Source organism: Macaca fascicularis, chromosome 4 (genome assembly GCF_037993035.2).
Source record: "Macaca fascicularis isolate 582-1 chromosome 4, T2T-MFA8v1.1".
In the NCBI taxonomy this organism is placed as follows: domain Eukaryota; kingdom Metazoa; phylum Chordata; class Mammalia; order Primates; family Cercopithecidae; genus Macaca; species Macaca fascicularis.
Genome location: NC_088378.1, coordinates 36,678,772 through 36,811,151, shown reverse-complemented (window position 1 = coordinate 36,811,151; position 132,380 = coordinate 36,678,772). Strand labels below are relative to the sequence as shown.

The 132,380-nt window shown below is 39.9% G+C and overlaps 4 protein-coding genes, 1 long non-coding RNA gene and 3 other non-coding genes across 28 annotated transcripts; 4 read left to right on the top strand and 4 right to left on the bottom strand.

The window, feature by feature from the left end:
* Window positions 1-27,267: 27,267 nt before the first annotated feature.
* Window positions 27,268-30,231, bottom strand: RPS12 (ribosomal protein S12). Of its 4 annotated transcripts, none has more exons than XR_012433448.1 (6): window positions 30,160-30,231; window positions 29,899-30,043; window positions 29,551-29,803; window positions 28,257-28,359; window positions 27,763-27,864; window positions 27,268-27,352 (listed from the first exon to the last, which is right to left on the bottom strand). XR_012433448.1 is itself a non-coding variant. In XM_045391510.2 (6 exons), exons 1-6 carry the CDS (start codon window positions 30,209-30,211, stop codon window positions 27,290-27,292), a joined length of 582 nt encoding a protein of 193 aa, XP_045247445.2. In that variant the 5' UTR covers window positions 30,212-30,231; the 3' UTR covers window positions 27,268-27,289. The 4 variants fall into 4 exon arrangements, 2 of the variants coding, with proteins under 2 accessions (XP_045247445.2, XP_005551928.1); XR_012433449.1 differs by having other exon boundaries at window positions 29,993-30,043; XM_045391510.2 differs by having other exon boundaries at window positions 29,687-29,803.
* Window positions 27,480-27,609, bottom strand: LOC123573235 (small nucleolar RNA SNORA33). The gene has a single exon (XR_006697964.1). It is a non-coding gene; the product is annotated as a small nucleolar RNA SNORA33 (small nucleolar RNA).
* LOC123573243 (small nucleolar RNA SNORD100) lies at window positions 27,945-28,020 on the bottom strand. Its single transcript, XR_006697970.1, has one exon. It is a non-coding gene; the product is annotated as a small nucleolar RNA SNORD100 (small nucleolar RNA).
* LOC123573217 (small nucleolar RNA SNORD101) lies at window positions 29,397-29,469 on the bottom strand. Its single transcript, XR_006697947.1, has one exon. It is a non-coding gene; the product is annotated as a small nucleolar RNA SNORD101 (small nucleolar RNA).
* Window positions 30,232-38,991: 8,760 nt separating the features above from the next.
* LOC141410055 (uncharacterized) lies at window positions 38,992-41,100 on the top strand. Its single transcript, XR_012433450.1, has 3 exons — window positions 38,992-39,175; window positions 39,273-39,329; window positions 40,706-41,100. It is a non-coding gene; the product is annotated as an uncharacterized lncRNA (long non-coding RNA).
* A 3,791-nt stretch (window positions 41,101-44,891) lies between these two features.
* On the top strand, window positions 44,892-74,983 carry SLC18B1 (solute carrier family 18 member B1). 17 transcript variants are annotated; one of them, XR_012433446.1, is made up of 15 exons: window positions 44,892-45,115; window positions 46,637-46,776; window positions 53,498-53,578; window positions 54,094-54,189; window positions 54,526-54,599; window positions 56,461-56,608; window positions 59,883-60,039; window positions 64,962-65,098; window positions 67,597-67,698; window positions 70,030-70,121; window positions 71,265-71,360; window positions 72,097-72,214; window positions 73,216-73,309; window positions 73,406-73,455; window positions 74,014-74,983. XR_012433446.1 is itself a non-coding variant. In XM_074037061.1 (15 exons), exons 4-15 carry the CDS (start codon window positions 54,130-54,132, stop codon window positions 74,078-74,080), a joined length of 1,152 nt encoding a protein of 383 aa, XP_073893162.1. In that variant the 5' UTR covers window positions 44,892-45,115; window positions 46,637-46,776; window positions 53,498-53,578; window positions 54,094-54,129; the 3' UTR covers window positions 74,081-74,983. The 17 variants fall into 17 exon arrangements, 12 of the variants coding, with proteins under 12 accessions (XP_073893162.1, XP_073893163.1, XP_005551922.1 ...); XM_074037061.1 differs by having other exon boundaries at window positions 72,140-72,214; XM_074037062.1 differs by having other exon boundaries at window positions 44,892-45,312; window positions 72,140-72,214.
* Window positions 74,984-80,865: 5,882 nt separating this feature from the next.
* Window positions 80,866-101,270, top strand: LOC101865481 (pantetheine hydrolase VNN2). 2 transcript variants are annotated; one of them, XM_045391512.3, is made up of 9 exons: window positions 80,866-80,938; window positions 82,023-82,205; window positions 83,517-83,688; window positions 86,695-86,825; window positions 88,526-88,718; window positions 92,455-92,743; window positions 93,686-94,059; window positions 95,275-95,445; window positions 100,648-101,270. In XM_045391512.3, the coding sequence occupies exons 3-9, from the start codon at window positions 83,683-83,685 to the stop codon at window positions 100,837-100,839; spliced, it is 1,356 nt and encodes a 451-aa protein (XP_045247447.2). In that variant the 5' UTR covers window positions 80,866-80,938; window positions 82,023-82,205; window positions 83,517-83,682; the 3' UTR covers window positions 100,840-101,270. The 2 variants fall into 2 exon arrangements, with proteins under 2 accessions (XP_045247447.2, XP_005551919.2); XM_005551862.5 differs by lacking the exons at window positions 80,866-80,938; window positions 82,023-82,205; window positions 83,517-83,688 and adding an exon at window positions 86,337-86,570.
* Window positions 101,271-118,824: 17,554 nt separating this feature from the next.
* On the top strand, window positions 118,825-130,977 carry LOC102139985 (vascular non-inflammatory molecule 3-like). Its single transcript, XM_005551861.5, is given in 8 exon segments — window positions 118,825-119,037; window positions 119,134-119,264; window positions 124,842-125,034; window positions 126,757-127,051; window positions 128,826-129,072; window positions 129,074-129,215; window positions 129,875-130,048; window positions 130,727-130,977. Coding segments are annotated over 8 exon segments (1,524 nt in total). The 3' UTR covers window positions 130,856-130,977.
* Window positions 130,978-132,380: the final 1,403 nt, after the last annotated feature.

Sequence of the window (132,380 nt, the reverse complement as noted above, 5' to 3'; positions counted from 1 at the left end):
CAATAGGAGATCTCTTCTCACTCTTCTCTCATTGTAACTATGAAGCTAACTTTTTTGAAATTAAGTGAAACTCATGTTTAGTATTGTCCCAGAGACATCAAGGAACAGGTCTCCACAGAAAAGAAATTTCAGTATTCCTGTTTCCTCTGGATTTACTTGTGGCAGCTGCTTATTTTCTGGTAGCCAAAAGTCTTGAATTTCAAGTAACACAGAATAAACAATATAAGTTCATCTAAGCTTAAGGATCTAACAAAGTTGCTCCCTGTCCTGGCAGGAAATCTTTATGCACCAAAAACTTCATAAAATAATTTTGATTGCTCTTAGCAGTGCAAAAGAGGAGCTACACAGCTTTATTTTTTAAACTCTCTGATCAAAATTATCATTATAAAAAATATTTCAAATGTGGAAGATTTAAAAGTAAAGTCTTAGAAATCCATATCCTCCAAATTACTAGAATTACTTCTTTGGGCATAATTATACTTCAAAGAAAGTAAATGCCATTATTCACCTGCAAAGACAAGAAAATAAGTGTAAATCACTGTGAGTGCTTGTAACTCACTGGAAAACATCTAGAAAAAATATTTTATTACCAAATGACACCTAGGCAAAGCTACCTGCACAGCTTTCCCGTGGGAGGAAAATCATGGTGGAAGGAGAGGTAGCCTAGGCCATTATTTTAGGTGATTGATCCATGGGTGATTAATTACCATATACAAATATGGGTGTGACAAAGCATATAAAAGGCACTCAAAGTGCACATCTGGGTCACCTGATGCTCTTGTAGAAATGAGCGATGGATCCCTGAAGACCGAAGTATGCATAGTACCACAGTCAGGAAAAAGAAGATGGAAAAGGAAGGGTCAAAAAGTTGATGGCAGGATTTTTTTTTTTTCCTGAAGTCAATTTATTTTTCTTTGAGCTAAAAGGACCCTGCCTGGAGGCTGGTGTAAAACAGTCCTGCCAGGAAGCCACATTCATCACACCAAGGAAAAGCACCACAAAGGAGACAGCGTGATAAATACCTGGTTTGGGGATCCCAGGATACAGTGTCCAGAAATTAGGATAAAAATGTATTTATGTCTTTGAAGCCTGGGCTCGAGCACAAATAATATTCTCAGCAAAGTTTGTTTCAAAACACTCAATCAATTCATTAGTTTAAGACATTAAATATATTAATTACACGTTGCTTCATCATATTCGAAAAAGGCTGATAGAGTTGCTCACTGACCAAGGACACACATGCAAGTTATTTGTTATGGTGATTGCTTGCTTTGCAGAGTCTGTGCCCTTGACCCAGCCCCATAGATCAATGTCAGGCCAAGTAAGATCTCCAGCAAAGGACAACATGAACCCTCTCCTCAAGGTTAGGCTTTCGAAGTTAAAAGCTTATCGTGAATTCTAGGATCAGACTGGCCTGGCTTTGAATTTTATCTCTAAATTTAAAGTTGTGTGACCTTAAGTGACTTAATTGCTGGAAGCATTAATTTCCTTATATATAAAATTAAGCTAATTATAAACCATGCCTCAAAGAATGTTTGTAAGTCAAATGTGAGTTATTATATACAAAGTGTCTATGTCTGCAACATAGTAAGTGTTCAATAAATAGTAATTAGTATTGTTACATTATTATTTTTTATTGTAGAGCTTCTCTTAATGACCTTCCATGAATTGATTCATCAGATTAATTCATCATGCCGTCCATTCCTTCTGTTAAACATGTTAGACTGATGTCCATGACATTCTAGGTGCTCTCAATAGCAGACTATTATACATCTTAGAAGGGCTGTACAATATTGCTCCTGACAGTTTTATGTTCTACAAAAGTCAACTTTATTCCCAAACCTGGTTATGACAATTGTACTTACTGAACTTTTGCAATTTAATAAATAAGATGCAAACTTATGAAACAGAAAAGCAAAACCAAAAAGTATCTCTGTGAAAACTAAGTTAAATCCTTTGGAAAAATAAGAAAAAAAGTGAATTTCTGTCAAATTAAATGATGAAATTATACAAAGTTAGAAAAACAGTCACAATAATCTAGAAAACACTATACTCAGATTGCCCCATAAGTACTTTAAGATCTTTCTGGGCTGGGTATGGTGGCTCACACCAGTAATCCTAGCACTTTGTGAAGCTGAGGCCAGGGGTTCAAGACCAACCTAGCCAACGTAGCAAGACCCCATCTCTCCAGTAAATAAATAAGTTATTTAATTAATTAAAAATATCTTTCTACATTTTAAAGAAACTAGAAGTGGAATTTGTAAAGGGCGCATTTTAGATGTTGCTTATGGAAGAAAGGTAATGCAGGGCTGCAGTCAGCAGACCAACATGTCAAGAAACCATTAGCCCTACATCGTAAGATTGATAATAAAATGTCTGTATATATCTTTTAAATTAAAATAAAAGGTTTGCTATACAAATATATCATCCCCACTCCTTTAAATGGAGTTTTAAAAGGTAAGTGACCATTGCTTCTCCAAACTGAATCAGAAGAGTTTCCACAGCACTATGCAAATACCTTTATTTATTAAGCTCCTTCTTAAAGAGTTCTACATTTAAATAGGGAAGATGTTGGTCAAAGGACACAAAATTTCTGAGAGATGGGAGGGAAAAGTTCAAAAGACCTATTGTACATTACGGTGATGACAGTGGATTTATTGTACATTTGATGCTGACAGAGTAGATTTTAAGTATTCTTTCCATTTAAAAAAGTATGCAAGGTAATACATAGCTGAATTAGCTTGATCTAGCCATTCTACAATGTACACATATATCGAAACACCAGATTGAATAGAATAAATATATACAATGTTTACCTGTCAATTAAAAAATTAAATGTATAAAAATAAATTTAAATAGGTTAAGGGAAGAAAACTACTTTAGGAAGCAGGTAATCCCTTGTGTTTTGTGATTTACCCACAACCATATTCAGTCACATAAAAGAGTACTTCCTGCAGCATATGGGATCCCAAACCAAAAAGTGTTGTCGTGAGGTGGGAAAAGAGGGCAGATAGGGTAGAAGTTCTCAAATGTTGTTCTCCTAACTCAGTGCCTCAAAACCACCTGGAGAGCCTTCCAAACATACAGATTTCCTAGGACTCATTCCAGCATCCTGATTCACTAGGTCTGTGGTAGGGACCAGGAAACTGTGGGGTTTTTGCTTTGTTTTGTTTTCTTTTTTTTTTTTTTTTTTTTTGAGATGGAGTCTCATTCTGTCACCCAGGCTGAAGTGCAGTGGCATGATTCCAGCTCACTGCAACCTCCATCTCCAGGATTCAAGCGATTCTCCTGCCTAGCCTCCTGAGTAGTTAGGAATACAGGTGTGCACCACACACACTAATTCTTGTATTTTTGGTAAAGTCAGGGTTTCACCATGTTGGCCAGGCTGGTCTCGAACTCCTGACCTCAGGTTATCTGCCCACCGCCTCAGCCTCCCGAAGTGCTGGGACTACAGGTGTGAGCAACCGCACTCAGCCATGTATTGTTTTCTTTATTAGATGCTTCTGATGGATAACTAGATTTGAGAAAGATTGATATTGAGCCATGCTCTCTAATTGAAACATAATGTGAGCCACATTTTCTAGTAGCCTAATTTTTAAAAGATAAAGGAAAGAAAACTTTTTAGTAATACATTTTAATTTCTTTTTGTCACCACAGCTGGAATGCAATGGCATGATCTCCACTTACTGCAACCTCGGCTTCCTGGGTTGAAGTGATTCTCCTGGCTCAGCCTCCCAAGTAGCTAGGATTACAGGCATGAGCTACCATGCCTGGCTAATTTTGTCTTTTTAGTAGAGACAGGGTTTCACCATGTTGGCCAGGCTGGTCTTGAACTCCTGATCTCAGGTAATCTGCCTGCCTCAGCCTCCCAAAGCACTGGGATTACAGGTGTGGGCCACCATGACTGGCCACATTTTAATTTCTTAATAATATATGTTATTTAAACCAATAAGTCCCAAATATTATTATTTCAACACAATAGCTAATATAAAATGATGAATCAGCCATTTTATATCCTTTTCACTTATACTAAGTCTTGGAAATCCAGCGTGTATTCTACACTTAGAGCACACCTCAGTTTGGACTAGCCCCACTGCAGGTATTCAACAATTGCATGTGGCTACTGACTACTTTATTGGGAAGGGCATATATACAGTGTAAAGGAGTAGACTGTCTTGGTGATGTAGGCTGTCTTGATAATGGAACTATAGCTTGAAGGTTCACACCACTAAGTGGTTAAGGAAAGGAGATTATTAGAAAGGTGAAAAAGGGAAATGAAAAAGCATGGAGAATCCAGGAGGAATATGCCACCTAACTGGAAGGCTTATGTGTTGTGAGTTTAGGAAATGTGCATAAATATAAAGGGCAACAAGTGAAACTGATGTCCATGCACTCAAAAAGGGAGAAAGTTTGAAAACTAACAAAGTAAAAGTAAAAAACTGTTTACCATGCAACTCCAGTTTTAAAATCCAAAAATAGAATTCCCACAAAGTTCATGCTCACCTTTCAGAAACCCATGGGACAGTAGAGTGTGGAATAGAAATACTTTTGCAGAGAAGGTAAACTGCCCAGTGTAAAAGCAGCACATAGTAGAAGCATTTCCAAATGTTTTAAGCTGTGCACACACTTCTTGCATTTATCACACTATTAGGTTAGTCAAAACACATTTTGGAAGCTGAAATAATAAGTCTGAACAAAGAGCTTAACACAGGGCTGATGCACATTCTCCTGTGGGAATTCAACTAATGTTTTTTACTTAAAGACTTCAACAGTAAAATATTCTAACCAGGAATATCACAGTCCCTAATGCTGTAAATCAAATAAAACATTTGTGAAGGAAAGTTCCTGAATTCCTCACCCAACACTTGTATCAATGAAAAACAATGAGAATAGAACAAATTCAATGTTAGATGTTAATGGAGATGTGTGAGGATCAGATTGCAGACTTTTATTATATAGTATGTAAAAATTCTATAGGAGCCCAGTTTTATTTTTAAATCTCAAGCCTAAAGTTGCACCCAAATTTACATATCTATCACATTTCTTGGATACATTTTTCCATTCTTTTCCTCTTACTCAATGCTCACAAATGTCACAAAATTGGCTTTTAAGGCAACTATAGAGACATTGATAAAATTCTAATAATTCCACTTAAAATGGAATCCTCTGATATGCAGATTTACAAATACATAACGATGATGGCAGTGATACCCCCTCTGGGGCTACTTCTGGTACTTGTCCACTCTATAGAGGCACTGGATTTTCACTGTTCTGTTGTCTACACTGTTGTTCAGGTTAGGGTGGCCAAGAAAACTCAGGATCCAAATTAGAAACAAGCAATAACTTGGCAACACATATGGTTTGTATATTTACATGTAAATATACATGTCCAATGGCTGCATACTAATGACTAAAAAATTAATAGATTTGTCTGTAATTTCTAGAGGGATAGATCCAAAAGGTGTTTGAATTCCCACCAATTAACTTCAGCAATGTAAATAGATGCTAAACATATATCTTTAATAGGCCCAATAAATACTACTATCAATTAATAGAACCCAATCAAAACAGCAGTAAGTTAAATAAGCAAAACATTACACTGAGAACAAAAGTGCTAAATTACTGATATGCTAATGGTCAGTGCTCATTTTCCAGTGGATTAATTTTTTTCATTTATTCATTCAACTAATGCTTGCATTTTCAATATGCAAAGCACTTTGCTAGGTACAGCACTAAGATAAAACATTACAATAATTTCTTTTTTCCATGAGCATTGTGCACACTTGCAAGATTAATGCACACTTATTTAAAAAACTATGCCATGGTTTAAAGACTGTATTGATTTCAGTTGTATTGGTTACAGAAGGTAACCAGCCTGCTCTCTTCATCATAGATGAATGCGAACTTTTCTCCCAAAAGTTCCTCTACCATTGCAGAGTTGGTATACAAGTTGGTTCTCATATGTTGCGATATCTCAGGTTTATTTTTTTTTTCCTTCTGTTTATTTTGGGTTGCTTTGGCCATCTAAGTGTCCTCTCGTTTATCTTCCACAGATGTCTTCCTCTTTAGAGCTATTTCTTGATATGGGTGAACCAGTGGTGGTCCATTTGTTAATCCTATTTTACAAATAAATATCATGCAATAATCACAGCACTTGCTAAATGAATGTAACAATGAAAGAGATTTTGGGTCTGGAGGGTGTACATGCCAAGGAAATAGAAAAAGTGAGTTATTATCATGACCTTTCTATGAACCTTTGATTGACTGGAACTGAATTTTCCAGAAAGGGCATCATCAGTGTATAAACTTCCCCAAAATGTATCCTAATTCATCTTTCCATCTTTACCATCAGCATAGATCAGCATGGATTTGGACCATTTGAAATCCAGCCTGCTTTATTCTCTACCTGCAGATGTCTAGTTTCATTCTCTCCTGGGAATTTTGCATTAGAACCTCAGTCTCCTCTGATTTGTCTCTGCAGTTTGTTTTATAGAATTTGTACAAAGGCACATTCTCTTTTATCTTCTTTAGCTTTCCCAAATTGTTCCTTTAGAATATCCCGTATTTTTATATCAATCTATGTCCAAACAGGAAATGAATGGCATATTTAAACCGGATAATTGAACAAATTTTAATAAAAGAATTGTTTACAAAAAGAGTAAGCAGGATTTGAAGAAACAGCAGGATGGCACAGGATTCCAGGACTAGCAACAGCAAAAAAGCTATTCCTACCCTTGGAGAGTATAGGGGCTGCCCTACAGCCCTACAAGACTAAGTTGAACCAGCAGGAAGCCTGGAGACTAAATACCCTGGCCTCACCCACTTCCCACCCCGATAGTGCCTCTAACTGGTAGAACACAAGAGATGCTCATGAGTGCAGTTCATTCTGGTCACACTCCACACAAAGTTGGATAATGGATTTAGAGAAGCAAGGAAAAAAAAGATACCTCTGAGATGATGTTGAGGTTTGTTTTTTGTTTTGGTTTTGTTCTCGTTTTGTTTTTTTGAGACAGAGTCTCACTCTGTCTCCCAGGTTACAATGCAGTGGTGCTATCACGGCTCACTGCAGCCTCGACCTTAATCAACTGCTTAAGTTGCTTCCACCTCAGCTTCCTGAGTAGCTGGGACTACAAGTCCACATCACCATGTCCACCTAAGTTTTGTATTTTTTGTAGAGACAGGGTTTCACCAGGTCTCCAACTCTTCAGCTCAAGAGATCTGCTGGCCTCACTCTCCCAAAGCGCTGGGATTACAGGAATGAACCGCTGCATCTGGGCTGATGTTGAGTTTTTGTTTGTTTGTTTGTTTTTGGTTTTTGGTTTTTGGTTTTTTTTTTTGAGACAGAGTCTTGCTCTGTCACCCAGGCTGGAGTGCAGTGGTGCGATCTCGGTTCACTGCAAGCTCTGCCTCCCGGGTTCACACCATTCTACTGCCTCAGCCTCCTAAGTAGCTAGGACTACAAGCGCCCACCACCACACCCTGCTAATTTTTTGTATTTTTAGTAGAGACAGGGTTTCACTGTGTTAGCCAGGATGGTCTCGATCTCTGACCTCATGATCCGCCCGCCTCGGCCTCCCTCTTGATTCTTAATCCCTGTTTTTGTGGGGGGAAATGTACCTTTCCACCATTTAACATGAAGCTTGAGGGGTAGCTGCTATCTTTTTATAGATGTGGCCACCTTCCTGGTCACAGAGATCTATCTAAGAGGTGAAGAAGTGACCCAAGCTCAACCAGACATACTGCTCCACTCCTCCAATTCATCTCTTAACACAAGAGGGCTCATCCAAGTCCTTCTCTAGAGTTTATGAACATAGGAGCAGAGAGACTAGCACTGAGTTACTTTCTGGTCATGAGTGTGACAAGCTGAGTCTGAGAGTTCCTGGTGGCCATAATTTCAGTCATCATGGAGGAGTCCAATGTGCGGGAGTGAGGCCTTATTTATTCTTTTGTCTTCACCCTGCTTCCCCCCACAAAAGGAAGCCTACGCATGTGTATTTCCCTTTGCCTGGAAGAATCCTCTCTGGGCCTATTTAATTTCTCCTCCTCTTTCATGTTTCAATTAAAGAGTTACTTCTTCAGGAAGCCCTTCCTTAACTCTCTATCTATAAAAATGAAAATTATGTTTTAACTGAGGAAAACATATAACACACAAGTAAGTAATTTAAATACAGAGTGTCAAATGGTGATGAATGGTACAGAGACAACTTAAGAAAGTAGAGGCCGGGCGCGGTGTCTCACGCCTGTAATCCCAACACTTTGGGAGGCCAAGACGGGTGGAACACCCGAAGCTAGGAGTTGGAGACCAGTCTGGCCAACATGGTGAAACCCTGTCTCTACTAAAAATACAAAAATTAGCCGGCCATTGTGGCACATGCCATCCATGCTCCTCAGAATGCTAAGGCAGGAGAATCACTTGAACCCGGGAGGTGGAGGTTGCAGTGAGCCGTGATCGCGAAACTGCGCTCCAGCCTGGACAACAGAGCAAGACTCTGTCTCAAAAAAAAAAAAAAAAAAGAAAAGAAAAAAAGTGGAGGAGAAAGAAAGGAGCCTTAAGACTAGTCTTTCAGGGATCATTTCTACGGTTCGTTATTAGAACAGAAAGGAGTCAGTACAAAGAGGGGCTGCTATTTTCAATAGGACAGGATGATCAAGAGAATGCCTTCATAAAGTGTCATCTGAGCAGAAATCGGAGGGGGATGGAGTGAGGCATGCAGAAACACCGGGGAAGATCATTCTGTGCAAAGGAGACAGCAAGTCCTGAGGTTCTGAGGCAGGAGTATGGTTGGTACTATCAAAGAATACCAAGGAGGCCAGTGTTGCTAAGTAAAGTGAGGGAGGGAGGAAGGTGGGGGAAAAGATTATAGAGGCAGCAGACAGTCGGATTATATAGGGCCTGGTAGGCCACTCTAAGGACTGCCTTTTACTCGGCGTGAGATGGAGAGCTACTAGAGGATTTGAACAGAGGAGTAAAATGATAAATTTAGGTTTTCAAAAGATTCCTGTGGCTGCTGTTTGGGAGAACAGACTGTCAGGGTCAAAGGTGAAAAGGGGTTAGAAAACTATTGCAGTTACCCAAGGGAGAGAGATGATAGTGATTTCGACCAGAATGGAAGCAGTAACGGTGGTAAGAAATCATCACATGTTGACTGAATGTTGAAGCAAAACCAACGAGATTTGCTGACAGAGATGACTATGGAGCATAAGAGAAAGAAAGGATGTAAGAATGACTCCAAATTTTTTGGCCTGAGCAATTAAGAAGGTAGAGTTGGTCGGGCGTGGTGGCTCACACCTGTAACCTCAGCACTTTGGGAGGCCGAGGCAGATGGATCACCTGAGGTCAGGAGTTAGAGACCAGCCTGGCCAACATGGCAAAACCCCGTCTCTACTAAAAATACAAAAAAAATTAACTGAGCATGGTGGTGTGTACCTGTAATCCCAGCTACTCAGGAGGCTAAGGCAAGAGAATCTCTTGAACCCGGGAGGCGGAGGTTGCTGTGAGCTGAGATGACGCCACTGCACTCCAGCCTGAGCGACAGAGCAGGACTCTGTCTCAAAAAAAAAAAAAAAAAAAAGAAAGAAAGAAAAAGAAAGAAAGAAAGAAAAGAAAAAGAAGATAGAGTTGTCCATAGTGTAATAAGGAAGAATTAAGAATAGAGTAAGTTTTTTGAGGAAAGGTCAGAAGTTTGATTAGAGAAGCCTGTTAGACATGCAAGTAGAAATGTCAAGTGGGCAGTTAAGTCCATGCACCTGGAGATCAGGGGAGAGGTCTGGAATGGAGATGTAAATTGGGAAGCCTTCCACATACATAAGGATAAAATCACCAAGAGAGTGAGTGTGGATAGAAAAAAGAGGAGATCCAGGAAGGAAACCTGAGTTTGCAATATTTAGGACAGAGACAAGGGGGAGGAATTGGTAATGTGACTGAGGAGAAGCAAATGAAGCAGGAATAAAACAGACGGGTAGAGGATTCTAGAAGGCAAGTAAAGAAAGTCTTTCACAGAGGAAGGAGTGATCAACTGCCAAATGCCGCCGAGATGTCAAGAAAGTTAAAAGGCTGAGAATGAACCATTAAATTTAGGAACCTGGAAATAACCAGTGACACTGAGAAGCCAAGTTTCAGAGAAATGTTGACAGCAAATACCTTATTGAAGTGAGTTCAAGATCAACTGGAAGAGGAGCTAACAACGGGGAGAACAGACAACTCTTTTGAGGGGTTTTGCTATAAATAGGAATCAAGAAATGGGGACCACAGCTTAAGCGAATATAGGATCACATGCTTTGTTTATTTACTCTGTCACCCTCCTTTCATCTCAAATCTCCACCACCTCCTCCTCCCTCATCCTCTTTCTGTAATGAACTTACTTCCTTATTCCACTGAGAGAAAATAAAAACCATCAGAAAATAACATTCCCAAGTTGCTACCTCCATATCTAACCTCCTACCTACATCCTTATACACTGAGAGGAAACAAGTTGGTTTGGTTGTATGCTTTTCTGCAGTAATGCTCAGCTGTGCGGTGCAGGAATGGATGAGGAGAAGTGTGGTATGAACCAGGATAGGGGTTTTATTAGGTAAGGATGATGAAGGGTGCTAGAGACAAAGACAAAATAATTTTAAAATTAAAACTGCAATTCTATTCTCTATTACTCCCGCAAGCATAACAAAAGCCCTACTATCAAATCCAGCATCCTACCAGTCCAGTAGGATGGCTCAATCTTGGCAGAGATCCCAAGATGGCAGTTACTGATATTAGCCTTAAAGTATAGAGATACACTCAAAATATGCAGCTTCCTTTGATTATTCATTCTACAACTTTCCTCTATACTTATTCAAATCTTTCCCTTTTCAGCACATATCATCTCTTAATGTGTTGTCTATTCCGTATGTAAAGGAGCTTTTTGTTTTATTTAATTACTCGATGGATTAACCTAAATGGTAATGGGAGACTGTTTTTTCATTCTGTACTATTCATCATCTCTGTCACGGTATTCAATTATCTTGTTTCCAGAATGAAGAGCCCCATTTTAGCTTAATCATATTTGGCAGTGCAAATAGTATTTGGCATCCCCAACACAGAAAATATGATCATAGATCATTTTAATGTCCTCATTTTAAGTACTTTTGAACAAAATATCTTATTAGCCATTGAGGAAAGCACATAAGAAGTGTGTTCCCTACCTTCAAGAAACTCTTAACCAAAGATGCAATCTATAGGCTAATTTGGGCTGGACAAACGAGGGGCTGGAAGAGGTAAGAAAGGGCAGGCAGAGAAGAACGAAGAGCAAGGAACAAGATTATCTGACCTCGCTGCTCAAAGACCTGAATTGTAACTGAAAGAAAATACAAAGGATTCAATATCAAAGAACTTCCAAGGCTGAAGGCCTAGACTTTGGAAATATTTAAATGAAATATTTAAACTCGTTTTGTTTCTTAGGCGACAAAAAAAAATTCTACATAAATAAAAAATAAAACATTGTGTTAAACACTCAGTAAATAGTGTGCAAAAATGAGTGTTCTGTTTGGGCAATTCTGTTCAGAGCAGCAACTGCTCTAAGTGGCTAAAACCAATGTGCTTAACAAGCATGCTATCTCCAGGGGCACAAAGCCACAGCTGAGAGCTGAAGCCAAGAGCAAGGGTCTGAACAGACATAAACACCCATTGGACTGAACAGTTGTTTTTTTTTGTTTTGTTTTGTTTTGTTTTTTTGAGATGGAGTCTCGCTGTGTCGCCCAGGCTGGGGTGCAGTGGCACGATCTTGGCTCACTGCAAGCTCTGCCTCCTGGGTTCACGCCATTCTCCTGCCTCAGCCTCCGAGTAGCTGGGACTACAGGCGCCCACCACTACGCCCGGCTAGTTTTTTGTATTTTTAGTAGAGACGGGGTTTCACCATGTTAGCCAGGGATGGTCTCGATCTCCTGACCTCGTGATCCGCCCGCCTCGGCCTCCCAAAGTGCTGGGATTACAGGCTTGAGCCACCGCGCCCGGCCGGACTGAACAGTTTTCTATAATCTTTCTAAATAATCTTTAGACAGGCTTCTATAGACCCCTTAGGACTGGGACCCTAATAAAGTCCATGGCCTATGAAAACTATTTATAAAACTTTTCAGAGAAGGTTATACAAATATATTGTCCCAAGCACTGTGTAACTAAAGTTTTAACCTATTCCACAGGGAATATTCGAGTTTTAACAGATCTTAAAACTATCTTTATATAGGGTAGAGTTTTGCAAAGAAAAAGTCATCAAATTTTATTCTTTAAAAATATTATATACATTGAAATTTGCTCTGATAATTCTGTATCATAATAACAACCACCATTATTTATGTTTGAGACATTGGACAAAAGTACTTTATACATATCATCTCATCCTCACAAAAACATTATAGGACAGGTATTATTATACCTATTTTAGAGAAAAAACATGAGGTTTATATAAGTGAAATGACTTCTCTGTTGTCTCACAATCAGTAACTGGCAAAGCAGGATTCACATTCAAGCTCCCCTGACTATAAAGCCAGTGTACGTTGACCAACCACAAAATGAGAGAGAGAGAGAGAGAAAGAGAGAGATACAGATACGGGTACAGACACAGACATCTTAAAAGCCCTTGCATTCACCTCTCTGAGTTACCACTTTTCAAAGGCCTTAGTATGGACACCATAAGAATCTGCAATCTGATGCTCAGTGGTTGGCCCTCCAAATAGACCAAGACTCTGTCAAATATCACATTTTAAAGCCATTAGCATGTCAAAAAGGATAAAAATTAGTATCAGTGTCTTTGTTCACAATTACTTAATGAGAAAACAGAACATACTGAAAAAGAAAAGTGAAAAGTGTTTCAAGACCAGTTATGCCCTCCCCACTATTTATGGAGCCCAGGATAAACCTCTTGACTGCATTATGATTAAATATCTATGGTTTTCATTTATTCAAACTCACACTCAAGTCATTATTTCTGATATAGAAGCCCTGCCAGTTGACATAAGCTGCCAAGTGGTAGACTAAATTTCAGGTTCACGGTTGGATCTCTGGTGAACCCATAAAAGCTATATTTATGTATGTGATAGACTTGGATTTTAATGGAGAAATGGTTAACATATTAATAAAATGTTCTGCTTAGTAAATACAAGCTAAACTTATACCAACATGGAAAGGTTGCTTTCTCAAAAGAGAAAAAAAAGCAATCATAGCCTAAAGCAGATTATGTGCAGATATGAGGAAATTAAAGCTCAGTCGTTAGTTAAAATGAGCAACAAAAATCCATATTTTAAAAATAGGGTTTGGCAAAATATCTCCTAAACAAGGCTCCTAAGAATATAGACTTCAAAATGAAGATAAAGGCTGGAATTCAAGTCTCCATTCTTTGAATGGAGACAATTTTTGAATCTTTTCTTTGAATCTTTGAACAATTCTTTGAATCTTTTCTTCCTTAACCAGGGTAAAGGTCAAACATCAGCATCAAGGAAACTTCTATTTAGGCCTTCATTTTCTCTTCTTTTACTTAAAGTTAATAAAATTTTTGATTTTCCAAGTATTCTTCCAATAGCTGGTTAGATTTCCTGAAGGAAGCTAAGAAAAACCGTTACAAATTTTTCACAAACAAAACATAAGTAAATTTATTTACAGATATATAAAAAAATTCAACAAAATATACCCAGTGTGTATATTACAGATCTGTGCTCCTTAGAAGCTGCGTCCTCAAGAAGAGGTATCAAATTAGACGTGAAAAAGGAGCTGAGGCCTGGAGGCCCATGGATTTACCACTCTAATATTTTATCTCCTGCATTAACAGTTGTAAGAGATACTAACAGTTTGGATCAGGTATGTATTTTTTTGACCTGAGACCCAAGTTCCATATTATTATTAATGTATGCTTAGAAATTCGAGAAGAAATAAAGAAGATGAGTGTCTAGTGTTCTTAGAAAATTACTACTCCATAAAAAATAGAGATTAAAAATCCTGCAGCTGTAGAGCCAAGCTCTTTGCTATGTATACACAGCTTTCTAAATCCCATAAAAATCTCAACATCTGACCCATTTCACTTTTACAAGGGAAGGGGTTGTTATACTGGAAAATATGCGTTAAAATGTGCAGCATTCAGAGGCATTAAACAGTTTTATTTCACATTTGTTTCCTATGTATCCTACATAGGAAACATACATTCCTCTGTTCTATGTACATTGTAGCACCTGCTGCTAAATCTCTACTCTCCGTCAGCTCCCAGCCTTCTCTTTTCAGAAGGGATTAATTTGAGTGTCTTTTTGAATGGCTGAAGTAATGCTGCCATCTCCTGTTTACTGCACAGAATGTAAGGAAATTACCCTCAAAAGGACTGAAAGGTAAAATTGGATAAAACTACAAACCAGAGACTGTTGGTTCTTTTGTAAACTTTCTCTAGCCGTAGATTAAAAACCAATCTTATTCAAATTGACAGTGTCATAATAATGTTTTAAATTTGATATGTCTTTAAATAAAAGTTATTCTAAAGAAATGTTGGTCTTTATCTAAACATTAAATTGGTACTGCACCTCATTTTTCAGAATATTGCTCTCCTCATGTTACCTACATTTCAGTCGTTCATTTTTAAAATGTAAACATAAAAAAATTTAAACTTTAAAAATAATAACCGCATATATTAAGTTTTAATACTAGCTAAAATGTCCTCAGGAAATGGATTTATCACCAACAATCTCAAATTTAGAATACTCACAGAGAGTATGAGGAAGGCAAAAGTTAACCAAAACAATAGAAATCACTGTCTTATTTTGAAATTTTACCAAAGCAGATACAAATAATACACTAACTAAAAAAAAATAAACTTTAAAAAAACATTTTTACCTCCAACTCTTAGAATCTGAAAATATATCCACTAGGAAAGTCCATGTCTTCAAAATACATAGATTTTATTTTGCTCTTATTCTTGCTATAAATCTATTGGGCATTAATGTGATCATATTCCCCAGGTTTTTGTGAATGGGAGTAGTATTCTAGTTGAGGATGAGAATCTGTGTCTTGGGCTGACTTGTTAAAGAGATCCTTAAGAGATATTCTCTTTTCCAATTACAAACATCAGCATTCTGCTGACAGGGTCTCAGAAGAAGTGTACTTAACCCAGTATTATATTTAAAAGCCCAATTCCCTTTACAATCAACTATAGGTAGCAACACTCCTCATTTAAAGTTATTATAACCTCTTCTAAAAATTAATTCTCATTTGTTTATTTCATGGCAAGGCAAAGCAGCTAGCTGTAATCTTTTATAAAATATACCCTCATCATACACTTCCAGATTGGTTTTCTTCAAATCACTATTTTCTGGACAAATAGCTCCCCTTCCCTTCCCTTTTCTTTAAAGGTGTCTCCTTGGCCCTATTAATTCACCTGTGTTGCTCCCCTACTGAAGGCTTGATAAGACTCAGTGTTGTAAATCCCTCTTTCTGGAGAATTCACCATGCTGAACCACTGTTGTTGGTCTGGATAATATGGAGTAAGTAGAGATCAGGAAAATATTGCACAGTTTTTGCACAGCAAAACTCAAAGTGCAGAGCATTGAAAATGAATGACTTATGGAAGACTATGTTTGTACATTTGAAAGTTAGCTTTGTATAAACAGTTTTTTTTCCAAATCTCTACATGCCTCTTGTGGAAGCTACCTACCAATTTATAAAATATATTTCTTCAGGGCCAGGCGTGGTGGCTCAAACCTGTAATCCCAGCACTTTGGGAGGCTGAGGCAGGTGGATCACAAGGTCAGGAGATCAAGACCATCCTGGCTAACATGGTGAAACCCCATCTCTACTAAAATACAAAAAACTGGCTGGGCATGGTGGTGCGCACCTGTAGTCCCAGCTACTTGGGAAGCTGAGGCAGGCGAGTCTCTTGAACCCAGAAGGCGGAAGTTGCAGTGAGCCAAGATCATGCCACTGCACTCCAGCCTGATGACAGAGCAAGACTCTGTCTAATAATAATAATAATAATCCTTCTACATATATTAAATACAAACTATTCTAATATTCAACAAAATGGCAAATCCTATAATCAGTCAGTTTATACAATGTTCAAAGGTTTCTTGGGTCATGTCCTGGAACTTGGGGTTCTATCTTCTCATTTGGAAAATGAAGGAATCAAACTAGACCATTTCTCAAGTCTCTTCCATCTTAAAAACTCAGACTTGGCCAGGCACAGTGGCTCACGCCTGTAATCCCAACACTTTGGGAGACTGAGGCAGGTGGATCACCTGAGGTCAAGAGTTCAAAACCAGCCTGATCAACATGGTGAAACCCCGTCTTTATTAAAAATACAAAAAATAAAAATAAAATAAAATAAAATAAAATAACTGGGCATAGTGGCGCAGGCCTGCAGTCCCAGCTGCTTGGGAGGCTGAGGCAGAATTGTTTGAACTCAGGAGACAGAGGTTGCAGTGAGCCGAGATTGCGACACTGAACTTCAACCTGGGTGACAGAGTGAAACTCCGTCTCAAGAAGAAAACAAAAACCAAAAAAACCTCAGACTCCAATTCCAGTAGAATCTGCAGTGGAAAAATATTGTTACATCAGGCCTAAATTCTCTAGAGGCAAGAGAAAGCATCTTCTCCAGAAACACAGGAAAGAAAGTAGGAAGGTCATATTTTGGTCTGGCCGTATAATTACTTCTAGAAAATATCAAAACCAATCATTATAATAGAGGCAAGGTGGCTGCTGACACTCAGGAAAATAACTTTTACCATAATTGTCATTAATATTTATTTACCTTCGGTGACAGTATTAAAGAAGATCACTTATGTCATTAGGAAGAATACTTTAATAGTTTGGGTTGTTTGCTTTAATTCCCTAAATTTTGCATCATTTAACAATAAGCTAACTTTGGGAAATGATCATCAAAAATATATAAATATACCTTTTTGTTTTATACTAAATGGTTAATCTTAAATAGACCCTTGTATTATGTAAGAGTCCCTCCACCATGGTAGACCCTCTTCAAAAGACTAAAATAAAAAATGAAGTAATTTGGGAATCACCTAATATAACAAGATGTTATTATAAAATAAATCCCCAATATTTATTTGCGCAATTATTTAACTCTCATTATCAAGTCATTGAAATAGAAATCAAAGAATCTATAGATTTCTGGAATCACAGAACAAGGTTAAAAGGAGTTGGTTTACATGATCATCCACTCAACTCTACAGAGTTTTATTATTATTTACATATTATTTATATGTTGGGGCCAGGCGCAGTGGATCACACCTGTAATTTCAGCACTTTGAGAGGCCAATGTGGGTGCGTCACCTGAGGTCAGGAGTTTGAGACCAGCCTGGCTAACATGATGAAACTCCATCTCTACTAAAAATACAAAAATTAGCTGGGCATGGTGGCTTGTGCCTGTAATCCCAGCTACTCAGAAGGCTGAGGCAGGAGAATCGCTTGAACCTGGGAGGCAGAGGCTGCAGTGGGCTGAGATCACGCCATTGCATTCCAGCCTAGGTGACAGAGCAAGACTCTATCTCAAAAGAAAAAAAACAAATAAATAAAATAATACACATATATTATTTTTTGGTTGTCTTCCAATTCAGATAAGGCAATATAAATATTATTAAATATATTGCTTTTCTTAAATAGAAGTTTGCATATCTCATCCAAACTAGCTGTTGCACAGGTAGAGGAACATTTTATTTGCTGCCTTAAAGACTTTCAGCACAAGTAAAAATCCGTGAACTGACAATTATAAGTTCTTTTCACTTCAATAAAATGCTATTTCAATTGAGACTTTCTGTTATCTCCAGAGAAAACAACTACTGAGTTCTATCCAATGCAATGAAAGCAGAATCAGTCAGATAATATTCAGTTTATTTACATTTATTTTCTTTTTTTTTTTCCTGTTTTTTTGTTTGTTTGTTTTGTTTTGTTTTTCGAGACAGAATCTCGTTCTGTCACCAGGCTGGAGTGCAGTGGTGCAGTCTCGGCTCACTGCAACCTCTGCCTCCCGAGTTCAAGTGATTCTCCTGACTCAGCCTCCCAAGTAGCTGAGACTACAGGCGCCTGCCACCAGACCCAGCTAATTTTTATATTTTTAGTAAAGACAGGGTTTCACCATGTTGGCCAAGATGGTCTCAATCTCTTGACCTCGTGATTCACCCACCTCGGCCTCCCAAAGTGCTGGGATTACAGGCGTGAACCATTGTGCCCGGCCTATTTACATTTATTTTCAACTAACAATTGCATCAAGCTGAATTTCCAAAATAAAAAGTGAATGCTGGCATTTCGTTTTCATTTTTTAACTTGAGAAAATCACCAGCATGGGGCAAAAAAAAATGGGAATCCTCTGTACTAATTTATAGTGACCTGAACATTTTTCTCTCCCTCTGTCTCCCTCTCTCTCCATCCCTCCCTCACTTTCTCTGTCTCCTTTTCCCATTGCCTCCTCTCCACCACCACCAAGAAATACTGCTTTTTTTTTTCTTTCTTTCTTTTTGTGGAGATGGAGTCTCATTCTGTCTCCCAGGCTGCAGTGCAACCTCTGCCTCTCAGGTTCAAGTGATCCTCCTGCCTCAGCCTCCTGAGTAACTGGGATTACAGGCATGGGTCCCGTGCCTGGCTAATTTTTGTATTTTTAGTAGAGACAGGGTTTAATCATGCTGGCCAGGCTGGTCTTGAACTCCTAACCTCAGGTGATCTGCCCGCCGCCTCAGCCTCCCAAAGTGCTGGGATTACAGGCATGAGCCACTGCACCCAGCCTAATACTTCTGCTTTTAAAGTATTAACTCTATTTGCTGCAAATAAACTTTGAACACGGACTTTAAAATTGTCTCGTACTGGGATGTATTGGATTCATTGGCCAGGCAGGTTTCTGGATCATAAAAGGTCGTGTTGTTGCCCATTGCCACGACAGGAGAAACACCTTAGCAGTTTCACTGCAATATAGAAGTTTATTTGAAGACCAGTTCACTTCTTATCTGTTTTATTTTTACTGCAACCCAACACAATAGTGTCAAACCAAAGTGACTGTTAAACTTCATCTGTCCTGTATTCTATGCTGAGCACTTCTAGAAGGCAGCAGTGCAACCCAAAATACTTTGAATGAGACTCACTTCACAAGACAACACAACAACAAAGGTAATATGACAACTCCGCCTTTTATGCCCTGATATGTTACTAAAAATATCTAACAGATTTATTGCGTATCATTTCCTCTTCACATACAACTCTGAATTCTGCTTTTGCACTTTAGCATCGTCCACATTATGTTATCATTTTCATTATTTTGGAGTAAACTTTTCTAGAGTCTTCACATGATAGAAATTTGGAATATAATATTTTGAAATGGATAATTTTATTTCAAAATGCAGCTTGTGAGGAAATGTAGAAAAGGTTTTAATTTATTCTTAAATTATATGTGCATTTCCTCCTGAAAGAGTGGCATAACTGCATCACGTTATGACCCTCGTGGGGCTAAGTACCTCCTGCAAGACACAACATGTACCCATTTAGCAAAACATCTGCTGACTCCTAGAATCCATCAAGTTTATCCAGCATCAAATCTATAAGAGAAGGCGGGCTTTTTAATTTGTAGCATTTTGTATGCTAATATTTTATTTTCCCCTTATGCATCTCATATTTATTTATTTTTTTATGTGCATTTTGCTTCTTTTCACCTGGGGGCAGCACTGTGAAATATCACAGACCTTTGACTCAGTATTTCTCTAACGAGCCAACGAGGTACAAACAGGATTTTTATATCCATTTGTAAATTTTAGTTGGGGGTAGTTGAGAGAAGGAAAAATAAAAAGACAAATACTACATTTGTATAAGGTTTAATTCACATCACTCCTATAATTCTGTGCTGTTGGCATATGTCTCAATAAATAAGCTTCAAAAAGAAATTATTGCAATGTAAAAATAGTTTCCCTGAATTCACATGCTTTTTACTGTTCCCAGGTCTCACAATGGCTTTTAAACTTATTTTTTCAGCTTCTTAGAGCCATGTACTCCATATTGTGATAGGATATGTTTCTATGCCCTGCTCCCTAGAGTGGAGCTGGAGAGAAAGGAAGTTGAGACAGCTTGGCTCCACACTCGACTCAAAGCAGCCCAACCTGAGAGACTTACTTTTGTTGCCAGAGGAAAAGGAACCTTAAAAAATAGAGGGTGAATAAAGGCTGAGGAGTTTAAGCCTGAAAAGAAAGCCCACAAACAGACAAGTGAAACATCTGAGTGCCTGCCATACCACGCACTGTCCTAGGCACGGGAGATAAAGGCTCAGAACATAGTTAATGCTCCCATGGAACTACGGTGTGGAGAATTTAATCTCCAAAGCATACCCCTTGCCTTGATCATCTCCAAATTATGCCCATTTTCCAGAATAGGCTTTCTCTGGAAACTTGTTCTTCAGGTAGTTCTAGGCATATTCTCAATATGGCGGAGAAAACATTGAAAATCAACGGTTTACATTTTTATAATTTCTGATTTTTATTTCATACATATATATTGCAATTGAGCAATATTAGTAACCTTGGAAGAAAGATAAAAAACAGCCAGTGTCCACTGGTGGTTACAGAATTCTAATTGATATCATTTATAAAACTTCATTAAACTACTTAAAATTACAACTAATTGAAATAATGTTATGTGAGTTAGAAAATGCCAATGTCCTTTAGTATTTAAAAAGTTTAAATGTAAATGGTCTAAGAGCAAGGCTAATTTGGTATTATTATTGTTATTGGAAGCTTTTATTAAACTGAATCCAAATGATGGGTAACAATTTGTAAAAAGCAAATAAATGCAACCAGAAATAGTAAACTAAGCTCAACAATATCCTATAATCTCTATTCCTACAAATAGAATTCTCAAAATCTTCAGAGAATGGGATAAGAATCTTTTCCTAGGGTGAACCTGCTATAGTCCCTGCTTCTTACCTTGTCTTCCTGTTTCTCACTGACCTGTCCCTCAGCTGGCATCAGTTTCTTACTGCCCTCTGTTGGCTAGGCACGAATTCATTCATTTTAAGCAGTTTTGTTTTTACAACTGAAAGTATAGACAAGTATAAATTCACTTGATTCACAAAACACAAATTTTTAAAAAGATTATTATACTAAAGCCGGGTGTGGTGGCTCACGCCTGTAATCCCAGCACTTTGGGAGGCAGAGGTGGGCGGATCACGAGGTCAGGCGATCGAGACCATCCTGGACAACACGGTGAAACCCCGTCTCTACTAAAAAAACAAAAAAATACAAAAAAATTAGCCGGGTGTGGTGGCAGGCGCCTGTAGTCCCAGATACTCCAGAGGCTGAGGCAGGAGAATGGTGTGAACCCGGGAGGCGGAGCTTGCAGTGAGCCGAGATGGTGCCACTGCACTCCAGCCTGGGCGACAGAGCAAGACTCAAAATCTCAAAATCTCAAAAAAAAAAAAAAAAAAAAAAAAGATTATTATATTAATGGCACTCAAATTAACCCCAAGAATGTACTGTACCATTATTTCATTTCTTTAATTTAAAATGTTTTCTTGGCACTTGACCCTCTTTCTCAGAGCCCACTTGGGCTTTCATTTAAAAAACAAAAATAAATAAAAATAAATATTTTACTTCAAAAGCAATACATGTTGATTAGACGAAAAAGAAAACAAGCAAATGGAAAACCTTCCTAGAAACATTAACACCTTGATGTATATCCTTCCAACCTGTCTTCTCTGCCAGCATGTACCTTCATATTCTTTTATCTTTATTTTTTTATTTTTTTGAGACTGAGTCTCGCTCTGTTGCCCCAGGCTGGAGTGCAGTGATGCGATCTTGGTTCCCTGCAACCTCTGCCTCCCGGGTTCAAGAGATTCTCCCACCTCAGCCTCCGGAGTAGCTGGGATTACAGGCTCCTGCCACCATGCCTGGCTAATTTTTGTATTTTTGGTAGAGACAGGGTGTCACCATGTTGGCCAGGCTGGTCTCAAACTCCTGACCTCAGGTGATCTGCGCCCACCTTGGCCTCCCAAAGTGTTAGGATTGCAGGCGTGAGCCACCGCACTCGGCCCCTTTATATTCTATATTCTTTTAGTATTTCCTTTTTTTTTTTTTTTAAGAAAATGCTATCCTATTGTATGTTCAACTACTTTTCAAAAAATGTATATTAACAAATGCCCTTCCATACTGTCCATTTTGGTGGCATCCTAATATCCCACTATGTAAACATACATTTTATTCAATTCTCCTCCATCATCAACACAAAGTATTGTAGCTCTGTGATGAATATACTTATAGCTATGCCTATTCTTTTATTTGAAATTGGCCTAATAAATGTTTTCTAAACTAAAGCATTCTGAATTGATGCTTTACAATTTTTTCTCTCCCTGGCTGGGCACAGTGGCTCACACCTGTAATCCCAGCACTTTGGGAGGCCGAGGCAGGCAGATCACGAGGTCAGGAGTTTGAGACCAGCCTGGCCAATATGGTGAAACCCCCGTCTCTACTAAAAATGCAAAAATTAGCCGGGCAGAGTGGCACGCGCCTCTGGTCCCAGTTACTCGGGAAGCTGAAGCAGAAGAATCACTTGAATCCGGGAGGCAGAGGCTATAGTGAGCTAAGATTGTGCCACGGCACTCCAACCTGGGCAACAGAGCAAGACTCCATCTTAAAAAAACAAAAAACAAAATAAACAAAAACAAATTTTTTTTCTCTCCCGTTATCATCAAAAAGTGAAAGGCAAATAGAACCTCACTGATTGGTAGGGCCTCAGGAGGATCACCAGGGTCTCTATCTTCACAATCTTTGTCGTTCAGTTTGCTTAATTCATATTTAAAAAAACAAACTCAAACGAGATAGAAAAACACAACAGAAAGACACTTCTGTCTCTTCTCTGGCACATTTCCTTCCAAAAACTAAGGTACTGTGGAAGCCAAATTAACAGTGTGGTGATGAAAACCGTCACTGAACATTTAGCGGGGGGCGGGGGGGGGCGGTGGAAAAACAAGAAGAAAGGAAGAAGAAAGAGGACGGGGTGGAAAAGGGGATCAAAAATACTCTGTAGGAATATTTCACAAAGTAGGGAAGAGCTTAGAAAACTGCCCATCAACATAGAGGAAGAATCCTTAGAAGATTCATCCTCCACCCTGATTTGTAAGCCTTATCAAGCAAAAGCCAGATTTGAATACGATTTATCAACAGACTAAGATTACGATCTGTAAACTCTGGGATGAAACATCTCACTTATGATAAAGCAATTTGAATTGAGATGTACTGTTATATTTGAAGTGTCAAACCATGTTTTCAAAAAAGAACTCATGATTTATTCTTGCCTGGGATCGGCTTGGTCCCAATCCTTCTAAACATTCTGCTGTGTCAGTACTTCTATATCCCAAGCCACCAGCAGTGAGTCAGACTGGTGCCCTGAGTGAGTCTTGTGGCCTCTCCCCAGATCACCTCCTTAACCACGCCATCTCTTTTACTCTTGCTGGGACTTACTGCTGAAGTTGTTCTAGCACGTGGATTGACCTTTTTGAACATGCCTGGCTGGGAAGACAACGCTGTACCCTTCTCTGCCATCGGCCTGTCCCATCCTTGTCCTGGAGTGGTGATGGCTGTGACCTTATTCCCTGACTAGTCTCTTCCTTCTCAGTGGCTCTCAGGAGTACTTGTGCTTAACATAGTCCTTGAGCACAACTCTTTAAATAACGAACTCATTTAAAAAAAGAAATCCAACTTTGGGAGGCCGAGACGGGCGGATCACGAGGTCAGGAGATCGCGACCATCCTCGCTAACACGGTGAAACCCCGTCTCTACTAAAAAATACAAAAAAACTAGCCGGGCATGGTGGCGGGCGCCTGTAGTCCCAGCTACTGGGGAGGCTGAGGCAAGAGAATGGCAAAAACACGGGAGGCGGAGCTTGCAGTGAGCTGAGATCCAGCCACTGCACTCCAGCCTGGGCGACAAAGTGAGACTCCGTCTCAAAAAAAAAAAAAAAAAATTCAAACTCCATTAAGGGCAAGACTAGTCCTTAGTTAAGACTAGTAGATGTTTCCACACTTTCCTAGGGTTTATAAGCCCTGTCTATGTAATGCTTCTGTTGCCTCAACAATCCAGTTAAAGACTGACAATACTTGTTTATAATAGCAGTCTAATACAGGCTTTTTACAATCTTTGTTCTCAATTTTTTTTTTTTTTTTTTTTTTTTTTTTGAGATGGAGTCTCGTCCTGTTGCCCAGGCTGGAGTGCAATGACACAATCTTGGCTCACTGCAACCTCCACCTGCCAAGGTTCAAATGATTCTCCTGCATCAGACTCCCGAGTAGCTGGGATTACAGGTACCTGCCACCGCGCCCAGCTATTTTTCGTATTTTTAGTAGAGACGTGGTTTCAGCCTGTTGGCCAGGCTGGTCTCAAACTCCTGACCTTGTGATCCGCCCGTCTCAGCTTCTTAAAGTGCTGGGATTAAGGCATGAGCCACCGCACCCCACCTCTCATTCATTTTTTAAAGCATTTAAAGTGGTTTATCAGAAATACATAGAATACACTTTAATAAAATCAGAATGAAGCAAAAATAAAAATAAAGAATAGAAAGAAAATGGAGTTTTTCATTTGGAGGCTCTCACAGCCAAAGTACACAGGGAGTCACAAGTCTCATTGTCCATGGGTGCAAGAAAACATCAAGTGCTTGGCTCAAACAGCTCTCCTTTTGGGTTCATGAGGGATGTCCTCAACAAGATTCTGAGCACACACAGCAACTGGTTTCATAAAACTATTTTCCTACATAAAACAATGAACACATCTGCTTCTGTACTGGCACTTTTGCTTTAATGGGCTCCCCAGTGATCCCATATAAGCTACACAGGCAAATCACACTCTGAAGCTGACACTACATTTGCACTGAGTTTTGAAGAATGAGTAGGAGATATCCAGATGGAGAAAAGTAGAGGTACTTCAAACAAACCAAAGTTATGAAGAGATGGGCATGATCACTTTTCAGTAACTACAACTCAGAAGTCTGGATGAGTAACTGGAATGGAGTGACTCATGTCTTGAAAATCATCTGGATGAGACTGACAGTAGTAAGACCTTTACAGCGCAGGTAGGAGTTGAGGATGCCAAGGCCTTTGGCATGGGAAGGTGGTAGGTAGTAACAAGTGATAATGAACGCAGTCTGGTACATACCACATGGTCAGCTTTCTTTTCCTCTAACAAAAACATGTTAGTGATGATAAAGTTCACTTGAAGGCATGCAAAATTTGAAGAGCAAGTGGGTGTTCCTGGGGAAATTGTCTGGTACAGCTGAGAGTGGATCAAAAAAAAAAAAAAATAGACTTGGGAAACAGGGGAAGCTGTGGGAGTGGGAGAATATCCCAGGAAGGCTGCAGAGAAGCAAACTGATGCTCACCTGAACTCTGGAAACTATTACAATTGAAAGCACAGGCAGAAGGGAAAGAACTGAAATGTAACGGTCAAAATGCCAACAGCACTTAAAACAAAATCCTGGAGGTCAGGAAAAGGCTGGGATTGAGCCACTGCATTTGACCAGAGGCTGCTGGCAAGCACACGAGCAGTCTCCAGTGAGGACAACAGCCAGAAAACAGACAAAAGTCTGAGGATGGAGACGTTTCAATGACTTGGAGGAGCAAACACAGAGCAACAAGAAGGGAAAATGCAGAGTTAAGGTTAGATTTTAGGCCGGGTACTGTGGCTCATACCTGTAATCCCAGCTTTGAGAGGCCAATCCAACACCTGAGGTCAGGAGTTACAGACTAGCCTGGCCAACATAGTGAAACCCTGTCTCTACTAAAAATACAAAAATTAGCTGGGCATGGTGGCATGCACCTGTAATCCCAGCTACTCTGGAGGCAGAGGTCGCAATGAGCCAAGATTGTGCCACTGCACTCCAGCCTGGGTGACATAGGGAGACTCCGTTTCAAGAAAAACAAAACCAAACCAAACCTTGGGATTAACCTTCCTTCTGACTTTGGTGTTTTGCAGCTGAGGTGACAGTGGACATGGAAATACAATAACAAAAAAAATCTGAGCACGGACAATGTGGTGAAATCCCATCTCTACGAAAAAAACCACACATGTAAGACACTTCACCTGCTTTCCATTCTAATTGAACATATGTAACAGCCCTAACAGTGCCATATATGCAACAGGCACTCAAAAATATCAACAAAGATTGGTGATACATGGAAACTAGAATTCAAAGTGAACTTTTCTCAGAAAAGCCAGAGTACATAAAGTTGACAATTTCAATGTTAACACATTTCCAGGTTACACACACTTCAGAGAAAGTATCTCGAAGCTCCTTGCTTTCCATGAGGCCACTCAATGTCACCACCATGCTAAGGTCAACCAGCTTTAGCTGTAACTACCAAACCAACCAGTATGGGAGACCCTACTGATTCCCAATTAAGGCCTTCAGCCTGTTAACGTATAAGATGCAAAGAAAAACGTTGGTGTAGTTTTCAAAACCGGGATTGAGAAAGTACACGGCCTCACATTCTTTTAACAGTACATTTATCCAAGTTTGAAATACACCCAACACCAGCCATGGCTTCTTTCACTGCGGAGCTTCCTAGGGACGGGGATGCATTCAAGCCCCTCTCGCTACTGCACAAAACAGAGGCCAGGCATGGCGGCTCATACTTGTCATCCCGGCACTTTGGGAGGCCAAAACTGGTGGATCACCTGCGGTTCGAGACCATCCTGGCCAGCATGGTGAAACCCTATCTCTACTAAAAAATACAAAAAATTGCCAGGCATCTACAATCCCAGCTGCTTGGGAGACTGAGGCACGAGAATCACTTGAACCCAGAAGAGTTTGCAGTTAGCCAAGATTGCACCACTGCACTCCAACCTGGGCACCACGAATGAAACTCCATCTCAAAAAGTCAAAGGAATGTCCACAAGCATTCCTAGACATCACAGACATGTCCTACAGGCAAGATTTGATCCCGGTCCAACTGTGTACTTTCTACCAACCTGCCCAGTATGTCTACTCATTGTCCTTTCATAGACTTTAACCTATTAAAAACACACAGCCTCTCTCTCCAGATTCTAGACGAGTCTAGCCAGGGATAAATGCCCATAGCTAAGTAACCCTGGCCATCACCAATAGTGCATGGCAGACCTCTCTTTGCTAGGGCTGTTCAGGTTTGAATCGCCCCACGATGCAGTCATTGGTTGGGGAGAAGACTTTGAGAGCACATTTCCAGTTCATCTGTAGTAATCACTTTGTGAAGATTTTATTTTACTTTGCTAACAGGGACCTTATTTTACTGCCGCAAATAAAAAGCCAGACATGAGGAATGTGAGCCAAAGATTTATTTATTCATTTCTTGCATTTGAAGTACTCTTCGATAACATCCTTGGCCTGAGACTCCTTTCCATAGTCCTTAAAAAAAAAAACACATGCCATTTCTTGTTAACATTTAGGAATTTCACCAAGTTATTATTATCAACTACAGTGGAGCTTCAACAATTAGCTATGTCTTATAAATATGTTTCTCATCACTAAGATTTGTTATAGCCACTTTCAGGGACCTTAACGACTTCAATGTCCTTAAGGCTCGTAACATGGCTTTACTATTGCCAGTTTTTAAAGTATGTCTGCACAAACACAATCAGGTAAGCAGATTCATTGGCTGGCTTGTAAATTACAGCTTTTATTTTTTTCTGAAATGCAGAAAATGCTTTAAACCTGTTGAATCAGTTTTTTCCTTAAGATCCTCAACTTAATTTCAATACAAGGTGTTATATGATTACCTAGCACAACCTTCATCCCTAAAATAAATGGTGACTTACCTTAACTACTACACAACTGCAACCAACCACTTTACGGGGTTTCCCCTCTCTGTCAATTTTACAGAGGCCTACCCATTCTCCTAGTTTCTTGTTGTCATCAACCTATTGGGAGAAAATTTAAAAAAAAAAAATCATATTAATAGACATTAACACTACCAAAAATAAATTCAACCCAAAAGGTGGCTGTAGTCAGAAGGGTGACATGGCAGTTTCCTCATGGCAGTTCAGTAGAGGGAGCCAGTTGTCATCATGTACAGCACAAAGATCACCTACAAGCCTACTAATCTTCGTTGTATACCAACGTCAAAATTAGCATTCAATTCTGCAGGTATAAAATGCTTCTACCTACAATCATCTTTAAAATGGCCAACAGTATCAGGTGCACGTAATGTTTACACCTGCACAAAATGAAGAGCTTGAGACTTCACAAAATTGACCCTGGTATACAAGCATCACTGAACATTAGTCCCTAACACAATCCTTAGCAGCCTTACCTTAATTAGGTTGATCTGATGTTCAGCACAAAGGGCCTCCACCAACTTGACATACATAGGCTCATCACAGTTGGATGCAAGCACACAAAGATGGGCCTGGCGCCTGAAATTCAAATTACAATGAAAATGAAGCTAAAACTCAGATCCAAATCCATCATTCTTGCATTTTAGGAGTTTTCTTTGCACTAACACTTGCAAAACATAAGCAGCAAATCTATTTAACACATAAATGTGTACAAAATTGCCTGAGTCTGAAGAACCTGCTAGGTAGCATATACATCTTCAATTAACCTACAACTGGTTTTCAGTAAAACCTCTTTCCCTGACACACTGAATTGGTATAAAGGCATTTTTAAAACTTGTGGCCAAATCCCAACCATAATGGCTTTCTTGTAAGCCAGCTTCATACATCGTAAGAAACATGTTAAAGGCCGGGCGGCGAGGCTCACTCCCATAATCTCAGCACTTTGGGAGGACAAGGGTGGCAGATCATCTGAGGTCAGGAGTTCCAGACCAGCCAGAGACCAACATGGCGAAACCCCATTTCTACTGAAAGTACAAAAACTAGCTGGGCATGGTGGCATGTGCCTGTAATTCCAATAATTGCTTCAACCTGGTAGGTAGAGGTTGCAATGAGATCGCGCCACTGCACTCCAGCCTGGGCAACAGAGCGAGACTGTCTCAAAGGAAAAAAAAAAAAGCTGTGGCATTAATGGAACAGTTATGAAATGCCTTGCAATACTGCCGAAGTAGAAATAATACATAAGATTCATACTAGAATCTACTAAATACATTTAACAATAATGCCGTTTCCATCGGATTCAACTGGCTAGATTACACCAAAACGAACTGAACTTGTCCTGTAAAACCTTAAAACTGCATTTAAATTCAGCTCAAAAGTAGGTTGTCAATGCAACCACCATAAAAAACACATTAACTCGATCCATTCAAAATACATTAATAAATATCCCAAATTAAAATAAATCACAGATATTCCTACACCTAGGACCAAATGCTTCTGAAACCTGAGTTTGAAATTCCATTAATGTAATGCTTGTTTTGCAAACTGCCAAACGTAATGTGGCTCTCCATCTCATCTCTCCGCCTAAGTATAAAACTGACTAGCCCCACAACCTACAGGTTTGTCAGACTCTTACATTTCACTCATAAAAGGAGTGAAGGGGTATCCGACAATTTAAGTCATCATTCAAACACTGTAGTTTTGAGTGCTTATCCCCGTTCCAACAGCCACCCACACATTTTAAGTGGGCTTTATAGATCTAAGTTCTGATACCTTTTCCTAGGTTTCCTGTAGGACGGATGCCATTCAGAACTTTTGCGCTAACACCATGAACTCCACGCCTTCTTCCCTTGGGTGGCAGTTTTGTTCCGGTTGCAAGAACCCACAGTATTGAGACTGATACACGTACTTGTCTAAGGCTTTGGCAGCTTCGCGAATTCCACGTGCTAGGCCATCGTGGATGAGGGCGGTCTTCAGCACCTCTTGTAAAGCAGTATTAACGTCCATTACACCTCCAGCAGCAATGCTGAAACACGACACATCAGAACCATCAGTTAAAATCCTCACACCGCATAACGCCTTGACCTCAGAAAAGACCTAGTGTACAACAGAAGCGCTTACGGCAACCCGTTCGACCCAGTCCTGCTCCGCCAGCTGCAGGCCCACGCCTCAGCCGAACCCCGACCCCAACTCCAAACCCGGCCCCTGGGCTCACCCTTCCTCGGCCATGGCGGTGGGTTACGGGTGAAGCGGAATCTTGAACGCACTGAAAAACAAAAGCATTAACCTGCTAGAAAACCAAATACTTGTAACTAATCCCTGTAAAACCACAACGAGCCACGAATCACAACCAATACAACCGGGCCGCTTCGCAAAACTTACCCCAAGCCTCCGCCTCCGCGCGACTCCGCGGCGGCAGGGAAAGAGGCCTCATCAGCCCGCATGACGGTATTTAAGGGTTTTTTCAGGCCCCCTGTGCGCATGTGCACTCCCACCCTCGAAAGAGGTGGCTCCCGCGGTGCCGGGCCTGGGGACTTTCTGTTTCCGGATTCAGGCGGTCCTGAGGCAAGAGTACTGCGAGTTTTCTGTGTCTGCCAGGCCAATCCTTGGCGAGTGCAACAGGCACTACGTGGGCAGCTTCGCGTTGTCCTTCTTTAAGGGGGCGTGGCTCACAGAGGCCCAGGGAACTCATTCTACGGAGCGCGACAGGAGACAAACAAGTTGTTCCGCGTGGTCTTTAAGGCACCTGGAGCCTTGTATCCCGCCGAGCGCCAGTTTTAACCCTTTCCACACCACGTTCTACTTTCCCCTCGCTTCCACAAGACCCAGTCTTCCCAGGCAGCGCATTTTGTTCCTTCGCTCCTAAGTCACCCTGAGAGACCCCCATGATTGTGTCGTTGTGGGTGTGATCCTCATCTTTGTCTTCATGAAACGAGAACCAACACGCTTTCACTATTCCAGGCTGGAGTGCAACGGCGCGATCTCGGCTCACTGCAACCTCCGGCTCCCGGTTTCAAGCGATTCTCCTGCCTCAGCCTCCCGAGTAGCCGGGATTACAGGCGCCTGCCACCACGCCTGGCTAATTTTTTGTATTTTTAGTAAAGACGGGATTTCACCATGTCGGCCAGGCTGGTCTCGAACTCCTGACCTCAGGTGATCCTCCCGCCTCGGCCTCCCAAAGTGCTGGGATTACAGGCGTGAGCCACTGCTCCCGGCTGCTTTCACTATTTCTAAGCACTTTCCCTGCGGTGTGTTGGTAAAGGGGGACCCTGCAGCCAGGGGGTCAATTCTAGTTTCTAAATATAGGGGGAGTCGCTTCTGAACGAAGTTTGTTCTGCTTTGTTTGGTTTTTAAGGATGGATTGTGCTCGGAATACACAGTCCCGCGCAAATCAGAATTCCTCAGGTGCATTTTCAACACCTACAATGTGCCTGACGCAGGGCCAGGACTACAGACATGAAATATCCAGTCTTTGAGGAATCCATTTTCTTACGGGAAGCAACATTTTAAATTTGGAAGTGATTGACCATTCCCCAATCCCCACTTCCAAAGCAAACGCACGAAACACTACTGAATATGATCAATACTGCCTTTGTGTTTAATTTCCTCTCCTGAGTAGTCAGCCGCCAATCCAGTGAGCAATTATTAGGCGCTTGGCACGTGCCAGCGCTGTGAATCCAGTGAACAGATACTGTTAGACTGGTGAGTGCAGCGAAAAAAACAAAACTGGATAACGCGGTAAGAGCGCCAGGGAGTTCATCAGAACAGAGACCTGCTGTAATGTTAATAAACTGATAGAGTTCAGTTTTAGATTTTCCGCTGGTTTCAGTTTCATTTTTAAAGCGTTCAAGCTGCTTCTCTGTCAGTAACTCATGCAAATGTTTATTGAGCTTTTGATTAAAGAAAAAGAAAACGCGGAATTTATAAAGATAAGGATTCATTCCTGCTGCCCTGGTTTGTTTGTGGTGGGAATAAGATTTAAGACAAAAATCAGAATACCTCAGGGCCACAGAGGAGATAAAAGTGACAGGGGGTTAGGGAGTGGGGGATCGTGTGGAAAGGTAAGAAGAGGACCTCAGGCTTCTGGCAGCAAAACAAAAACTAAGGGATTCCAAATCGGCGAGCGTGGAAGGAGAGGACAGGGTATTCTAAATGGATGAAAGTGTAGGGGCAAAGGTGTGAAGGCCTTCTTGCCTATTTTGGAGGTTATAGTTAACACGTTTGTATTTTTTAAGGAGAATGTGGCAAATAATCTTTCAGCATATTTCTTATTATTTAAAGATAGTAAAGTTAATATGCTAAGTATATTAGATTCCTTCCCCAAAAGAGTTTTTAAGGAAGAAGCAGGGAATTTGGGAAACCTAAGTGTGAAAACAATCACTGGCAAACAGCATATTTATGTGGGGGGAAATGATCAAGTGTCTTGTTAGCTAAGGCAGTTGTTCCCAGTACCAGCCAACTCAGACTTGGTCTCTATCTTTTAGCAGCTGCTAATCTGTTCTGTTGACTCAGACATCGTGGATCTCTGCTTTAATATCTCACTGCACTAAATGTCCTTTCACACAAACCTCCCTCCTTAGACCTGGAGCTACATTTTTTTTAAGTCCTACTTATAAAACCAGCTCTAACCCCCAAAATGAAGTCAAAGGGCACACTGGTGATACAGGGGTTCTTTAATATAGATTTTCCTAGTTCACTTTTTTTTTTTTTTTTTTTTTTTTTTTGAGGTGGAGTTTTGTTCTTGTCACCAGGCTGGAGTGCAGTGGCGGGATCTTGGTTCACTGCAACCTCTGACTCCCGGGTTCAAGCAATTCTCCTGCCTCAGCCTCCCGAGTAGCTGGAATTACAGGCACCCACCGCTACACCTGGCTAAGTTTTGTACTTTTAGTAGAAAGGGGGGTTTCATCATGTTGGCCGGGCTAGTCTCGAACTCCTGACCTTGGTTGATCCGCCCACCTTGGCCTCCCAAAGTGCTTGGATTACAGGTGCGAGTCACTGCGCCCAGCCTCCTAGTTCACATTTTTAAGGTTACCTCCTCTCAATTTCTGAGACTGGTAAAGGTGGGAGACTACACAGAGGTTAGTGACTGGTCACTCTTATACCAGCAGAGTATAACACATCATGTGCACAAATATGAATCTGACACACATATGAAAACCAAATGTATTCTAAAGTTTGTTTTAGGAACAATACTGATAGTAAGAGGTAACTTGTTTCACTTTTTCTATATGCCAGGTAAGGTGCTAAAGTCTTTTCAGGCATTTTTGCCCTTTATTGTTATAGAGACTGTATCTGGTAGTGATGGTATTAGCCCACTTTAACAGGTCAGGAAGCCAAGGTTTAGGTAGTTGCCCAAGATCACACAGCTAAGAAATGTGGAAGCTGGTATTTAAGCTCAGTGGACTTCAAAGCCTGTGCTCCTAACCCTTCAGTCGTTTGATTGATTGCCAGAATGTGGAAAGGAGATTGCTGAGAATTCAAGAATTACTCTTTACATCTCTGGTTTGGCAACAGTACAACTGGTTCTATCCCGCTGTGCTAAAAACTATATAGATGGAGGAAGGGAATATTGCTGTTAGGCAGAAAAATTTGCATTTGGATTTCTGAATTATCTAAGTGTAGATGTGTAGTTTACTAGGGCTGCCATAACAAAGTACCACAAACTGGGTGGCTTAACCAACAGAAATCTATTATCTCATAGTCCTGAAGGCTGGAAGTCTGAAGTCAAGGTGTTGGGTGAGTTGGTTCCTTCTGAGGGTGTGAGGAAGAACCCATTTCACGCCTCTTTCCTAGCTTCTGGAGGTTTGTTGGCAATCTTGGTGTTCCTTGACTTGTGTTAGCATAACTCCAGTCTTTGCATGATGTTCTTTCTGTGTGCATGTCTGAGTTTGCTTCTGAATGTTTCCTTTTTATAAGAATATCAGCCATATTGGATTAGGGGCCCACCTGCTCCAGTATGACCTCGTCTTAACTGATTACATCTCCAACAAACCTATTCCAAATCAGGTCTTATTCTGAAGTAGAAGATGTTAGGATTTCAACATGTGAATTTTGAGGGAACACAGTTCAACTCATAACAGATGACAAAGAAGGAGGAGATATAGAATGATCAAATGAAAGAAAGCTTTTTTGAGATGAACTGCAAAAAAACTTACTTGGAAGACCAGAGCTGGAGAGAAAAACCGGGCTGAGACATAATCATGATTTTATATCATGGAGTGGTCAGGAGGACCCAACTGTGCAGGGTTAAAATTCCAGCTTACTTTGTGACCTTTGGCAAGTTATTTTCTTTCTGAGCTAGTAAAATGGTGGTAATGCCATAATATTTCTGTGAGGATTAAATGAGATAGGCATTTAAAGTGTTTACCACTATGCCTGTAAAGTAATTTACCTTATAAAGAACTTCACATGAAAATACATGGAAAGGTTCTTAAATATTACCTTGCTCGTGTCCTAAACCATCCAGCACTTAGTACAGTGAATTGCATATTGGAGGCTAAACACATGTGTACTGAATGAATTCACTGAGTGAAATAAGATTAAAGAAACCTCCTGGGGCCAGGTGCTGTGGCTCAGCCTGTAATCCCAGCACTTTGGGAGGCTGAGGCGGGCGGGTCACGGGGTCAGGAGTTTGAGACCAGTCTGGCCAACGTGGTGAAACCCTGTCTCTACTAAAAATACAAAAATTAGCCAGGTGTGGTGGCAGGCGCCTGTAATCCTGGCTACTCAGGAGGCTGAGGCAGGAGAATCGCTTGAACCCAGGAGGCGGAGGTTGCAGTGAGCCGAGATCACACCATTGCACTCCATCCAGCCTGGGCCACAGAGCAAAACTCCGTCTCAAAAAAAATAAACAAAATAAAAAAAAAGCCTCTTGAGTAGATGTCATACTTAAAGGAAAGCCATGTTGAGGACTACCGTAATAAATTAGCATCTGTTGTGAGTTAGTTGGAAGCTTTGAGCATCCCAGGAAATCACTTTTAATTTGAAAACTTCAAGTATCCCTACCTTTGGGGTAGGGAGTAGAAACTAAATAGGATGGATGAGTGATAAAAAATAGGAGAAAAAATTAAAACATACTCTACTGCTGCAACTCAGAAACATATAGGCTTAACTCTCATTTATTATACCATGTAGTTTTAAACATAATGAAGAAAAATTAGTCATAGCTGAAGAAAGATTTGAATAGAATCCCATTACATCGAAGGAAGAATTAAAGGAAAAAGAGAAGTAGCAAAGAGAGAAAAAAACAGAAAATAAGAAAGCAGATGGATTAGCAAGAGTGGAATAGACTAATAAAGGCTGTCGGTAGTAGCTTGTAAAGTTAACATGTTTATTAAGTGAAAACAAGGTTGTAGGGGAGAATGCGGTTAGATGATTATATAGCTAAGTATGAAGCCTGTGCCAATAGCTTATATTTTTGGAGGGTTTTGTGTAATTATCATCTAAGTTTGCACAAGTCTTAGTAAGAATATATCTTCACCTGCTTGTTTTGTAGTTTTTATCTGGTGTTTTTTTTTCTTTCTTTCTTTAGAAACAGGATCTTGCTATGTTGCACAGGCCGATCTTGAACTCCACTGTGCCCAACCGTCCACTTTTTTTTTGGTTTTTTTTTTTGCTACCAGATGTTACCCAGAACTCTTGGGTACTGTAACAGCACACTACAGGGCTGACTTAGAGTTCATGGAAACTAAACAAATATACTATGGAATATAATTAGAGATAATACTTCATAAGTATTATCCTGTGTAGCTGGGATTACAGGTGCCTGCCACCAAACCTGGCTGATTTTTATAAATAAACTAATTATAAACCAACTACACAGTTTTATTTTTTTTTTGTTTTTGTTTTTTGTTTTTGAGATAGAGCCTCACTTTGTCACCCAGGCTGGAGTGTAGTGGCACGATCTTGGCTCACTGCAACTTCCGCCTCCCGGGTTCAAGCAATTCTCCCGCCTCAGACTCTCGGGTAGCTGGGATTACAGGCACCTGCCACCACGCCTGGCTAATTTTTGTATTTTTAGTAGAGATAGGGTTTCACCACATTGGCCAGACTGGTCTCAAACTCCTGACCTCAGGTGATCCACCCGAATCAGCCTCCCAAAGTGCTGGGATTACAGGCATGAGCCACTGCACCTGGCCGCTACACAGTAATTTATAAATGAAATAAAGAGTAGTGGCGGGTAGAGCAAAGCTTAAATTAACATTAAATTGATTCCCTTAGGATACAAAGAGGGCTTGTGTGGGTGAGACTCCAGCCCTCTCTGCTGCTTCCTCTGCTGTTATCTGTGCAACGTTTCTTTTGAAAATGGGTCCTGATGCTCTAAAATGTATTTGATGCCTGCACTTCTTATTAGGGAATCATTAGAATGAAGTCAGTACCACTCCTATCCTTATAACTGAAACTACATTTAAAAAAAAAAAGTCCTATTTTTATAACTGGTTCTAACACTACAAATGAATGTGAAGGGCAGACTGGTGATTCTAGGACTCGATGTAGATTCTCCTCTCTACCATTTTCTGACTCTGTAGCCTTGGTCAAGAGACTTCCAATCTCTGGATCTCAGGTACTTCATCTGCAAAATGAAGTAGGCAATTATACGAGATACCTTTAAGCACTTTTTCGGTTTCAGTATTCTACATCATTATTTTCAAACAATTTTCACTGTTAGTAAATGTTGAACATCTATGCTGTCTGCTATATTAGTTTTCTGATTTTACTTGACTTTATCCACATGACTATGAGCTGTAGTTAATGCCCGCTTCCCTCCTATGTCTCCAACTTACAGATGATGTCTTCATTTGTAAATAACAGCTATGGCTTTTTAAATATTAGAATCAGTAAGCATGTTCATTGTAGGAGATTTGAATAATACTGTATCAGTGATAATTCTTTCCAAGCGGCAGAATGAGCTGTGGCCAACATTTTAAAATGAATTTGTTGGAAATGTACTGGATGGCTCAGAGAATAGAACAGTTTGTTTGAGCAGCCAGGTCTAGGGAATAGTAAGAATAGAACGGTTTGTTTGAGCAGTCAGGTCTAGGGAATGGTAGGAATGTAATAGTTCCAGGGGTCTTGGTTATAGGACCTCATCAAAAGTCTCTTAAGGCAGTGCTTTACAAAATGACTATCTATCTGAGGATTTTTCACTCAATTCATCACAGATTATTAGTTTAATAAAATACAACAAATATTAATTAGTGGGAGGTTCTGCAAGACTATCCTTCTTACAGATAACTAAGGTAACTCTGAAAATGTATCAAAACAAAAAATAACTACCTGAAGACACTGGAGAGTGACAGAATTTGGGGATAGTTGTGGGGACCAACACCGAGAGGAAGGAATGACACTGGCTTATTTTCCATTTTTATGAGTGTTAGCATGAGGACACCCTTAGTCAGTGCTACATGGAACAACTAATAGAGTTCCTCAGTTGTAATGCCTTAAAAACCAGAGAACAGAGTTGTATTAGTCAGGGTTCTCTAGAAGGACAGAACTAATGGAATATATATATTTATACATATATAAAAAAATAACATATTATAATATATATTATATTTTATATGTTATGTATGTTATATATTATATATGTTATATATTATATATGTTATATATATTTTATATGTTATATATTATATATGTATATATGTCATATACATATATAACATATAAAATATATATGTATATATGTCATATACATATATAACATATAAAATATTTATATATAGATAGTATATATATGTATTTTTTTGAGACAGAGTTTTGCTCTGTTGCCCAGATTGGAGTGCAATGGCATGATCTCAGCTCACTGCAACTTCTGCCTCCTGGGTTCAAGTGATTCTCCTGCTTCAGCGTCCTGAGTAGCTGGGATTACAGGCATGCACCACCATGCCTGGCTAATTTTTATATTTTTAGTAGAGATGGGGTTTCACCATGTTGGCCAGGCTGCTCTCAAACTTCTGACCTCAGGTGATCCACCCGCCTCAGCCTCCCAAAGTGCTGGGATTACAGGTGTGAGCCACCGCACCGGAACCATATATATAAGGGGAGTTTGTTAAGTATTAACTCACACAGTCACAATGTCCCACAATAGGCCATCTGCAGGTTGAGGAGCAAGGAGAACCAATCTGAGTTCCAAAACTGAAGAACTTGGAGTCCAATGTTCAAGGGCAGGAAGCATCCAGCATGGAAGAAAGATACAGGCTGGGACGCTAGGCCAGTTTCTCTTTTCACATTTTCTACCTGCTTATATTCTAGCCAGACTGGCAGCTGATTAGATTGTGCCCACCCAGATTAATGGTGGGTCTGCCTTTCCCGGCCGACTGACTCAAATGTTAATCTCCTTTGGCAACACCCTCACAGACACACCCAGGATCAATACTTTATATCCTTCAGTCCAATCAAGTTGACACCCAGTATTAACCATCACAAGAGTTTAGAATAACCATGGCACTGGAAATTGAAGAAAGTAGGGAAATCCTAGAAAGGAGAGAGCCAGAGAGGGGAAAACCAAAATTTTCCATGTATACTCTGCCTCAATCTCTGGCTGAACCCTGAATTACACATACATAGGGTAGCACGGTGGCTTATGCCTGTAATCCCAGCACTTTGGGAAGCTGAGGCAGGTGGATCATAAGGTCAGGAGTTCAACTTGATTAAACTTGGTTAACCAAGTTGAACTCCTGACTAACTTGGTTAAACTCCGTCTCTACTAAAAATACAATATTAGTTGGGCATGGTGGAGCATTCTTGTAATCTCAGCTACTCAGGAGGCTGAGACAGGAGAAGTGCTTAAAACCTGAAAGGCAGAGGTTGCAGTGAACTGAGGTCCCGCCACTGCACTCTAGCCTGGGCAACAAGAGCGAAACTCCATCTCGAAGAAAAAAAAAAGAGAGAGAGAGAGAAAGAAAACAATATTCAAAACCTTCCCAAATTTGGTGAAACACATAAATTCAGGTTCAAGAAGTTCAGTGAACCCCAAGAAGAATAAATACACACACGTATACACACCTAGGCATATCATAAGTGAGATATTAAAACTCAAAGATGAAATTACAGTAGCATTTAGGAGGAAAAAAAGACATATTACATACAGGAAACCAATAATACAAAATTCCACTAATTTCTCTCAAAAGATAGGAGCCAAATGATAACAGAATCACATCTTGAAAGGGCTGAAAGACAACTTTTTACCCATATTTCTATATTCAATGAAAGGCCCTTCCAGAACGAAGACAAAATGATGACATTCAGAGCTAAACAAAAACTAACAGAACTAATCACCAGAAGATTCATACTTGAAGAAATGTTACAGAAAGTTGCTCATGTTGAAGAAAAATGATACCAGATGGAAAATTTAGATGTTCCAGAAGGAATGAAGATCACTGAAAATGGTCAATATGTGAGTAAATTTCAGAATATTTTTCTTTTTGATTAAACAGTACATATGGCTAAAGTAAAAATTATAATATTGCGTGATGAACTTTGTGTCTTCATAGATATAATCCGTATGACAACTAAGAATGAAGGATGAAGGGAGAAGAGGTGGCTGCTGGGTAAGGCCGTCTCTATGAGTCTAACAACCTGCAAGGTTCTTACATTTTACATGAAGTGCTACAATATTAGCCCTAAGTGGACCAGGAGAGTTAAGAATGTGTGTATTGTAATCCCTAAGCAACGACTAAAAATAGTTGAAATATAGCTAAAATGATAACATATAAATTGCAATGGAATTTCAAAATATTTTTTTCCCAAATAAGCCAAAATAAGGTTAAAAAAAAAAAGAAACAAATGAATAAAAAACAGATGGGAAGATATAAGACAAATAGTAAAATGGTAGACGTAAACCCAATCCCATCAATACTTACCTTATATGTAAGTAGACTATCTTCTCAAATTAATACATGTTAATACTGGAGGAGGGGAAGTTTTTGACTTGTTTTATGAGTGCAGAATTACTTACTACCAAAGCCTGACAAAAGAAAATAAAAAGAAATTACAGATCAACATTACTCATAAGCATATACAAAAAAATCTTTAACAAAATATTAGCAAATTTATCCAGCAATATATAAAAAAGAGAATACATCTTGACCAAGCAAGATTTATCTCAAGAATGCAAGGTTAACATTAGACAGTTAACATTAGACAATTGATCAGTATAATTTATTATATTAACAGAATAAAGAAGAAAAACCATGTACAATAGACACAGAAGTACTATTGGATAAAATTTAACACAAATTCATTTTAAAATTTCTCAACACATTAGGAATAGAAGGTAGCATCCTTAACCTTCTGAAAGGCACATGTGAAAAATCTACAGCTAACTTCGTACTTTATAGTGGAAGACCAAGTGTTTTTCCTGTGAGATTGGGAACAAAGTGAGGCACTCATTCCCACCACATTTATTCACCATTTTACTGGGCATCCTAGTCAGTGCAATAGAATAAGTGAAAGAAACAAAAGCGTACATTTCAAAAAGGAAGAAGTAAAACTCTATTCACAGATGGCATAATTGTTTATGTAGAAAATCTAATAGAATCTATACAACAATGACTAGAACTAATGAGGGAATTTAGCAAGATTGCAGGATACCATATTCATACAAAAGTTCATTTACTTTTATATATAATCAGCAAATTGTTGGAAATTTAAATGTAAAAATACCATTTTTACTAGCTTCTAAAACTAAGGTATTTTGGAATAAATTTAACATGAGGCATATAATACCTACACCGTGAAAAATGTGAAAATGTTATGAAAGAAATATCTTTATAATTGGAGAGATATACCGTGTTCATGGATTAAAAGCTTAATAGTGATTCAATATCAGTTCTCCCCAAATTGATACATGGAGTCAAACAAATACCAGTAAGAATTCCACCAGGTTGTTTGGAGAATATGAGAGCTAATTGTGACATTTCTCTAGAAATTCAAAGTACCAAAATATTCAAACCACTCTTGAAAAGAAGAACGTAGTCGGACACTTTTTACTGCCTGACTTCAAACACGTCGGGTCTTGATATGCAATGGAAGCAAGTGAGTGGAAGAAGCCAGCACCACCTAAAACCTCTTCTGGTGAGAGTGGCAGCATTCTTGAGGAGTGGGGATGATATTCTAACTACAATGTCTTATACCTGGCTCCAGTGGTATTGGCAGCATGTGCTGGAGATGTACGTCCAGCAGGGTTGCAGTGCTATGCATACTGGACTACTTAGGTGGTGTGACTTTAGGCACTTAGCCTCTAAGTGGTATGCGTGATCCTCCTGATGATGCTATGTGTTACCTAATAATCAATGATAAATTCATTTTCTGCTTAAATTAGCCAACGTTGCTTTTTTAAATTAGCAACAGGGAACCCTGACTGATAGAAGTGCTAGGAAGAAAAATAGAAAGGTGAAAGGACAAAGGATGACTGGGGCTGTATTTGGATAAGGGGATAAGAATGAATTTCTTAGCTGGGCACCGTGGCTCACGCCTATAATCCCAGCACTTTGGGAGGCTGAGGCAGGTGGATTACCCGAGGTCGAGAGTTCAAGACCAGGCTGACCAACATGGAGAAACCCCATCTCTGTTAAAAATACAAAATTAGCCAGACATGGTGGCACATGCCTGTAGTCCCAGCTACTCGGGAAGCTGAGGCAGGAGAACCGCTTGAACCCAGGAGGTGGAGGTTGCCGTGAGCCAAGATGGCACCATTGCACTCCAGCCTGGGCAACAAGAGTGAAACTCCATCTCAAAGAAAAAAAAAAAAAGAATGAATGTCTTGGTCAGGTGTGGTGGCTCACGGCAGTAATCAGTAATCACAGCACTTTGGGGAACCAGGGCAGATGGATTGCCTGAGTCCAGGAGTTTGACACCAACCTGGGCAACATGGTGAAACCTCGTCTCTATTATTAAATAAATAAATAATAAAAAGTGAATTTCTCTGAGGCGGTGGCATTTAAACAAAGACTCTATTACTCCATTTTAGTTTGCAAAGAAAAAAATACTCTATATGTGTATATATGTCTATGAATAGATAATTGTGGTAGGCTGATAATGGATTCCAAAGATACATCCACATCCTAATCCCTGGAGCCTGTAAATGTTACCTTATATGAAAAAAAGGGTCTGTGCAGATGTGATTAAATTGGAGAACTTGAGATGAAGAGATCATCCTGGATTATCCAGGTGGGCCCTAAATTCATTCAAAATATCCTTACAAGAGACTGGCAAACGAAGATTACACACGGAAGAGAAGAGGCCCAGTGATCCCAGAGACAGAGATTAGGGTGATGCGGCACAAAATGCCAACAGTCACTAGAAGCTTCAAGGGGTAAGAAACAGACTCTTCCCTAGAGCCTCTAGAGGGAACATGATCCTGCTGACACCTGATTTTGGCTCAGTGAAACTGATGTTGAACTTCTGGCTTCCAGGACCTTGTTCTAAGCTACCAAATTTGTGATGATTTGTACAGCAGCCCCAGAAAACGAACACAGTAATAATATTTGATTATAAAATTGATGATCTGAAGGGAGAATGACAGGTAGAGATTAGAGGAAGAGAGTAGGATAGGGATATGAATAGCCTTGATGTAAATTAAAAATAGATGGACACATAAGAACACAGATTCTTTTTGAGAACATGAAGAACAAGATTTGCATTAAACGTGCAAGAATGATTGCAAATGGGGAGAGGAATGAGAATGGAGATACAAGGAAATAGATGGCAACAGAAATGAAACATTCAGTTGGCAAGATACAGTTGGCAAGATTCGGTTGGCAAAAATTCAGATGGCAAGGTATAATTAGGGATACTTCCTATAAGATGGAGGGGAAAAAAAGAAAAAATAATAACTAGACAGGCGTGGCGGCACATGCCTATAGTCCCACCTACTCAGGAGGCTGAAGTGGGAGGATCAGTTGAGCCCAGGAGGTTGAGGCTGCAGTGAGCCATGATAGTATCATGGTAGTGGTAGCTTGGACAACAGAGTGAGACCCTGTCTAAAAAAAAAAAAAAAGAGAGAGAAGAAAAAGAGAAATAAGTAAGAGGACCAGTTTGGGTGACCCAACATCCACATAAAGCACAGTCCAGAAAGAAAATAAAAGAGGAAATGTAATCATCAAATAAATCGTTCAAGAAAATTTTCCTCTACAGATGTTAGATTGAAGAGAAAGCATAGAGTTAAATGAGATTGGAGAAGCTGTCAGGGGTTAGATCATAAAGATTACATAAGGCTACTTTAGGGAACCTTTGCTAGAGTGAAACTTTTCTCTTTTCTTTTCTTTTCTCTTTTCTTTTCTTTTCTTTTCTTTTCTTTTTTCTTTTCTTTTCTTTTAGACAGGGTCTTGCTCTGTTGCCAGGCTGGAGTGCAGTGGTGTGATCTCGGCTCACTGCAACCTCCACCTCCTGGGTTCAAGCGATTCCACTGCCTCAGCCTCCTGAGTACCTGGGACTACAGGCGTGGACCACCACGCTGGCTAATTTTTTGTATTTTAGTGGAGATGGGGTTTCACCATGTTGGCCAGGATGGTCTCGATCTCCTGACCTCGTGATCCGCCCACCTGGGCCTCCCAAAATGCTGGGATTACAGGTGTGAGTCACCGCGCCCGGCCTAGAGTGGAACTTTCTGTTCAGAGTGGTTCTCCAGGTTCTCCTTCACAACTCGCCCACTGGGGAATTTTTACATAACCTTCAAGAAACAAGGTAACATCACTTCCTCAGAAAGTCATCCAGGACCCATTTGCCAAAGTAAATGGTTCTTGCAATATGTCTGTATACAACTGATTGCATTATAGTAGATTATTAGTGTGAATTTCATCTGCTAGAAGGTGTGCTACTTGAGGGCAGAGTCTGGATGGGGCTCATTCATCTTTAAATTGATAATGCCTGGCACAAAGTGCTAATTCAGTCTTTTGGTTTGGCTTCATATCAAGAATTTCCCAGTCCTTAAACTTTTATTTATTTATTTATTTAAGAAGGAGTTTCACTTTTTCACCCAGGCTGGAGTGAAGTGGCCCAGTAATTACAAATTTACTATCCACCATCCCATGTATTGGAATCAACCTTGTACAGTGGATCTGAGGCAGATTCTCAGTTGATAAAGCCACCCTCACACAATTCTTTGGGATCTTGCCTCACTGTAACCTCTGCCTCAAACGATTCTCCTGCCTCATCCTCCTGAGTAGCTGGGATTACAGGTGCCCGCCACCACGCCCAGCTACTGGTTTTTTTTTTGTAGTTTTAGTACAGACGGAGTTTCACCATGTTGACCAGGCTGGTCTAGAACTCCTGACCTCAGGTGATCTGCCCACCTAGGCCTCCCAAAGTGCTGGGATTACAGGCATGAGCCACTGCGCCCAGCTAGTCCTAGTCCTCAAGATTTAACACTTCCCAAATGGTAAAAAAGGTGAAAATAAGTGAAACCTATTTTTTGTGCAAGAAAACTGTGAGTGTGAGAGTAAGGTAGTAGCCATCATGTTCATGTGCTAGCTACTAACACACTTTATCGCCAATGCTCACAGCCACCCTACAAGGTAAACATTAGAATCTCAGTTGTACAGATAGAGAAACTGACCTTGTCATCCAAAGTTACACACAACCAGTAAGTGCTCTGACTTGAAACCCTGGCACCTGCCTCCAGAGGTCGCACTCCTAGCCACTTCACCATGCTTCGTTAGTATTCTTGCAAGTATTTTTCGACTACAGGTGCTTCATATTGGTTAATTCATTTCCAGTTCAATAGTGTCTGGCTTCAATAATTACGAACACTACCGCATTTACCCACTGTGAAAAATAATTCACTCCTTCAAAGGGCCTGTATAAACCTAATTTTCTAATTCACTTTTGTGTCTTTCAGTTGACGTACTCCCTACATTTTCTATTTCTACATAAGCTTCCTTTCTTTCCTTTCGTAGGAATAAATGGAACTTATTTTAAGATAGAGGGGGGTACAACTGTATGGAATATAGACTCATCTTTTTTCACTCTCTCTCTCTCACAGAATGAAAAAGGACACCATGATATAGCAGCTGAGGTGGTGTATTAAGATAATGGGGGGGCAAAAAAAAAAAAAAAAAAAGAAGGAGCCTTGCTCCACCCCTGCCCCGCCCCCGGCCGCCTCCCGGGGACTCAGAGTCCTGGAAGGCTTTGCGGAGCTACGGGCTGGGCGGATCGCTGCCCACAGGGAGTCGGGAATGCCAGGTTCCAGCTGAGCAGCAGTCGCCCGCCGGAGTGCCAGTGGCTCCTTGGAGGTCGAGTCCAAGGACGTGGCTTGAACCTGGGAGGTGGGGCGCAGGAGTCCACGCACCGGGGATGGACGCGCCGGGTGACCTGGAGGGCCCACGCGCACCAGGAGGTGACCATGAATTGCGTGGCCGGGAGCCCGGAGCCCAGCGGCGGCTTCGGGCCTGTCTCTTTAGCAACGACTGAATTGCTTTTAGCTTGATTCTTTTCCGAGAGATTGGAAAAGGCGGGGGCCTGATCGTGGGGTTCGGGCCAGCGTTTCTTTTCTCTCTGGACGTGGCAAAGTTCCAGGACTGGATGTGTGTCACGGTATCTAATGACTTTCTAACCTATGCCTCTGCTTTTAAGTACTGTGTGTTTAATGCATTCAAATAAGTATGCCATTAGGCAAATGTAAAACGTTACCTTTCAAGTACCCAGTGTTGTTGCCTTTGTTTTTAACTTTCATTTCCCTTTCTCATCTACTACAAACAATGTACAAAGATTCATAAGACTTCCTCATATTGCACAGATTTTTTTTTTTTCCTTCTGGACTGCAATGGCAACCTCTGACAAATAGAGCAAAGCAAATATATTTTTCTTAAGTTTTTCCTAAAAACAGTTTAATTTATAAATGGCTGATGGATTTGCTTGGATATTTGGAACTCTGAGTAATTGATTTAGTGTTTTTAAATGACAATTTAGCCCTGGAAATAAGTGTTAAATTAGCTGATGCAAAAGACTAGTAATTAGGGTAAGAAAAGTATTGATTTGTGAATTTTGGGACTTGTCTATCCAGAAGCATACCATTGTAAATATTAATTCACCAGCTGAATGATTTCGCTTGTTTTCTCCTACTTACACTTCATTTGACTTCAATATTGCCTGAGAAATCTTTGTGGGTTTTTTGTTTGTTTGTTTGTTTGTTGATACAGAGTCTCCCTCTGTCGCCCAGGCTGGAGTGCAGTAGCGCGATCTCCGCCCACTGCAAGCTCGGCCTCCCGGTTCCCGCCATACTCCTGTCTCAGCTTCCCGAGTAGCTGGGAGTACAGGCGCCCGCCACCACGTGCCCAGCTAATTTTTTTGTATTTTTAGTACAGACGCGGTTTCACCGTGTTAGCCAGGATGGTCTCTATCTCCTGACTTCATGATCCGCCTGCCTCGGCCTCCCAAAGTGCTGGGATTACAGGCGTGAGCCACTGCGCCCGGCCAGAAATCTTAATAAGTTAACATTACATGCTTGAAACATTGAGTTCATGTAGCATATGATTCAAGTAACTTGAGAAAATAAGGACATTATGCTTCAGAGAGCATCACCCTTTGGAGATCACCCTGCCACCTCATCTTTCTTGAAGGGTTATTAAAGACCAGAGAAACAGACTTTAAAGTGAAGGCGAAACAGATCAGATAGCTTGATGATTTCTGCATTTAAATTCTAGTAAAGAATAGTATGTAAATAAAAGCAGTATGTTTTCAAAACTGCAGTAATGTACAAGGATCGTGTTCCGTTTGATCAAATGTGCTATATTCAAAATAGCCCTAAGCTCAGCAAATAATATCTTCAGAGTGCAACACATGTGCACAGAAATCACATTTGTGTACTTTGATGAGTAGTCTCAATTATATAGCTAATTGCTGCATGTTTGCATTCAAGGTGATGATCCTGCAGGAAGTGCAGGAGAGACTCCCAGGTGGCTTTCGAGAGAACAGGTTTTTGTACTGATATCGGCAGCTTCGATGAACTTAGGTTCCATGATGTGCTATTCTATACTTGGACCCTTTTTCCCCAAGGAGGTAAGACATTTTTAAATCCTTAGTGTGGGGAAAAGAAAGAGAGATCAGACTGTTACTGTATCTATACAGAAAGAAGTAGACATAAGAGACTCCATTTTGTTCTGTATTTGAGATGCTGTTAATCTGTGACCCTACCCCCAACCTTGTCCTTGCAAGAGACATGTGCTGTGGTGACTCAAGGTTTACTGGATTTTGGGCTGTGCAGGGTGTGCTTTGTTAAACAAGTGCCTGAAGGCAGTATGCTTGTGAAAAGTCATCACCATTCTCTTAATCTCAACTACCCAGGGACACGTACACTGCCAAAAGTCGCAGGGACCTCTGCCTAGGAAAGCTAGGTATTGTCCAAGGTTTCTCCCCATGTGATAGTCTGAAATATGGCCTCGTAGGAAGGAAAAGACCTGATTGTCCCCCAGCCTGACACCCGTGAAGGGTCTGTGCTGAGGAGGACTAGTATAAGGGGAAAGAAGGTCTCTTGGCAGTTGAGATAGAGAAAAGCATCTGTCTCCTGCCTGTCCCTGGGCAATGGAACATCGGTGTAAAACCCGATTGTTCTGTTTACTGAGATAGGAGAAAACCGCCTTAGGGCTGAAGGTGGGATGTGCTAGCGGCAATGCTGCTCTTTATGCACTAAAAAGGTTTATGGAGATGTTTGCATATGCATATCAAGGCACAGCACTTTTCCTTAAACTTATTCATGTCACAGAGATCTTTATTCATATGTCATACTGCTGACCTTCTCCTTATGATGATCCTATTATCCTGCCACTTCCCTTTTTCTAAGATGGTAAAGATAATTATCTATAAATACTGAGGGAACGCAGAGACCGGTGCCGGCGCGGGTCCTCTGTATGCTGAGCGCCGGTCCCCTGGGCCCTCTTCTTCTTTCTCTATACTTTGTCTCTGTGTCTCATTTCTTTTCTCAAGTCTCTCCTTCCACCTAATGAGAAACGCCCTCAGGTGTGGAGGGGCAGGCCACCCCTTCACTTAGGAGCTCTGTTTTTCTTTCTTTTTTTTTTTTTAAGCCGTTTGAATTATTTTATTTTATAGTATATAAAATGTAAAAATCTACATATAGGACAGATGGTGTATAGAACTCCAGCCAACAGAATACTTCTTATAGAATGCTTGATACCAGGAAAAAAAAATCCAGTCAGAAAGAACATCTTCTTGGGAGGTAATTCACCTAAAAGTAGTTGATCTTCTGAGAATTACTTTGCTTACCCTGTAGTCTGATTAATCTTTATTTGGTTTCTGCAACTGAAAAAAAAGGAGTGCACTGAATAACTGAGATTCAAATATCACTGCAATAGGTCTGTGTTAAGACAGTAACTATTTTCTTGAGGTTTTATCCACATTTTAGAATTAGGACGTTTTGATTCCTGTCCCCGCTTCCTTTTTTTTTTTTTTCTTTTGAGACAGTTTCGCTCTTGTTGCCCAGGCTGGAGTGCAATGTTGCGATCTCAGCTCACTGCAACCTCTGCCTCCCTGGTTCAAGTGATTCTTCTGCCTCAGCCTCCCGAGTGGTTGGAATTACCGGCGCCTACCACCACGTCTGGGTAATTTTTGTAGTTTTAGTAGAGGTGGGGTTTTGCCATGTTGGGCAGGCTGGCCTCGATCTCCTGACCTCAGGTGATCTGCTCACCTTGGCCTCCCAAAGTGCTGGGGTAACAGGTGTGAGCCACCATGCCCAGCCCCTGCCCCACTCCATATTCCCTCTTTTAACTTGAATTTCTTATGGACTCTAGCAGCAATGTTTATGTAAGGGAGGAATTTCTGATTAATAGGGCTTGTTCCTTCTAGGCATAGCCTTTTATATGGCGTTAGGATTTATTGACACAGATTCAAAGATTATAATCCCTAGAAAGTCCAACTGGATTCTAGATGTCAATAGGATATAGTATGAAATGAATATGACTGGCTTGGAGTGTAGACAACATATCCATGTGTTTTATTTTGTTCTTTTTGCCAGATCCTTGGTTCACAGTGCAGTGGCGGCTTCATAGTCCTCCAGCTGCCTTTAAAACATGTAGTCCTTCGTTCTGTGTGATACAAAAGAAGATAAAGTGGCTTCTCTGCTAAAGGAACAATATTGCCATGTACTCATACAGTGCTCTCTGGCTTTTAGTACACATTACCCCTTATTTATCCATTTGATCCCTGCAACAACTGCATACAGAATCTTGAGAATCTCAGCATGTTGCAAATGAAGAAACAGTCTCAGAAGCTGTGACTTGCCCAATTCAATTCTATTAAGTAGAGGTTTAATGAGTTCCTTCTCTAGAGCAGGCAAAGCATGGGATGTGTTAGGGTAGAATAAAAAAATCAGGGAAATGGTTCTCTCTTGTCCACCCATTGGGAGTGAAAAAATATGGGGGAAAGAAAAGGTTCCAATGATTTGGATATCCCTTAAGAAAAGGATTTCCAGAATGTTATAAGACTGTTTTTTTTTTTTTTTCTGTTTTTACATTATCATTTTCTTCTGGCTTCCCTCTATCCATACTAATGTTATAAGATCCTCGAAAGAAGAATGGTTAATTGTGTCATACATGGAGTGGGGATAGGAGAAGAAAGGGCGGTACTGAAAGGAACTCTCAGGATAAATTTAAGATGGGCCTTTTTTTTTTTTTTTTTTTTTTTTTTTGAGGCAGGGTTTCACTCTGTCACTGAGGCTGGAAGTGCAGTGGCATGATCAGGGTTCACTGCTGCCTCAACCTTCCAGGCTCAAGAGATCCTTTTGCCTCAGCCCCCTGAGGAGCTGGGGCACAGGCAGTGCCACCACGCCTAGCTATTTTTTTCTATTTTTAGTAGAGTTGGGGTTTCACCATGTTGCCCAGGCTGACCTTGAACTCCTGAGCTCAAGCGATCTGCCCACCACGGCCTCTCAAAATGCTGGGATTACAGGTGTGAGCCACTGCACCTGGTCTAAGGTGGGTCCTAAGAAATGTTAATTCTTATAGTGAACAGAGATGGAGGTGTTCTAGGTATAGTCACAGGAATTGCAGAGTGAATGGCATGTTTCTGGGGAACAGCAGACAGCTTCTTGATGTGGCTTGAGCCTGGGGTGAAGTAAGGTCTAATAGGAGACAGTGGTTCTGAGGAGGCAGGCCGGAGATAGAAAGAAGGGCACTTGTCAAGGACTTAGTCAGTGGGCAGTCATCAGAGGTGTTTGAGCAAGACAAAGCAGTCTGGCCAGACTTGGGATTTGTAAATAATAATAATAATGCTAGGCACAGTGGCTCCCACCTGTAATCCCAGCACTTTGGGAGGCCGACGGGAGGATCACCTGAGGTCAGGAGTTCGAGACCAGCCTGGCCAACATGATGAAACCCTGTCTGTACTAAAAATACAAAAATTAGCCAGGCGTGGTGGCACGTGCCTGTAGTTCCAGCTACTCAGGAGACTGAGGCAGGAGAATCGCTTGAACCCAAGAGGCCGAGGTTGCAGTGAGCCAAGATCGCGCCACTGCACTCCAGCCTGGTCACAGAGTGTGGCTCTGTCTCAAAAAAAATTTTTTTTTAAATAATAAGAGCCTGTGGAATTGAGATGGAGAAGAATTGGAGTAAGTGAATCAACCAGTGGGAAGGGCATTTCCTAGCTCAGCTGGAACTCAGTGAGTGCAACTAACGTTAGTTTCCTCTAAGTGAATAGGGACAAAGGAAAACCAGGCTATGGGTGTGTGCTTTTTAAGCTTTTGACTGAGTGTTTTGCTTATAGAAAATGTTGACTAAAGAAAAAAGTCAAGCTTTTAAAGAATTAAAGTTCATTTTATTCAGGAGTCTTACTGAGGACTACAGGCTGAGTATTTCAGTTCCCACCTCATATACAGGTGGTGGAGATTCAGTACGCGCAAGGTCACATCAAAGTTTAGGTGTAAGAGTATATCTGGTTATAGATTACGAATGTACCTTTGGTAATAGTTTATAAAAGCATAATCACAACCCTGTTAGATGTTATCTTATGTGTATGAAAAGGCAAGGCTGGGGCATTTATCATTTAAGGAATGTAAAAGCTCAGGCAAGAGATGTGGGGGGCCATGTGCTCTATCCTGCTCTGTCTTCAACTCATCCCTCCCAAGAGCTGCATGTTGTCACAGAGTCAGGGGTTTTGTGACATTGTGCTGGCAAGCAGAAGTGAGCAAAATGTGACTTCTTATATTTGCTACTTTGTCTCGCCTCGCAGAGGGAAGGCAGAAAGAAAGGAGACAGAGGCAGGAGAGAGAACATTCTAATTTTAAAAGCTGTAAATATCAAGAGCAGGCTTTGACTTTTCATTTCTGATTAAAATCTTATGGTCAACAAATGCATTGGTGAAGCCTCACCCTTCCTCCTGCATGTTCTGCCATCTTTCTTATTAGCTAAACTAACTGGGCAAAGGAAAAACAGTGCCTTTCTTAAATTCTGGTGTGGGATTCCTACTTCTGTTCATCATTTTTCTTGCCACCCTCATCCTCGGTCAGAGAACCAGAAATTGCTTATTTATTAATTATTTATTTATTGAGACAGCCTCGCTCCGTCATGCCCAGGCTGGAGTGCAGTGGCATGATCTCGGCTCACTGCAACCTCCGCCTCCTGGGTTCAAGTGATTCTCCCACCTCAGTCTCCCAAGTAGCTGGGATTACAGGTGCATGTCACCACACCCAGCTAGTTGTTTTGTATTTTTTAGTAGAGATGGGGTTTCATCATATTGGCCAGGCTGGTCTTGAACTCCTGACCTCAGGTGATCGGCCTGCCTTGGCCTCCTAAAGTGCTGGAATTACAGGCATGAGCCCCTGTGCCCGGCCTAGAAATTGCTTTTAACAGCTGTTTTTGCTTTCCTAATGTGAAGCAGGATCCGTGTTCCAAAAATGGCATTTGGCTGCTGCCGTAGCATGTGGTTCTAGCACATCCTGTGTCAGCATTCCATTTCCACAGTGAATATGGGAACATGCACACGATGGAAACTGTAATGGCTTACGACCTTGTAACCTTTGCAAGTCCCTCTCCTCATCTATAAATGAGGCCAGCTAAAAATACATCCCTTATTTAATTGTTGTTAGATACCATGCAAAATGGCACTTAATAGAGATCCTGGCTCATAATGAGGGTCTAGTAAGTATTAATTGCTATATGTATTTATATGTTTTCTGCTAGATTCTAAATTAAGTACTTATTGGAACTATTATGCATTGATAATGTAACTTGACTAATGAATGTTTGTCTTTCTTTTCTTTCTTTCTTTCTTTCTTTCTTTCTTTCTTTCTTTCTTTCTTTCTTTCTTTCTTTCTTTCTGTCTTCCTTCCTTCCTTCCTTCCTTTCTTTCTTTCTTTTGCTTTCTTTTCTTTTCTTTTTCTTTTTCTTTTTTTTTTTTTTTTTTGAGACAGAGTCTTGCTCTGTCACCCAGGCTGGAGTGCAGTGGCACAATCTCGGCTCACTGCAACCTCTGACTCCTGGGTTCAAGCAATTCTCCTTCCTCAGTCTCCTGAGTAGCTGGATTACAGACATGTGCCACCACACCTGGCTAATTTTTGTATTTTTAGTAGAGACGGGGTTTCACCATGCTGGCCAGGCGGGTCTCGAACTCCTGACCTCAAGTGATCCTCCCACCTCGGCCTCCCAAAGTGCTGGGATTACAGGTGTGGGCCACTGTGCCCGGCATGAATATTTTTCTTATGCCTTAATTGACTCCTTTCACAACATTTTCTTTTTGAGGAACCTGACCCATGTGTAGTAGAAATGTAGACCTCATGTTCCAGTCGATGTACAGCATAACCATTTGTTACAGTGCCATTAAAGGTATTTTAATGAACTCTCTCGTATCCACACCGTTATTTACTGTGGTTATTAGTACATGGAAAGGGAATGGCTAGTTATGAAGCCCAAGAATTAGGGGCTTAAATCTTTCCCAAGCCATTACTGTGGAGCTGTGGGCCCATCCTCTCTGCCTTCACGCACCACCAAGTGCTTAGGGACATTTCTGAGGACTTTTCCTAGAGTAAGAGAGAGGCCCTTCCTAAAATTTAGCTTAGAACAACAAAGTTCACTTCTCTGGCTTCCTGTGGTATGACGCTATGAGAAATATATGGTTTATTTAAAGAGGCACAGTCTGACATGGAAAAAAACATCCTTGAAAAAGACAAAGATTGAATGATGATAGTATCTTTACATGGGAAGGGATGGAGAAAATTTTTATCGTAAATTGTACTTAGAGAGAAAAGGTAAAGAAAGGCAATCATGGTTGTAGAGAATGGATGTTGAAGAGTGCAAAAGTGTGTGTGCACGTGTGCATTTCTGTATTAATTATGAAGTTATTTGCGAAAATCCAAAGCTCTGCCTAAAGGATGGATCTAAACTGGACTCTTCTGACCATAAATATTCACTGCTGGTACAATGCCTTATATATACAAGATGGTCAATATATGACAGTTCAGGCTTTCCCTTTGTAGTATGCTAAGTGGCCAGTCCTATCTTAAAGAAATTAAACTCATATTTTGATTCCTTAAATTTCTATAGCTAGAATCTGATTTAAGGATCTGCCGTAGTTCCAGGACTTGACAAAGTTTTTTAAACTTTCTATTTTTATATGTGAATGTAGTTGTGTATCACAGTGGTAGCATTTGAAGTTCGAAAGAAGTAGATTTAGGATAAATATTACCTGTAGCAAATCTTAAGAGCTCACTGATAGAATAGGCTATAAACATTAGTAACTGTAATTGATGGATGATAAACTACCTTGGCTGTTTCAGGAGAACGTAGAATGTCAGGGGAGCATCTCTCACCTGTGTTGTTGATGACAGGAAGGAAAACTATCTTCTCCAAACTGTCAGGTAATTGGTATTACTGTCAGAAACAGAGACCTAGACTGATTGGGCCTTGGTCTGACCCATGTGCCAACTCATGGAACTTCCTATTCTTGAGTTTGAAGACTGGCCAGCGTTTTTTGTTTGTTTCCTATAATTAAATGTGATACCCAAAAGGAAGTGTGTCTAAATCAGCTGTTTCCTCGGTCCTGTGACTATGCAATAGAGCCCAAATTTCCTTAACCAAGGCATTTTTTGTGTTTGTTTATACACTCTAATTCTGACTTTTGCCAGCTAAAGCTAACAATTCTTTATAGGCATGGTGAGTGAATTATTTTCATGTAAGAGACTATGGTTTACTATCTAAACTATTACTAGTTTCCCTTCCTTCCCCACCCCATTTATTTTAAAAGAATAATCTTTTTGAAACTGATATGCAGATAAAGTTCACAAGATGATGATGCTCTGATCTATTATTCCCATTTTTCCATATTGATGCTAATTTTTCTTTGAAACTTTGTTTCCATTTCTATTACTTAAAGGCTGAAAAGAAGGGAACCAGCAATACGATTATCGGTATGATCTTTGGATGTTTTGCTTTGTTCGAGTTGCTGGCATGCTTGGTATTTGGAAACTATGTAAGTATAAAGTTCATATGCACATCTTAATTTTTAAAAATTATATGATGAATTATTTTAGTTTACTAGTCTAGAATTTGCATCGATACTGAAATAACCATGGTTATAATTTTATAAATTGTGCCACTGTTGACAGTTCCCTCCTCAGATTTGATTGATTTTTAACTCTTTCCATGTTTTTAAGCAATGAGTACTGTCACTATATTAAAGAATTATAATATATTAACTGTACATGTCTTCCCCCATCCTATATTTTCCAATACAGTGGATTTGTTTCTATCAGTATAGACTTTCAGAAGTCATAAATTTACCACTCTTCTTTGACATTTATTATAGCTTGTACATATTGGAGCAAAATTTATGTTTGTAGCAGGAATGTTTGTCTCAGGAGGAGTTACAATTCTCTTTGGGTAAGTCATTTTCTGATTATATTTGGGAGCTTGAACAGATTTCGTAATCTATTGTTAAAGGTTCTTTAAGTCAATGGTTCCATTATTGTCTGTCAAATGCATAGCATGTGACTAATGGCAGAAGTTGAGTAAGTAGAGAACAGGGATAAATGGCATTGATTTTAAGGAAACAGGCCTCTGGGGGATCTCCTTGATGCTTGCTACTGAACTTATTCATTAGGACTCCTGTGATTGTGAGTGACAGAAACTTAACTCACTTTTCTGAGTTACGGAAACGTGCTAGCTTTAGTAAAAAAGTGAATTTCTTTAATAAAGTGTCAACTCAAAAAATATCAGAATACAGATTTGAAACGATGTCATGAGACATTTTTCCTCTTGTGATTTGAACAAGCTCTCCCCTTTAGGTGGCAAGGTGACCCCTAGCAGTTTCAGTAGAAAGTGCCAGTTGCCTAGTAGTTCCTATTAGAGTCACAGAATGAAGCCCCACTGACCTGACCTTTGCTGATGGCTGTAGCCAGGGGGAAAGAATGTTCTGCTTGACCAGGCCAGGTCACATGCTCAGTTCAGAGCATGGAATAGAATGGTTTCCCCCATTGCTACTTCCCGAAAAAGGAAAAATGAGTGCCAGTGACAAAACAGATGTGAAAGTTCTTAAGCTTAGAGTTCTTAAACCAGCAGCGTAATGCCAAATAATATGGAAGAGCTTATATAAGTACATGGGAACACAGAGGAATAACAGTATAGTAAGATTATAATGAAGTAAACTCAAGAAAACTTTTTTTTTTTTTTTTTTTTTTTGAGATGGAGTCTGGCTGTGTTGCCCAGGCTGGAGTGCAGTGGCCGGATCTCAGCTCACTGCAAGCCCCGCCTCCCGGGTTCACGCCATTCTCCTGCCTCAGCCTCCCGAGTAGCTGGGAGTACAGGCGCCCGCCGCCTCGCCCGGCTAATTTTTTTTGTATTTTAGTAGAGACAGGGTTTCACCGTGTTAGCCAGGATGGTCTGGATCTCCTGAACTCGTGATCCGCCCGTCTCGGCCTCCCAAAGTGCTGGGATTACAGGCTTGAGCCACCGCGCCCGGCCAAGAAAACTGTTAAATGAAATGGGGTTAAAAAATTTTTGGAAGGGTCTTTTTTTTTCTTTCTTTATTCCTTTTTTTTTTTTTTTTTTTTTTTGGTTTGAGTCCTACCATGGGAGAGATCTGAAACTGAGTTCTTTCTTCTATATGGGTCTTGTCAGAGTGATTCTACATGTTATTCTTCTTTTTCTTTCTTTCTTTTTTTTTTTTTTTTTGAGACGGTGTCTTGCCCTGTTTCCCAGGCTGGAGTGCAGTAGTGCGATCTCGGCTCACTGCAACCTCCGCCTCCCAGGTTCAAACGACTCTCCTGCCTCAACCTTCCAAGAAGCTGGGATTACAGGTGCTTGCCACCATGCCCAGTTAATTTTTGTATTTTTTAGTAGAGATGGGATTTCGCCATGTTGTCCAGGCTGGTCTCCAGCTCCTGACCTCGGGGCATATGCCTGCCTCGACCACCCAAAGTGCTGAAATTACAGGCATAAGTCACCACACCGATTCTACATATTCTAGAAAGGTTTATTTGGTACTATCATCTGGGGGACCAGTTATATCGCAGAACAGGGCAACTAAGCTGTTGTTATGACTCAAATTGTTACCAAAAAAAGAAAAAGGGTAATTTTCTCCTACTGAAAAGACAGCAAAGCAACTCTTTTTTAAAAAATTATATTCTAAAGTGATTTATTCTAATAACTATGGGTGAGGTACTACTCTTTTTAGTGAGTACAGTTAAAAAGGAAAGAAATGAAAACTAGCTTGGCATTTGAGAATTGTCTTATTCCTTTTTAGTGTATTGGACCGAGTTCCAGATGGACCAGTATTTATTGCTATGTGTTTTCTAGTGAGAGTAATGGATGCAGTTAGCTTTGCTGCAGCAGTGACTGCATCTTCTTCTATCCTGGCAAAGGCTTTTCCAAATAACGTGGCTACAGTATTGGTATGTATTTTATAAGTATTTCCCACTTTCCTTTGAGCGTAGGCCAAAATCTTTGCCTTTCCAAGTTAAAGCTGGGATCCATTCTTCTATACTTGCATTTCTGTACTCTCTGTATTATTGTTGCCTTTCACCCCGAGTTCGACTAGCAGCAAGCCTGTCAATAAATGTAACACTGGTGTTACTTGGGTGCTCTTCCTGGTTTTAGAATTCCCTGAATGGGCAGTTTGACAGGTAAATGTGGTCCAAATCAGTCATTCTTTTTACCAGTTAAAAAAAAAATTTCCGTGGTAGTTTTTTTTGCTGTCTACCTGTAGCCTAGATTGTGGTTGAGCTGCCTGAAGCATTCCTCTGCCTTAGAAAATGAGTTATCCCTAGTGGCAAAATAATCAATTAATACTAAAGTCCTTCCTCCGCTTTCCCCAGATTTATGCACGGGATCTTAGAAATCATCTCAAAGTCCTTAAGTGCTTCTGCACTGTCTATCTGAGGATGCTTTCGCATTTTGACGTAAAAATCCAAATCCTGGTGGCATCATATTGACATGTGTTTTTGTATACTGCTTAGATGCTTATAGAACTGGTATTAGTGACATATCAGATTCCCATCCCATCCATAGGCAGCTGCCTCTCTGACCCCCAAGAAGTCTTTTCTATTATAGCTCTCTCTCTCTGGGCCCATGCGCTTCTGAAAGACTCATATCAGAGTCTGTATGGCGCCCTTATAGCGTTTAATTGTTCTCTTAGACTTCAGAATCTAATCAGCTTAGTAACAAGGACTCCCTTATTTACTCATTTAATACTGTAGTTTGAAAAGTTTTACTATCAGGTAAACGCTTTGCTGTGTAAATACTTATTCCCACTTTTTGTTAAGCATTTATGTATATAGCTGGATAGATTTATGTTAGATTCTGTTGCCATTTGGCAGGTATACAATTTACATTTCCAGAAAATATATTTCTCTGGAAAGGGAGGAAAAAAAATATATTTTTCTGAGAAAGGGCTCAGAAGAACACTAGTCTGTTGATATGCCCAATAAGATAAGGGTTTATGGCTAAGCAGGTTTGGAGAGTGCTGTCTGCTGCCTCTAACTTAGAGATGCCTAGTTCACATTAATGTCTTCAGACCTTGAAAATCCTGGAGTAGGATTACTTTATTAGATGTTCTACAACGCACTTTAACTATGGAACCACTTTTTTCTATCTTTTCTTTCTTTCCTTCCTTCCTTCCTTCCTTCCTTCCTTCCTTCCTTCCTTCCTTCCTTCCTTCCTTCCTTCCCTCCCTCCCTCCCTCCCTCTTTCTTTCTTTCTCTTTCTTTCTTTCTTTCTTTCTTTCTTTCTTTCTTTCTTTCTTTCTTTCTTTCTTTCTTTCTTTTTCTTTCTTTCTTTCTCTCTTTCTCTCTTTCTTTCTTTCTTTCTCTTTCTTTCTTTCTTCTTTCTTTCTTTCTCTCTTTCTTTATCTCTCTCTTTCTTTCTTTCTTTCTTTTTCTTTCTTTTTCTGAGACAGGGTCTTGCTGAGTTGCCCAGGCTGGTCTTCAATTCCTGGGCTTAAGCAATCCTACCACTTTGGCCTTCCAAGGTGGCTGGGATTATGAGTGTGAGCCACCACGCCTGGCTGGAACTATTTTTTCAAACAAACAAGACTTGTTGATCTCTTAAAGAGCTGGTATTCTGTGGAACACTCTGGAAAGCGCTACCTAATAAATTCCTACGATAATGATAATAGTCCATTGGATCTTCTGATCAGCAAGAGACACCAGTGTTGCTATACCAAGTTTCTGTATAAAATTGCAGCCAACAGCTAACACACTAACATGGTAATTGATCTGGATGGCCTTATTGTGATTAAAGAATTTCAGTTTCTTTTTGAAGTGTTGAAAGTTATTAATAGAATACTTTTGTGTACTCTGTAAGGTCTGAAGATATAAGGTTGCAAGCCACAGATCTCTGTTTAAGGTCCCTAAAAACTAGATTGATTTAAAATGTTGCAATATCTATAGTGGTAAACCCTTTTTTTCCATAGCATTGTTTTGTTTAACTTTAAACAAAATAATTTTATATTGTACAAAATTCAAAAGTTACAGAAGGGAACATAGAATATAGTAAATATATTCTACATATAACTGTTACTCAGCCTTTGTATACACACCAGTTGTGCAGGTGCCCAGCCCTCCATCCCCTTAGGGAAGGCAACAGATATTGTAGGTTTCTTCCAGAGAAATTCCACATATATGTATGTACACACTGACACACACACACACACACACTGAGAAAGAGAGAGAGAGCGCAAGCGAGAGAGCATGATTTCCCTCCCCCTTTTTTCTTTTTATTTTTTTCTTGGACAGGACTATTGCATTATCCCTCTTTTTTCTTTACACAAATGGTAGCATACCATATGTACCATTCAGCCCCTCACTGGTTACACCAACAATGAAATCATCTTGGAGATCTTCCTGTACCTACATATAAGGAACTTTCTTACTCTTTACTTTTCTTACTGGCTGTATAGTATTTCACTGTGTGGATATAACCTGGTTTACTTACATCGTTGATCAATATTTAGATTATTTTCATCTTTTGCTATTGCAAAACTCTGCTATAGTGCATAAGCTTATATACATACCATGTCACATCTACATGTCTATACTTATAAGTTAGTTTCTTACAAGTGGAATTCTGTGTCATGAGATATGTGCCTTAATTTGCCAAACTGCCAAATTGCCTACTGGTGTTCACTTGCTAGCATAGAGCATTCGATAGGAAATAGGTGAAAATTGGTATCTTGTGGTTTAAATTTGCTCATTTCATTTCTTTTAAAAAGTGAGGGTGAACTTCCAAAATATCTTTGTATTCCACTCTATGTGTCAACAGTTTATTTATAGCATTTGCCCATTTTTCTTTTCCTCATTGTAGCTCTCATGATGTATTTGGGGAATTAGTTCTTTGCCATTTTTTTCTCTGTTCTTCATTTATCTTTTGATTTTTTTTATGCATAGTTTTCATATTTTCACGTAATCAGATTTGTCAATCTTTTTTATATTCTGGTGTTTTATGTCACAATTACAATACCTTCCCTATGATAACAATTTTTTAAATACTCCCATATTTTATTTTTCTAATAGTTTTATGATTTCAATATGTGCATTTAAATTTTGAGTCCATCTTGGGAGTGTGTGTATGTAAATTATGAAGAAGACAGAATTTCGTTTTTTTAGATAGTACCTTGTTAATTCTTCAAATGAAATATTTAAACTGATTTTTTCTTTTTCTCATTTTAAGGGAAGTCTTGAGACGTTTTCTGGACTGGGGCTAATACTAGGTCCTCCTGTAGGTGGCTTTTTATATCAGTCCTTTGGCTATGAAGTGCCCTTTATTGTTCTGGGATGCATCGTTTTGCTGATGGTACCACTGAATATGTATATTTTACCTAATTATGGTAAGTCCACACTTATGACTCATTTTAAGAACCTTAAATACATGTTTATACCTTTGTAAGAGACCAGTTTACCAGATATTGTTTTATTTTATATAATCAAAAGTAGCTTTTAAAAATAACTGATTATTTTTTCAGTAATGCAGGCAATTAGTTTATATGAATTTCTGTAAATTAAAAATTCTTTCCAACCTTTAGAGCTAGCAAATATTTAACTTCTGATCATAAACCATTACCATATGCTGTGTCTATGAGAGATTTTCTTGGACTAAACTAAATATCAAAGCCAGAAGTTTCTGTGGGCCACACATAGCCCAGTGTTCCTAGAAGGCTATAAGCTAAGAGAATAATGCCCATCCTTCTTTCCCAGTGGTCCTTGCAGCTGTCTTCACAGAGTAGCTCAGATACAAGGATGTAGATTCAGGTGTTCTCTTTTAATAGTGTTTTTAAAAAATTATAAACTGGGCCGGACACAGTGGCTCGTGCCTGTAATCACAGCGCTTTGGGATGCCAAGGCTGGTAGATCACTTGAGGCCAGGAGAGGAGTTCGAGACCAGCCTGGCCAACATGGTGAAACCCTGTGTCTACTGCAAGTACAAAAATTAGCTGGGCGTGGTGGTGCACACCTGTAGTCCAAGCTACTTGGGAGGCTAAGGCATGAGAATCGCTTGAACCCAGGAGGTGGAGGTTGCAGTGAGCCAAGATTGTGCCATTGCATTCCAGCCTGGGTGACAGAGCGAGACTGTGTCCGCCCCCCCGAAAAAATTATAAACTGGTATTTAAAAAAAATCTCTAGGATTGATAATATTAAGGCTGTAAATGTAGATTTAAGTATTCCCAATTAATACTACTTTTAAAGATTGTTATTATTTGGTCAGGTACAGTGGCTCATGCCTGTAATCCCAGCACTTTGGGAGGCTGAGGCGGGTAGATCACCTGAGGTCAGGAGTTCGAGACCAGCCTGGCCAACCTGGTGAAACCCCGTCTCTACTAAAAATACAAAAATTAGCCAGGCATGGTGGTACATGCCTGTAATCCCAGCTACTCAGGAGGCTGAGACAGGAGAATTACTTGAACCCAGGAGGCAGAAGTTGCAGTGAGCCAAGATCACGGCACTGCACTCCAGCCTGGGCAGGAGAGTGAGACTCTGTCTCAAAAAAAAAAAAAAAAAAAAAGTTATTGTTTTAGAAGAGTTTATAGATAGATGATGCTAGAAAATCAAATAAATTTTAAAAATTACTGATACTGGCAGAATTTTTTATTTTATAAGTTCTGCCCATTTCTTTACCACCTTTTAGACCCATAGACGATGTGGCTTTAGCATTGGGTGGCTAAGAATCATTCATTATATCTGCTCACCAGGTCCCCTCTCCTATACTGCTCTAAAAAAAAAAATACTTCTAAAATAGAGTCATGGACGTGTCAATTATCTTATTAAAATCTTTAAGGTCTAGTAAGTTTAAGAGATCTATTGTACATCATGGCGACTATAGTTAATAACAACATATTGTACACTTGAAAATTGTCAATAGTAGATTTTAAGTGTTCTTACCATTAAAAAAAAGTATGTGAGGCAAAGCATGTTAATTAGCTTCATTTAGTTATTCCACAATGTATACATATATCAAAATATAATGTTTTATACCATAAATAGAGACAATTTTTACTTATTTTTTAAAATAAAAAATCCTTAAATCCATGAAATGTGAACTTTATCCTGAAAGCCATTGGGAGCTATTGTTAGATTTTTTTTTTTTTTTTTTTGAAATGGAGTCTGTCACCCCGGCTGGAGTGTAGTGTAGTGGTGTAATCTTGGCTCACTTTAAGCTCTGCCTCCTGTGATCAAGCAAATCTCATGCTTCAGCCTCTCAAGTAGCTGGGAGTACAGGTACATGCCACCACACCAGGGTAATTTTTTTTTTTTTTTTTTTTTTGAGACGGAGTCTGGCTCTGTCACCCAGGCTGGAGTGCAGTGGCGCCATCTCGGCTCACTGCAAGCTCCGCCTCCCGGGTTACGCCATTCTCCTGCCTCAGCCTCCCGAGTAGCTGGGACTACAGGCGCCGGCCACCTCGCCCGGCTAGTTTTTTGTATTTTTTAGTAGAGACGGGGTTTCACCGTGTTAGCCAGGATGGTCTCGATCTCCTGACCTCGTGATCCGCCCGTCTCGGCCTCCCAAAGTGCTGGGATTACAGGCTTGAGCCACCGCGCCCGGCCTTACCAGGGTAATTTTTGTATTTTTAGTAGAGACGGGGTTTCACCATGTTGGCCAGTCTAGTCTCGATCTCCTGACTTCAAGTGATCCTCCCATCTTGGTTTCTCAAAGTGCTGGGATTATAGGTGTGAGCCACTGTGCCTGGCCTATTGTTAGATTTAAGTAGAAGAGCCATATGATCTGGAATATCTTTCTTCCACTCTACCTCTTACTTATCCTGCAAAACTTGATTTTATTACCTTTTTGGGGGGCGGAGGGGTTTCTTTCTTTCTTTTTTTTTTTTTTTTTTTTTTTTTGTGAGACAGTCTTGCTCTGTTGCTCAGGCTGGAATACAGTGGCGCAATCTTGGCTCATTGAAACCTTTGCTTCCCAGGTTCAAGCAATTCTCCTGCCTCAGCTTCCAGAGTAACTGGGATTACAGGCCTGTGCCACCACACCTGGCTAATTTTTATATTTTTAGTAGAGACAGGGTTTCACCATGTTGGCCAGGCTGGTCTCGAACTCTTGACCTCATGATATACCCACTTCGGCCCCCCGAAGTGCTGGGATTACAGGCGTGAACCACTGTGCCCAGCCCTTTTCTGGGGAGTTTTTCTAAACCTTCTCGATCACTGGACTAGATCTGGTGTAGGTAGTGCCATAGTGCTCAGCATTTTTCCTGCCCCCTCACACTTGAGGACAACCCTATTCCCCATCTCTAACAGTAACTTCCTGTGGCAGGTTTTGTCAGCCAGGGAGTCATGTCCCTTCAAGCAAGTACCCCAAGTTTTCATTACTTGGTCTTCAACAGCTTAATTATACTAATTATGTTTCATTTTCATGGATGTTTTAATATATTCTCACTATGACAACTCCTTTTCTCACCCTGGATTTTAGGAACAGGGACTATTATGCAATAATGATTTATTTTTTACCATAAATACATAATACTTCTTACTTTCACAATAAATGTAACCAATTAAAATTGGAATCTTTTATCATTTTTAGTTTAAAAGTGACTAAATATCCTTAGTATATACAATTCAAAAATCACACCAACTTGTCTCCCTGCCTGCAATACCTCACTGAGCCACACAGTGGTGTTTCTCCTCTTTCTAAGTCCAACTACATCCTGTAGTTTCTGTAGGAGCATCAAGGATGTGCTCAGATTTATTTCACCATTGAATACTTGGTTCATAATTAAGAAACTAACACCAGCCAGGCACGGTGGCTCATGCCTGTAATCTCAGCACTTTGGAAGGCCAAGGTGGATGGGTCTGGAGGTCAGGAGTTCGAGACCAGCCTGACCAACATGGTGAAACCCTGTCTCTACTAAAAATACAAAAATTAGCCAGGCATGTTGCGTGCACCTGTAATCTCAGCTACTCAGGAGGCTGAGGCTCAGGAGAATTGCTTGAATTCAGGAGGCGGAGGTTGCAGTGAGCCGAGATCGCGTCACTGCGCTCCAGCCTGGGTGACAGAGTGAGACTCTGTCTCAAAACACACACACACACACACACACACACACACACACATAAACAAAAAAACAAAAAACAAAAACAAACAAAAACTAACACCAAGGTTTCACTTTATCTCTTATATCCTGAAAAAATCTAAGGATAACACTTAAAATAGTTGAACCACACTTCATGATGTTTTTGCACTTTGCTCCATATTTGATCGTGATTCAACAAGTATTTATAGACTAATGAACTGTGCAGGATATTGTGGGAGAAATGGGGATAAATGAAGGCTGTCATGGCCATCAAAGAGTTTCCACATCCATAAGTGGGAGGCTGAGGTGGGAGGATCGCTTTAGGCCAAAAATTTGCGACCAGTCTGGGCAATGTAGGGAGACCCCATCTCTAAAAAATTTTTAAATTAGCTGGGTGAGGTAGTGCACATCTGTAGTCCCAGCTACTTGGGAAGCTGAGGCAGGAGGATCACTTGAGTGCAGGAGTTGGAGGCTGCAGTGAACTATAATAACACCATTGCACTCCAGCCTGGGTGACAGAGCAATACACTCCATCTCTTAAAAAAAAAAAAGCTTTCATGTCTGATATGAGTTTGCTATATCCCCACCCGAATCTCGCCTTGAATTGTAATAATCCCCACATGTCAAAGGTGGGGCCAGGTGGAGGTAATTAAATCATGGGGGTGGTTTCCCCCATATTGTTCTCATGGTGGTGAATAAGTCTCACAAGATCTGATATTTTTTATAGATGGGAGTTCCCCTGCACAAGCTCTCTTGCCTGCAGCCATGTAAGGTGTCCCTTTACTCTTCCTTCGTCTTCCACCATGATTGTGAGGCTTCCCCAGCCATGTGGAACTTTGAGTTTCTTAAACCTCTTTCCTTTATAAATTACCCAGTCTCAGGTATGTCTTTATTAGCAGTGTGAGAACAGATTAATACAATGTCTAAACCTGATATTATCTCTGGCCAGGATGAGTATAATAGTTACAACCTGTAACCTAAGACTCCTTCTTTCCCTCACACTCTCATTCCAGTTGATTCTTTCTAATTTGGGAAATTGTTTTTGATAAATTGAATGTGGCCTCTAGGTTTGAATAATTTATATGCAAGTGTAGATTGTATACAATTTTAGGCAAACTCAGAGGGTGAGTTGTGTTGATTACCAGATAAAGATGGTCTTACCAGTTTTCCAAATGAGTTAAAATTAAGAGATTTTAATTGCTTTGATTTTTTTTTTCTTTTTTCTTTTTTCCCCAAAGAGTCTGATCCAGGTGAACACTCATTCTGGAAACTGATTGCTTTACCCAAAGTTGGCCTTATAGCCTTCGTCATCAACTCACTCAGCTCATGTTTTGGCTTCCTTGATCCTACTCTGTCTCTCTTTGTTTTGGAGAAGGTAAGTTGCCTGATTGCTGAAGAGTGCTGCGTTGTAGCAGGTGGATGTAACTGCTTGTTCTTGGGCCCTGCTCTGTGGAAAGACCCTTGCGTGGCTGGGAGAAGGAGGCAGAATGGGCACTACACACCGAGGTAGCCTGTCCATCTCTGCTGTGCCTGTGAACTAGGGATCTGATTCAGTAAAAATGAAAGAAGTCTTTCACTAAGTGGCCAAAACATTAGTTTCCTTCTTTCTAAGACCTTGCTCATGTCATTGTAGGTCTAGCTTGGGCATCATCCATGCTGCTTAACAAGGATACTTTTCCTCTTTTTGTTTGAATTGCAGTGAGACATTAGGGGTACACAGTAGCTCATTTGATGTGAGATGTGCTTCTTCTGTAACAGATCCCCCCCGGGTCTACTGACTTTTTAGGCTACTTCATATAATCAGATGACTATGGACTGTATTATTCTGGGATTTGAGAAAGGAACCAAGTATCCCTAGAACTAAAAAATAAAATGTTGAATTCTAAAAGTTTGAAGTCATCGAAATTTGTTCTTAGATATTTTTGAAAAAATATTATTACTGACACAGTGAAGTCCATTACAAGGTGTGGTAGTTAATTACAGTGAACAATTAATATGTGTTGATAAAAGGCAAAAATGACTAACTTCGGCCCATAATGACTTTGAGGTACTAGATTTAAAATAGCACAGAAACTTAAGTTTCAATATACTTTCTAATATCAATAAAGTTGCTAATATGGTCATTTCAAATGCTTTCTGAACATTTACTGATCATAGAATGTAAAGATTAAAATTAATTTTTCTTATAATTTTACACTACCCCTTGAAATCACTGAAGACAGTTTGGGGAACTTCACAGGTAAACTTGGAGACTGTTATTTTAGTGCCTGGTCCAAGATTTAGACAGTAATATAATATTGCCTTTAGCCAGTGAGTACCGTAAGTTACCCAATGTCAGGCCTCTGAGGCCAAGCTAAGCCATCATAACCCCTGTGTCCTGCACCTATACATCCAGATGACCTGGAGCAACTGAAGAACCACAAAAGATGACCTTTTACCATTGTGATTTGTTCCTGCCCCTCCCCAACTGGTCAATCGACCTTGTGACATTCCTCCCCTGGGCAATGAGTTTTATGATCTCCCCACCCTGCACCTTGTGACCTCCGCCCCTGCCCGTAAGAGATAACCACTTTTAACTGTAATTTTCTACTAGCTACCCAAATCCTATCAAACCGCCCCACCCCATCTCACTTTGCTGACTCCTTTTTCAGACTCGTCTGTCTGCACCCAGGTAATTAAAAAGCTTTATTGCTGACACAAAGCCTGTTTGGTGGTCTCTTCACATGGATACGTGTGACGCCCATAAGAAAAATGTTTTGTGATTATACTGACACAGTCCATTTAGATCGTCAACAACCTGTATTTTTCAGCTGTTTTTCTGTGCTTTTAAGAAGTTGTGTCTAAACAATGAAAAAAAATCTATAACTAATCTCTGGGAAATCCAAGTTGTTTGTGTATATCTTATAAGAAATCTTTTTTGTTGTTGTTTCTCAAGAAAATGTAATTTATTTTAAAAAGATGAGGAAGACAGGAGGTTTCCTCGAAGATAACTATAATCGACCCATTTGTGGTATGGGAGGTAGTATAGGCCCTTCTTGTTTATGGCTGATGATGGACTATATCAGAACTTTTTTTCGCTTTTGAGACAGAGTCTTGCTGTGTCACCCAAGCTGGAGTATAGTGGCATGATCTCGGCTCACGGTAGCCTCTGCCTCCCAAGTTCAAGCGATTCTCCTGCCTCAGCCTCCTGAGTAGCTGGGATTACAGGCATGCGCCACCACAGCAGGCTAATTTTTGTATTTTTCAGTAGAGATGGGTTTCATCATGTTGGCCAGGCTTGTCTCAAACTCCTGACCTGAAGTGATCCACCTGCCTCAATCTCCCTAAACGCTGGGATTACAGGCATGCGCCACCACACCCAGTTTTACATCAGACATTGACTCCCTCAGGGCTATTGGTGGTGCCTCACCGCTGCTGCCCCCTTTTCAGGTTGAAGTGCTGCGGCCCATCCCATTACCCAACTCCAACCTAAGAAATCTTTAGAAATTTATTTTCCTCTTTTTCTGAATCAGAAACCCTATGGTTGGAATCCAAGAATCTCTTTTAGCAAATTCTCCAGGTAATTTTTATGCACATTGAAGTTTGCAAAACATTAATTTACATATAAAAGTACTCTGAGTTATGGAAGCAAAGTATGTTTAATGCCAAAGGTTACAAAGCAAAAAATCTCCTCTTCTGACTTCTGGTTAGGTTGTCCTCCCATAGAGAAAAAGTAGTGCATTTTCAAAGGTAAGATGAAAATTAGGACAGTGCAGAATATTATTAATAGACTCATGGTAATAATAAGAGCTAAAGAAATGGTAGAAGGAAAAGAGGGATGTTTACTTAAAAATGACTTAATTATGTGACTTTAATATAGGATTTCTTTTACAGTTTAATTTACCAGCTGGATATGTGGGACTAGTATTCCTGGGTCTGGCACTGTCCTATGCCATCTCTTCACCACTATTTGGTCTCCTAAGTGATAAAATGCCAGTACGTACACTTAATTTATATTTGAGTCACTTTTGCATGTTTAGAGCAGTGGTTTTCCAATTGTTCCTTTGGAACTCTAGGAGTCCACTGGTTAGACTTGATATATTCAATTGGACTAGGGAGAGGTTGCAGTATCTTCTATCACCCTAAGGGTCAGCTATCACACTAAACCAATTCACTTTAAATTGCTTCACCTGGGAAAAGAGGAAGAGTCTTATGCTTAAAAAAAAAAAAATTGGATTAGACTTTCTTTTTCTAATTTCTTCCCCCAACATTGTCATCCAGACTGGAGGGCAGTGGCGCGATCATAGCTTACTGCAGCCTTGAACTCTTGGTCTCAAGTGATCCTCCTGCATCAGCCTCCTAGGTAGCTGGGATTATATGCATGTGCCACCACATCCGGCTCCTGGATTAGACTCTCTAAAGAAAAAAACTCTTGATGTAAAAAAAAAAAACAAAAAGGATTGATCTTAATAAATAGGGCAAAGTCCTAGAGGCTATTACAGACTTGATCAAATTGAGAGATTTCTTCTTTAGGAGGAGATAATTTAGATTTTTTGTGTGAGTGAAAAAATTGACCACATAAATATGGACTGGTTATCTCATAGCCTTTCTGTTTAAAAAAAAAAATACCCTTCTGTTCTCTTTCAACCAGGTTTAAACCATTCGGTACAGATGATGAGAGCACAGAATTAGTACTGCTAGTCAAATCTTAAACTTCTGTGGTTTTAGGGCTTATATTTTGCATTTCCCTTCATTTCATTTGCATATTTATTTATCAAGAACTGATTTACTTGTGGAATACTTAGTAACCCAGATGTCCAAAAGCAAGTATCTTAAACAGTGTTTGGAGCTTGGTTTTCAGACATAATCTTACTTAACTGAGCGGATATGGCACCCCTGTAATTTTTGTCCTGATTCAAGTAGTTTATAAGGGATAATTTTAGTGGATACGATCTTAGTCCATTCAGGATACTGTAACAAAATACCACAAACTGAGAGGATTTATAAACAATAGAAATTTGTTTCTCACAATTGTGGAGACCAAAATGTCCAAGATTAAGGCACTGGTAGATCTGATGTCTGATGAGGGCCTGTTGCCTGGCGCACAGATTGTCTTCTTTCACTGTAACCTCACCACGATGGAACAGGCAAGGGAGCTCTCTGTGGCCTCTTGTATAGGGATACTAATCCTCTTCATGAAGGCTGCACCTTCATTACCTAATCACCTCCCAAAGGCTCACCTCCAGATACCAGCACATTGGATGTTAAGATTTAATGTATAAATTTGGGGGGGATATAAGCATTCAGTCTCTAGCAGGTAATTTTTTAATGATGTGATTTTTCTAGGTATTGTAACTATTAATACCTGGTAGGGGTTTTTTTGTAGTCACTGGTTTTTTGTTTTTTGTTTTTTTTTTTGACAGAATCTTGCTCTGTTGCCCAGGATGGAGTACAGTGGTATGATCTTGGCTCACTGCAACCTCCGCCTCCCAGGTTCAAGCAATTCTCCTGCCTCAGCCTCCTGAGTAGCTGGGATTACAGATGTCTACCACCACACCTGGCTAATTTTTGTGCCTTTTTAGTAGAGACTGGGTTTTACCATGTTGGCTAGGCTGGTCTCAAACTTGTGAGCTCAAGCAATCTTCCGACATCGGCCTCCCAGACTGTTGGGATTATAGGTGTGAGCCACCGCGCCTGGCTGGTCATTGCATTTTATAGTTAGTTTTTTTGTTGTTATATTTGTAATAGTTCATCATGTGCAAAATCTGATCTGCAATACACTCCCCTGCTAAGAAATCTTTGTCCTTTGTTCACTTTCTGTCTTGTTATATATTGTCCTTGCTTGCGAGTTTCTCATCTCTTTATTTTCTCACTCCTGTAATCCCAGCACTTTGGGAGGCCAAGGCAGGCAGATCACAAGGTCAGGAGATCGAGACCATCCGGGCTAACATGGTAAAACCCCGTCTCTACTAAAAAAATACAAAAGAAATTAACCCGGTGTGGTAGCGGGTACCTGTAGTCCCAGCTACCTGGGAGGCTGAGGCAGGAGAATGTTGTGTACCCGGGAGGCAGAGCTTGCAATGAGCCGAGATCGCGCTGCCACTGCACTCCAGCCTGGGCGACAAAGCAAGACTCCGTCTCAAAAACATAAAAAATAAAATTAAAAAATTAAAAAATAAATAATAAATAAATGTAAAGTTTTGTTTTCTTCATTGTATTTGGGTTTTTGAATATCATGATTTGTGTTTTTTACTATTGTTTTATATTGTTTGATTATGGAGGGTCTTTGCCTCTAAGACTCATTTTGACTCTTTTTCTCCTTACCAGCCTCTAAGGAAATGGCTTCTGGTGTTTGGTAACTTAATCACGGCTGGGTGCTACATACTCTTAGGGCCTGTCCCAGTCTTGCATATTAAAAGGTAGTTTTTTTTTCTTCTGTATGTTTGGCTAAATAACATTAGGAATTATTTCAAAAAATTTTGTTTTAACACTGGTATAGGTTAGTATTTGGAACATTAATATTTAAATAATTAACTGTAGTACTCTATTGAATTGTTAGGCTGACAATATTTTACCCTACTAGAAGCTAGCAGTGGGAGCAGCAGAAAAAAAATGCATAAAATCTGTCTCAAATGACAAAAATGCATATTCTCCTGTATTTCAATTGTACCTACTTGTTTATACTTTATTTTTAAAATAGAATTTGTTGCTACTTACCTTTACTTGATAGTTCTTAGAATATATTTTTTGTTTTTTTCTATTCTTTTTCCTTGAGGCAGGGACCAAATCTGTTTTTGTCTCTGTATCATTCTTAGCATGTAGTAGCTGCCTATTAAACCTTGCTTAATGTAATTACAACTAAATTGCTTAATGTAATTTAGTTGCTAAAATAAACTGAACTTCTTAGACCTTTTCAGGTACTTCTGGGATAAAACATAGTAATATGGAAAGGAAGGGGTTTCAGAGTCCTTCAGACTTGAGTTTAGGTTTTGGCTTTGCCATGTACTAGTAAGCAAACCACTTAACTTCCAAGAGCCTCAGTTTTCTCATCTACAAAAAGGAGCTGATAATAGTACTTACATCACAAGGATTAAATCTGGTAACATATATTAAGTAACTGGCATAGTCTCCTCATATGGAACAAATGTGTTTCCTGACTCTTCTTTTACCTCTTTCCTTCTATGCCATTTTTAAATTAATTGAAGTTCAAAGCCAAGTGATTGAAAGAACAGTATTAGTACTGACATTTTCACTAATTTTGAAGGGATTTTGTTTGGTGAGAAGAAGCCAGGTTGGCTCCAGACATGTGATATATATAACCAAAGGACCAAAAAGATGGAGATATCAGGATGAATTTCCCCCAGCCCCAACAAATACTGTAAGGAGCTAAAAGGCACTCCAACTGAATGAAATGGGTTAGATGGGAATGGAAATGAGACTAGGCACATAATCAGTGAAAATAACGTATCTGGGATCCTCACTTCCTTAGCATTAAGCTTTGTGTTTCTTGAAATGCTAATGTTTTTCTTTTTGTATTTTTTTTCTCCAAAACCCTTTTGCAGTCAGCTTTGGCTGCTGGTGCTGATACTAGTTGTAAATGGCATCTCTGCCGGAATGAGTATAATTCCAACTTTCCCGGAAATTCTCAGTTGTGCACAGTAAGTTACTTCCATTGCTTGAAGAGCTGTATTGTGAATAAGTAGTGAGTATCACATGCTTTCTTGAATTTCTCAATTTTGCAGCATGTTGGATATTTTTGCCCCAATGTCAAATCTTCATGATTCTGTAGCATATGATATCATGATATAAATAGTAATAATACACTAATAGAAATGATAATAGTACATTAGTAGCTAAAATGGGTTGTGGACAGATATCTGGCTTGATGTATGCCTCAGTATGTATGTAATTTTGAAAAGCTAAAGCAAAAGAGATAGGTCTCAGCATTGTTCCTCTTTCATGGAGGAAGTCCATGAGAGAGCCTAGAGTGACCAGCATGTGTCACCTGATCATCATTCTTTTGTTTAATAGGTGTGATGATGAACACTAAGTACTATGGCTGTGCTGGGTCAGTTCAATAGTTCTCATGGGAATAAGGAGCTATCTCTGTTTTTTTAAAGTTGTCTTTGTTCTCTTTCCATCTTCATCTCATTTTAAGAATTTCTTAATTGTATATTTTTATAAGTATTTAATGCAAACAAGCCATGCTTCTTAATATCATATATATGTAGAAAAATTATTTCTAGAAAACCATGGAGTAAATGTAACTATGAAAATTCTTTTAAATTAGATTTGCTTTTTATCTCAGAAGTGGAGTGTTCTTGCTGTTGGTTTTTTCCAGATTATCCTTGGTTTATCTTAATTGATCTATCATACAATTTTTCTTTCACACAGGTTTTCCTTTTAATAATGGATACACTCATGTCTCTTTTTGCAGTGAAAATGGGTTTGAAGAGGGATTAAGTACATTGGGACTTGTATCAGGTCTTTTCAGTGCAATGTGGTCAATCGGGTGAGTAGTCATTTAATTTCTTTCTTTTTTTTTTTTTTTTGAGATGGCGTTTCACTCTCGTCACCCAGGCTGGAGTGCAATGGTGCGATCTTGGCTCACTGCAACCTCCGCCTCCCGGGTTCAAGAGATTCTTCTGACTCAGCATCCTGAGTAGCTCAGATTACAGGTGCCAGCCACCACATCTGGCTAATTTTTGTATTTTTAGTAGAGACAGGGTTTCAACATGTTGGCCAGGCTGGTCTTGAACTCCTGACCTCAGGTGATCTGCCTGCCTTGGCCTCCCAAAGTGCTGGGATTATAGGCATGAGCCACTGTGCCCAGCATCCTTTAATTTCATTCATACTTGCAAGATGGAAAATATTAATACTATCCCTATTTTAGTTGATGAAGAAATTGAAACACTGAGAGATCAGATGAGTTTCTCAAAGACAAACAGTTCCTCTAGGGGAAAGCCAGAGTTCTAATCCATACCCTCTCACTTGACAATCAATGCCTATACCAACAGTTTAATACTTAGTCAAAATGGTTTCATATACTTTATCTTATTTAAGTGATATTTATAAGTTCCTTTAATAGAAACATGTCTCTGATTTTTACAGTTTATTCATTTATTATTCATTTGCTTATTTTTACCTTCTACCAGAAGGGTAACTATGCTAACCAATGTAATATATTGTTTTGAATTGAGTTATATTAGTTGCAAATACTGAGAATAGAATAATATAAAGAATTTTTTAAACCTGTTTCATCTTTTTTATTTTGATGTAAGCCATCTACTTTTCAGAAGCAGTAATAATTTCACAATTGTTAAAAAATTTTGAATGTCATTATCAGGTAGAATTATTTTCTTTTACTGAATGCTGTGTCCAGGAATTAGTTTTTTCTTTGGTACTTATCTTCCAATTTTATGAATACTTACAACTGAAGGATCATGTAGCTTTTTATGAAGTAATTATTTATTTTTTGCACTATTGAATACTTTTTCTTCTTTCTGTTGTTAGTGCTTTTTTAGGACCAACGCTGGGTGGATTTCTGTATGAGAAAATTGGTTTTGAATGGGCAGCAGCTATACAAGGTCTATGGGCTCTGATAAGTGTGAGTAATGAGTCTTTTATTTTCATTTTCCTTATATTTGTGGAAAAACTTGACTTGGAAAATTCACATTAATCAGTACTTTTAATTGTGTTTAAGGGATTAGCCATGGGCTTGTTTTATCTACTGGAGTATTCAAGGAGAAGAAGGTATGGTCAATCTGGGGGCTTTTTTCTCTCTTTAAAAGTTAGCCAGTGCAAGTGGAAAATAAATAACATTTTACATTTATTCTTCCAGTCTGTGGATTTCTAGGCACTCTGAGGCTCATCAGTTGTGTAGATACTCTTTTAATTTTTATTTTTTGAGATGGTGACTTGCTCTGTCACCCAGACTGGTATGCAGTGGCACAATCTCAGCTCACTGCAACCTCTGCCTCCTGGGTTCAAGCAATTCTCCTGCCTCAGCCTCCCACGTAGCTGAGATTACAGGCGTGGGCCACTATGCCCTGTTAATTTTTGTATTTTTAGTAGAGACAGGATTTCACCATGTTGGCCAGGCTGGTCTCAAACTCCTGACCTCAAGTGATTTGCCCACCTTGGCCTCCCAAAATGCTAGGATTACAGGCGTGAGCCACTGCGCCCGGGCAGTAGATACTTTTTTAAAAAGATAGTTGGATGGAGATACAGGTACTGGTTTTATGTTTGTTTGTTTGTTTGTTTGTGTTTAAGATGAGAAATATTGATATTCATCTCTTTCCTTCAATGTAGGTCTAAATCTCAAAACATCCTCAGCACGGAGGAGGAACGAACTACTCTCTTGCCTAATGAAACCTAGTCTGATGGATCCTGGATTGATAGAAAGTTGAGAAATAAATGCTTCTGGCCTTAAACATCACTGTAGGAAGGGTTTCTAAAATTTTACGCACAAAACTCCATGGACCCCATGCCAGTGTCTTGGAAGTGTCAACGTGTTTTTGGATGATCTTGTATTGGGTTGTACTTACTGTGATACTGAAAAGCAGTCCTGCTGAACTAGCTATATTTGAAATATTAAGTATGAAAGAGGTAATTAAAAACAAGCAAAACAAAACAAAACAAAACTTAGTTTTTAAGTGACCAAACTTGTCCTTGAAGATGTTGTTATTAACTTGAGTTAGTTCTCATTTCCTCTGTTTATTTTTTATTCTGAGTACACTAATTCTGTGAATGTACTTTTTTATGAACAGGGAAATAAATGAACTAATTTGATATGCTCTAAATATATAAAGGTGCTTCAAAATATATAGAAACATTACTATGAAATCAGTTTTTAAAAGATACACTTTCTCTTTGTCCTGAGGTTTTTCGGTCTTGTTCAAAAGGAAGAATTCTTGCCTGCCATACAGAAACTCTCTAGCACTCCCTGGCTTTAAACGTTTCTAAAAAGTCTGTTTGTGTGAAAAGTACAAGAATAACAATACTTACAACTTCCATTTTTGTAACTTATGTTCACTTATGATCTGGATTTATAAACATTACTTGGTATAACGTTGTTCATTTCCTTTAATGTCTCTGTTTTTTGGTTCTGCCATTTGTTTTGTTTTTGTTTTTATCCATATTCTTGGTAGATGTATTTCATCCCTAGAGCAGGTCAGCCTCCTTCCCCTAATGCAAATGCTTGTTTTGTTAGGGAAGGGCTTCCTCCAACTTCGTGTGAAATCCATGATGTTGTTAAAGTGCATAAATGTCTATTGTGTAACTCTCATGCTTCTTGACCTATTTTCATGGTGTAGTAGCCACATTTACAGTAATGTTTTAAAAGAAGAAATGGTTTTATGTATTCATTCAAAAATATCTTTTCAATGTCTTCTCTGGGCTGACACTGTGCCAGATGCTAGGGATTTGGCTGTGATCAAGATAAACACAATTTCTGCTTTTATGTACCTTATACTGGTGAAAGAGACAAACAACAAGTAAATATCAGACTCTCCAGTTATCTTACAGAAATGCTAAGAAGGAAAAAAAAAAAACATGGTGATGTGATAGAGCAGTTGGCTAGAGTTGTTTAGATGTGGGTGCCTAATTTGAAAAAGTCCGTGGAAGTGCAACCTTTGAATTGCGATCTGAAGGAGTAGAATGTAGCCACCATTCATTCATTCTGACAGAGGACAGTCCGTAGTATGTGCACAAGGGCTTGACATGGTCAAAGATGAGGCTTGGTCTGCTGGCTGGAGTCTAGTAAACTGGAGGTGATGCCAGAATCTGATTCTGTCTGCATGTGGACAGTGAGTGGGTGGGGATAGGGATGGTAAATGGGAATGGAGGGGGAACCTCGGAAGATTTGAGACAGACAATAATGGTTTGGACCAGGGAGTTGGTGATGGAGAGAAAAGGTTCTATCTGGGAGTGGAACCAACAGAATGTGCTGATGTGGAGGGAGGAGAGAAGAATCTAGGAGGACTCCTAGGTTTTGGCTTGAGGGTGTGGGTGGATGGTGGTGACTGCTAGTGAATTGGGGAAGAAGAGGAGCAAAATGGATCCTGAAGTGGCAAAAGTTCAAGCCACCATGGTTTGTCATTGCATACCACCAAAACCAAAAATATGGAAAAGGAGGACAATACCAAGGGTTGGAGAGGATGGCTTTGGAAGACTGCCTGGCATTGAGTGTCAAGACTGGATGTACATCTGTCTTGTGATCTCTTCATTTCCCTGTCCCCTCAAGCCTTTCACTCTTGAACCTACAGAGTGTGATCCAATGTGAGGAGGACAAATGGCCTGCAGTTCCTTTCCCAGAGCAGTGCCAGGACTGAATGTGACCCTGGCCCCCTGCACCGGCTCTCTGGGGAGAGAACTTCCTTCATTCCCATTCCCAATACACTGCTCTCAATACTTCCTTTGGATAGCATTGTATTTAAAGATGCTACATACAAAACCAAATTTACCCCTTTCTCATTTTGAAATTTTGCAAGTATTAAGATAAGTGGGCTGGGAGCAGTGGCTCACGCCTGTAATCCCAGCAATTTGGGAGAGCAAGGTGGATGGATCACGAGGTCAAGATATCGAGACCATCCTGGTGAAACCCCATCTCTACTAAAAATACAAAAGTTAGCTGGGCATGGTGGTGCATGCCTGTTGTCCCAGCTACTTGGGAGGCTGAGGCAGGAGAATTGCTTGAACCCAGGAGGCAGAGGTTGCAGTGAACCGAGATCAGGCCACTGCACTCCAGCCTGGTGACAGAGCAAGACTCCGTCTTAAAAAAAGAAAAAAAAAAAAGATAAGTGACAGAAAAGTTTTAAAATATGAGAAAAGACAGAGGAAAGAACACTTTGAACAAGGAAACCAAAAGGTAGGTCAAAACTATCAAGGGAAATCTCTGTGTATGTGTTTATATTTTTATATATTTATAGTCTTCTAAATGTAATGAGACTGAGTAGCTTAAAAGAACCTTTTTAATAATGAGAATATTTTATATAACCAAATGTGGAATATGTTAGTAATAAAAGGTATCTTTTATGTTAAGATCATATTGCAAACTATACATTATAATATGATACGTAAATCAATCCAAAAGAAAACTATAAAGGATAAATACAAATTACAGATCGTTTTTAAAAATTAAACTTTAACAATTTTGAGATAATTGTTAATTCACGTGCAGTTGTAAGAAATAATAGAAAAATATCATGAGTATTCTTTCCCCAGTTTCCCCAATGGTAACATCTTGCAGAACTATAGTACAATAGCACAACCAGGATACAGAACATTCCCATCGCCATATTCTTCGTGTTGCCTTTTTGTAGCCACATCCACTTCCCTCCCATCTTCACTTCTGGCAGCCACTAATCGATTCTCTATTTCTATCACCTGGTCCTTTTAAGAAACGTATAAATTAAATCGTATTGTATGGAACTTTTTGGATTGACTTTTTTCAGTCAGCATAATGCCCTTGATTCTATTGGCATTGTTGCATGTATCAATAGTTCAGTTCTTTAAGTTGCTGAGTGGTATTCCATTGGGTGGCTATATGACACAATGGAATATTACTTTATTTGTTACAAATAAAGCTGCTATGAACATTTAGAAACAGGTTTTTTGGTTTTTTTGCCAGGGGCTAGGGTAGAGGGTGGGGTACCAAGCATAAGACTTCATTTCTCACCGGGCGTGGTGGCTCACGCCTGTAATCCCAGCACTTCGGGAGGCTGAGGTGGGCAGATCATGAGGTCAGGAGATCGAGACCATCCTGGCTACCACGACGAAGCCCTGTCTCTACTAAAAATGCAAACATTAGCCAGGCGTGGTAGAGGGTACCTGTAGTCCCAGCTACTTGGGAGGCTGAGGCAGGAGCATGGCGTGAAGCCGGGAGGGGGAGGTTGCAGTGAGCCGAGATCACGCCACTGCACTCCAGCCTGGGTGATAGTGAGAGGTTCTGTCTCAAAAAAAAAAAAAAAAAAAAAAAAAAAAGACTTCATTTCCCTGGAATAAATGCCCAGCAATACAACTACTGGGTTGCATGATAACTGCATGATTAGTTTGTTTGTTTTCAACTAATTTATTTTAGACAAGAAACTTGATTTTGACAATAAATATTAAATATCATACCTTAGTTAAATATCTGACTGGGCATGGTGGCTCATGCCTGTAATCCCAGCACTTTGGGAGGCCGAGGTGGGTGGATCACCCAAGGTCAGGAGTTCAGGAACAGCCTGGCAAACATGGTGAAACTCCGTCTCTACAAAAAATACAAAAATTAGCCTGGCATGGTGGCGCACACCTATAATCCCAGCTACTCAGGAGGCTGAGGCTAGAGAATCACTTGAACCTGGGAGAAGGAGGTTCCAGTGAGCCGGAGATCACGCCACTACACTCCAGCCTGGGCGACAGAGCAAGACTCTGTCTCAAAAAAGAAAAAAAAAAAAAACCTATTTACTTATTTTTTAATGATCAAGATTTAAATATGTCACAGATACCCTCTCTAACCTAGCTGGAAAAGACGTGGGTGATAAATTCTTACATAGCCAATTAATTTTCATTAAGTGCAATTAATAATTGAGAAATATCTCTACACATTCATATCAGAAGGAAATTATCCACAGGGTAGTCCCATGATACTCACCTTTTCTTTGGTATCACTGTCACATGACCCTGTTTTATGAAACAAACCCACAGGAGGGGGAGGCTCAGACACAACATATTTACATGGAGAAGCTAAAATGTTATTTAAAGTATTAACAAAGGAAACTAAAGTCCGCACAGCCAGTCTTTGTTAAGAGCAGCTTGCAACTCCTAAATATTTGCACTAGTTTCTTTTAGAAAACCTACAGCCGGACTTCTAATCCCAGCTTACTTATAGTTGAGTATTACAAGGGACCATCTAGGAAAACATGATGTCATAACAAATTTTGACTTGTAGTTCAGTGCAATTTTATCATCAGTACTAAAACAATTCAGAGTGTATTTCATGTTGACAAAAGGTCAACAATAGCATGCCAGACACAAAAAGCAGTATATCATTTGTAAGTGTTTATCAGTCAAGACAAAAATTGAGTACCAAACCAGTCAATTAACCTTATTGTAAATTTAAAAAATGACAGCCATGAAATCAGTTGTTGCATAAATACAGGTAGGTTTCTTTTTTTTCTTTTAAGATAATTAAAACCAGTGTAGATAAATTTTTCGTTTGAGAATAGTACTAATACCTTTTCTTCTCCGTATATTTTCAGAACTTTTAGCTATGCTTTTTCTTCTACTGTTTTCTGTTCTATCATCATATTTATTGGTTGGCTTTTGTCTCTTTATTTTACTTATCTGATAAAAATGTGAATGGCTTGGTTGTTCGTGTCTTGGTTGTTAGTGAGGTAGGTCCAGCCTGTAGTTCTGGAACATGGTTTAGTGAGGGAGACAGGGATGTGAATTAGGAAGTAGGCAATCATATGCAGTAAGAGAACTACGGCATTGAATTGTATGCTTGCTACTGCATCTTCTGAAAAAACAGTATTATTGTAGTAAAGCAACACTATTAATTGGAAAGAACTGCATGGGAAAGAAGGATCTGCCCACAGCTTCTTCATTCACATAACTGTGAGAATTAAGAATTTATCTTGATAACAAATTTATTAAATTTATCTTTAATATCTTAAATTATCTTAAGATCTGCCCACAGCTTCTTCATTCATATAGCTGTAGGAATTTCTTATAACACAGCACTGAAAACTTTGGTGAGATGATTCAGAAGAGTGAGAATTTCCAATTTGATATTGTTCATGAATTGATCTTTCCATATAAACAAACTCCATTCAGTAGAACTATGGCATAAGACTCACATTTTGGGGTGTTTAAAAAATGCAGACAAATGCCAGACTTCCATTATTCTGTTTTTGCAGGTAGTCACTATGGTTAATGGTTTAGCTTATAAGAAACTGAAGAAATAACTCGTAAAGAATTTCATCCCCAGAAGAAGGATAAGGAGGGTAAAGGAGGTGCTATGATCTTGCCCTGCCTCCCTGCCTGGCTGCCACCCAGCGCGGGAAAGGAGTGGAGCCATGATTCACTTTTCAGGGAGCTGCTAAGCTGTTTTCTAGAGTGGCTGTACCACCCTACATTCCCAACAGCAACGTGTGAGTAATCCAGTTACATAGCAAGTTGTTGAGCGTGTTTTTTAAAAAATAGAATGGTGCATGAAATAGGTGGAGTGAAAGCTTTTGATCAGAAAGAGAATCTACGGTACGATTGGAGGGAATGCCATCAAGATTAGCAAGTAGAAACAGAATTTAAGTTCATAATTTTAGGAAAAATCATTCAGATCAGGTTGATCTGGAAGAGAAGAAACTTGAAAGACTTTGTGGAGACAGACAGAACAATGCAAAAATAAAGTAGTAGATGCATTGACATTCTTTTAACAAGACAGTAACCAAGGGCAGGCAGGTATGTCAGCCACATCTGGGTCAAAGCTGCCTTGGGCATGGCCCTTGTAATTGGGCCTCCATCTTCTAGGAATGAAGCAATAGTAATAACAGCAAAAATTATTCAGCACATATCACCATTTTGCAGACAGGGGAAACTGAGGCACAGAGAGGGCACAAAACTTGCTCATACTCACATAGTTAGGTAGTGGCTCAATCCCAGCCATTCTCGCCCCAGAGTCCATGTCCATGTTAATTATTATCAGATGCCACCATGACCCTTATAACTTACAGTGAGAAAAAAACTCACCATAACTAGATGCAGGATAATACACAATTTAGTTCTCTCTAATTTGAAGGACAGTCTAGAGTGGGATCTGCGTTACAGTACAAGAATAATGTGCTAAAGAGAAAGACTATGCCATGAATATAAGAGTCAACTTAGGCTTTATAGGCTAGAGAATCTCCTGATTCTATAGCTGTGGTTCTTCTGCTGAGCTTCGTTCAGTAGAAATTGTGTCATTGCTCTTGGCCTGTGTCATCTGGCCCATATAGCTCCTTGAAAGAAAAGCTCAGGAATCAGAATTGCCAGGCTAGAATAAAATAGACACTCCTTCTCCTGGCGTCTGACTGAAGATGCAGCATCCTTGAACCAGCAACTGCTGGGACTCCTCTCTGTCATCTCAGAGGGTATAGCCCACCCAGAAAGTGAAACCAAAACAGGAAGTCACTAGGGGTGACTGGAGGCGCAGGGGCCTTGGAAAGGAAAGCAGCCGAGGTCCACAGGAGTGGAAGGCTCTCCCTTGACTAAAGCTGTAAGTAGTTATCTTGGGTTGCAAACATTATTTTTCTTTGCTTCCTTGTTCACTTGAAAATAAACAAGGGGCATTATTGGTGAATTGCTGTGACATTCTCATATTGCTCAATAAAATATAAACTTTTCTATTTTTAATCTATCTTTTTTTTTTCATGTCTGAGATTTCCATGTTACTTTCGTACCATACCCTTTCAAACGCATGTCTCTCCAACTGCCTACATAAATCAACAAGTGACTTGGATCCAGTTCCTGTGGATGTATCTCCATGGTGACAGTCATCCCGACTTTACCAAAAGCTTTTAATTCAATCAAGAGAATTTTTGATTTTTTTAAAAGGACCTGCTGGTGAATGCAAGAAACTTTTGGCAGAGTTAATAGACTGGCATAGTGGGTAGAACTATGATATTAATATTGTTAATATTTTATTTTAAGGAAGCAGGAGCTGTCGGAAGGTAGGGGAGGATGTTACTAACTCAAAGGGACTTCTGCAACTTCAGCCCTAAGTTTCTGAGAGAGGAAAACAGACATGTTGGTTGAACCATGTGCAATTACTTTTGCTAGGTCGAAAGCAGTGATGATTGGCAATTTCATGTGGCACAAGCATTTCCATCTAGTAGTGCTTTCAGAGAATCCAAGGCTGTGATATATCATTACCCTCTCAGATTTTCTCTTGATTTCAGCAGTGTTCGTTAGCTATCTGAAGCACTGAACACCCACCCAACTCTAAAGCTGGAGGATTACCTCATCTGAATGAGACCTGGCCCCCAAAGATGGCTGAAATGCAAGCTAGTTCTCTTCAAGCCAACCTTTCCTTTTACAGGGGCTGACTCAGTCTCGCTAAAGCCATATGCAATACTCTAATGGTGTAGGGACGGAAACTTTTTTCTTTGCCATTAAGTACTTTTTTTGGATACAGTATTGTACTTTTTTGGTATACGATATTAAGAGAAACAGTTTTAACATTGGAGCCTGGCTTTTCTGTCTCTTATTGCTTCTTATTCTTATTTTGACACATCACCCTTGCTGCCTATGAGAATGTCATTGATAATGATACATGCTATTTCCCACTCTTTGTTTCTCAGTTCACTCGTCATTTTGCATCCAGGAGAAGGGATAGAACAGGAAGTCCAGCAGCCAGTGTCAGAGCCTGGAGCAGCTCCTCTCCTTCCTGGGGTTGAGTTCCTTGGTTTTCTTGTTTCGCCTGTGCTACCCCACTGCGGTTCTTCTACCACACTGGGTTTAGCATGAATCAGGAGTTGATGCAGGTACCCTGTCAACCCCATTTCATTCCAGCAGTTCTTCAGCAGGGTCATCCAAATAGACTAGAATTTTAATTGAACAACAGTAGTTCTGTGGGTCTAACAATGAAATAATATTAAGCAGTCAGGATATTATATTACTAAATAGTCACTCACTTTTGTTAATTATTGTGATCTGCATCATAGTCTTACAGAGGACTTTCATGCATCTTTAGGAGATAGAGCAGGTATGATTACCTAAATGTTTAGATGAGAAATAGAGGTCCAAAGAAGTGGTGCAAAGCGGAAACTACACCTCTATACTTACTCTTGAGAAAGTGGGGAAAAAATGAGGTTTTTAAAATTACAGACTTAAAACCTAGCCCAATTGAATATTATTCTAACAGATGATCAGATTCACAATTAGAAACAAATATTTGAGCTATTACTGTTTTTCATTTGTTTGTTTGTTCTTTATTTTTGAGACAGTCTCACTCTGTCACCCAGGCTGGAGTGCAATGGTGTGATCTCAGCTCACTGCCACCTCCGCCTCCTGGGTTCAAGCAATTCTCCCGCCTCAGCCTCCCGAGTAGCTGGGATCACAGGTATCTGCCACCATGCCCAGCTAGTTTTTATATTTTTAGTAGAGACTGGGTTTCACCATGTCAGACAGGCTGGACTCAAAACTCCTGACCTCAAATGATTCACCCGCCTCGGCCTCCCAAAGTGCTGGGATTACAGCCATGAGCCACTGCGCCCACCCAGTTACTGTTTTTTATAGTGACTCATTGACCAAATAATTTTTAATTGATTTTAACTTTTTACCCTTTTAGCTAAGTTCGTTAATCACAAAATGACAAATTATGAAGCAGGCTCTTTTAGCAGTAAATTACAATTAATCAATGTTCCCTGTGGCAAAAATAACCTTACTTTAATTTATAACTCAGTTAAACTAAAAATGTTAAGCCTTATCTGATCAATCATCTTTATGAAAAGTCAACTCTTGAAATTGTATGTCCTGAATTTGGTTTTTTACTTCTGAAGATTTAAAACATCAATGACCTCTATGGCAAATGTTTTCTTTACATTTCAGGGATTTTCCTATATTTAAATTGCTCCTTAATTTACTAACTTCTGATTCTTTTTTGCAATTACCTTTGTTACTCAGATTCTCAGTTTCTATGAGACAATTTTTAGATGCTGCAAATAAAAAAACAAAGGAGGGAATTTGGTCATCTTGATTTTATATCAGAAGTGATTTTCCCTTTCCCTGTTAGCCAAACAAACAAATAAACAAAAAAACAAAACTCTAATCAACATCATTTCTATCTTTTACAGCCAAGGACAGAGAAAAACATCCAGATTTGGGAACACAATAACAGATATGATTGTCCCCACTTCTACTGCCAAAATTTTAAAACTGTTAACTCCTCCTCATCAGCTTACCTGACTACTTCCAAGCAAAAGAGATAAGGAACTATTACTAATTGGTGATACTAGATCAATGAAGGTAGGTCATGGCCAAAATTGTACTTATGGAGATGGAAGAGCTTTGTTGTTTTTATTAGGCATCCACTGCATCAGAAATTTCTTTAGCACTTAGCACATTTGCCTATCGTCTTCCTAAGGTGATCATTTTGAATTGGGTTCTTTAAAAGACATGAGTGGCTGGCTTCGGTGGCTCACACCTATAATCTCACCACTTTCGGAAGCCACGGAAGCCAAAGTGGGTGGATTGCTTGAGCCCAGGAGTTTGAAACAAGCCTGGGCAACATGGTAAAACTCCCTCTCTACAAAAAATAACAAAAATTAACCTGACATGTCGGTGCATACCTGGCGTTCCAGCTGCTAAGAAGGCTGAGGTGGACTCACTTGAGTCCAGGAGGTGGAGGCTGAAGTGAATCATGATCATACCACTGCACTCCAGCCTGAGCAACAGAGCAAGACTCTGTCTCAAAACAAACAAACAAAAAAAAAACGCCAAAAAATAACCCCAAAGACACGAGTGTTCAGACACTCAGTTGCAGACATTAAAACAGAGCATAGACACGTGTGCTGTTTTGGGTATAAAGGAAAGACTCTGGAATCAGGAATGAGAAGCGGCACATCCTGCTCTGTCACTCTAGCTCTCTATGCCTCAGATTGCTATCCTGTAATAAGTGGGCATTTGGGTTACATGATTTCTAAACTCTAATGGCACTCATAATCTATTATATACCAATCACCTATGCTAATTTACTAATTATATATACACTATGTAGTATGGTTGTATACTAAGTCTGTTATACAATCTGCTAAAAATTCATAAAAATATCTATCCCTTTGCATTTTCCACAAAAGGGCTTGACCATTTTTCCTAAAATTATTTTTAGTTTTCTGCTCTATAGAGATAAGAAAAGTTATTCCTTTAATAGAAACTTCTATTCAAAGCAGAAAATATGAGCAGATCTTATTTATAGCCCCTAGGCCCCATTCTTAACAAAGAATTTACCTCAGTATGAAGTAAAGCACAGAATAAACTTTATTTGTACCGACTCTTCTATGCTGTCTAAAAGCATTTCTGTAACTTTTACCAAAGGACTGGATAAACACAAAACAAACCCTTTATCTGGTAGGATTGGGCCTGGGGAAGGGAGAATACTGATGTCCTAAGAAGGCATCCAAGATCACATCCTGTATTTGTTGTTAAGGTTTTTTTCTGGAGCGCAATGGTGTGATCTCAGCTCACTGCAACTTCTGCCTCCCGGGTTCCAGCAATTCTCCTGCCTCAGCCTCCCAAGTAGCTGGGATTACAGGCACCCACCACCACGTCCAGCTACTTTCTGTGTTTTCAGTAGAGACAGGGTTTCACTATGTTGGCCAGGCTGGTCTTGAACTCCTGACCTCAGGTGATCTGCCTGCCTCGGCCTCCCAAAGTGCTGGGATTACAGGCGTGAGCCACCGCATCTGACCTGTTAGCATTGTTTTTAAACTCATTGTTATTATTTGCTGCTAACAAAAATGAAAGTTACATCTTCTCTTTATTACAACTCAGATGATCTTTATCATCAGTCCTGGACACTTCCCCTTCCGTTGTATCTTCCTTCAAAGCAGTGGGTGGGGAGGGAGGAAGAAGAAGGAGGAAGAGGAGGAGGAGGAGTAGGGGGAGGAGGGGGAGGGAAGGGTGAAAGAGAGAAAGAAGGAAAGAAGCAGAGTCTCCTGAGGTCTGGGGCCCCTGAGCAGAGAGTCCTCCTCTGGCCTAGGTGCCTGGGGGTATTGGTGCTATAGGCACTAACTATACAGCAATGAACAAACCAGACACAAAATCCTGCTTTTCTGGAGCGCATGTTTTCAGTCCTTAACAGCAATAAGTAAGTCAGAGTATAGATTTGGGTAAATTTTGTTCTCAATATTGTTCTGTGATACATTTTCTTAGTAGTAAGTATTTAATTTTTTCCCCCTCATCTAAAAATAAACACGATGTTAGTGACTCAACAGAACCAAAAAAATTGTTGTCAATTTTTAAATTTAATAAACGAGATATTTGTTGTGATGTGATTTTTTTACATGAGAGTTAATTTAGTTATGAGTTTCTACTAATAAAAGCTGGAATTGTTCTATATTTGAATTCGGGAGTCTTTTGGAAATTCAATATTAAATCTTAATAGTACGTGCTGTTCAATCCCTGTAATACTTTCTGATTGTCTTAAATGAACTGCAATTTTTCTTCTTTAAAAGTGGTCAGACATATTGTGTTCTTTAAGATTATAAATTAGGCCAGGTGCGGTGGCTCACGCCTATAATCCCAGCACTTTGGGAGGCCGAGATGGATGGACCACGAGGTCAGGAGTTCGAGACCAACCTGGCCAAAATGGTGAAGCCCCGTCTCTACTAAAAATACAAAAATTAGCTGGGTGTGGTGGTGTGTGCCTACAGTCCTAGCTGCTTGGGAGACTGAGGAAGGACAATCACTTGAACCTGGGAGGCGGAGGTTACAGTGAGCTGAGATTGCTCCACTACACTCCAGCCTAGGCGACAGAGCAAACTCTGCCTCAAAAAAAAAAAAAAAAAAAAAAAAAAAAAAAAAGATGATAGAGTAAAAGGCCAGTAACTGGCAGCCACATGTTATGCAAACATTCTTCCCTCTATAAATACTATGTGAATGTTATTTTTACTTTCAGAAATCACTAAACCTTAGCCATGGTCACTTCCTCTTTTCCAACCTTTGTGGCAGTTTTTGCCCTAATAACCCTGCAGGTTGGTACTGAGGACAGTTTTATAGCTGCAGTGTATGAACATGCTGTCATTTTGCCAAATAGAACAAAAACACCTGTTTCTCAGGAGGATGCCTTGAATCTCATGAACAAGAATATAGACATTCTTGAGAGAGCGATCAAGCAGGCAGCCGAGCAGGTATTCTCTTATTTCTGCTAATCATAATGTATGCGAGGGGCACGGGAACTGGTGGAAGATGAGAGGGTTGAATTGTCCGTGTTGTACATGGAAAAATCATTTTTATTTCACTTGTTGTGAACAGGGTGCTCGAATCATTGTGACTCCAGAAGATGCACTTTATGGATGGGAATTTACCAGGGAAACTATTTTCCCTTATCTGGAGGATATCCCAGACCCTCAGGTGAACTGGATTCCTTGTCAAGACTCCCACAGGTATTTTAACTATCTTAGTCTTTTGTGCAAAAGTAACTCTCTAAAACGTGGATGTTCACAAAGCAAAATGATTGCTCTTGAATTATCCTATATGTGTGGTATATGTTATGGTTATATTTATCTCAATATTTGTCAGATTTTAAAAACTTAGATACTATTTAATAATCGTTTGTGATTAAAAATCTTTATTAAATTTTGAGAAAATATGTAAATAGGGTATTACTGCAAGAAAAACTAAGGGAAGAGGATCTCATAGATACAAGTAGCAACTTAATTTCTGAAGTAGACAGTGGATTGTGTTAGGAATACATTCCAAGGCCTCTGCTGAGGGGACACCCTTTCAGTGTCATAGAGTCTCTCCATCCCAGAGTTGCTTCCTAGGCAGAAAGATTTCACCATGTATTTTCAAGTGAATCATAAGATCTTATGCTTTGAAACTGTGTTTTCCTAGGCTCACAAAGCTAATTTTCCTGGGAAACGGTTATCTAGAAACCTTCTAATATATATTAAAAATCTAAGTCCTACTGTCATCCTGGAGACGTCAACCTGGCAGTTGCACAGACAAGTCTGGCATGAAAAGACAAAATTATATCTGGAGATAGAAGATCAGACGTCAGCATATAGATGGTTTCAAACACCGTGATGAGTTCCCCTGTGGAAGTGAGTTAGCGAAGAGTATAGGTATGAGGATTGAGCCTTAGGAAATTCCAGTGTTTAGATTCAGGAGAAAAGGAGGAACCAGCAGAAGAGTCGAAGAAGGGCAACCAATAAATAGGAAAATGAGAGGGTGGGTCCAATAAAGTGAGGTGTTTCCGCGAGGAGGTGTAATTAACTGTGCCAACTGCTGTTGAAAAGTCAAGATGAGATCAGGTAAAATGTGGGGGTCACTGCTGGCATTAGTAACAGTTTGGGTGATAGAGATAAAAGTTGGAGTGCTCTAAAAGAGAATGGGAGAGGAGGAACTGGCAATGGCAAGAGGGACTGATCTTTTGAGGAGTTTTGCTTTAAGGGAGAGCTGAGGATTAAAGCAATATTTGGAAGGGCATGTTTGGAATGGTCAAAAGAGGTTTTAATTTTATTTTTTAAAGATGGGAGGTACTAGAGGATATTTCATGCTGATGGGATGTTTCAGTAGCGAGGAGACCCTTGATGAGGCAGGAGACTGAGTAATGAATTTCTGGAGCGACAGATATGGTGTGGGAAGTATTCATCAAGTGTAAGTCATCATCTGTGGCTTTTAAAGTAGGATTTTTTTTTTTTTTTTTTTTTTTTTGAGACGGAGTCTCGCGCTGTCACCCAGGCTGGAGTGCAGTGGCCGGATCTCAGCTCACTGCAAGCTCCGCCTCCCGGGTTCACGACATTCTCCTGCCTCAGCCTCCCGAGTAGCTGGGACTACAGGCGTCCGCCACCTCGCCCGGCTAGTTTTTTGTATTTTTTTTTTTTTTAGTAGAGACGGGGTTTCACCATGTTAACCAGGATGGTCTCGATCTCCTGACCTCGTGATCCGCCCGTCTCGGCCTCCCAAAGTGCTGGGATTACAGGCTTGAGCCACCGCGCCCGGCCTAAAGTAGGATATTTTTATGCGTAGTTTTTGTATTGACTTAAGTTCCACTTAAGTGGTTACAGTTGCTATTGTCTCTGTATGAAGTGACTAAAATATTTTTTAAAAATTGAAATGTCTTAATTATAATTTGATTTAGATTTGGTCACACACCAGTGCAAGCAAGACTCAGCTGCTTGGCCAAGAACAACTCTATCTATGTCTTGGCAAATTTGGGGGACAAAAAGCCATGTAATTCCTGTCACTCCACATGTCCTCCCACTGGCTACTTTCAATACAATACCAATGTGGTGTATAATCCAGAAGGAAAACTCGTGGCACGTTACCATAAGGTAAGAGAGAGGGGCGGATGTGTGAAACGGAGCGTGTCATGAATGGTCAATGCTGGGTTTAGGAGTTTGACTTTCATTCCCTGTATGATACAATATTACTAAAGGGTTTTTGTTTTGTTTGTTTTGTTTTAGAAAGTGGGCAATAAAGAAAATTACACTTTGGGCCAGGCGTGGTGGCTTATGCCTGTAAGCCCAGCACTTTGGGAGGCTTGAGGTAGATGGATCTCTTGAGGCCAGGAATTTGAGACCAGCCTGGTCAACATAGTGAAACCCCGTTTCTACTAAAAAATACAAAAATTAGCTGGGCATGATGGCACATGCCTATAGTCCCAGTTATGTGGGAAGCTAAAGTAGGAAACTTGCTTGAACCCAGGAGGCAGAGGCTGCAGTGAGCCGAGATTATATCACTGTACTCCAGCCTGGGTGACAGAGGGAGATTTTCAAAAAAAAGAAAAGAAAAAAGAAAATGACACTTTGGAAAAAACTACTCTGGAAAATCATGTAGACAGAGAGCTGTTAAAAAAAAAAAAAAGTGTCGGCCGGGCGCGGTGGCTCAAGCCTGTAATCCCAGCACTTTGGGAGGCCAAGATGGGTGGATCACGAGGTCACGAGATCGAGATCATGCTGGCTAACACGGTGAAACCCCGTCTCTACTAAAAAATACAAAAAATTAGCCTGGCGAGGTGGCGGGCGCCTGTAGTCCCAGCTACTTGGGAGGCTGAGGCAGGAGAATGGCGTGAACCCAGGAGGCGGAGCTTGCAGTGAGCTGAGATCTGGCCACTGCACTCCAGCCTGGGCGACAGAGCGAGACTCCGTCTCAAAAAAAAAAAAAAAAAAAAAGTGTCATAATGGTCCAGGATTGAGATAAACTTTTTGCACATATAAAACAAGTAATTTTAATATAAAACAAATACTAAGGTGACTATAATCTGGGCACTATTTCAATAATTTTATTTTTTTTTTAAGAGACAGGGTCTCACTGTTGCCCAGGCTGGAGTGCAGTGGAGCCATCACGGCTCACTGTTAACCTCAAACTCCTGGGCTCTAGTGATCCTCCTGCCTCAGTCTCCCAAGTAGCTGAGATTAAAGGCATGTGCTGAGATAAAGACATTGCCCAGGCTGTCCTTGAACTCCTCACCTCAAGCAGTCCTGCCACCTTGGCCTCCCAAAATGCTGAGATTAGAGGCATAAACCACCGAGCACAACCATAATCTAAATACTATTTAATATTGAAATGGTATAAAGATGTTTCAAAATTGTATGACTCAACTTCATATAAGTTAATTTGCTATCAAATCATAAAATACCGTATTTTCTACACCAGCTAACTTAATTACCATTTAATAGATTTAAGCTCAAACCATAAATGTTTACTTTAAACTCTGAATTGAAAAAAAGAATCAAATAACCTTTAAGTCATAATTTGATACTAAACTAGGTAGGGAGAGAAGGCTGGCCTTTTGAATGGATATGTGTGATGTACAGGCAGTGTGAATGTCCCTTCTCCACTCCCAGATGTTTTCTAAGCATCTTAAATTGTAGCCTCAGAATCTTTGGAGTGGAGAAATTATCTCCTGGCAGTCTCAGTTAAAATATAAATATTAATTAAGAGGAGCGATGTTAAACCAATGGTTTTCAAATTATTTTGATCATGGACCCCCACTGGAAAAAATTGTTAACATAAGTCCTCAATATATGTATTCTTGTGTGTGTATTTATAAAGCACAACAATTTCAAAATGCTTTCTTCATCATTTTGTGGATTTTGACAACTTCTTTTCATATATATCACTGCACTTCACTTTCTTCTTAAAATGTGTCTCATAGTAAAAATAGAAATGTCACTACTTCCATTTTCTTGCTTGGGAGATTGTTTGCATTGTTTGTATTATCTTTCTTTTTTTTTTTTTTTTTTTTTTTTGAGACGGAGTCTCGCGCTGTCACCCAGGCTGGAGTGCAGTGGCCGGATCTCAGCTCACTGCAAGCTCCGCCTCCCGGGTTCACGCCATTCTCCTGCCTCAGCCTCCCGAGTAGCTGGGACTACAGGCGTCGGCCACCTCGGCCGGCTAGTTTTTTGTATTTTTTAGTAGAGACGGGGTTTCACCGTGTTAACCAGGATGGTCTCGATCTCCTGACCTCGTGATCCGCCCGTCTCAGCCTCCCAAAGTGCTGGGATTACAGGCTTGAGCCACCGCGCCCGGCCTGTATTATCTTTCAATGCAGTTTCTTTGCAGTAATCATTTGAAGCTATTCTTCCATTCTGTAACGTGCAGGATGGCACAGTGCACTGAATGTGGACAAACTAGCAAGGAACCTGCAGTCACCTGTCTAAGTTGAGAGGCTCTCACTCTTCCATGAGGATACCTCAGGGACCGTTTGTAACCTATGACCTCTGACATATGTGAATCTAATGGGAATATCTTTTTCAATGAATTCTTTTTTTTTTTTTTTTTGAGGCAGAGTCCGGCTCTGTCACTCGGGCTGGAGTGCGGGGCACAATCTCAGCTCACTGCAGCCTCTGACTCCCAGATTCAACCAATTCTCCTGCCTCAGCCTCCTGAGTAGCTGGGATTACAGGTGCACACCACCACACCTGGCTAAGTTTTGGATTTTTTAGTAGAGACGGGGTTTCACCATGTTGGCCAGGCTGATCTTGAGCTCCTGGCCTCAAGTGATCTGCCTGCCTTGGCCTCCCAAAGTGCTGGGATTACAGGCATGAGCCACCTTGCCTGGCCTGTCAATTCTTAAAATAATAGTAAAGTTCAATTTCTTTTCTATTTTTTAGATATAAAATAAATTTAGAGAGGTTTTAATAGTCTCTTTCTGAACCCTCAGCATTTCCTAGATTGCAGACCATTTTATTAACTGTTGACCCCAATTATTATATTAGACTAAATTTTTTTTTTAGTTTACCTGGAAGGAATCAGGGGAATTAAATACATTTCTTTTCTATGGTAATTTTGAAAGGTGGGTAAGAGTCACTGAGATTAGTTTGGATGGGACACTAAAGAGAGAGATGGCATCTTTAACCTGACTCATAGATATTTATTATGCATCTATTAATATTACATTTCTAGGTACCAAGGATTCAAAGAAGAATAATGCATGTTTTTTAACCTTTAAGAAGCTTATAGGGCCGGTGTGGTGGCTCATGCCTGTAATCCCAGCACTTTAGGAGGCCCAGGTGGGCAGATCATGAGGTCAGGAGATCAAGATCATCCTGGCTGACACGGTGAAACCCCGTCTCCATTAAAAATACAAAAAAATTAACTGGGCATGGTGGCATATGCCTGTAACCCCAGCTACTCGGGAGGCTGATGCAGGAGAATCGTTTGAACCCAGGAGATGGAGGTTGCAGTGAGCCGAAATCATGCCACAGTACTCCATCCTGGGTGATAGAGCGAAACTCCATCTCAGAAAAACAAAACAAAATAACATAAAACAAAAAGAAGCTTATATACTTTGGGGTTTATGGGGCGGTATTTTGCTCTTAACTGAGAGAGACGGACAGAGAGAGAAAGGAGAGAGAGGAGATGAGAGAGATGCTATAGACATATGTTACATATTCCTCCACAATTTTCCTTAGAAATTTCCTTCCAATTGCCAGATTTATCCACTTCCTAGGAGATTCCCTGCAGTTGACCATAGCCAAATTTATTACCAACTTGGAGGGTTTTTATGAGTCATCTCTTCAACAAACAAGGCTTTACTAGTTTTCTCCTATCCATTTGTTGTAGTACCACCTGTACTCTGAGCCTCAGTTTGATGTCCCTGAAAAGCCGGAGTTGGTGACTTTCAACACCACATTTGGAAGATTTGGCATTTTCACGTGCTTTGATATACTCTTCTATGATCCCGCTGTTACCCTGGTGAAAGATTTCCATGTGGACACCATACTGTTTCCCACAGCCTGGATGAATGTTTTGCCCCTTTTGACAGCTATTGAATTCCATTCAGCTTGGGCAATGGGAATGGGAGTTAATCTTCTTGCGGCCAATATACATCGTGTCAGCCTAAATATGACAGGTAATTCATGACCAGGTTAGGTTTCATCTTCTATTTTTAAGTGCAGAGAAATGAATGCCTCAGATATGACCTGTATTAATTTTTTGCTTCTTTGTCTGAACTCCTTACTGTGTTTGTCATCGTTTCACAATAGAAAAAAAAAGCTAGCAGTTGATTATAACCTACGGTTATACTAAGACCTTTATGTGTATTATTCATGTAATTATATAATAATTACATGAGATAGTTAGTGTCATCCCAATTTTGCAGATGAGAAAATTGAGATACAGAGAGTGCAAGTAATTTGCCAAACGCTACCCAGCTTCTACTTTCCTCAGTGGCCATGGAAGCCTCTGCAACTTTCCCTTTGCCTCCTCATGGGGCTGCATGGCATATCCTCATGACATGGCTGCTGTCTTCCCCTAGAGCAATTAAAGAGAGGGGACAAGAGAGAAAAGGGAGGAAGCCACATTGCTGTTTATGACTAGTTACCCACCATCACTTCTGCCATGTTCTGTTCAATGGAAGTGAGTCACTAAGTCCAGCCCACATTCAAGGGGAAAGGAATTAGATCCTCCCACCGGAAAGAAGAGTGTTAAGGAATTTTTGGATATATTTGAAAACCACCACAATGAGGAACAGGGGAGAATTTTTATTCCCTTTCCCCACCTTTCAGGAACTCCTGACTACAAAGATTTTTGTAGTTGGTTTAATTTTCCATAATGCTAATAAATAATGCGATTATATTTAAGGTTTAATTGAGATGAGACCAAGGAATGTTTGTTTTAATCTCTTCCAATAGAGAATAGAAGTAGTTAGGTGTTCAGTGTGATTAGAAGTATGCATGCTCTCTCATTGTGACTAATATGGTGGCGTGACCACATGCTCAGTTCTGATGGGGAAATTGGCAGTGTTGGTTTTTTTGTGTGTGTTGTTTTTAGAAGACCTGTCTTTCATTCACAGGAAGTGGTATTTACACACCAAACGGTTCCAAAGTGTATCATTATGACATGAAGACAGAGTCGGGAAAACTCCTCCTTTCGGAGGTGGATTCACACCCCCTATCCTCGCTTGCCCCCCCAACAGCTGTGAATTGGAGTGCCTATGCCACCACCATCAAACCATTTCCAGTACAGAAAAGCACTTTTAGGGGATTTATTTCCCGGGACGGGTTCAACTTCACAGAACTTTTTGAAAATGCAGGAAATCTTACAGTCTGTCAAAAGGAGCTTTGCTGTCATTTAAGCTACAGAATGTTACAAAAAGAAGAGAATGAAGTGTACGTTCTAGGAGCTTTCACAGGATTGCATGGCCGAAGGAGAAGAGAGTACTGGCAGGTAATCTCAGTTCAAATGAAAGGGAGTTCAAGTGAAAGGTAAATTCCAGGTCAACTTTTTATATTTGTTCCAGAAAACCAGGTGCTTTTCCTTGGCTTGACTCCATGCATTGATGACCCCCCCCCCCCCCCGCCACACACACAGGTGCATTTATACACATACATACACTAGGATAAAATATTTGCAATGGGAATTAAGTATAATCTTATTGCTTGCTTTTACCATATTTAAAAAATTATTAACCAAACCTTGATGACTTTCTATTTGACAAATAAACCAGCCTATTGTGGTGAACATGAGGAAGACTTCCTTAACTGGGCTTGCCAACATATCTAAATTATGAACAGTTTTATTTTCACTTGCAAAACTAACAGTAAATAGGGATACTACTTTTATCTTAGTTTCTCTTCTAATCAGATATCCTAGTTTTTGTACAGCTTTCTTTCTTTCTTTTTTTTTTTTTTTTTGAGACAGAGTCTCACTCTGTCACCACGCTGGAGTGTAGTAGCATGATCTCGGCTTACTGCAACCTCTGCCTTCCAGGTTCAAGCGATTCTCTTGCCTCAGCCTCCTGAGTAGCTGGGACTATAGGCATATGCCACCATACCTGGATCTATTTTTAGTAGAGACGGGGTTTCACCATGTTGGCCAGGCTGGTCTCGAACTCCTCACCTCTGGTGATCCGACTGCCTTGGCCTCCCAAAGTGCTGGGATAACATGTGTGAACCACCACATCTGGCCTTGTATTGCTTTCAAATGACAAATTTTAAAGATGAAAACGTTTTATAGAATGTTGGCTCTGAATTTGTATTTTCCTATTATACTCCGTGCCCACTGCCTTCTTCTAAAGAAAAGGATTAAAAAGAGAGGTGAGATTCAGGGGTGGAAAAAATTTAATATCCTTTCAGCTTCAGTACTATTGTTGCCCAAAGACCTCCACTTCATTGAGCTCAGTGCCATCATCTGACATACCAAATTAATAGTTTAATTCTAAACTGACTTCTTTCTCTTAATCCACTTGTTATCTAGGAAGTAGGTTGATTCTCAAATCACTTGCCATTTTTAATAAAGTAGTTAATTATAAGAAACATGATCCAAATCCCTTTTCAGAGAAAGATAATGTTTGCTTAGCGTGGTTAAAAACTAAGGTAACATTTCTGGTACAAGTAACTTCAATGTAAGGCATTGTGTTTTATCTGCGTTTGTTCCACATAGGTTTGCACAATGCTGAAGTGCAAAACTACTAATTTGACAACTTGTGGACAGCCAGTAGAAACTGCTTCTACAAGATTTGAAATGTTCTCCCTCAGTGGCACATTTGGAACAAAGTATGTTTTTCCTGAAGTGCTACTTACCGAAATTCATCTGTCACCTGGAAAATTTGAAGTAAGAGGACTTTTATAAGAGTATTTTCATTTTATATGTTCTCTGAAGTCAAGTAAAACAAGCTATAGCCACTCTGCTGGTTAACTTCCGCTGTGTAACAAATTTCCTCAAAACCATTTCTTTAGCCCTGATTCTGTGGGTTGGCAATTTGAACTTGGTGTAGCTAGGCTGTTTTTCTGGTCTGAGATAGGCTCAGTTGATGCTGGCTGGGCTCGTTATGTCTGCCATTGGCTAGTGGGCTAGTGGGTTGACTAGCACTGATCAGTTTGTGATTACCTTGTCTTGGACAGCTGGGATTATTAAGGCCATCTCTCCCTGTGGTCTCTCATCTTTCAGCAAACCTGAGCTTGTTCACATGTTAGCTTAATGAGTCCAGAAGCATCAAGAGAAAAAAACCACAATGGGCAAGTTCTTTGCAAGTCTCTGCTTGCACCGTGTTTGCAAATGTTGCATCAATGCAGGAAGTTACATGAGCAAAGTTGATTCAAGCGGTAGGGAAATAAAGGACTCAGACCTCTCAATGGGAAGAGCTATAAAATCACGTGGCGAAAGGACATGGGTCAAGGAGGGGAAAATATTGTGATCATTTTTTTCAATTTATAACAACTAATTATAAAATGATGACACTTCATTGGAAGAACATAATAAAGAACATACCTAGAACTGTGAGTTTGAGATACCATTCACTGAAGAATGTTTATTTATAGATTTTTAATTTCCTTTTGTTACATGTGAAGACAAACAGAAAATCAAATATTTATTTCACATTTTTATTTTGAAACAGGGTCTTCCTCTGTCACTCAGGTTAGACTGCAGTGGCATGATCATAGCTCACTGAAGCCTCAAACTCCTGGGCTCAAGCAGTCCTCCTGCCTCAGCCTCCTGAGTAGCTAAGACTTAAAGGCATGCACCACTGCATCCAGCATTTGTTCACAAATTATAGTGACTGTAGCTAATTAATTCACAAATTAAGCTGGCTTCAAATAAGAATTATGACTCTGCAGACTTATATCTGTTAATGTACAACACTTGCACACACTCACATACATGCATATATACATAAACTCCAGTGGTTCGAATATTAATGTTTTCTCTGAATTGTGGTAAACAGTGGCTGGGTTTCAGTAACTAGGGTGAAATCATTACATGGTCTATAAAATAGGGTCCAAGTTAATTCCATCAAGGCATCAAGTAACGAAGTCTTTAAAATTGCAGATTGCTTATGGTCATGTATCTGTATCTGCTGTGTTATCAGAGTGGAATATATCATACTTACAAAAATACTTAATTCTGTGAAACCAACAATTTAACATATGGTATAGCCTTAAGGCTGTAAAATCCAAAGACCAGGAATCCTTTGCTGCCATAGAACCTGTTTAGGTAGAATCTCATGAGGAAATTGAGGCTGGAATAAAAGCTAAAGTACCAACTACAGAAAATCATGATTAGATCTACAGCAAGGAGTCTTGGGCTAAAATCCAGTAGCTAAAAGGTGGCTGGACTGACATAAACGTCTACCTGAGGTCACTTAAAGGAAATGAGAGAGGGAAATCAGGGTCACCAAGGTAAACTTAGGAGGACATAGGGTCTAGCAATATTGATGCATTATATCCTGTAAGCCTGAACATGTAAACTGAGCACACAATCTAATTTTCTGGTACTACTTTGACACTTTTTCCATGTCTTGTACTCACAGAACTCTTTCTCTTCGAGGAATTGTCCCAAAGTAGGACTGAACATTCACCTGATGAAACTACTTCATCCATGGGAGAAGGACAAAAAATGCTAGAGTTTTCCAAACTAGGTTTTAAAGATCCAAAGCCAGAAATATGATTTCACTCTTACTCTGAACCACATAAGTGTTTGAAGGTGGATGGTGATAGTGCATGAGGAGTTGGAGAACGTAAATAATGTATTCCATAGCTACTTCCTTTCTTTTAAAAATTTCATCCCAAATGGCTTCAGGAAGTTAAGAAGAGTTAGAGAATGATACAAGAGAATACACATTTAAGTGCTTAACTCCATAGTATTTGTACATCTCAACTCTTAAAAAAATGTAATTTTATTATTTTTAATTATTATTATTATTATTTGAGATGGAGTCTCGCTGTGTCGCCCAGGCTGGAGTGCAGTGGTGCATTCTCGGCTCACTGCAGCCTCTGCCTCCCGGGTTCAAGCGATTCTCCTGCCTCAGTCTCATAAGTAGCTGGGACTACAGGTGCATGCCACCACGCCCAGCTAATTTTTGTATTTTTAGTGGAGATGGGATTTCACCACATTGGCCAGGCTGGTCTCAAACTCCTTACCTCGAGTGATCTGCCACCTCAACCTCCCAAAGTTCTGGAATTACAGGCATGCCCAGCCTTGTTTTTAGTTTTTTGGGTACACAGTAGGTGTATATATTTATGAGTTACAGGAGATATTTTGATACAGACATGCAATGTGTAATTATTACATCAGGGTAAGTGTGGTATCAGTAGGTCTCAACTTTTAATGATTCTGTGAACTTGTCATGTTGTATCCCATCTCTGGCTCTTTCTTGAATGGAAGAAAGGAGGGAAGGGGGGCATAGAACCTACCATTTAAACTGGGCACCTATGATCATCATTTGGATCTCGTCTCACCTGCTCCAGCCCATTTGCAGAAGAAAGAAATGAGATATAGATTGTATTACACCAAAAAAGAGATGAAAGAGGCATGTGACAGCTGGCAGGGAGGGTCTTTGGAATTGCAGTCCCTTGGAGGGAGCATCATGGTGAGGGTGAGGCAAGTCTTTATTTTACAAGTGTAGATTCTCTGTGGCATGACTTTCACTGAAGTTTATCAGGTTCTAAGGAACAGATACTAATCAAACTTGCAAGATAGATAAGCTAGAACACCAACTTGTTATTTAAAAAAATAGGTTCCCTTAGCTGGGAACAACGAACTGTATGTCAAGGAGACTCTTCATTGGCAAATACCCTCGAAAGTACAAATGATAGATCCGTTTGTTTTGTGAGCGCAGAATTAAAACAAAAGGAGTTGGGCATTTTTGGAAAAGATTTCCAAGAAGCCACGGAAGCCTGAGGCAATGTGTTTCTCCTCTTTAGGGATGGTGATCTAAAGACCATGTAGGATTAAGGTGCCTACTTTTCTCAAAAAGAGCCAGAAAGTCCAATAACCCATTCTTGGGTTTTTTAGTGCTTCTTTTCTCTAGAGACCTTGAAGGGCATGGCCCTTCTGTGAATATGTTGTTTCTAGAGAGAGCAGTCATAATATTGAAGATGGCAAGTGTTTTACATCAGTTATGCTCACTATGGCTTCTTGAGTAGTTTCTCAGTTCTGTTGATGGATGCACACTCTGTCCGTAAATATTTACACATTATCTTAGAGGATCACTATGGCAGAGATTTCAACACACTTATTGCATATCCTCAACCCCCACCACCACTTTAGTTTTATGTAAAAAGGGTGGTGTTACTGACCATGCCCACAAATGTGGAAACATCTTGCTTTAGCACCTTAAGCAACTCTGGTGTATTATCAGAAGCACTGGCAGAGTCTGTTCTCTGTAACTAACTAGTTAGATAACCTTGGGAAAGTCACTTAACCCCCGAATTTCCTACTCATAGAAGAGAATATTTTCCTGACTGGTTTGGTGAGGATCAAATATGATAATGCATGTGACGGCACTTTGTGAACAGTAAAGCACAATCGTTATCTTCTAGGATATTTAGTCATTTTCTTCTTCCAGTTATAAAGCATCTATTTTCCCAATTTTCAATTTCTTCTCCACTCCAACCAATTTCCCAATTTTCAATTTCTTCTCCATTCCAACTCCATTTCTGCAACTAACAGGTTCATTTTCTTTTATTCTTTTCTGTTTATTGACTGTCTATTCATGTTTCCTTCTACTCTTGTTCAATTGCTTTGTACACATTCTTCTCTTACGAAGACTCCACTGTGGCTTCAGGCTAGATCTAGTCATTCATGCCTTTCACAGTCTGATCTCCACCTTCCTCTGACCATATTCCTTCTTCTCTTCTTCACTAATCTTCAGCTCTAGCTAGTGGTGTGATGTAACTTTTAACAATTCCTTCCCTGAGGTAGAAAACAAAAAGCCCTGATTTATGGAATTTGCCAATTTTCATTGTGTCAATATTCCCACCATGATCAGCTTCAAGAATGGATCTGTTGGCAGAGCTTGATAACTCATGCCTGTAATGCCAGCACTTTGGGAGGCCGAGTTGGGAGGATCATTTGAGGCCAGGAGTTGGAGACCAACCTGGTTAACATGGTGAAGACCTGTCTCTACTAAAAATACAAAAATTAGCTGGACTTGGTGGCACACCCCTGTAATCCCAGCTACCGGGGAGGCTGAGGCAGGAGAATCACTTGAACTCAGGAGGTGGAGCTGGCAGTGAGCCAAGATCGTGCCGCTGCACTCCAGCCTGGGTGACAGAGCAAGACTCCATCTCAAAAAAGCGGGGGAGGAGGGGAAAGTAGCTGTGTTTAAAAGCCAGCTGTCAAATTTCTTGAAACTTTAACAATCTGTTCTCATGAGCCTGTGCACCACTAGCTCTAGCACACCACCGGTTCTAACCAACCTAGAATGAGAACTCACATTGCCTTGACCTGTCACACACACTTCTGTCTCAGAATGAGCCTTTGCTGATTCAATGTCCACTCCCCACAATGTCTTCACCATACAGCCCTAGAAAGAGATTCCTAACTGCTTGGGTTTCTGGTAGCTTATGTCCCACTCTGTGAAATAGACCAGTTCAGTTTTTCCTTCTCAGACCTCCTAAGCACTTACCTGTTGTCTTCTCTGATAAACTGATAAACTGATTTCTCTCTTTATGTTTAGAATCCACTCCATTTCACCATTAGCTCTTAAACTTCTTGAGGGAAGGATGTGATGTATACCTCTCTGGTTCCTGATTGTCTTGCACATAATTGAACTCAATGAATTGCTGCTGCTGATTTTGACTTTCCATTAATGGTTACATTTGATTGTTGAAACTAAAATCTTGGGCCCTCTCGAATTGCTCTAGTCTTCATTATATAGTAAGTGGCTGTCCCCTGCCTGGTTTACTTGCTGCATCCTCCTCAATCAGGAATGACTTGACTATATATTATATCTAGGATGGTTTCAAAATGATTACTTTGCTTTTAACTTGTATGTTAAGAAAGCTGACTGTACTTTTCCCACCTTTTCTTTAGGTGCTGAAAGATGGGCGTTTGGTAAACAAGAATGGATCATCTGGGCCTATACTAACAGTATCCCTCTTTGGGAGGTGGTACACAAAGGACTCATTTTACAGCTCAAGTGGGACCAGCAATTCAGCAATAACTTACCTGTTAATATTCATATTACTAATGATCATAGCTTTGCAAAATATTGTATTGGTATAGGGCATGTCTATCATTCAGTTTCCGCATCATATACTTGGCTAAATGTGCTTATCAGCTTCCCAAGTTTACTAAGAAATTTTGAAGTGCTATTTCAGTAGTATAGACCAGTGAGTTCTAAATATTTTTTCTCATCAATAATTGTTTTTTAAGTTTTATGATAATGTTGTCCATTTTTTTTGGCTACTCTGAAATGTTGCAGTGTGGAACAATGGAAAGAGCCTGGGTGTTTGGGTCAGATAAATGAAGATCAGACCGCAGTTCCAGCCTCATTTGCTTGAGACTTTGTGTGGGTTTGTATGTATGGGAGGGTGAAGAGTGAGGAGTTTCAGGGCCATGGCAAACATAGCTGTGCCTTTGAAGAGAATAGTAATGATGGGAATTTAGAGGTTTATGACTGAATTCTGTTTGACATTAAAGACAATTTGAATTCACCTAGTATTCTGTGCTAATGTTTATCAGGAGATTTACTTTCCAATCAAGAGGCAATGTTGACATTTATTTCTACAGTGAATGTAGCTTTGAGTGCTAGAAGAATTGACGGCTATTCCAAGTTCATATCAAAGGAGACCTGACCCAGGGCACTCATAGCCCCAACTGTCCTCCCTTAAGGCTATGGCATAATTTAGCAGGCAGAAATCTCATAACACAAAGACCATGACAGTTAAAAGTTACACTATTTTCAGCATTCGGTTGACTTTTTACAAAATACATATATTCCATGCTACTTGAAGTATAATAGTATATTTGTTATTGGTCATTTAATTCAGATACTCTTAAGATTAAATAAATGATTTTGAATTTTCAGATTTATTTTCTGATTTTTATGTCCCAAAGTATTTTTAAGTTCAATACTTTTACATTAAAAGATCACAATTGAAGCATTTATCTTTTGTTTTTACATATTGTCATAAACCCACATATGGATTTGATTTTAATATTCTACTAAAATACACTAGAAAATAAGATTCCTTTTATAATCTAGTGGTTACTATTAAGAGAAGGGATATGGAAGTTAAGCCACATTTTGTATTTAATTTTGAGAAGAGCATACATATTCCCTATGTTCAGCACTGGGACATCAAAGATGGTAGTTTTAAAGCTGTAATGAATGTGCATTTGTGTATATAGCCCAAATCATATAATCATAAAAGTTTTATGTTCTTTTTTCTTTTCTTTTTTTTCTTTTCCTTTTTTTTGAGACAGAATCTCACTCTGTCACCCAGGCTGGAGTGCAATGGCGGGGGTTCAGCTCACTGCAACCTCCGCCTCCTGGGTTCAGGTGATTCTCCTGCCTCAGCCTCCCAAGTAGCTGGAATTACAGGCACCCATCACCATGCCTAGCTAATTTTTGTATTTTTAGTAGAGATGGGGTTTTGTCATGTTGGCTAGGCTGGTCTCGATCTTCTGACCTCAGGTGATCCACCCACCTTGGCCTCCCGATGTGCTGGGATGACAGGCATGAGCCACCACTCCTGGCTTTTTTTTCTTTTCATGAAGTATGGGACATTTAAGATTTGCCAAGTTTTGCTTGAGGAAGATAGATGTTGTGCAGTGGTTTTGCAGCATGTATTTTGGCTCTTGGGCAATGATGTTTCACTTGTAGAAGTTTAGATGTTGATTGAAAATCAACAGTTGACCTTAAACCAACTGGTTTGAGTAAGATACAAGCAAGGAGCTCCTTTCACAGAAAGGGGCAGTTCTGATCCAAGCTTGGAGCTGTCAGCTGTACCTCAGTTTGTTAAAAACAAAAACAAAAACAAAAAACAAAAGCACCAAGTGCCAAGGAAATTAAAGAGCACTTAATGCTCTACTGCAAAATTGCACATTTTAGCCCATCTCCGCAGTGGTTTCTCACATACATTTTATTTTATCAGACAACCCAAGCATAGTTTCATTTAGCCTTAATACTTCTTTGATAACTATCTTTCATCCCATTTTAAAATTTCATGTTAGTTCTTGAGTCCCTTGTGGTTCTGCAAATAATAAACAAAGCTCTTATTTTCTGCTATTTTCTTTCATTAGATTTTTTTCCTGAAATGTTCTCTTACAACTTCCTGGTTACAGCCTCCTGTATTACAAAGTCACAGGCTCAGCAGCCGCCTTCTCTCAGGGCTCACTACTTAGCCTTCTTTCATTCATTCAGGAAGCATTGATCACCTACTACATCCCAAGCACTAAGTACTGAGACAGTGGTCAATGCATTCTCTTTGTTCCCTTTGCCACTCTGTGACATTGCTCCCTTTGATATGATCTATTTCCATAATTTTTGTGATATGCTCACAACCTGCTTTGCAATTGCACTGCTCCTACTTCCTACTTTCTTTGCATTTTGACCTATCTTCATAGTGTCAGCTCATTGCTCTGTACAGGTGATTTCTGGCAGCATTCTTTCTGTTTTAGCCTCTTTCCCAAATTCTTTTTACATTTATAACTCCATTCTGACCATCATTCCAAGAGAGTCCATAGGTGATAATGTTCTAAAAGACATCTGAGACTGGATGCCTGCTTAGGTCAATAAGGCTATTACACCCACACCCACACTCACACACTTACACTGGGCCATACACAGTTACTTCCAATGAAGGCATTCCTGAGAAGACATTTGGATAAAGAAACAGGGACAACTGTGAAGAGGATTTCTTGAGTATGCAAATAAAGTACTTGGAATGGGAAAGAAAGCATGCCTGTAATCCTGATACTTTGGGAAACTGAGGCAGGAGGATTGCTTGAGCTCAGGAGTTCAAGACCAGCCTGAGCAACATGGTAAAACCCTGTCTGTACCAAAAATACAAAAAGCCAGCCAGGTGTGGTGGTGTGTGGCTGTGTTCTCAGCTACTTGGGAGGCTGAGGTGGGAGGATCACTTGAGCCTCTGAGGTCAAAACTGCAGTGAGCTGTGATCGTACCACTGCACTCCAGCCTGGACAAAAAAGCAAGATCTTGCGTCAAAAAAAAAAAAACACAAAACAAAAAAACAATTTCTTTGAGAATTTCTAGACCACGTGAAGCTAAGTCAAAGGAGAAAAATGATGAGAGTGAACTGACTAATTTCAATTTCCCTGTCTTCAAGAATTCTGTGACATCTTATTTTGTTTCAATATGGATTGAACAACCCTGCTAAAAGCTTTGATCAGTTATGTTATAAACCTTTGCTTCCTTGTTACTTTGCATTTTGCATTTCAGAAGTGAATTAAAAAAATACTGCACATCTACAACCATCTGATCTTTGACAAACTGGACAAAAAGAAGCAATGGGGAAAGGATTCCCTATTTAATAAATGGTTCTGGGAAAACTGGCTAGCCACATGCAGACAATGGAAACTGGACCCTTTCCTTATACCTTATACAAAAATTAACTGAAGATGGATTGACAACTTAGATGTAAAACCCAAAACTATAAAAACCCTAGAAGAAAATCTAGACGATACCATTCAGAACATACGCATGAACAAAGATTTCACGACAAAAACACCAAAAGCAATTGCAACAAAAGCAAAAATTGGCAAATGGAATCTAATTAAACTGAAGAGCTTCTTCACAGCAAAGAAGCTGTCATCAGAGTGAACAGACAAACCGTGGAATGGAAGAAAATTTTTGCAATCTAGCCTTCTGACAAAGGTTCAATATCCAGAATCTACAAGGAACTTAAACAAAAATTTTGCAATCAGACTGGGCGCAGTGGCTCATGCCTGTAATCCCAGCACTTGGGGAGGCCGAGGCAGGTGAATCACGAGGTCAGGAGATCGAGACCATCCTGAGTAACATAGTGAAACCCTGTTTCTACAAAAAAAAAAAAAAATTATCTGGGTGTGGTGGTGCACGCCTGTAATCCCAGTTACTCGAGAGGCTGAAGCAGGAGAATAGCTTGAACCCAGCAGGCGGAGGTGGCAGTGAGCTGAGATTGTGTCACTGTACTCCAGCCTGGCAACAAAGCTAGACTCCATCTCAAAAAAAAAAAAAAATTGTTTTTCAATCTATCCGTCTGACAAATGTCCAATATCTGGAATCTACAAGGAACATTTTATTCCACAAGAAAAAAAAAATGAACAAACCCATTAAAAAGTGGGCAAAGGGCATGAACAGACACTTCTTGAAAGAAGATATTTATGCAACTAACAATCATATAAAATAAAACTCAGCCGGGCGTGGTGGCTCACACCTGTAATCCCAGCACTTTGGGAGGCTGAGGTGGGTGGATTACTTGAGGTCAGGAGTTCAAGACCAGCCTGGCCAACATGGTGAAACCCTATCTCTATTAAAAGTACAAAAATGAGCTGGGTGTGGTGGTGGGAACCTGTAGTCCCAACTGCTTGGGAGGCTGAGGTGGGTGGATCTCTTGAACCCGGGAGGCAGAGGTTGCAATGAGCTTAGATCCTGCCACTACACTCCAGGTTGGGCAACAGAGTGACACTCTTTCTCAAAAAAAGAAAAAATGCATATTCCAAGTTATTTAAACATTTTATTTCTGCAGATGTTTCTGACACACAGATCGTTTTGCATAGCAATCACCCACGGACCCACAGCCCAGCTTATGCAATAAGACAATATGGATAGAGCAGAAGCCTCTGTGTCCCAGCCCCAGCATGTCTCTTCTTGTTCCCATCCCCTTACCCCTGAGGAACTCCCTCTCCTAAGATAGTGACAGATTATTCCCATGATTTCTATATACATACACAATCCTACTTAGTACAATTCTGCATCTTTTTCAAATGTGTATTCTATATATGGTAAATTATTCACATTTTGCATGTTTCTTATTTTTATACTCAACATCCTGAGCTTAGTCCATGTAAAAGAGCATTGCTCTATTTCATCCACTTTCACTGCTTTATGGTGCACTGTTTTCACTGCTTCATGGTGCACAGTTATACGGATATACAGATTACTAAGTTATTATCTCTCAGCTCCAAACCCACCCTCCCATATTCTTTTTTTTTTTGTGATTCTGTGACTAAGCAAATACTTCTCTTTCGTTGGCTGCTCCCTGCTAAGTTTTGCTAGTAGGAGACACCAGAGGGACACTTACATTGGAAGAGGAAAGGGACTTGTCCTGTTAGCTGCCCTATCGGTGTCTTCCCAACCATGGTATTGTACCTGGCAGCAGCAGTTTGTTCTAGCAGCTGTTGTTTCTAGGTTTTTTTCCCCACACTCTCAGAACCAGCATTATTGCCATTCTTCAAAAATACCAGCACCAGCCAGTACTGAGGTCCAGCTCCATGGGGGCCCTCTAAGGATCTGATTCATCAGCACCAGCTGGAGAGCAACCTCTTCTCCCACTCCTGAGCCTCAGCTCCACAGGCTCCTCCAGCCACCTTCCAGCTTCTAACACTCTCTTCTTCCGTCTGTTCACACACTAGGACTGGTAGCTGCTTCCCGTAGTTACCATCTCAGAGTTACCCCAGTGTTCATTTTTTGCCCTTCATTCATCAAATACCTGTTGGGTCAGATCTTTATATTAAATTTTCTTAAAATAATTGGGATGGTTTCTGTTTTCTGGTTGCATCTTGCCTGGTTCAAGAGATAAAGCATTATTCATTTGTCCATTCTGCCGTTGATGAATATGGTGAGTATGGCCAGGCCTGCTGCATGGAAATTGTGGGTAAACCAGATGATGTGCTAACATACAAAATGTGGTTGCATTCAGCCGTGATGCAGTGGTGGACCCAGGCATGTGATCATGGCCCCTCAACCAGCCATCAGTAGGCAGGTAGCATGCCTATTTTGGGCTTTCTCTAACATGCAGTGGTGACGTGTAGTGATGTGAACTGACATGGACTTTCTTTGACCTGGCATCTTCTTCACTGTAAGAAAGTTACTGAAGCCATGATCTTTGGATACGTCTCTGTGAAAACGCAGGTTTGGTGTCGGTATATGTCCTTTATCTCAAATATATAATGTACTTTGTGGTGCTTATGTGATTTCTCAGTAATAAGCTGAACACAGAACCATGAAGCAATGTTAGCCAACTCTGCATCATCATTTTGAAGAACTTTGTACCTGGACTTTTGTTGCATGGTCAAGTTTAACACATACTTAAGTTTTCTACTTTTTTAGTTGTTTGTTTATTACAATTATTACTAGTATTATTTTCTATTATAACTAAAACTTCTCTGAGCATCCTGGTACATGTCTTCTTGTGCATCTTAAAATGTCAAATGAATTTTTGGATGCCTACTTTAGGTCAGGCAAGCCCTGTGCTGACTGGTGATAAATAAAACAAACATTCTATTTCTGAAAGATCTCAGTCTAGAAGAAGAGATAGAGCATCACTACCACCATCATCATTACCACTCATTATCATAGCAATTAAATAATGAGCATTTAGAATATGTCTCACACTGTGCTAAGCATTTTCAAGGATCTCATTTAATACATATAATAAAAGGCATAGAATATGATAGTGCTGTGATCAATACAAGGACCAGAAATGGATCAATTCTACCTTGGAAGACCAGAAAAATGTCACAGACAAACAGAATAAGATAATCAGGGCATCTAAGATAGGGTTAGTCATGCATGCAAAGACATGGAAGTATGCTTCAGGCAGTGTTTAATGCATTAGGGAGGAAGAGGATGCAAGGAGGAAGGATAAGGACAGACGATGTGAAAAATGAGACTGGAGAGATAGTCCAGAGCCAGATTATTGAAACACAAATGAAGTCAGGACTTTATCTAGAAGCTGAGAGAAAGACACATTGAAGAGTTTTAGAGTCAAGTAGCGATGAGGGACTAAACAGTTTAAAAACTAGATAAATTTGATGGTAGTTTGAAGGATGGAGTGGAGGAGGAAGTTCTAAAGGCAAAGTAGCCAGGAAGGAGCCAACTGCAGCAGTCCTCTAAGGGTAGTGGAATCAGTACGGGGATATGCTTGAGGAACAACAAAGAAGTCAATGCAACTGGAGCCGAGTGAACATGGGAAAAGTAGTAGGAATTGTTAGAAGTGACAGCTTATAGTGGTTCTTTTAGGCATTGTAGGAACTTGGCCTTTTACTCTGAGTAAAGTTGAATGCCATTGATAATTTTTTTTTTTTTTTTTTTTTTTGAGACAGAGTTTCACTCTTGTTGCCCAGGCTGGAGTGCAATGGTGCGATCTCGGCTCACTGCAACCTCTGACCCCTGGGTTCAAGTGATTCTCCTACCTCAGCCTCCCGTGTAGCTGGGATTATAGGTGCATGCCACTATGCTCAGCTAATTTTGTATTTTTAGTAGAGACGGGTTTCTCCATTTTGGTCAGGCTGGTCTCGAACTCCTGACCTCAGGTGATTCGCCTGCCTTGGCTTCCCAAAGTGCTGGGAATACAGGTGTGAGTCACTGCGCCCAGGCCATTGATAGGTTTTGAGCAGAGGAATGACATGATTAGTCTTACATTTTAAAAGAATGGCTCTGATTGTTGTTGTGCAAAAGTAGAAGTAGTGGTACAAACACCAGGTGCGAGGGTTTGGGAATAATCCAGACTAATGATAATGATGGCTTGGACCACAGTTGCTGTAGTAAAAGACTACCTGCTTGAACGTGTGTAGACTGAGAGAGATAGAAAGAAGTAAGGATGACTCCAAGGGTTTTGACCTGAACAAAAGGGAGATGAGAGAAGCCATTAATTGAGATCTGAAAGACTACTGGTCAAAGAGCATCAGGAGGAGAAAGTCAGGAGCTCACTTTTGTTCATGTTGATCCGATAAGCCTTCATACATCCAAGTGGAGATTTTGAGTAGACTGTTACTAGACATAAGAGTCTAGAGTTCTCAAGGGAGGTTTGAGATAGATATATAAATCTGTGAGTCACTAATGTTAAATATATAGATGGTATTTAAAGAGATGAAATGGATGTAATGACCTAGGAAGTGAGTGTAGATTGGAACAGAAGACTTCCAAAGGTTGGGGCCCCAGGGTGCACCAATATTGCCAAGTCAGGGATCATGAGTAGAAACCAGAAAAAAAAAAAGTCCAAAGAAACAAAACAAAGTAAACAAATACAAAAGCCAAGAAGAAAGAAAGAGGAAAACCAAAAGAGTGTGAAGAAGAAAGTACATTAAGAATGGGATAATGGCAGCTGTGTCAAATACTACCAAGACGTTAAGTGAGATGAGGCTGAGAACTGACCATTGAACTTAGTAATAGGGAGATTAATGGCAACTGGACAAGGCAATGAAATCATGGGGGTAAAATCCTGTTGGGAGGACAGGAATTGAGGCAAGGAGTACACGCCATGGTGGAAAGGAGTTTTGTTGTAAAATAAAGCTGAGAAATGGGGCAGGACCTGGAAGAGGATGTCAGATCAAGAAGGTTTTTTTTTTTTTTTTTTTTAGATAGAAAATATTACCAGATAGTTATAGAATATATAATAGGATACTTGTGTTTTCTTTATTGTATCCAATAGAGAAAGAAAAATTGGTGATAAACAGTAACGGGGCTGGGCACAGTGGCTCATGCCTCTAATCCCAGCACTTTGGGAGGCCAAGGTGGGTGGATCACTTGAGGTCAGGAGTTCGAGAATAACCTGGCTAATATGGTGAAACCCTGTCTCTACTGAAAATACAAAAATCAGCCAGGCACGGTGATGTGCGCCTGTAAGTCCAGCTACTCGGGAGACTGAGGGAGGAGAACTGCTTGAACCTGGGAGGCAGAGGTTGCAGTGAGCCAAGATTGCACCACTGCACTCCAGCCTGGGTGATGGAGCAAGTTTCCATCTCCAAAAAAAAAAAAAAAAAAAAAAAAAAAAAGCCAAGCATGGTGGTTCATGCATATAATCCCAGCACTTTGAGAGGACGAGGTGAGCAGATCACTTGAGATCAGGAGTTTGAGACCACCCTGGCCAACATGGTAAAACTCCGTCTCTGCTAAAAATACAAAAATTAGCCAGGTGTGGGGACAGGTGCCTGTAATCCCAGCTACTTGGGAGACTGAGGCAGGAGAATCTTTTGAACCTGGGAGGTGGAGGTTGCAGTGAGCCAAGACTGCACCATTACACTAGAGCCTGGGTGACAGAGTGAGATCCTGTCTCCAAAACAAACAAACAAAAAAGTAAGAGGGCCTAACTTCTAGAGCAATGTCCTTGGGATCCAGTGCTCAAGGATAGGGGCTAGACTTAAATAGGGTCAAGAGCAGTCATTTATAGTAAGGATAGGGGGAGGCAGTATTTACAGGTCCAGATGGCTGGCAGGTGGGTCGATACCTGGTGGGAGCTTGTGGAAGGGAGCTCTTCTGAGTTGAATAAATAGGCCTGAAGTTCAGAACAGAAGTTTGAGCTAAAGATAGAGACACAGTCATTATCCTTTCGTTAGAAGATAGGTGAAGTTATGAAGTAGAAAAAGCCTGGGGCCAGGTGAGAAGGTAGAGTAAGGGATTGAAAAACAGTGAACAACAATGTGGCTACTGGCCATAAGTGCATTCAGAGTTTAGAGAAGGGAATAGCAACAAGACTGGGGAGGCAATGGATTTGAGCTTGAATGGCAGGATTTGGTCAGAATCATTCCAGGATCAGAGCAGCAGCGATCATGTTATAAGAAGAGTACTTTTAGCTAAGAACACAAAATATAAAATGGAACCAAGAGAAAGAAAGCTCTTACTCTCTGCTTTGATTCAACATATGCATGGGAAGTGTCTTAATTAATGATAGCAATGGTCAAGGGAACGCTAATGGATTACAGTATTGAGGGCTAGGGTGGGAGGAGTGGGATCAGAGAGGCTGATGGAGAGCCTGAAAGAGGAATTCTTGTTCATGGGGTCAGGATCTTGATAAGGAGAATGGAGAGGAGGTTTTACAATGAGTGTTAGAAATAAAGATTTGGGGAAAGCCAATACACTCTTAGAGATGTTCTTTCAGCACCTCTTCTCTCCTTTAAAATGTGTCCCTTACATATTTAAAAGAAGAATTATATTTACTGTAATACAAAACTTCTGACTCTAAACTTCTTAGTCCTACAATAATGCCAGACTGTCGTAAGGATTATGTACCAATACAGTGTTTCAAATAATTTGTATCGGCAAGCCTTATACACCTATGAAACAAAGGCGTTACTAACAACATTGGGTAATAAAATATATAACTCAAGTTTCTATTGATTTCAACAGAATAAAAAGCTGGTACATTTCCTGGAACTATGGACTGGGAGAATGAAGGGGAATTCCTATTTGTTTCCTTTTGGTTCTATTCAGAAACTCAGGTGAACCAATAAAAGAGTTAGAATTTCAACTCGAAATATGAAAATTGTTTTCTTCTCATATCAGAGCAATCCATCTGTCTTACATGGTTTCCCTCTTCTCCTCAGAAATTTATTTTGAAAAGAATTTATGTCTGATGTCTGATGAAAATAATTTATGTCAGACATAAATTCAGAATTTAGGGCTGAATTTATGTTCTTATGTCCTTATGCCCTGAAATGGTATCAGGAAACACCATGGGGTACCTGGGAGCAGAAATATTTGGATAATGGAAAAGTTTATTGAAACCAAGGAACTTTGAATTATAGAACCAAACCAAACCCAATAGACACAAATCTCCATAACTTACAAGTTTCCTTAGACCTTAGAAAGAATTTCAAGAGGGAGAAGCAGTGTTAATTGTTCTAGAATCAGAGATTTAAACCTTAAAAAAAATTTCTACATTTTAAATTAACTCATATTCAAACAAGGGGATTCAATCCAAAATTAGGTGAGGGAATTGAATTTAACTAATCAAAAAACATTTACAGAGCTTAGCACTGTATAAAATTCTATAGAGCAGCAGAGAATTATAATGTGACCTTGCCCTTAAGGGACTTATAAGGATGATATGTTTAAAAAATAAAAGAATTGAGGAGGGGGCGGAGCAAGATGGCCGAATAGGAGCAGCTCCAGTCTCCAACTCCCAGCGCCAGCGACACAGAAGACCGGTGATTTCTGCATTTTCAACTGAGGTACTGGGTTCATCTCACTGGGGAGTGCCGGACGATCGGAGCTGGTCAGCTGCTGCAGCCCGACCAGCGAGAGCTGAAGCAGGGCGAGGCATTGCCTCACCTGGGAAGCGCAAGGGGGAAGGGAGTCCCTTTTCCTAGCCAGGGGAACTGAGACACACAACACCTGGAAAATCGGGTAACTCCCACCCCAATACTGCGCTTTAGGAAACAGGCACACCAGGAGATCATATCCCACACCTGGCCGGGAGGGTCCCACACCCACGGAGCCTCCCTCGTTGCTAGCGCAGCAGTCTGTGATCTACCGGCAAGGCAGCAGCGAGGCTGGGGGAGGGGCGCCCGCCATTGCTGAGGCTTAAGTAGGTAAACAAAGCTGCTGGGAAGCTCGAACTGGGTGGAGCTCACAGCAGCTCAAGGAAACCTGCCTGTCTCTGTAGACTCCACCTCTGGGGACAGGGCACAGTAAACTAAGACACACAGACACCTCTGCACAGACGCAAATGACTCTGTCTGACAGCTTTGAAGAGAGCAGTGGATCTCCCAACACGGAGGTTGAGATCTGAGAAGGGACAGACTCCCTGCTCAAGCGGGTCCCTGACCCCTGAGTAGCCTAACTGGGAGACATCCCCCACTAGGGGCAGTCTGACACCCCACACCTCACAGGGAGGAGTACACCCCTGAGAGGAAGCTTCCAAAGCAAGAATCAGACAGGTACACTCGCTGTTCAGAAATATTCTATCTTCTGCAGCCTCTGCTGCTGATACCCAGGCAAACAGGGTCTGGAGTGGACCTCAAGCAATCTCCAACAGACCTACAGCTGAGGGTCCTGACTGTTAGAAGGAAAACTATCAAACAGGAAGGACACCTACACCAAAACCCCATCAGTACATCACCATCATCAAAGACCAGAGGCAGATAAAACCACAAAGATGGGGAAAAAGCAGGGCAGAAAAGCTGGAAATTCAAAAAATAAGAGCGCATCTCCCCCGGCAAAGGAGCGCAGCTCATCGCCAGCAACGGATCAAAGCTGGACGGAGAATGACTTTGACGAGATGAGAGAAGAAGGCTTCAGTCCATCAAATTTCTCAGAGCTAAAGGAGGAATTACGTACCCAGCGCAAAGAAACGAAAAATCTTGAAAAAAAAGTGGAAGAATTGATGGCTAGAGTAATTAATGCAGAGAAGGTCCTAAACGAAATGAAAGAGATGAAAACCATGACACGAGAAATACGTGACAAATGCACAAGCTTCAGTAACCGACTCGATCAACTGGAAGAAAGAGTATCAGCGATTGAGGATCAAATGAATGAAATGAAGCGAGAAGAGAAACCAAAAGAAAAAAGAAGAAAAAGAAACGAACAAAGCCTGCAAGAAGTATGGGATTATGTAAAAAGACCAAATCTACGTCTGATTGGGGTGCCTGAAAGTGAGGGGGAAAATGGAACCAAGTTGGAAAACACTCTTCAGGATATCATCCAGGAGAACTTCCCCAACCTAGTAGGGCAGGCCAACATTCAAATCCAGGAAATACAGAGAACGCCACAAAGATACTCCTCGAGAAGAGCAACTCCAAGACACATAATTGCCAGATTCACCAAAGTTGAAATGAAGGAAAAAATCTTAAGGGCAGCCAGAGAGAAAGGTCGGGTTACCCACAAAGGGAAGCCCATCAGACTAACAGCAGATCTCTCAGCAGAAACTCTACAAGCCAGAAGAGAGTGGGGGCCAATATTCAACATTCTTAAAGAAAAGAATTTTAAACCCAGAATTTCATATCCAGCCAAACTAAGTTTCATAAGTGAAGGAGAAATAAAATCCTTTACAGATAAGCAAATGCTTAGAGATTTTGTCACCACTAGGCCTGCCTTACAAGAGATCCTGAAGGAAGCACTAAACATGGAAAGGAACAACCGGTACCAGCCATTGCAAAAACATGCCAAAATGTAAAGACCATTGAGGCTAGGAAGAAACTGCATCAACTAATGAGCAAAATAACCAGTTAATATCATAATGGCAGGATCAAGTTCACACATAACAATCTTAACCTTAAATGTAAATGGACTAAATGCTCCAATTAAAAGACACAGACTGGCAAACTGGATAAAGAGTCAAGACCCATCAGTCTGCTGTATTCAGGAGACCCATCTCACACGCAGAGACATACATAGGCTCAAAATAAAGGGATGGAGGAAGATTTACCAAGCAAATGGAGAACAAAAAAAAGCAGGGGTTGCAATACTAGTCTCTGATAAAACAGACTTTAAACCATCAAAGATCAAAAGAGACAAAGAAGGCCATTACATAATGGTAAAGGGATCAATTCAACAGGAAGAGCTAACTATCCTAAATATATATGCACCCAATACAGGAGCACCCAGATTCATAAAGAAAGTCCTTAGAGACTTACAAAGAGACTTAGACTCCCATACAATAATAATGGGAGACTTCAACACTCCACTGTCAACATTAGACAGATCAACGAGACAGAAAGTTAACAAGGATATCCAGGAATTGAACTCATCTCTGCAGCAAGCAGACCTAATAGACATCTATAGAACTCTCCACCCCAAATCAACAGAATATACATTCTTCTCAGCACCACATCATACTTACTCCAAAATTGACCACGTAATTGGAAGTAAAGCACTCCTCAGCAAATGTACAAGAACAGAAATTATAACAAACTGTCTCTCAGACCACAGTGCAATCAAACTAGAACTCAGGACTAAGAAACTCAATCAAAACCGCTCAACTACATGGAAACTGAACAACCTGCTCCTGAATGACTACTGGGTACATAACGAAATGAAGGCAGAAATAAAGATGTTCTTTGAAACCAATGAGAACAAAGATACAACATACCAGAATCTCTGGGACACATTTAAAGCAGTGTGTAGAGGGAAATTTATAGCACTAAATGCCCACAAGAGAAAGCAGGAAAGATGTAAAATTGACACTCTAACATCGCAATTAAAAGAACTAGAGAAGCAAGAGCAAACACATTCGAAAGCTAGCAGAAGGCAAGAAATAACTAAGATCAGAGCAGAACTGAAGGAGATAGAAACACAAAAAACCCTCCAAAAAATCAATGAATCCAGGAGTTGGTTTTTTGAAAAGATCAACAAAATTGACAGACCACTAGCCAGACTAATAAAGAAGAAAAGAGAGAAGAATCAAATCGACGCAATTAAAAATGATCAAGGGGATATCACCACCGACCCCACAGAAATACAAACTACCATCAGAGAATACTATAAACACCTCTACGCAAATAAACTGGAAAATCTAGAAGAAATGGATAATTTCCTGGACACTTACACTCTTCCAAGACTAAACCAGGAAGAAGTTGAATCCCTGAATAGACCAATAGCAGGCTCTGAAATTGAGGCAACAATTAATAGCCTACCAACCAAAAAAAGTCCAGGACCAGATGGATTCACAGCTGAATTCTACCAGAGGTACAAAGAGGAGTTGGTACCATTCCTTCTGAAACTATTCCAATCAATAGAAAAAGAGGGAATCCTCCCTAACTCATTTTATGAGGCCAACATCATCCTGATACCAAAGCCTGGCAGAGACACAACAAAAAAAGAGAATTTTAGACCAATATCCCTGATGAACATCGATGCAAAAATCCTCAATAAAATACTGGCAAACCGGATTCAGCAACACATCAAAAAGCTTATCCACCATGATCAAGTGGGCTTCATCCCTGGGATGCAAGGCTGGTTCAACATTCGCAAATCAATAAACATAATCCAGCATATAAACAGAACCAAAGACAAGAACCACATGATTATCTCAATTGATGCAGAAAAGGCTTTTGACAAAATTCAACAGCCCTTCATGCTAAAAACGCTCAATAAATTCGGTATTGATGGAACGTACCTCAAAATAATAAGAGCTATTTATGACAAACCCACAGCCAATATCATACTGAATGGGCAAAAACTGGAAAAATTCCCTTTGAAAACTGGCACAAGACAGGGATGCCCTCTCTCACCACTCCTATTCAACATAGTGTTGGAAGTTCTGGCTAGGGCAATCAGGCAAGAGAAAGAAATCAAGGGTATTCAGTTAGGAAAAGAAGAAGTCAAATTGTCCCTGTTTGCAGATGACATGATTGTATATTTAGAAAACCCCATTGTCTCAGCCCAAAATCTCCTTAAGCTGATAAGCAACTTCAGCAAAGTCTCAGGATACAAAATTAATGTGCAAAAATCACAAGCATTCTTATACACCAGTAACAGACAAACAGAGAGCCAAATCAGGAATGAACTTCCATTCACAATTGCTTCAAAGAGAATAAAATACCTAGGAATCCAACTTACAAGGGATGTAAAGGACCTCTTCAAGGAGAACTACAAACCACTGCTCAGTGAAATCAAAGAGGACACAAACCAATGGAAGAACATACCATGCTCATGGATAGGAAGAATCAATATTGTGAAAATGGCCATACTGCCCAAGGTAATTTATAGATTCAATGCCATCCCCATCAAGCTACCAATGAGTTTCTTCACAGAATTGGAAAAAACTGCTTTAAAGTTCATATGGAACCAAAAAAGAGCCCGCATCTCCAAGACAATCCTAAGTCAAAAGAACAAAGCTGGAGGCATCACGCTACCTGACTTCAAACTATACTACAAGGCTACAGTAACCAAAACAGCATGGTACTGGTACCAAAACAGAGATATAGACCAATGGAACAGAACAGAGTCCTCAGAAATAATACCACACATCTACAGCCATTTGATCTTTGACAAACCTGAGAGAAACAAGAAATGGGGAAAGGATTCCCTATTTAATAAATGGTGCTGGGAAAATTGGCTAGCCATAAGTAGAAAGCTGAAACTGGATCCTTTCCTTACTCCTTATACGAAAATTAATTCAAGATGGATTAGAGACTTAAATGTTAGACCTAATACCATAAAAATCCTAGAGGAAAACCTAGGTAGTACCATTCAGGACATAGGCATGGGCAAAGACTTCATGTCTAAAACACCAAAAGCAACGGCAGCAAAAGCCAAAATTGACAAATGGGATCTCATTAAATTAAAGAGCTTCTGCACAGCAAAAGAAACTACCATCAGAGTGAACAGGCAACCTACAGAATGGGAGAAAATTTTTGCAATCTACTCATCTGACAAAGGGCTAATATCCAGAACCTACAAAGAACTCAAACAAATTTACAAGAAAAAAACAAACAACCCCATCAAAAAGTGGGCAAAGGATATGAACAGACATTTCTCAAAAGAAGACATTCATACAGCCAACAGACACATGAAAAAATGCTCATCATCACTGGCCATCAGAGAAATGCAAATCAAAACCACAATGAGATACCATCTCACACCAGTTAGAATAGCAATCATTAAAAAGTCAGGAAACAACAGGTGCTGGAGAGGATGTGGAGAAATAGGAACACTTTTACACTGTTGGTGGGATTGTAAACTAGTTCAACCATTATGGAAAACAGTATGGCGATTCCTCAAGGATCTAGAACTAGATGTACCATATGACCCAGCCATCCCATTACTGGGTATATACCCAAAGGATTATAAATTATGCTGCTATAAAGACACATGCACACGTATGTTTATTGCAGCACTATTCACAATAGCAAAGACTTGGAATCAACCCAAATGTCCATCAGTGACAGATTGGATTAAGAAAATGTGGCACATATACACCATGGAATACTATGCAGCCATAAAAAAGGATGAGTTTGAGTCCTTTGTAGGGACTTGGATGCAGCTGGAATCCATCATTCTTAGCAAACTATCACAAGAACAGAAAACCAAACACCGCATGTTCTCACTCATAGGTGGGAACTGAACAATGAGATCACTTGGACTCAGGAAGGGGAACATCACACACCGGGGCCTATCATGGGGAGGGGGGAGGGGGGAGGGATTGCATTGGGAGTTATACCTGATGTAAATGACGAGTTGATGGGTGCAGCACAGCAACATGGCACAAGTATACATATGTAACAAACCTGCACGTTATGCACATGTACCCTACAACTTAAAGTATAATAATAATAAATAAATTTAAAAAAAAAAATAAAAAAATAAAAGAATTGAGAGAGAACTTAACACTTTTTGAATTATTGATTAGTCTTCAAATGGAAGCAGGTTTAAACTGGAGAACACAGGTGAAGTAAATTGCATCTCAATAACAAGAAAGAAAGTTCTTAAAATTGGCAATGTTCAAAGGCGGAATAGACTGGTTCATCAGGCAGTAGATTCCTTCATTCAACATTCATTCATATATTGAGCTTTCACCATCTGTCACACATGTGCCGGGGTGATGAGGTTCAACAGTGAGCAGGACACTTCCCTTACCCTCCAGGGGCCACATCCCAGGATACACCATCTCTATCTAGATGTTTATTGGACATGGATGTTCTGAAAGAAAACATCAAGTTTCTTTTTAATCTCTTTAAGAAGAAAAAACATGCATATACAATATTAAGTATTGGTATAATATTTAAATTAAAGGTCAAGACAACAGCAAGGAGTGAGAGACATTCAGCAGCACAGAAAAAAATGCTATAGGAGTTCAGAAATATCACTTAGGACTGGTGGATTTGGGAGTACTCTAGGGGGAGTTGGAACTTAGACAGATGGAGAACAAGGGCCTTTCAAATGGAAATGGCCATATAAATATATAAGTAGAGTGCTCAACAAATTGTTGCTATGATGACTACCTTCTGGAACAGTCCAATATTGGCCCTTTTAATAGAAATATTGGCTTACCAGGGAAACCTTTTTTTATTAAAAAAAAAACCAAAAAGACTTCAACTGCCAGTGTGTTTTGGACTGGGGTAAATTCATCTGGTTGGCTCACTCTTTTAGTGTTCAGTTCACTCTGAACAATGTCAACAACTGCACTGTACACTTGGGTCAATCCGATTATGTCCTGGCTCTCATTTTTCTTGCACAGCATCCTTTCTCAATGCTGTGTTGTGTAATGTATGTGTAAGAAAATATAAACAGTCAATGTTGGAAGGGATTTAATGTAGTTTTTCCAGTGAAACAAAACGTTTAAGAATCTGAGTTTGTTTTTCAAAGATCACTAAATTTTAGTTATGATTAGATCATATTTTCCAAAATGTGTGGCAGTTGTTGCCCTCCTTGCCCTGAGTGTTGGTGTGCTGGACACTTTTAGTGCTGCAGTATATGAGTATACAGTGATAATACCAAACAGAACAGAAACACCTGTTTCAAAAGAAGAAGGTTTGCTCCTGATGAACAAGAACATAGATGTTTTGGAGAAAGCAGTTAAGCTGGCAGCGAAGCAGGTATTACCCTTTTATACTTGTAAAGGAGACTTGCAGTTTGATAAAAGAGTATTTGGAATTCATGAGAAACTTTTTTGCCCCACTTGTTCTGAGCAGGGAGCACATATCATTGTGACCCCAGAAGATGGAATCTATGGTTGGGTCTTCACCAGGGAGAGCATTTACCCCTATTTGGAGGATATACCAGACCCTGGAGTGAACTGGATTCCATGTAGAGAACCCTGGAGGTGATGTCATATAATTAATTTCTAAACAAAACTTGTGACGTTGTAAAACACCAACAGTAAACTCACTGAACTTGACTGGTACTTGTGTTGATAAATAGTCAATCTGTGGCATAGGATGTAGATGCTTCCTTTTTTTTTCTGTAATTTCAACTTTTATTTTAGATTGAGGGAGTACATGTGCAGGTTTGTTACATGGGTAAATTGCATGACGCTGAGGATTGGAGTACAATGATCGTGCCACCCAGCATAGTATCCAATAGAAAGGTTTTCAGTCCTTGCCTTCCTCCCTCTGTTAGTTCCCAGTGTCTATTGTTCCCATCTTTATGGTCATGAGTTCCCAATGCTTAGCTCCCACTTATAAGTGAGAACATGCAGTATTTGGTTTTCTGCTTCTGTGTTAACTCGCTGAGGATAATGTCCTTTGTTGATGCAAAAGACATGATTTTGTTCTTTCTTGGGCACCTAGGTTAATTCCATATCTTTGCTGTTGTGAAAAGTGCTGCGATGAACATACAAGTGCATCAGTCTTTTTGGTAGAATGATTTCCTTTCCTTTGGGCATATACCTAGTAATGGGATTGTGAGTCAAATGGCCACTCTGTTTTAAGTTCTCTGAGAAATCTCCAAACTGCTTTCCACAATGGCTGAACTAATTTACGTTTCCACCAACAGTGTATAAGCATTCCCTTTTCTCCATAGCATCTTTTATTATTTGACTTTTTGTTAATAATCATTCTGACTGGCATGAGAGATATCTCATTGTAGTTTTGCTTGGCATTTCTCTGATGATAAGTGTTGAGTGTTTGTTCATGTGTTCATCAGCCGCTTGTATGTCCTTTTTTGAGAAGTGTCTGTTCATGTCTTTTGCCTACTTTTCAATCGAGTTATTTGTTTTGTTTTTGCTTATTGATTTAAGTTCCTTATGGATTCTGGATATTAGACCTTTGTTAGATGCCTAGTTTGCAAATGTTTTCTCCCATTCTGTAGGTTGTCTATTACTCTGTTGATAGTTGGCTTTTGCTGTACAGAGTGCTTTAGTTAAATTAGGTCCTATGTGTAAATTTTTTTTTTGTTGCAATTGCTTTTGAGGACTTAGTCATAAATTATTTTCCAAGGTTGATGTCTAGAATGGTGTTTCTTAGATTTCTTCTAGGATTCTTATAGTTTGAGGTGATAAATTTAAATCTTTCATCCATTTTGAGTTAATTTTTGTATATGGTGAAAGATAGGGGTCCAGTTTCAATCTTCTGCATGTGGCTAGCCAGATATTCCAGCACCTTTTGTTGAATAAGGAGTCCTTTCCCCATGCTTACTTTTGTGAACTTTGTTTGAGCTACAGATGGTTGTAGGTATGCAGCTTTGTTTCTAGGTTCTCTATTCTGTTCTATGGTCTGTGTGTCTGTTTTTCTAACAGTACCATGTTGTTTTGGTTACTTTAGCCTTGGGTAATGTGATGCCTCAGGCTTTGTTCTTTTTGCTTACTAGCACTTTGGGAGGCTGAGGTGGGCGGATCACTTGAGATCAGGAGTTTGAGACCAGCCTGGACAACATGGTAAAACCCCATCTCTACTAAAATACAAAAATTAGCTGGGTGTGGTGGTGTTTGCCTGTAATCCCAGCTACTCGGGAGGCTGAGGCAGGAGAATTGCTTGAATGACAGAGTGAGACTCTCTCAAAAAAAAAAAAAAAAAAAAAAAAACCCAGAAAAGAAATAGTGTTGAATCTGCAGATACTGCTTACATTTCATAATGTATATCATCTGGCATATCTCCTGTTTGGTAAGTGACTTGAGATACTGATGACTGGTTGGTTATTTGTTGCAATTGTCTTTCAAGAACAGTAGGTGTGAGGCCGGGCGCGGTGGCTCACGACTGTAATCCCAACACTTTGGGAGGCTGAGATGGGCAGATCACGAGGTCGGGAGATGGAGACCATCCTGGCTAACACGGTGAAACCCTGTCTCTACTAAAAATACAAAAACATTAGATGGGCGTAGTGGTGGGCGCCTGTAGTCCCAGCTACTTGGGAGGCTGAGACAGGAGAATGGCGTGAACCCCGGAGGCAGAGGCAGGAGAATGTCGTGAACCCAGGAGGCAGAGCTTGCAGTGAGCCGAGATCGTGCCACTGCACTACAGCCTGGGCGATGGAGCGAGACTCCATCTCCAAAAAAAAGAAAAGAAAAGAAAAGAAAAGTGGCTGTTACCAGGCGTGGTGGCTCAAACTTGTAATCCCATCACTGTGGGAAGCCAAAGCAAGAGGATTGCTTGAAGCCAGAACTTTGAGATCAGCCTGCGCAGCAAAGCCAGATCCTGTATCTGCAAATAAAAATAAAAATTAAAAAATTACCCAGGTGTGGTGGCACACACCTATAATCCCAGCTACTCCAGAGGCTGAGGCAGGAGGATCACTGGAGCCCAGGAGTTTGAGGCTGCAGTGAGCTATGATTGCATCACTGCACTCCAGCCTGGGTGACAGTAAGACCTTGTCTTAAAACAAATAGTAGGTATAGGCCAGGTGCGGTGGCTTACGCCTGTAACCCCAGCACTTTGGGAAGTGGAGTCAGACAAATCACCTGAGGCCAGGAGTTCAAGACCAGCCTGGCGAACATGAGGAAACCCCGTCTCTACTAAAAAATACAAACATTAGCCGGGTGTGGTTGTGCATGCCTATAATCCCAGCTACTTGGGAGGCTGAGGCAGGAGAATTGCTTGAACCCAGGAGGCAGAGGTTACAGTGAGCCGAGATCATGCCACTGCACTCCAGCCTGGGTGACAGAATGAGACTCGGTCTCAAAAAAAAAAAAAAAAAAAAAATATATATATATATATATATATATATAGAGAGAGAGAGAGAGAGAGAGAGAGAGAGAGAGAGAGTAGGTATACACACAATTGTTATAGTAAATGTGTTTAACTGGGTTTGAACAAAGTGAAAGAGTTGTAATATCTAGAACCTGTGTCCCAAATACAAGTAAGTTGGTTCATCCACAGACACCTGCCTTCTTCATAGGAAGAGTAAAAAGATGAATGAGCCTGTTTCCAAAGAGCTTTGCTATCACTATCATTTACAATGCAATCAATATGGCAAATGGAAATTGTACAGGACTTCTGCAACCACATTTTACGACCACCTAGCTGAGTGATGTAACCTAAATGCCTAACATTTCCATTTCTTTATCTGTAAAACAGGGATAATAGAGTCCTTGTCTTAATTCTCTTACAGAGTAGACAAGAGTAATGAAGTAATACACATGGAATTTGTACATTGTAATGCACTGTCCAAGGCTAGCTGTTACTATTCCTTTTTTTAGCAGAAGGGACTGAGTCTGAACTTCTTTGTGTTCTTGTCCTTTGAGAAACTTTAGTAATTATTAGTAGATGTAATTTAAGCATAACTTTCTTAAAGAAAATATGCATAATTAATATGATATTTATGAAATAGATTATTTTAGTTGTATTAATGTTTAAAATAGATTAAGATTATTTCTTTAAATAGCAAAATTGATGGGTTAAGAAGTTATTTAACTTGCTAATTTTAAATTTGCATGCACCTGTTTAGAACTACATCTATTGTGCAAAAAGAGAAACTTCTTTGATAATTTTACCTATGTAAAATTAAGTGAAAAGTCATGCTTAATGGTACAACATTCAGGCTCAGCTATGTGAGTCAAGCCTCACTCTGGGATTTTTACCTTTGGAAAAATATTCTCTAAACATTGCGTGCTCTGTGTTTACAGAAACCATGTCACTGTGACTCAACATCTACTTGCTTATGAGGCATTTCCCAGAACAAGAAGGAATGAATCATTATTTGCTGCAATTCATGAGACTTACACTAAAATGTACTGTATTTGACTGGGCTAATGAAACTGACTTTTCCAGGGGAAAGAGACCCATAATTCTGATAATTAGCTATAGACAAATTATTTTAGGTGGGGAAAGTAAGTGACTGATGAAATTTCAACATTATGAACTCTTACACCTACTTATTCAAATGACACCCTTTCAGTTTTGTGTTACAAAAAGGAGAAATCCAGTATTTAATATAATGATAATATCGGAAAAGAAAGTCAGTTTTCTCCCTAGTGATATTTATCCCTAAAGAGAATAATAGAGAGTCATGCGGTCATCCTTGCGTGTTTAAATATTTAGAATGCTGACATGTCAAAGAGTTCCATGGGCTTTTTTCATGAGTAACTAGTGGGAAATATTAAATAACTCAAATTGTTTAGTCAAGAAAAGAAAAATTAAACAAAGGACACGATAAACTTATTAAAGGTCTTAATGAATGTGAATATTAGTAATATTTCTCTGGTTTTTTTTTTAGAAGAAAATAAAACAAAAAGGTCTAAACCAGTAGGCCATTAAAGTGTCCTTTTTATTCAAAGGTTAGTTTAACCTCAATTGCAGAAGGGCTGTGAGATCACAGAGAGACATGGAATGGCCTCTAATCACACAATCCATAATAGCAATGTTCATTTACTGAGCACTTACTTGGTTCCAAGAACTGTACTTGGTGTACTATACACATTATTGCATTCAATTTATGCAGTTGGCATTACTATTTGCATTGCAAATATGTGAAAAAAGGAAGGCTTTTGATCTCATAACTGGTCATTAGATTGGCCGTAATTAAAACAGCTATGTCCTTTAAGCTGTGCTAACGGAATGGACTCTAAGGGCTTAGATGCACCATATTATAATAAGATTTTAGTGACTAGCAAATCCATTTATTTGACAGAGTGAGCTGGTTGCTAAACCTTTTTTATCATATTTTCTGCTAAAATCTGCCTCTCTTTAACTTCCTTTCATTGTTTTCGTGCACTCTATGCTATGTTCACACATATGACCCATCTCCTATAAATTAAGCCTTTCAAATATTTGAAGCCAGCTATCACCATGCCACATTCCCTTCTTATATCAAGGATAAATATCTTTAATATGGATGGACTTGGTAAAACAATTTCATGTCTGTACTTATCTCAGGATTTCTCATGTGGATCCACTAAGGCAGAAAGGAAGCTATTATGTTACATTTGACAGATGAGGAAACTGAGCCAGCACAGTGAAGTGCTTTTTATTTTTTATTTTAATTTTTAACATTTCCACTACTTAATGCTATATTTGTTTTCTATAGAAGACAATCTGGAGGGTACAAACTATTTACTGTCACCTGGCATTTCTGTTTCCAACCACATCTCGTATCAGCAAACTTGTACAAATTATGGCTTGGATTATAGAAAAGGTCCTCTCCATTTGCAGAGTCTGCTAAATTTCAAGCGCTTCATTTATCTTCCTGGGAGCACTTCATAAAAGAATGTGCTGCTTCTTTTCATCCTCCTCTTCCTCTTCCATCTTTTCTTTCCTTCAGTCTTTTACTGTAATCTGGAGTTTGGCATAGTAAATTAGGTTAGCTTTCAGGAAGATAAACACTATGTCACATGAGAGTTTTAAAATATTTTCTGTTGCTTCTTGACCTAGAGCTGTTGTGTTATGGGTAATGGGCAAATAAAGTATCACTTTGGTATTTCAGAAATCACTAAAATATAGTAAGTTTGAGGAAATGTCTATTGAATTAGATTTGGCAACACACCAGTGCAACAAAGACTCAGCTGCCTGGCCAAGGACAACTCTATCTATGTTGTGGCTAATATTGGGGACATGAAGCCATGCAATGCCAGTGACCCTCAGTGTCCCCCTGATGGCTGTTACCAATACAACACTGATGTGGTGTTTGATTCTTAGGGAAAACTGGTGGCACGCTACCATAAGGTGAGAATCACTTGTGCCTTAGCTCAACTTGTTACTTCTTTTGTGTGCTTGTGGTATGTATGTGTGTCTGCTTGTTGAATGCTGGGAAGAGAACTGTTGTAGATGCATCTTATAATTATTACATCATAGTTGAAAAGGAGATTTAATTCAGTTCCATATAAGGTTCTGGGTTTCCATTTATCATTAAACAGAATATGGTAGAGTATTTAAATGGATGTGACAATAACCACACAAAGCTTTTAATGTTCTCTGAAAAAGAAGTAAAAATTCTGTTTCATTCATGATTTAATATCAGGTTCATTTTTTAGCCCAATTTGTTAGCATTTCATACTAAGCTACCATATATTCCATTAGGACTTTTTTGGTTGCAATGAAAACAAAACCTCAACTGAAAATGGCTTTAACAATACGGACAATTTCTTGCTTATGCACATGTAAAAATTGTAGCATAGAAAGGATAGATCTCATTTCAGTGCGGTCTGACACTCAGAGGCTCCAAAATTATCATCCATCCCTCTAGCTCTCCTAGCCCTTTGTTACAGCTTCTTTCTTGGGGCAACTCTCCTTTTAGAAGCCACATTGCTGGAGCAACACGCAGTTCACATCTTTATCAACAAAATCTACAGGAAGGGTATATTTCTCCCTCCTAGAACCCTGCAAAGGCTTTATCACTCCTTGATTCAATTAGTTGACATGCCTTTCCTGAGCCAACCACCAAAGGATGAAGGATGACTGCCACATGGGAGAAGAATGGAGGAGCAAGAGGCCTCCAGGGACCACAGAGATGGGAAGTAGCTCTCCCCAGAGCACACGCATGCACACAACAGGCCAAACAAAAACCTGAGCAAAACATAAGCTGTACTCCTGAGCCCAGGTTAAGTGGAGTTTTGGAAAAATAAACCAGGCTGAAAAATAAAATAAAGTTACTAATGGCTTACTAATTAATAATATGTAACAATTGCATTGTCTAAATTAATTTTCAATGGACTTCTTCACTTCTAAAAACCTGGCAGTATCATTGGGACACATGACAAAGTTTGTTTTATTAACATGGTAGTGCTGTTGAAATTTAAAGAATACAGTGGAAAACAATCTGAGAAGTGTAGGATTCAAGATTTCAACCTGTGATTTTAAGATAGAAATTTTCACATTTTAAATATCATTTGTACATGTACATTGGTTGTAAAAAAGATAAAGTTTTTTGATTAATGTCACAGTAAGAAAATTTATAGATGGTGGTATAGTGGGCATGATTTTTACAAATGTATGAGTAACAGTTTTATTTTGTTGTTGTTGTTGTTGTTGGAAATGGAATCTCGCTCTGTTGCACAGGCTGGAGTGCAGCGGCGTGATCTCGGCTCACTGCAACCTCTGCCTCCTGGATTCAGGGGCTCCTCCTGCCTCAGCCTCCGAGTAACTGGGATTACAGGCGCATGCCATTATGCCTGGTTAAATTTTTTTGATATTTGTAGTATAGACAGGGTTTCACCACACTGGCCAGGCTGGTCTCGAACTCCTGACCTCAAGTGATCCGCCCACCTCAGCCTCCTAAAGTGCTGGGATTACAGGCGTAAGCCACCACACCTGGCCTATGTGTAACAGTTTTAAACCTGCAAGTCAACATACATGGGAGGAAAGATTTAATGGGGAAAGACTTAATTGATCACATCTATTTGGCAGTTTTCTTATTAATTTTCTTCTTCTTTGCTTTTTTATTAACAGTACAACCTTTTTGCACCTGAAATTCAATTCGATTTCCCCAAGGATTCAGAACTTGTGACTTTTGACACTCCCTTTGGGAGGTCTGGCATTTTTACTTGCTTTGACATTTTTTCTCATGACCCAGCTGTGGTGGTGGTGGTGGATGAGTTTCAAGTTGACAGCATTCTCTACCCCATAGCATGGTACAACGTGCTGCCCCTCCTCTCGGCTGTTCCCTTCCATTCAGCATGTGCCAAGGCCATGGGAGTCAATCTACTTGCTGCAAATACCCACAACACCAGCATGCACATGACAGGTAACTCATGCGGGCATGTGCCAAGTGGGAATGACAGTCTTAAAAAGGCTTCATTGATTTTCAAGCCACACACTTTTGTTTAATAACTTTATTACCAATTTTAAGATCACAAAATTAATAACAGCATTTGTTTCTACTTAAGGAAACTTCATTGTCCTTGTGAATAAAGGAGGCAAACATTATTATCTCAATTTTACTTGAAAGGAAATTGGGGCTGGAGGAAGTCACATAAAAAAATCAAAGCCAGTTCTAAGAAATTTCCTAGCCAATGTGCATTAGTAATATCGAAATAAATCTTGTTGTTTAAAGTAAACAGATAACCTACAGAGCAGAAGAAAATATTTGCAAACTATGCATTCCATAGAGATCTAATATCCAGAATCCATAAGGAACTTAAACAAATCAACAAACAGAAAACAAACTATCCCATTAAAAAATGGACAAAGGACGTGAACAGGCACTTCTCAAAAGAAGATATACACGTGGCCAGCAAGCATGTAAAAATGTTCAACATCACTAATCATTAGAGAAATGCAAATCAAAACCACAATGAGATACCACCTCACTCCAGTCAGAATGGCTATGATTAAAAAAATAAAAGACAAACAGATGCTGGCAAGGTTGTGAAGAAAAGGGAACGCTTGTACACTGCTGGTGAAAATGTAAATTAGTTCAGCCACAGTGTAAAGCAGTTTGGAGATTTCTCAGAGAACTTAAAACAGAACTGCCATTCAACCCAGCAATCCCATTAATAGATATATACCTAAAGGAATATAAAACATTCTACCATAAAGACACATGCACTTGTATGTTAATTGCAGCACTTTTTGCAATAGCAATAACATGGAATCCACCTAGGTGCTCATCAACAGTGAAGTGGATAAGGAAAATGTGATACATATACACCATGGAATACTACATAGCCATGAAAAAGAATGAAATAATGTTCTATGCAACAAGATGGATGCAACTGGAGGTCATTATCCTCAGCCAGTTAACACAGGAACAGAAAATCAAATACCACATGTTCTCACTTAAGAGTTGAAGTTAAACATTGAGTACACATGAACACAAAGAGGGAAACAATAGACACCAGGGCTTAGTTGACAACTAAGTTGACAATTACCAGGAGGGTAGGAGGAGGGTGATGATTGAAAAACTACCTATTGGATATTATGCTCACTACCTGGGTGACAAAATCATTTACACACCAAACCCCAGCAACATGCAATTTACCCATGTAACAAACCTTCACATATTTCCCTTCTATACTAAAATGAAAATTGGAAAAAAAAATACAAATAAATACAAATATTTCAGGCATTAAAAAAAAAAAACTTGTCGAAGTGATAAAAATCACTTTTAACTTAATCAGGTTTTTAGAGTTTCTCCTTTATAATATCCATGTTCAAAGTAATGCAGGCTTCCTTCTTAACTGCTTTGTTATTTGTTGAATAACAAATCCCAAACACAAATAAACTAAATCGTCAGTGGAGAGATAAAATTATTCTTCACATTGGGGGATTTTCTAGTTTGTTGCTAAGTTGGCTTAAAACTATGCCCTCCATGTCAAATGATAATTTCAGTGCAAGTAGTACCTTATGGAGGACACACAGTCAAATTGGAACTTAGGCCAATGTAACAACTAACTCCTTATCTATCTTAAAAATATGCTTTAATAACTTTGTATTTAATTCCACATGGGAATATTCTATTAGTTGGTTACCATAACAAATCTGAAACCAATGTTTGTGTTTCTGTATGTTGCTTGTAGGGAGTGGAATCTACACCCCAGAAGCAGTCAAGGTGTACCACTATGACATGGAAACAGAGAGTGGTCAGCTGTTGCTATCAGACCCGAAGTCTCAGCCTCGCCGTGAGCCCACCTACCCTGAAGCTGTTGACTGGCATGCATATGCCAGCAGTGTCAAACCGTTTTCCTCTGAGCAGTCAGATTTTCCGGGGATGATTTATTTTGATGAGTTTACCTTCACTGAGCTTAAGAGAAATCCAGGAAATTACAGTTTGCCAGAAAGATCTGCATTGTCACTTAACTTACAAGATGTCTAAAAAGCGAGCAGATGAGGTCTATGCCCTAGGTGCTTTTGATGGACTGCACACAGTAGAAGGCCAATATTACTTACAGCTAGAACTGCTTAAATATGTTAGAGTGGTCTCATTATTAGTTTTTATTCTAAGTCATCATTGCCTTTCTTTGAAAATTGGGCTGGATTTAGCTAATTTTATAATTAGTAATGTTATCACTGAATTTTGTCCCCAGAACACATTATTTGTTCAGTCTTAGCAAGAACAGAATTAGTTGTTTTAGTTGCAAGGCAAAAACATAAAGCAAATTGGTTATCAGCACGCCAGGTTCAGGTTTCAAAAGCTGCAACTTCTGTGTGTTCTCTTTTTCCATCAGTTTACTTTAGAGCAGTGTTTTTCAAATTGTCTTCAACTAAATCCAGAGAAAGAAGGATAATTTATATCATCACCCAGTGTAGCCAAGTAGATGTGTGACTGAATAAAAAAAAGATATTCAATTGAAGTAGCTTATGAAATAATTTAAAATAGGGTTTTAAATAGCTATTATTATGTGCAATGGACTCTGATTTTTAAAATTCTATTTGACTTCAGTATAAAAAGTGCTAATCCTGACCCACTAAATTGATTTTAGGATTCACTAATAAGTTGTTACCTGCAGTTGGAAAAATACTTCTTATGAGGCAATTTAAATATTTCTTTATAGTTTGAAATTGCATTATTTAGCTGAGAAACTATTTGCAAGGTTTCTGACTCCTTCTCTTTTCTTTTCTTCCATAGATATGCACATTACTGAAGTGTCAAACCACTGACCTGGAAACGTATGGAGAAGCTGTGGGGTCAGCTTTTACCAGGTTTGAGGACTTCTCTCTCAGTGGCACATTCGGAATGCATTATGTTTTCCCACAGATCATTCTAAGTGGGAGTCAGCTTGCCCCTGAAAGACATTATGAGGTAGGAGGTATGCAGGATGATGAATTTCTTCGAACAGAGCAGATGGGTAGAGCAGCATAAAGAAAATCTTTGCAATAATGAGAGTATAGCAATACCGTGGTTCACATTCCACAAGAAACACTTTAAAGACGTGGGAACTATGATATGGAATACAAGTTGTGGTTTTAGATTGCCATTAGGCTGTGATGGAGAATGTGGGGTTCATTTTTTTTTAACAAAAATGTGATGTTGATATTCAAGGCAACAGTAAATTCATAGAGAAGCTAAAACAAAAATATTGATTGCTGATAATGGCAATAATGTTGTCATTTGCATGGTGTAGAAGGTGCAAATTAAATACATTAAATAATGCATCTACAACTTCTTTTCTGGGTATGCTATTTTGAGAAGTTGTTATAATTATACTAATAACTAATATTTTGGATAGTGTTTCATGAGTTTGAAGAACATATTTTTATACATGATCTTATTTGACCACCTGTGCAACAAATTTGTTTGCTGTACTTTAAGCAAAGCCCCTCTACTTTCAGACTTGAAACATGAACCTGGGTCTTCCAACACAAATCCTGTGTGATTTTTACCATTCTACACTGCTTTAGGAGTGATCTTGCCAGAGAAGGGATCTAGGCTGTAACCTAAACTCTGCACTGAAGTTAATCCTTTGTTTTCTTTGACCAGATTTCAAGAGATGGACGCTTGAGGAGCCGAAGTGGAGCCCCTTTGCCTGTCTTAGTTATGGCCCTGTATGGAAGAGTGTTAGAGAAGGACCCTCCATGCTTAGGGCAGGGACCTGGGAAGTTCCAGTGATCTCCTTTAGCAGAGCCTTTTTAGGATCAGCCTGGCTAAGGGAGGAAGAAATAAAAGAGATCCGTTAGTGTCTGTTTAGAAGAGATGGCATGAACTTACGGAAACAAATAGAATAAACCTAAGCAGATTTGAAAAGCAACAAGTGTGTGTGCAAATTTCACATTTTACGTATTTGGTATAGCACAGGTTCATTCGTGGGAGCTGCATTCATCCTCCATGTATGTGAGTTTAAGTATATGTAAGTATGTATATGTATAGTGGAGCATATATTTAAATGGGAAGAGGGCCTAGAAAAATCCTTTTGCAGTAACTGCACTAAGGTATGCAAGTGTTGTTTTCATCATAAGATGGTTAATTTTATGTGTTGATTTGACTGGGTTGTGAGATGCCCAGATAGCTGGTTAACCATTGTTTCTGGGTGTGTCTGTGAGGGTGTTTCAAGGAAGAGAACAGCATTTGAATTGGTAAACTGAGTAAAGCAGACAGTCCTCCCCAATGTGGATAGGCGTCATCCAGTCCCTTGAGGGCCTGAAGAGAAAAACAAGAAGGAAGAGGTTTGAATTCTTTTTCTGCCAGACTACCCGAGCTGGATAGAGATCTTCTCCTGCCTTCATGTGCTCCTGGTTCTCAGGCCTTCAGGCCTGGATTGGAATTGACACCATCAACTCTCTAGCTCTCAGGCCTTCGAACGACAGCCCTGGCTTTCCTGCATCTCCGGCTTGCAAATGGCAGACCAGACGGCGGGATTTCTCAGCCTTCATAACTGTCTGAGCCAATACCTTATCATAAATCTCTTTCTCTCTCTCTCCTGTTGGTTCTGTTTCTCTGGAGAACCCTGACTAATACTCTTCATTTGTAAATAACAGGATGAACTTTGAATACACAGAGGGTATTTGATTCTAGCCAATTAAGATACAGGAAGTTAAAGAATAAGGACATCTTTTAAAGTAACTATGAACAACTTTTTAGCTAGTATTGTCCCTTTAGTCATGACTTATTTGACTCTTGCATTCTATTTACATGGAAAATGGATACTTAAAATGGATTTTTTTTTTTTTTTTTTTTTTTTTGAGACGGAGTCTCACTCTGTTGCCCAGGCTGGAGTGCATGCAGTGGCACGATCTCGGCTCACTGCAACCTCCACCTCCCTGTGTAGGGAAAAGACAGAGAGATCAGACTGTTACTGTGTCTGTGTAGAAAAGGAAGACATAAGAAACTCCATTTGATCTGTCCCCTGAACAATTGGTTTGCCTTGAGATGCTGTTAATCTGTAACTTTAGCCCCAACCTTGTGCTCACAGAAACATGCGTTGTATGGAATCAAGATTTAAAGGATCTAGGGCTGTGCAGGATGTGCCTTGTTAATAATATCTTTACAGGCAGTATGCAGGGCAAAAGTCATCGCCATTCTCCATTCTCGATTAACCAGGGGCACAATGCACTGTGGAAAGCCGCAGGGACCTCTACCCAGGAAAGCCGGGTATTGTCCAAGGTTTCTCCCCACTGAGATAGCCTGAGATATGGCC

Bases quoted from the DNA above. Each gene is read 5' to 3' on its own strand.
- RPS12 (XM_045391510.2), bottom strand. From the start codon at position 30,211: ATGAGGCCTCTTTCCCTGCCGCCGCGGAGTCGCGCGGAGGCGGAGGCT. The intron at 29,804-29,898 runs GTAAGCGCTTCT...GTCGTGTTTCAG, and splicing joins ACTGGGTCGAACGGGTTGCC to CATTGCTGCTGGAGGTGTAA. The intron at 28,360-29,686 runs GTACGTGTATCA...TTTGAATTTCAG, and splicing joins GCTGCCAAAGCCTTAGACAA to GCGCCAGGCCCATCTTTGTG.
- SLC18B1 (XM_005551865.4), top strand. From the start codon at position 45,073: ATGGACGCGCCGGGTGACCTGGAGGGCCCACGCGCACCAGGAG. The intron at 45,116-46,636 runs GTGACCATGAAT...TTTGCATTCAAG, and splicing joins GGGCCCACGCGCACCAGGAG to GTGATGATCCTGCAGGAAGT. The intron at 56,609-59,882 runs GTATGTATTTTA...TCTCATTTTAAG, and splicing joins ATAACGTGGCTACAGTATTG to GGAAGTCTTGAGACGTTTTC.
- LOC101865481 (XM_005551862.5), top strand. From the start codon at position 86,358: ATGGTCACTTCCTCTTTTCCAACCTTTGTGGCAGTTTTTGCCCTAATA. The intron at 88,719-92,454 runs GTAAGAGAGAGG...CATTTGTTGTAG, and splicing joins TCGTGGCACGTTACCATAAG to TACCACCTGTACTCTGAGCC. The intron at 92,744-93,685 runs GTAATTCATGAC...TTTCATTCACAG, and splicing joins TGTCAGCCTAAATATGACAG to GAAGTGGTATTTACACACCA.